The 125,298-nt window shown below is 41.7% G+C and overlaps 1 protein-coding gene across 8 annotated transcripts; it reads right to left on the minus strand.

Annotated features, from left to right (window-relative positions):
- Window positions 1-20,971: 20,971 nt before the first annotated feature.
- gria2b (glutamate receptor, ionotropic, AMPA 2b) lies at window positions 20,972-121,514 on the minus strand. Of its 8 annotated transcripts, none has more exons than XM_079557259.1 (16): window positions 121,178-121,513; window positions 120,889-121,029; window positions 62,269-62,508; window positions 48,148-48,344; window positions 45,005-45,058; window positions 43,253-43,411; window positions 41,351-41,518; window positions 38,370-38,474; window positions 38,050-38,157; window positions 36,240-36,446; window positions 32,695-33,062; window positions 31,002-31,200; window positions 29,656-29,903; window positions 27,495-27,609; window positions 24,994-25,128; window positions 20,972-22,892 (listed from the first exon to the last, which is right to left on the minus strand). In XM_079557259.1, exons 1-16 carry the CDS (start codon window positions 121,260-121,262, stop codon window positions 22,728-22,730), a joined length of 2,694 nt encoding a protein of 897 aa, XP_079413385.1. In that variant the 5' UTR covers window positions 121,263-121,513; the 3' UTR covers window positions 20,972-22,727. The 8 variants fall into 8 exon arrangements, 6 of the variants coding, with proteins under 6 accessions (XP_079413385.1, XP_079413384.1, XP_079413387.1 ...); XM_079557258.1 differs by lacking the exon at window positions 27,495-27,609 and adding an exon at window positions 28,065-28,179; XM_079557261.1 differs by having other exon boundaries at window positions 22,752-22,892; window positions 24,880-25,128; window positions 121,178-121,514.
- Between the last annotated feature and the right edge of the window lie 3,784 nt (window positions 121,515-125,298).

Consider the following 125,298-nt stretch of genomic DNA (forward strand, 5'->3'; position numbering starts at 1 on the left):
CACTGCCAAAGCATATGAGTCTGTTAAATTGACCAGGAAAAGTTTTTTTAGATATCCTTCAGTGTCTTCAATCCACAAATATCTTTGGGAAAATACAGTATTTTTACACATTCAAACTGTGTAGCATTTTATGGATTACATTATTTATTAATTGAAATATTGGTTGCGGCTTGTCTTCTCTGGGTAATAGGCTCTGTGTGCGGAATGTTTTGGCTAACTACCTGTAGCCCTGTGTAACGTACCCTTCTTGTCGATATTTTACATACAAAAATAAACTAAGATATAAAAACAAATAAAATCTTAAAAATAAAAGTCAAGCCGAGTGCGTTTCTGATACATTAGTTCAGTGCTATTTTAACATTTGTTAGTTTTAAATTAACGTTAGCCTTTAGCTTCAAGGATAAAACACATGCTTGTTTTCTGGCACGTACAGTTTAAAGCTGCCTTCCGCTCCTCCGCTTTGCCGAACCGGAATGGTTGCATTTCCACATTGCATTGCTAGATGCGCTACCTTCAAAACAGTGAGTGAACTTTGCCTCAAACGAGCGCATAATGCACCCCAACGTACCTTTCACCATGGCAACACAAACACGTGTAGAGATCGCAAATGTTTGAAGCAGCAACAGTTAGCGGCTAACACAGTCAGAGTGTAGCATCATGACAGAAGTTTACTAAAGATAAGGAACTGACAAACATCTGAGCAGCTCTGATGCAGCTCAAATCACCATGAAATAACCATGTGGGTGTTTAATAATCCAATATCTACAGGGAGCCGTCAGGCCTTTTTTATTTTATTTTTTTATCAAGCACGCACGGGGAAATGTATGAGGCATTCGAGGGTTGCGGGAATTAAAACATTTACACTGTAAACTTAGTTCTAAATGGAATATTTGTGAGTTGCACAAGATTATTGATGCTTCCCTTCTTTGAACGTATCACAAGGGCAGCATGTGGAGGGAGTGAGGGGTGTGGGTGAGGGGGAAAGCCAGGCGAGGGGAGGGGACAGAGCAGCGTTCACTGACACTGACAGGAGTATAGCCAGGGAGTAGCTTTAAATATATTTCAATGAGACACGGCTAAACCACAGACAGGAAACCGTCTTTGCCCAAGGAAGTTAGCATCATGTTGATATGGAACATTTGTGCACTCAGCCTAATGTGGCTCATGGTGCCATAGGAGTTGTGAACCAATCATCAAGTGAGTGGCTGCTTCTATCACAGCTAGTGCATTAGTAGCAAGTCTTGCCATGTGCTGGCAAAGAAACATAATACTGTTCCAAAATGACAACAATGACACTTAAGAAACTGTTTTTCAAGCTGCATTTGGTGTTTGTGTATGGTCCTCCTGAAGACAGACTGATGGGCTTCCCTGTGAGGATTTGCTTATGAGGAAAATCCTCTCTCTTCATAAACTCTTCAATCCCCACCCCCCTCTCACTCCGTGCTGCTTCCCTGCCTTCTGTGGACTCCTGTTGGCTCCTGCAGACTCGCAGCCCATATGTCCTCAGCCTGTGGGAGCTGCACACTTCCACCTGGGCTGCAGGAATATTAAAAACATCCTCTATGCATGGAGGATGTTATTAGATCTGCAGGAGATTGTATCAGAACACCAGTGACATCTTCCATCTGTTGATATTAAACACTTGCAAATATGTACAGAATGAACTTTTATATTCTATAATGTATTTAATATTGCGATAAAAGTGTGCTACATTCTACAAAATCATTTCATCAATACATTGCATTAAATCCAAAATATTAGCAATGTGTTTGTTCATCAAATTGCAGCAGATTTGTTGTCCCCAAATGACGGTCCTACAGAGGCTTTAAAACTTTTTTTTTAAAAGATCGTTTACATGATTAGTTACACAAAATGTAGATTTTCTAAGCGGATAAAAAGGGCGTCTTTGGAGCATTTCGACGTCCGCACAGTAAAATCAAATATAGTACCCCTTTTTGTGTGACGAGACTTGGATCGTGTAACTTTTCACAGAACTGTATTTAAATAGGGAAAACGAGGAAGAGCTTCATCGCTTCCATTTTCACCCCGTTTGGCCCCATAGAGGAGAGGAGGAGAAGAGGCTAAATGCTAACAACATGTTCGGTCTCTTTGCGTGACTGAGCACGCACGTAAAGACGAGACAGGTACGCATCAACTCGTCTATGCTCAGGTAAGAACATATCTCAGTAAACAAAAACGGTGGCCTGGACGTATGCACTAGCACGTATTAGGACTTGATGGGAGTCAAGTGCTAGGATTTTGTTTATTTGTTACAAACTAGCAGTTTTAGCCATAGAATCTGGCAACTTCAATGGATAATCATCTCACTCAAGAACTGTTTGCAGCATTCACAGCACAAAATGCGCAAGAAGTAATCACCTGTTTGGGGCATTTCTTTTTCCCCACATTTGGATTGGTGGAGAAAATGCCAAAGGTCATCACTGTGGAAATGCAATCTCGACCACCATAAACACCCCAGCTGCTAGTCAGCTGCAGACATATAGGCTTCACTCATGCATATCGCAGACACCTCCACATAGGACACATAAATCTAGCAATGAAACATTTCATCTGGGTGCTCGGCTGGGCACGTGGGGGATGCATCTTGTGAGATGATTCATTTCCCCAGACACCACTAACAACGGCTCCAGCTGCAAACCATGAGGATAATGGGAAGCCAAATATCCAATTCCAATATTGCAACAAAAGTATCAAAATCCTTGCTAACATGTTGTTGTGCTGTTGCATGTCATTAAACATTTTTGTTTCAGAGTACATCGCTCCATTTTCCTATCATTTGTAACACCCGGTTTTATTTCGAATCACCTTCTTGTTCCACTCTGATGGCTGCATAAACATTTGCTAAATACATTTAAAATACAAATACTTGTATTAATTAAAGACAGATACAGTTTATTGCATTTTTGTAAACCTCTTTGGACATCTTGGAAAGAAAGTAACAACAAGGAGATCTCTTGGGCTCGCTTCAACAGCGGCTCCTGCCAGTAACCTTGCAGTAGGTCAAACCTTAATCTATCCGATAGGGAGTGGGATATTTTTGATATATTTGTAGAAATACGAGGGGTTTTGTCAGGTTATGGGACCAAAATACAGGCAGATGCCCAACTCGATAATGAAGGAACTATACTAAACTCAACACTTTTGTTTTTGCTGCCATTTTTCATCTGCTCGGGTCTTGGAGGTGAACATGCTGGATGTGGAAGTTCTGGTCTGGTTACATGTGGTCTGCAGGTGTGAGGCCGGTTCGGTTGGCGCTGCCAAATTCTCTGGAGATGGCTCATGGTAGAGAAATGAACATTCAATGCAAAGGCAACAGCTCTGGTGGGCATCCCTTCGTTCCGCATGCCAAATCGCGCGCTCCCTCAAAATGTGTGACACTAGTCAGAGTGGCCTTTTATTGTGGCCAGCCTAAGGCACACCTTTGCAATATTTATGCAGTCTAATCGGAATAAGAATGGATTGTCTCAGCAAAAGGAAAATGCTCACGAACACAGATTCAGACAGATTTGTGAATATTCGTGAGAAATGGGTCTTTTGTGGGCATAGAAAATGTTTCACCTTTTTGAGTTCAGCGCATGAAAAATGGAAGCAAAAACAAAAGGGTTGCCCTTATGTTTTTGTTTTTTTGGCCAATTCCATTTTCAACCTTACCAAACTAAGATTTAAGTTTAATCTGTCACCCTTGCACTTGCCACGCACCCTGCTGTATACAAGCAATGACAGAATAATCAATGAGATCTTTAGGAGCTTCAGACTCAAAGATTAGTGGACAAAAGACCGTCCTTCATTAAACCCAATGAACCGAGCTGTCAAAGTGACCGAAAACAAGCTTGTTTGGGATGAAGAATGTACCGTCTTGTGCAGCCTCACAAGCCACCAACATTAACCACGGAAGTCCCCCTTCTCAGTCCTCCAAAAACCCCATGGCACTAGCCTCTGAAGTTCTCCAGGATTTACTCAACTTCTGTGAAAGAAAGCAACGGCATCACGCCAGCTTCCAGGATAACCAACGCTAATGTGTCAGAAGTGTCTGTCATCGGTCAATACGATGAAATGGTATTGTTCTGTTTTAGTAAGCCAGACTTTTTTTTTTATTGCTATAGCGCTTTTCCTGCATTTTCCTGTTCATAAAACAAAAAAGTCAGTATTGCATCACTCTTTTGAAGTACATGAGACTGTTCACTATCTCCACACATGAACTGAAACAGGCTCTGGTGTATGATTTTTCCACAGATGGCATCTCATCGAAGCACTTCCCAAACAGCTGCTGTGTAATGTGCCCTTGGTTCCATCAGCCTGAACGTGTCTTACACACTACATGCGACAGTCGTTATTTGATGCAAACGTCAACGCATGTACGTTTAGCAAGTGACAAATGTGATCGTGAATTCCACAGACTGAATCTAGACTCAATCTAATCACTCCTTCCTCCCATTGTAAAGAAACTGTGTTTTTCACAGGTTGATCACAGTGTTTAGGTGCAAGAATGGCATGACGAAACAAGAGGATAAAGGCCATTTTGTGTAAGCCAAAAGGCAATATGATGACCTATCACTGAACTGCTCCATCACAAATAGCTCGTTATGATTCAGACGAGTTGTGAAGCAAACAGGTCCCCGTACACCAGGGGTCGGCAGGTTTACTGGGTGGAGGGCCAGACCCTCCAATTCAGAGCTGGTTTTTCCTATAGACAAACTATACAAGTTGCGTAGGGCCCAGCAGCCGCAAGGGCCCCGCATCTCAGTCATACTACGGTGTTGTTAAACTGATTAATCAAGGTGTTGTTACGGGCTTATTTGTCTCAAAGATGAGTTGAATACACACGGTTACTTACAGTAACTCTGGTTCCCTGAATGTGCACAGTCCAAAACAAATTGGGCTAATTCTCAGTGGTTTTAAATCAGCGGTTCACAAACTGTGGGTCAGGGACCAGAGGTGAGAGAATGTGACATTTGCCATTTACCATTTTAAAAAGTTGGGAAATAGACTAGTAGTAGTCCTGAATCCCAGTCTCACAGTGGCTTAGTGGTTCTCACACAGAGGGATGGGGCCTGAATTGAGGTAATTATTTTCCACTTCTACCCTGCACTACTGCACAGTCAAACTGTTTTTGACTGTACATGGATTCGCTCTTCGTCAAATAGCCATGGGATGCTGTAGGGCCCCCCTGTGGATTTTTGCTTAGGGCCCAAGAAGGGCCAGCACCGGCTCTGCTCCAATTGTTGGCAGAAGTAAACTGTCACTTTCTACAAATGCCAGTGTTGTACATCATATATTGACCGGATTTTTCACATTTCTAGAGAAGTTTAACAGGCATTTGAGCTCTGATCTGTGTGGTGATTTTCCTTAAAATCATCTTGAGTTGCAGAGGTTCTGTGATTGACGTTGCCTACCCATGCTGTACACAAACAATACAAGCTGCAAAACACAGGACATCGCTGCATGTCATTTCCACGGGTTCAAGTTAACACCTCATGACACTCACCACCCTAATCTTGTAGTTTACAACTTGTCGAAACATTTTGTACTAAGTACTAAGCAATCTCATCCGTTAATGAGCTTCCACTCCCTACTGTGCCTCATGATCAAAGAAAGATCATCCTCAAAACCACAAAGTATTACACTATAGGTTAATGAAATCACAAACGTCACCACAAAGTTACAGAGGCGTAGAGTGAGAATAGATGTCCCCAAAACGTGGAAACCAGAAGGCAAATCCATTCAAAACCTCCATCCGCGCATGTACAGGGAGAGAGGACTTGCAGGCAACAGCTGGTCACCTGAAAACTCCCACAATCGTAAAAAGAAAAGAAGGCTGAGGTTCTGCGGTTGATGATGGGTTTTACAATTAAATAATGAGTGAAAAGTATGTCCACGTTCTATTTCCCTGAGTGATGCCAGGCTGGGGAGGCTTCGTCACAGATCGCAGTGAGTACCGGGACGCTCCATTAGTTTATCGCTTAGCCAACGCTAGCGAGCAAGTGAGCGTGAACATCGCAGAGGATTGAGCACTGTGAGCCATGCCTGCCTGGCTGCATGAGCGACAGCAAATTAGAAAATTACCATGAAGGAGGAAGGCATTAGGAGGGGATTAATTGCTGCCCATAATATGTCTCCAAACCAGACTCATACAGGAAAAGCTTTTTCCCCAAGAGCCCTGAACATCAACAAGGTCCTCTCCTAATCAATGTGTCAGTCAAACCATGTGTAAAACCACACACTTAAGTGATTGTTTTATTGATCTGGGTGAAAAGCAAGAATCTTGTGGTTAACAATTACTAATGTTGAATGTTATCATGAGTTTCTTTAAAGGGTCTGTAGGTTAATTCCAACTGAACATCTCATCAGCCAGAAACCACAATTTGTAGCAATTCAGAAATGACATTAGTGCAGTGAAAATTGAATCGACGTGTGCTGTAAATGTGAACCGTTGTCTCACTAATTATTTTTGACTGCACATTTTGTAACTAAATGCATAATCCTGCGCATTTCAAGAGCTGTTGTAACAAGTGAAATCAATAAACCTATATCTTATCTTAAACTTTGAGCTAGAAAACTCCAGAATTGTCGTTGGCTTTCAATGTACAGTAGAACTAGGACTGGTGTGGGGACAGGTTTCAGCCATAGGATCTGGCAACCCGAAGTGCAGAGCTAGATGAATTATTTTCAGCTAATATAAAACTAAAAGGCACTATTCTGTCGCCATCAATACAAAACATGCTCCTAATGAGCAGCTGGACAGAAAATGCGCTTTTTGCAGTGGGTAATCAAAGAATGGATCTGGATGAGGACCTAACCTGTTTAAATCTCAAATTCTGCTGACTTTTGTCGACATCTCCATGGAGACGAGCTGGAGACGTACCCACTCCCGGCAAAGCTACAGTCATGTCTTAGGAGAGGTGAGCCGCTCACAAAGGCTCATTTTTGTTTGTGCATTTATGAGGTAGCGCTGGGCGATAAATCGGCCGCTTGTTGTGTTTTAAGAGTTTTCCACTTTCCTCTGGTCTGTTCCTGTGCCTTTCTCTCACTCTGCTCTGAGCGGACCATTTAACTCCGCCCCTTTCCCCTTAGATGGTTGTCAATCCCAGCAGCGTCTTCATGCCTAAAGACGATAAAACTAAAACACTTTTGAAAACCATTATTAAGAGGCTTTACTTTTGAGGGCAGACAAGGAATATCTAAAACAAAAATAACTATTTTTAAATAAAAGGTTATCTTATCTTAATGGGCCTAATTGTAGCTATATTATTAAATATTAATGAGCAGGACTCTGAGCAGTTTCCTTCATATGAAAGATCAGGAGACTTTAAAAATCGTAATCGTCCAAACTATTTTTTGGCCATATCGCCCAGCCCTAGCATGAGGTATATTTCAATGATGAAAACATCTGTCTTAAATACCTGTATTTCAATTTTGTTTATTGGGTGACATTTTACACGGTGTGGCTTTAAGTCAAAGTAAAATAAAAAAGACCAAACTCACCCTTTGCGATGCTTATTGCACATTTTATGTTTAGAAATATGCGAGCTGAAGATATATGCAGAAAGTATATTGAACAACGCTGCTGCTTTCCCATGCCTCTCAGGGACTTTCAGTCACAAATATAATTTTAATATAATTGTTGTGCCTTACACTTGTATTGCGCTTCACAAGCCTGTGTTGCCAAGTTTCTCAAAGCACTATCGTCATTATTCATTCATTCCAAACTCAGTGGTGGTATATAATAGTAGCCACAGCCGCCCTCATTGACTGACTACTGGGATAGTCTTCCCCATTGGCAAAATTGTATTTTTCCCCCTCACTTGTAAATAGCATAATATTTAAATACTAAACAAGATCCATAATCCCCTCTGAACAAAATTAAACCATAAATTTAAACCTGGCTCGATCCATTAGTTACATTTTGTTGCTGATGTTATTCATGAAATCCCTTGCCATACTTGTTTTCCTCATAGTTAATCTACAGCAAGTTTCAAATTGATAGTTTATTAATCCCCCCCCCATACATCACCTTCAGTGTCTTAACTACAGACTAGTGCATAATGTAGGACCTTTGAAGTTTGTAAATGAGAGAGATTCATCTGCCTTGTTTTGAATGCAAGGCTGTTAAACCTCGGCAATGCTCTGCGTGACATTTGCAGGAGAAATGCCACCCTGGCCTCTGCTCTCACACACCTTTTCCCCGACGCGCTGCCAGCCGAGCACGTCAACACCCGGCGCGTTTCCATGGAAATGCATCTCCAGAAGCCAAGCGATGTTCATATTTTTTTCAACGCGCTGCCAGTCTCTAGAGCCGCCGCGCTCCCCTCCGTTGACTTGGAAATGGTGGCGAGCGCGACCGAGGGGCGACACATGCCATAAGAGAAAGCCGAAGCGAACACTGTTGCCATAACGACCACGCCGGAGGATGAGTGTTCTACAGCACGCTACACCACCCACCACCTCCGCCGCTGCTACCGCCGCTGCCTGCTCCTGTCGGGCAAAGATGTTGCTGGTGGAAAGCTCTTTTTAATCTCCCTGTTTAGAGTCGTTCACTTGGCAATTAGGCTACTTTTAAGAGAGCAAGCTTTTTTTTTAACCTCGCTAGACAAATGGCCTGGGTGAGCGTAGCTTGCTAAATGAATCGTCCAAGAAGGGGTTTTAAGCGGAAATGACTGTTGAGAACATTGAAATGATAGAAATGCCTTATTCTGAGCCTTTTCCCATAGATACAGACGGCATCTCTGGAATCGTCCATATATGGTCATTTTTGAAAACAGTTAAGGGGGAAAACAATTTTGAAAAAAAATATATTTTCTCTAATTATTCAAAAACTACTGTAACAAATGCTGAAATATGAACATAGTTTCTACTAAATAATGATACAAAGACATGGGGAGGAGCAAAGTGGTTCAAGAATGCTAACTTGATGCTACATGTTAGCATCGGGCTAATGCTAACGGTTAGCTAGCGCTTGCTACAACTGCCATTTTTTTCACTTCTACTGAACAATCTGCTGTGAGAAAATATCCATATGGGCCCGATTTACACTTGACTTTATTTATGTGATGAATAAGTTGATATTCCACCAGAAAATGGCAAAAAAGAGAGAAAAATTGTGTTTCTCTAAAGATTCTATTTTCCCCCTCGGCGAAGCCACGCCCCCTTCTATGACGAGATGCCGTCTGTATCTATACAAATGTGTACGTTTTTCCAGCTCCCAGACCTGTTTGAATTGAGCTTTCTATCCCCATACAAATGAATGCTGAAGCCAGGCCCTAAACTTAAAGGCACACCGCGTAGAATTTTACTTTCAAATAAAATTAAGATAGCATTTATTTTATGATAGATCATTTCATCATTGGAAAAATACCTCATGAATGTACAAACAAACGTGTTTTTGCTGTGAGCGACTCAGCTCTCCTAAGACATGACTGTAACGTTACCAGGAGTGGGTACGTCTCCAGCTCGTCTCCATGGAGATGTGACTAAAGTCAGTAGAATTTTAGATTAAAATAAGTAAGGTCCTTTTCCAAATCCATTCTTTGATTATTCCCTGCAGTAATAGTATTTTTCTGTGTCAAGCTGGTCTATAGGAGCATGTTTTGCACTACGGGCAACAGTATAGTCCAAAATGTTACGCAGTGTCCTTTTAAGAATGGCAAGGTGTGACATGTAATGGCATTTATATAATTTCTGTGGTTTATCCATCATTAACAGCTTATAAGATGATGTTTAGTGGCCACAGGATATGTCTCCGACCCCACAAAAAGCAGAAACTTAGCTGAATACAATGTTTAATGGCTTAATGCAAACAGCTATGGGAACAATTTTTCCCAGACTAAGAGGTGCCATAAACTGGATCACTGAACCTGTTCTGAGCCGTTCTGCACTCAAACTGCATTTATCACAGTACCATTGATTTTGGTAGCATGCCATTACCTAAACATAGCGGCTTGCACCTTGTTTATAGCCACTAGCACAATTTTCCATTGTGCTAGAGGAGGTCACACCAAGCAACTTTTCCATGCAGTTACATGGATTCAAATATAAAATGTGAACTTTCAAATGCAAAAGCAATGTTATAAGCCATAATTATGCAGGAAATGTCCATTTTAAGTCCAAGGATACACATTCTTTTATTTGCTTGTTTTTTGTTAGAAGGAAATTTTGCTGGCTTTGCTCATTTGCAAAGGAATTATTTTCAATAACAAAACCTTGCCAGATCTTTGTTTGTCTTGAAAAAAATTGTCTTGGACACACAGGCTGCCAAATAAATAGATAAATAAACTAGACTTTCAATAACACACTTTTCTTTTCAACACCAAATTCTCTTAGTACGCAGAAAGTATCGTCTTTGTTGTGCCCGGCTACAGACACCGAGTTTACATGGACGTCCCACATGAGGCTAGAGTCAATGTGGACACAGAGATATTTGCAAGAATGAACATGTCACGTACACGTCCTGGGTGTAAAGCTAGATGGAGCTGACAGCGCTGGTGTCACCTATAGGATCAGACATATCCAGGGCACTGTGGACCCTTTGTCATCATCAGCCTCACACAGGGCTCTATGACGGCATCAACTGACCAGGGCCCAGAGGTATGCTGTGGTCATGACTATTGGAGATAGGATAGTTTCATTTCACTTCAGAAGTGCCTACTGTCATGCAGCTTCCATTTTTTAATGGGGCTGCATCTTGCTCACAATATGCTATTATATATACTTCTATACAAAGTTCTTGGGTCGGGTATAACAAACATATAGCAGCTATAGCTCTGCGTATTGTGTCAAGAGCCCATACTGCAGTTACTGTTCCGTGAAACACATTTACTCACTTATATGGTTGTACATTGACATTTACCCATTACTGATGAGTCAAACATACCTGAATCACAGTATACTTTTTCTCTTTAGATAATCCGGTCCGGTAGCTTTCTATTACAAACTGTACAGCCTTTACTGTAAAAGATAATAACATACATAAAATGTATCAATATTTCCTGGCCAACGGTTCTTCTTTTCCTGTTCAAAAGAAGAACCGTCTGGACAGCTCCTCGCAGCCTATCATTTCACGATTTTACCCACATCGGTCCAATCACGCACCGAGAGGCGGGACTTCATTCCCCCAAGAGGCGGAAGCCGTCGCCACACTCTACCAAAACAATAGAGATGGCGTGCGTGGCGAGTGATACGATGTTTTCTTCTGCTCTTTCGTCTTCTAAATCATTTGAAAAAAAAAAATGTAATCCCTAAAACCGCTTGTTACTGCGACGTATCTAGCGTTGCTCTGATTGGTTGATGCCGTCTGTCAATCACGCCCACCAGGAAATTGTTGAGATCATGCTTGCTCCCAGACGATATGTCTTTGAAATATCTATGAAAAAGCATAGTTTGGCAGGCCAGGCAAGTATCAATATGAATCTACTGGAATATATAACTATCATTTGCATAATTATTATTAAAATGTATGTAGTCCCCAAATTGCAGCCCATTTACATTCATCCCTTTAGATGGAGTCCAACAAATGAACTGAAACTAATTACAAACTCACTGCCACAATGCTATCAAAACGTATGGCCTATATATGAATGACATTTAGATTACCGAAATGCTAACTGGTCGCTAAAGCCACGCTGGATAATGGTGAATCAGCTCCTTAGGCGAGAAATGAATTGGAACGTCAGGCCGCGCTTCATAAAGAAGCTAAATGCTAGCCGCCGAGCGCAGCTGAGGGAGACGCCTAACCTTTCATATACTGCTGCTCTTAAGGAAAGGCTGAATGTCCGTATGCAAATGTCACAAAATAAAAAGTAAATATTTTTGACATGACTATAGCTGTCATTTGAGAATACAAAGATGATTACAAGTTAAAGCAGTACTAAATAACGTGTTTACCTTAATAAATCCGTTTCGTAGTCCCTGTGGGGGTAATACAAGTGTTAATGGGTTGATTGGAGGGTCTTTCATCTCTCCCTGGTGTCTCTGACCAGAAAACCATGTTTGTAACTTGACTGCCACCGGTGCGGAGAAAGCAATACACACTAATGGAATCACGAAGAAGAAGCTAACATGCTAATGGGCAAAGCTAACTGTGGGCTAGCGTCATTTTAAACAGTATTTACAGCCAAGTTTGTATGAAAAAAAATATTTCCATTGTATAATTGGATGCACAGTAACCCTCTCCCCCTTCGCCTTTCCTGTCAGTGTAGTAAAAAATCGTAACTTGCTACTACACCTGCAGTTGCGCTTATGGCCTCTAGAGGGAAGAGTTACTTAGTACTGCTTTAATGGTTTAAAGTGAATGTACATTTTTATCAAACCATTTGTAAGGTTTGAAAAAAAGTGCATATTGTGAATGATCGGCATGCTAGCATGTATCAAGATAGTTATTTTTAGCGAAAAAAACGTTTTCAATTTTCGGTACTTTAACTTTTCAAACATCAATACATGATCCGCAATGAGTCTAAAACCCTGAACTCATGAGCAGATAATGAGCCGCTTCAGCACAAATGCATGTTTTCTTTAAGTGAAGCAAAGCTGTATTATCATTATTACAGATGGCAGAGCCGCGGCCTGAGCCAGGACTGAACCAGGACTTACAGGAAACTGGTTAAAAAACAGGACTAAACCAGGACTGAATAAGAAACTAGAGCTCATAGACAAAGAAGAAAAGCAGTGACAACACGAAACACATCGGCCCCATGCGCAGTCTGAAGTTACTGCTGTTGTTACCAGTGTTTGGAATAACGCCGTTTAAAAGAACGGCGTTAGGTAACGGCGTTATTTTTTCAGTAACGGAGTAATCTAATTCATTACTCTCCTCGTCGTTACAACGCCGTTATCGTTACTGGGTAAACAAAGTGGCACGTTACAATTGGGCTGAATGAAGCGCCGCGGTGTCAGCATGGGGAGAGCAGTGGAGAGGGTGGGCGGAGTCTGACGGAGCAGAACACGCACATCTGACTGTCCGTGCAGAGTACTGCATCGCGCTCTCTGCTCCATAAACTACTTGTGTCCCCGACCCGCGGCTTGTCATCCCCACAGCGCGGTGCAGCCGCAGGGGAGAATCAAGTTGGTGATCATTGATCAGTAGTGTTGGAACTTATTTTTAACCCAAAGACGCAGTGGACGCGGTGGAGACACGTCTTTCTCCCTCTCTCTCTCAGCGCCTTTCTTCTTCCTCTCTCCCCGCTCTCCGCTCCATAGAACAGTGCAAGGCCACTAACCTTCTGGGGCATGTAAACTTATATTTGCTGTCGATTGTTTCACGGAGAGACATCATGCTTGTGCGTAAAGTCTGCCCTGATCGTTGGCACATGTTACTCTTGTTCCTCCCCATTCTCTTTGAATACGGCCATATTCCTACATTAATAAAACAGCGGCGCAAATACAATACCACTCAGTCACAGGGGCCTCCCCCACTCACCCCCCATTCAGTTCATTCAGTTACTATGAACATCTTTGAACATCTTTGAACACCTGTCTGTTCTAACCATTTCAATTGACTTGTGAAAACAGCAACAACAAAAAAACAAAATTCTTTGACATATAGCAACACAAATAGTTACTTTCCCTGGTAACGAGTTACTTTTATTATAGAGTAATTCAGTTACTAACTCAGTTACTTTTTGGAACAAGTAGTGAGTAACTATAACTAATTACTTTTTAAAAGTAACGTTCCCAACACTGGTTGTTACTAAACTCCACCTGCACCAAATGGCTGCACCGGAGCCATTCGGGATCAAAGATTGTTTGTTGATAAAGTGAGCGCTCACTCTGCATTAGCCTTTTTTGGAACAGTTGTGGTAGATTTTTAGTGACAGAGTGAGCGCTTCCACTATGCAACACATCTTTGACATGTGGAGCGCTTCCACTTTATCGAACAGCGCAGTGTGTTTAGAAAGGTTTAGCTGAAAGAAAACGGTGTCCTGATATGGATCTGGTCTGTCTCTGCAGGTCAGGAGGTAATGCCATGTGAAGGTTATCTCATCTCAAGTCTCAAAAAAAGTTCCCATTACTTCAGTGAATCATGTGAGTCTGGAAAAGTGGTATTTATCATAATTTTGAAGATTCAGTGGAGTGAAATCCATTTGAGCTCATTTTGTATTGCAACGGGTGTTTAAAAAGGTAAAAAAAAAAAAAGAGAGACTGGTGCTTTGTGACTGCAGAATGTTAAATCCATCATTCTGTGATTGAGTGGTAAACAGTCTGTATCTCTAAAGCAAGTCAACAACAGGAGAAACAGAAAAGATGGCACTGACGACCATCGATCAGAGACATTCACCCTGCAGAAAGTTCACAATGTGACAATGTTTCCACGCGCCGCATCTGATAAACAGGAGCAGATGGTGATCAACAATATTCATTACCACAAAGCCTGTTTCCACCCTTCGTATGTAATGAAGAGTGCAACTTAGATCTTGCGCAGCTTTCCCCTACATTTAGAAATGCAACCAAATCTCATGGTAAATGAAAGTCTGACTGTTCATTATTTCTAAATTTGCAATGCACTTTTTAAGCTTGGCCCGTGTTCTCGTGGAGTTGAGCTGATTCGTCAATCTGAGCTGACAGCGCCACTGCGCCTGGAACATTTTGTGCCTGAAAATGAACTGCACTCACAGAGCTACTGCATTTAAACTTTGTTTTACAAACTTGGCAAAAACAAAACAGGAGCATTTTTAATATTGTTTTTTTTTTTTTTTATTAAAACAATTGCTCTAGTCTCATACTCTCAGTTTTATATAGTTTTTTCGAGACTGTCCTCCAACAGAAAACAACACAAGTGGTTGTTTGTGTTATCCCTTAATTACGACCATGTAAGACGTTTGCTAAAACAGCGCCCCCAAGCTCCCATTGAGGGTATGTCCATTACATTTAACCCGATTCAGAAACAACTTTATTTTACGTTGTGTTTTTGACCACTTGCGGTGACGATTCCAAAACTCAAAAGCAAAGAAATAAATCACAAACTTGCAAAATTAGCCCCACATGCAATAAGGAAAGCAGTCCCAGATCTTCAGCCCTGCCACAACTGTGGAGGAATTGAACGTCCAGCTGTGCCAAAGGCTCTCCAAGCGCGCTCTGCGCTACTACGCATCACACCTCCCCAACCGCAGCATATATATACATATATATATATATATATATATATTATATGGGTAGGCTATAGGTTATCGCCATTTTACTCACAACAACAGCGACACCAAAGCACAACTTACCATTGATGTCTTTGTGAGTCCTTCTTCTCCTCCATATGCGTCACTGCCAACTCCGTAGCTCTCCTGTCCACTTCCATCTCTGTCCTCAAACAGCTGAATCATTAGGTGAATCCTCCAGCAGGTGATTCTGACCATCAGCCTGGCTCCACATCTGGAGATGGTCCCCAGATGCTCCACACTCCTGCCCACTGCTCCTGACGGCTCGCCTCAGTCGAAGGAGGGACCAAATGCAGAGACACATTTTGTAATGACACCTAAATGATCTCAACCTTCAATCTCCACTCATGTGTTTAGCCCATTAAGTCATGCATAGAAACACATATGGGTAGAATGATTATTATGACCGAGACATTTAGTTTGAATAGAAAAATAATAACATGTGTAATATTGTCCATATAAATCACAGGCATCAGAGGAAATGCTCTACAGCAGTTTATTTCAGATTGTTTATAATATAATGATGATAATTATTAACAAATACTACTGGATATGACGTAGCTGACCCTTCAGCCAATCAGAGCGCAGGCTCACCTGCCCAAACGCCCTCGAGCTGATTCACGTGTCTGTCAAATCTAGTTCAAAAACCCACGAGCTAAACACAGCTGTAATGTTTTATATGTTTTATCCTTAAATGACGAAACTGCGGAGAAATGAACGACATCAGTTTCATCTCGGACATTTGACACCACGTTCTCCAGAGGAACTCTGAAAGAGACGCAGGACTTTGTGGAGAACAGCAGTGGAGCCGAGGCCCGACTTTGCCGAGGTGACGAGAGGTGTTTCCCCGCATCATACGCACTGGAACCCGGTGCAGATCCGAGGCTCGCAGCGATCACCGGACAACCGGACGTACGGGTGACACGGAGTCTGACAACAGTAGGACGTTTGAGGACAGAGATGGAAGTGACAGGAGAGATTGGAGTTGGCAGTGACGCATATGGAGGAGAAGAAGGACTCACAAAGACATCAATGGTAAGTTGTGCTTTGGTGTCGCTGTTGTTGTGAGTAAAATGGCGATAACCTATGGTCTACCCATGTAATATAATAAATTATGAGAGTGGTGAATAGTCGCCGCTGCGGCGGTTGGGGAGGTGTGATGCGTAATAGCGCAGAGCGCGCTTGGAGAGCCTTTGGCACAGCTGGACGTTCAGTTCCTCCACAGGTGTGGCAGGGCTGAAGATCTGGGACTGCTTTCCTTATTGCACGTGGGGCTAATTTTGCAAGTTTGTGATTTATTTCTTTGCGTTTCTGAATTGGGTTACATGTAATGGACATACCCTCAATGGGAGCTTGGGGGCGCTGTTTTAGCAAATGTCTTACATGGTCGTAACCAAGGGATAAGACAACTGACCACTAGTGTCGTATGGATTTGGAGGACTTGTTGGTTTTTTCTCATACCTCATATATGTAATCATATAACAAACAGCCTTATTCGAAAAGCAAATGCTCCTGCTGTAATTAAAACAAAGCAGTCATTTCTGCTGTTTGGCAGAGGTAGAAGAATGATGTGGTGAAGCATGTCTTACAAATTATAAGCAGCATATTTTGATAAATGCTAATTGTGAATTTGGTATATTTCACCAAGTTAAAGGGGCCAGATGCAAGTTAGCCATTTTACACCCACTACTGCCACCTCAGGTCATACGTGTAACTGCACCTTCTATAAGCTATTAAGCTATTAAGCTCGTGCATGACGGCACGACACCTTTTTGAATGACAGTGCAGGATTTTAGAGGCAGTTGTGGTGAACAGGTCCGAGCTCATTCTACACATTAGGACATTGTTGAAGCATGTAGGGGGAGGAAAATACTTAATTTTAACATTTTCAAACTCTGTATAGTCCCTTTAAGTTAAAGTGATTGTCTGTAGGTGTAATTTTTTTTAACAAATGTATTAGATAGTTTATAATTGAGCGCCTGGCACTGACACTAATCAATATCCCCCGTGCCATCACTTTCACCTATGGGACGAGCTTTCCTGTGAACCGGGAAGAAGAAGAAGAAGAAGATCCACAATAACATGACAATGAAAGAGAATGGGCCAAACAAAAGCGAAGGAGGCAAGGCAGTGGCAATATTTATGTCAACAAACGACTTTCAAAGTGTGGAGCAGATCAAAGGTAGCACGCACATTTGTTCTCTGCATTTCATCAGTGGGAAAGGTCCTACGTCCAAGAATGATGGGCCGATATTAGCAACGCTCTCAGATGTGGAGTTATCGAGGCAGCAACAACGAAAGGCCCTGGCTGAACGTCGTGATTAAACACCAGGCCCACCCGAACGTGATACATGTCACCTGTTGTCTTGCCTTGTGACGTCAACTGTAGGGTTGGCTATTTCGCGCACTCCTCACTTTGCAATCTTACATACTATCACTTAAACCTTTGATGAGCAGTCTTAAACACAGCCAGATAGTGTTGGGCATGATGTGCAGTAACACTTTGCAGTTCTACTGTACACGCAGCACACTCGCCTCTCACAAAACCGCAGTGGACCGTTTTTCATTCACTCCCCACACTCAGTGGAAGTAGCCACAGCTGCCCTGGGACAACAGAAACATGGCAGTGTCACCACACAGTTTGATTCTATACATTTATTGCAATGTTTGTGAAGGCTCAAAAGCCACACTTCACGGGACATTTCACTCAATGCACATTAAGAAACAGTAAGACTAGAAAGGTCTAAAGTATTGTCACCGAATTACTTGCAGCTTTGACGTATTGCTTGTTGAAATTGCAAACTTTAATGTGACGGCAATGTGTCATCTTTTTATTTTTTTGTCATTTAATTTTATGACTTTGCCATTGCCCAGAGCGCACACTTCATTTACCCTTATTGCTCTTTCTAAAGGGGGTATTTTCCACGTATAACGGATGCATACAGCCCGGGGTCCCACATAATGTACAGTTAATGTGCGCATGTAATTATGCTGAGGTGTGAGGGAAAACAGTAAATTACAGCGGAGCGGCATGCGGGCTGTGTGAGAGACCGGGGATTATCTTTACGGGGCAGAGGGCGGCGGAGTCTTGACGGAGACGTGTGACATTCATTAACACTCGGCAGAAGGAGCAGGGCTCATCTACATCCAAATTTAATTCAGCCTCTGCGAACAGAGTGCTGGAAGTACGGAGTCATCTTATGATTTGAACAGTCCAAAAAGACAAGATTTAGTTCGGAATCGAAACTGTTTCAATCATTTGAAGGGGGAGCATGCTTTTGATCAGGTTTTGGTATCATTCCAAGTATGTTTCTAGCCCCTGCGCAGCCTATGATGGACAACTCTCGTGCTGGCATTCCTTATTAATAGAGGCTATTTGCCCCTGACAAACATTAATCTGTTCCCATTGGCATAACATAGCCTTACAGAAGCCTTCTGCTACACACTAATCAATGGGCCTTGGCAAAGCCTTACTGGCATTCTTGGCTCTCTTTTGGTGCCGCCTCTATTTAAACCCTCTTCTGTGGAAGCATTGTTGGACTTGAATGACTAATACAACCACAAAGTGCAGAGTTCATGTCTCCAAGTCCCGTACTGATGGTGAATAAACTTCTCCTGTGTCAGACATCCATTGTCTCCTGGCTCTCTTTGGAACTCTATGTGTCCTAAAATCAAAGAGCTGCCCGCATGCTTCAGAAACGTGACCCATAGTCTAATTTGGCGACACGATAGCGCGCTGGTTAGCGCTCGTGCTTCACAGCAAGAAGGTCCTGGGTTCGATTCCCACCTGGACAGGGCTTTTTTATGTGGAGTTTGTATGTTCTCCACCGTGTTTGCGTAGGTTTTCTCTGGGTACTCCCGTTTCCCCTACCATGTGTGTGAGTGAATGTTGTTGGTCAGAGGGACCGTTGGCGCAGTCGCGACAGCGGTTCTGTCAGTCTCCCCTAGAGGAAACGGAAGCTACATACGTAGTTACCACAACTGAGGATGGAGTGAATGTTCAACTTGTTTCATGCGAATGCACTTTGTGACTATTTTTTTTTTATTTATTTTTTTATTTATTTGGCACTTTAGCACAACTAGTCAAAAAGAACACAAAAAGCATCCATTCGGATGTATGAATATACAACAAAATAATGAATAATAATAATAGCATGTGCATGGGAGAGGTAGAAGCCATTAGGCTTATAACAACACCACTCCCAAGTAAACAATTAAATAAGAATCAGAGTCATGTAAAACTACATAGTACAAAAATACAGAGTCAAATACAAATACAACGTGTCAAATATACAATACTCATACAATCATTTCCTTTATGAGTCTCTGCTCTGTACTCAAGACAAATACTCAGCCATTAATTTTTGTTTTAGTTTGTTTTTATACATGTATAATGAGGTGGAGGAATCCAGAAGATGGATATGTCTGTTCCAGACTTTAACTCCATCATATCTAATTGACCGTTGATCACGAGATGTTTTATATAACGGCAGATGAAGGTGCCGTTTTATAGCCTGCCTTGTAGAATAACAATGAACCTGATGGTTATGCATAAAATAATGTTTTATATACGAAGGCCAGTCCTCATCATACAGTGATCTAAATACAAAGGTACAAGTCATTAAAGTATTAATATCAAAAATGTTCAAGAGTTTCATTTCAAAAAACAAAGGTGCACTTGGAGCATCAGGTTTGGAAAGAGTAGCTATACGGACAAACTTCTTTTGTAGAATGAAAATTTTGTTTAGGTAAGTGGTGAAAGTATTTCCCCAAACAATATTACCATAATTTAAATAGGGATAAACAAGACTGTAGTAAAGTGTTAACAGACATTTACGATTTACTAGGTTTCTAATTTTACTTATGATTCCAATAGACTTAGTTATCTTTTTGCAAACTTTTTCGACCTGTTCCTTCCAGCACAGTTTATCGTCAATCTGAACTCCTAAAAAACATGTCGATGACACACTGTTTATTTCTTCATTATTAATTTAGATTTTAATTTGATCTTTATCATATGTTTTATTACCAGCAAACAACATAAAATTAGATTTATTAACATTTAATGACAATTTATTCGCTCTGAACCATTCTGAATAATTTTGAAGATCATGATTTACATTTTTAATCAGAGCCTTTAAATCCCTGTCAGAAATAAATAGATTGGTATCATCAGCAAAAAGAACTGGAAAGGTGGTCATAGAAACAGAAGCAAAATCATTAATATAGATAATAAATAACAATGGTCCCAAAATTGAACCTTGTGGCCTTGGCAGAGGCTTCTCTGTCTCAAAACTCATTTCTTTTTCAGGTTTTTGGTGAGTCTCAATGTTTTGGTTGATGTTTTTGAGCTGTTATTTGGTTATTTTGTCATTTTGTTATTTTCACATAAATAACTACAGAAATTTTGATTACATAAAAAATAAAGAATAAAACGTGATGGAGTGTGACAGAAACCCCAAAGGGCTTATACTTTGCATCACACCCCTGAACAAATTACAGATCTCACGTTGAGAGAGAGAGAACATGAACATTTCTTTCTGGTCAAATACATAACAGATGAAAAATCAACATAAATATGAATGAATCATTTCATTGAAAACAACATGATTCATCAGTAAATCATCACAAATATTTTAATCACATGCTTATAGTAAAAATGCTGTGAACTTTATTTTTGTTTTTTATTATTATTTTTTCAATTGTGATTGAGTATCAAGGCTTGTATTTAGTGAGCATTCGTTTTTTTAGGTTATTTTTGCTGTTAGTTGAGCTCGACCACCATTGTGAACAAACGACGCCGCAGCCAAAGCTAACAAGAAATCAGTCACTTTTATTTAGAAAGATTCCCAAAAAATAAACAAGATAGCACACATTCCATATACAAAATGTCTGTGAGAATAGCCTGGTAATGTCATGAAACCATACGCAGTAGAAGCTTGAGTTGAATACAAAAATGATAGTAACCAGCAATAACCTGCCGTACACTGGAGTCTGTCTGAGTGGTGAAGAAAACATGGCAGAGTCAGAAGTGCCCATTTGCACGTCCCTAAACAATACTAGAATTTCATTTATAAATAAGTCCTCTTTCAAATGCTTATAACCCTTCATGGACAGAGGGTCACTTTTTTTTTTCTCCTTTTCATCTTTTTGTGCAGAATATATGTATACCTGTATTACATAGTCTAATAGTGTAACTCCAATTTTATAACAGCGAACCTCACGACATTTAAACGGAAAAATTGTCATTAATGAGTAAACGTAAATGCATTATTTTCGTAACATGCAACTGGTGCTACTTTATTGTCAATGCAAAAACAAACAAAAAAATATGAAAGTACATGGAGAACATGAGAAACAAAGCAGAAAGGCTATTGTCTCGACACTGCCATTGCCACCGACTGTACTGTACACCTAGATACAAAAAGGTTTACAGTGATTTTACATTCACTGAGATGACAGTGACTGGTTAATTATAAGACTATATTCATACCATTCATGAATATAGTTCATACCATATAGAATTTGGCACTGTGACTAGGTTTGGCATTGAAGACCATCACGTTAAAAAACCACGAGGATGTCTCTTTTTCCGATGTCGGGATCGAAGCCTTCCTTCGCGACACTGACTCTCCGATATATCGATGGCGTGTAAACAGGTTGCGCTTGAGCGACAAACTCTGGCCCTTTTGAGAAATAATACGAACAGCAAGAGCACTGAAGCCAACAAAGAGACAGAACAAAGGCAACAGTAAAAAAAGAAAGAAAGAAAGAAAAGAATTGCTGCACCAAACGTCCGCGAAAAACAGAGAAGTCCAAGTGTCGAGCATTGACAGAGAGTTCATATCAACACCAATGTTAAACAAGAAAATATACAGGAAAGATTAGGATAGGAATTAATTACATGATTCAACAACTCGCAATGTTTTTGGCTTTAAAAATATGAATAGAAGCTGTTAAGTATTTTTTTTCTTTCATAATACTCACACATTATGTATATTCAACCAGTATGTAAGCAGGTATTTAAAAGCTATTTTGTGAAAATACATAAAAATATTTTTTTTTTACCCCAATAAACATTTTTTCCCCAAGATTTTCTTAGAAATGACAATTCACATCTTTATGCAGATGATATCAAGTGTGCTTGAAAATCCAGTTTGGCGGTGGTGGCTACAGAAAACAGTGTTCTGGACAGACCTGAATTGGCGAACACACAAATGGAGACAAATCCCCCACAGCTGTCTGTCAAGCCCTCATCTCCATCTCCTAAAGTCCGCACAGAGAGGAAAAGCATGGTGTCACCAGTTTGGAAAAAAAAAAAAAAGGAGCACCTTCCTTTATGCTCCAAAACGTAATTCCACTCCCAAGAAAAAGCGATAGAGCGCGACAACACCAGTCTTTGTGATCGGCCAGACGAAGCCCCGTCTCGCAGCGCTTGTTCACCACACGGACAGAAGGAAAAGCGCCGGAACGAAGACGAAGGTAAGGGTCAGAGTTGAAGAGAACAAAAAAAAAAAAGAATCCCACACTATTGAAACCATTGTAAGGCACTCAGTAGTTTGTCAATGATCAGGAGAGATCGGTTAGGCTGACGTTTAGTCCCATGTCGGGCCGGACGTAGGGGACTGAGTGCACGGCTTTGGGAAACTCTGGAGTCATGACGCGGCCGTTCTCCCCCGTGCTCCCCGTCACCGAGAGCCGGGCCTTGTTGCGCATGGCGTCCCCGAAGGTCATCTATGAGAAAACATCATGTAAAGGGCACAGCCGCGACCAACAGGCACATCCAAGACAGTACAAAACAATCAGTATGTTTACATGCAAGTTGTTTAGAAAACGAAATCTATTTTCCCTAGTTGACTTTGGCCGTTGATGTCAAAGGCTTCAGTAATATTCCCTGTTTATTTCTTTAAAGTGGACATATCATGTATAATTGTGGCTTGTAAACCTTGATGAACCGTACAGATTGCTCTCTTATCTAGTTTGTTGCTTGGAGTTCCGTCTGCTGGCAGTAAGAGGCATTAAAGGGGAGTATTATGCTTTTTGCAGATATTCGGTAATGTCAAACATATCGTTAATCGTTATAACTATCTTACACTTTGTCAGTTAGAGAAAGCCATACTGATCTAAAACGCTGCACTGCTGTTTCAATAAAGAGGGAAAAAAGTCGGAGCGGCTCTTGTGACTCTAGTGAAGCTAGAGCAAGTGTTTTTGCATCGCGATTAAAAGATTAAGCGTAGGACCTCAGGGGGAGCTGCTTGAGAGCTGCTGCTGCGGTGCTACGAATAGTCATTAGAGAAGATTCAACAATAACGCAAAGCTGCGTGAGTGGGTTGAAAACACAGCTCCAGGATTTTGATGAGAGAATACTGTTGCATGGTAATACGCTCTAAAAAGTCCAATTGCCATAATAACTCCCCTTTAACCATTAAACACAACATAGAAGCCACCATTTGCTAATGGTATGCTAACAAATCGGCATCATGCCGTAGTGAATGCAGTTTGAGTGAAGGATGGGTACAGTGATGGTTTATGGACTTTAAACTCCGTAGGACATGTCAAGATTCTGTGTATTGTGCACAAACTCTAGGAAAAACATCAGAATGCTTTATGTAGTAGAGGAAACAACCGCGTAAACAAGATTTACCCACATTTTCACAAATAAAGCAAAAACACTTCTGTAGATACATTTATAATTTGGTTCAGATTTATCATGATATGTCCATTTTAAGTTAAGTTTGGTTTGAGAGCCTTTTTGATTGTTGCTCGTATCGCTGGTTACACTGAGGCATGTTAGCATTTTTTTTCCCAAAGGTAAGTTTTTTGGTGACAGCACACAAACTTGAAGGGGAAATTGGAACAAATGAAATTCTGTTCAAAATACAGTAAAGACCCTCCAATTGCAATCGTAAGTGCAGCATATTGGCGGTCAAAGAAGTGTGCTTAGCATGCTCCATAGTATTATGTATAATTTTATGAAAAAATATATAAAGAGCCATTAGCCTTGAGTAACTCGTGCATTTTTGATCCATGAAGATATTTATTTTGGGTCACACTTCCTTTCTGTAAGTTGCTGATTATTTTTGTCATGCTGTAATAGAAAAAGCATGTCATGCTGCATACATGTGTTTTAAGAAAAAATTGCACTTAATAAATCTCTGTCTTAAGTTTTATTTTGTTTTGAAAATGTGCTACTACTAACCACATGGATGCAGCATAGGATCTACAGTTGTCTCTTCAAAAAGCAAGAAAACCAGTTCCAGGACTTAATCGAACTATGACCATAGTCCGACTAAGCTCTGCATGTAAACATACTGAATGTAAGTACACAGCAATAAGTTGAGAAAACGTGGGAATGCCGATGAGAACTTAAAAACGTGACTCCAATGGGTTATCACAATGCCATGTGCATATGATCATGTAAGATAAGGTTATGCATGGTCATTGCAAGCATTAGAGCGGAGACGTGAAGATGGAAGACAGAGCAGGCGTGGCCTTTAACATCCATACATGAAAATGACTAAAACTGCAAGGAAACTTAAATGGACGAACACAGTCTTAAGCATTAAAAAGGGGATAGCGCTTTCTCTCAGTAAATTATAAGTCACCAATACATACGGTACTTTGGCCAACCTCTTCATTCACTAACACTGAAGGATGGAACGGATGGAGCCAAAAAAGCGTGCATTTTGGGGGGAATTTATATGAAAGCCTCGTTCCCTACCCCCTAAATTTTTACACTTTCGATCCCATATACGTTGTAACCTTCCTTATAAGTTGCAAAATTCTGTGAATTCTGCGAGGAAGTTGGGTTAATATTCTGTGCATTCTTTGCCACCTTCATTCGTTTGGCCTCGGCTCGGGACTTGTAACAGAACTCAATCAAAGCCACCAGCATGGCCAAACCCAGTCCGCCGACCAGGATGTAGAAGACCCCAGCCACGTTGCTCAGGCTGAGGGCACTTGTCTTCTCCTGTGGGGTGCACACGAAACAGCGGTTAGGGCCTGGCATTGGCGTCACGTCTAAATATTTAAATGTGAACATAAAAAACAAAACAAAAAACAACAACAACAAAAAACACAAAACACAAAATCACTAATAGGAAAAAGAACTGAGAACGCACGAAAAGGTACCACAACGGCAAAGAAAGTTTACAGCCAATATTTGAACACCACAAAAAGAACGGGACAACAACAAAGTGTGTACCTTAGCACTAAAGTAAAAGCAAAGTGTGTTAGTATCAAATGGAATGCATCAGTACATGTGCAGGACAGGGCAGAGTAAGTCTATGTGTTGGAGGTTACTGTTAAGAATTTGCGGAGTAAGGACCATTTACAGGGGTTGCCCGTCACAGAGGGCTCAGCTGTTACAAACACCTTTACTTACACACACAGACGAGGGGGAGCACAGCCTTTCTACGGACTACTGTGTCTGCTGCACCCAGGTGGAAGGAGACATGGCAGGATGGTGGCTATTCACACCCATACGTTTTTGATTGGATATTTATAACAGGTTTTCCACTTGACATCTCATGATAATTTGCGTCCACTGGGAACAAAAAAAGATATCACCTCACTCTCACCCTTTCCTCCCCACTAGCCACCCCACAATGAAAGCTACAACACAAGAATCATAAGAATCAAAGATGGCTGTCATTGAAACACTTCCAGAGGTCTCTGGACACAAAAGCAGCAGTACACAAATGCAGGTCACAACTGTGTCATGCATAAAAGAAGACTTTAGCGATTTGTTTCAAACATGGCTTCTCATTTGCATGACACAGCTGTGACCTGCATTTGAACAATGTTCAGAGCAATTGACTTCTGGAAGTATTTCTGAGGTCTCACTTCCATGTACACAATCACCTACTCACATTTGAGATTTGTTCTTTTGCCTTAGTTTAACATTTAAGTGATTTCTTCCCAACATCATTTTAAAAGTTGAAGGGTAAAACCTTGTCTTAACCAATCAGGGAAAGGGCGGGGCTGTCAGTATATTCTCTTTCTCTCGGACACGGATACAATTTAACGCACAAAGTTTGTCTTTAGTCCTGTGAGTATAAAGGATGTAGCCTAAATGCTGAATGAAGTACAAGAGGTTGCACGCAATGCTAATGTAAAGTGCTGGTTCCCTACCTAATGTCCCATGTGCCGGTGCGCCATTTGTTTGCATGCAAGATGACATTCTTGTCTGCACCAACGGTGTTATTGTGCCAGGCGGAAGATTGGACCCACAAAGTTTTACCACTATGCGGAGACAATAAATACTCCTCCTATGGTGCGCGTGGTTGGGGCATGTTCCATTTATCAGACCTGACTGGAGTCTTGACATGCACCACTTTTCCAGAGGCCTCCATTGCAAGACAAGTTAACTAATGTTTAGTGGTTTTAGATCACAAAAGTGCTAATTCCACTAGCTTACATTTGGACAGGGACAATACTCTAAATTGTCATACAGTTTATCAGCAGAAAAAAGTCAGGTTAGTGTTAAATGATGCAAGTGGGTGTGAATAGCCACGACGACAACTTAATCAGCTGTTCTCTACAAACACCTGGGTGCCTAAATCCTGACACATTAAAGATTGGTCGTCGCTTCACCCATGTATGCCCTGACGGGGGTCAAACGCATACATGGGTCTCTACCGTTTTTTGAGTGGTGCGCATTTTAGTTTTTGCTTGTGAAGGAGTGAGAAGAGCCATAGTCACCACAGGAATGGACAGTACAGAGGTGAGTGTCAAGGAAAAGAAACAAGTGTCAACAGAGGAAAGAGAATCACTCAGGATCAATTTAAGGTGGAACTCATTGGGAGTAAATTGGTTTAAGGTGGTGAGGTGGATTCCTATTTATTTGCACAGTGGGAAGAAAAAATAAAAAATCAGCTGCCACACTAGGATTGACACAAACAAAGGACACGACGACGAGTAAAGAGACAGTGAGACAGATACAACATTACAGACATTGGACACCCTTTATAGATGGTCCAGAATTTAGCCAATCACTGTCCGGATTTTTTGTTTAGTTTGCAGCAAGTAAAGCCCAATTCAGTTAAGATACTTTTAGGTCAGCTTTTTTTGTAGGAAAAAAAGCTTTGCGATAATGAACTGTAAAAAAAAGGATATCATTTTGATAAAAGAGTGCACATATCAAAAATGACAACGCATGCATTACTGAATTATCATTAGTAGGTCTGCAGGCATTAGTATATTACATCTTACCAAGGCATCTCATGCTTTATTTGTGCATTGGCTTGAAATGATTTATCATTACTTTAAATGGGGTCATTCCCACTAATAATCATGAGTGTGCTTGTATCACATGTAGAACCTGCAGCGACTAACCTTACTTCCAGAGTCCTTGGATCCACATTCACCCTTATCGTACCACCATTTGTTTTTCAGCTTGTCTAAGGTGCCTTGCTCACTGAGTTTCAATACTGCAAGGTTTACTGGCGTTCTTCACGTGGGAAATAACATAAATAACATTATCAATGTTATTTTATGTTATTATTACATTAACTTTTTACTTAATTCCTCTCTTTGATTCTCTTTTCTTACATTTCTTTCTCTTCGTTCATTACGGGGCGGCGATCGACGTTGATGCGCCATTTGGCCTAAGCAAACGCGAGTTTTGCAGAGCCAAATGTGCATTAACGTATCGCCTGAAGTAAGCAGCAAGGGCGACAGATTACATGCCAATGGGGAGAGTCAGGGGTTATAAGACTCATGTGGGGGGACTAGTCTAGGCTTTTGCAGACTGACTGCTAGTGCGTGATTAATCTAGCGGGTCGCCGGCTGATTCAGCAGGTGAGCGGCCGGCTGTCAGTGCCAATCGGGCTCCTGTGCTGGTTTGCTGCTTACTTTCTTTTTGCGAGTTGGCAATGAGTTACCACTTTGCTCACTGGCGCTGACCTTGGAATCACCTCCCCCGCTGCCGCACTCTCCTTTGTCGTACCACCATTTGTTTTTCAATTTGTCCAACAGGCCTTGCTCATTCAGTTTTAGTACTGCGAGGTTAACCGCATTTCTTGAAACGATAAAACATACTTGTAAGACAGGGTTGAGCCACTTCTTAGCATTCGTCTGTCTAGCACTCAATTTGAGAGATTATCCACATCAAACTGGTCGACTATGTCCCCCCCGTTTTGGAGAATAGGTAAAATTGGCTACCATTACAAAATTTAAAGGTGGTAGAATTTGGACTACAGGTCATGGAGGACATAGTGCTAAAAGACTAAAAGGGGGGCTTGTGGCTATAGCAACGTACTCACATCCATAAAACAGTACAAATAACAGTGTCTGGCATTGACTCCACTAAAAGAGAGACAGCAAAACAGCAGTAATGGGGAGAAATGGTTAGACTTCATGATATGTCAAAAGCATGCAACATTTCTAGAAGCTAACCCCGCTACCTATAGGTCAAACATATTCATCTTTAAGACACAGTGATTGCAAAAAATCATTGAAACCCAAGCAGTGCCACAATTAGATTTGATATAGGGAATTTTGTTTGGCCAATATTTTCCGTAAAGGGAAAATCCAGTTAGCATGTTACATAAGTGAGTGTACTGCATGGGTTTAGCACATATAGAAATTTCATTTCTAAGTGTAATAAAGATATACACCCTTTTGCAGGAGGTTGATTTGTAAAAATCACCTATGAGTATTAGTAAGTATTTGAATAAAAGGAGGACTAATAATAAAAAAACGACAGACGTGTGTAGTTTAAGAGAAATTAGAGAAATTTGTAATGAAAGCCTTGCGACTACAAAAAAATAGGAAATCAAAATTAGTTTGAAAAATGTTACTGTTATTTTGAACTTCGCGGACTTCTCTTGATAAAGTCTAAACAACCGAAACTGTCCTTTGCTGGAGTAATAGGCTAACTTTTTCTTTTAAAAATTACACTAGGCTATAACAAAAGCCATGTTTTCACGAGCACCTGCAAAGGGGTCTATATCAGCATTTTAACTGGACATTGCTAAATAGGAAAAGGCATGAGAACATGGCAAGCGTCTTAAAACATATAAAATCACAGTACTGTAAGACATAGTATGACAAAAGAGCAATCTAAATTTGTTTTTAGCCAATTAATAACATTCAAATTCAATTATATTTTGTTTTAGAAAGTTTTTTGATTGAATGTGATTATGTCACACTCTTATATCGGGAGCAGATGCTAATGCTGCTTCTTTGATGTATCAGTCAATTGATGCAAATACCAAAAAGGAGAATTGGAATAAATTTGACCCAGCCTATTAATCTAAATGAGCCTCTCTCAAGTCAAAAAGCAATTCCAAAAATTCAATTCACTAAAATATTTTTAAAATTAGTTGCAATTTATCGACTTACAATAAATTGCAAGGCTCAAGGATGGGGGGAGTTGGGAGTTTTGGCGTTACCTTATCTCCGTGTACAAACCAGAGACAAATAAGCAAAGCTACATCAGGGTAGGTGGGATACTATAACAACATTGGACACATTGTTATACTATTCCACCCACCTTAATGAGGATCCTTTGGGCGTGGCGATGCCGTAGCCTTTGGAGTCCAGGTTGCCCCCGACTTTCATGGTGTCGCAGGGCTTCCTCTGCTCGATGTACTCGTTCATGGTGGACTCCAGCAGGTATGCGTACTTGCCCTTGGACTTTCGCACCCGCTGCACGCCCTCCGCCGTGGTTTTCACAAACACGGAGGGCTCGGCGCTTTTCATGTACGTCCACATTTTGTCGAACAGGGCGATTTTGGAGCGCTGCGGAAAAAGGGTGAGAAAAAGTTAGTTTTTAGCTTATTGTAGATTTGGGGTCCATGTGAAAAGACTTTGAAATCCACTAATGATAATTGTTTGAACATTTTGCAGTGATCTAATCTTTAATGTTTTCATTTGTTGATGAAAATAACAGAAAAAAAATACTCAGAACAATTAACCCTCATTTAAATTTGTTATATTTGACAGTCCAGCTGGGATTCCCCAAGGGTCTGTTTTGGGCCCTATAGTGTTACTGTGAGGACAAACAACAACTTTAGTTAAGTCCTGTTTTTTTAACTGACACAATTTTGGATGTTATGACTCAAGCAGAGAGGAAAAATAGATTATACAAGGAACGCACATTGGTCTCTATTATAAAGGTGCACTGAAAAACAACCCATTGAATTAGGAACAATCTCACACCTGCTTGAACCTCGAAAACATATTGATTGAATCATCACAATAAACATTTTCTTCTGGTATTCCACCTTGATATTTCCATATAACAGTGGAAGTCTGCAAGGAGCTGAAATATGGTAATACAATCAATAAAGAGTGGAGCTGAGAAAAAGCATTGTGTGAGAGCTCCTTTGTGTGAGATGGGATTGAATTAGAGATGCCTTCATTACCCGAGCCAATGGCATATCATCAGCTCAATTTACACAGTAGACCTGTATTAAATTTCCTACCGACCTGCCGTTTGTTTACAGTATTCTTTATTGCTCAAATACCATAAATGTGATTTTTTTCTTACCGATACCAATACATGCCCTGATGAAGACCTGTGTTTTTTTGTTATAGACTCGAGTGCCTTGGACATTTTTTGCCTTTTGACTGCTTTCTCCACTCGCCACAAACAAGTTCTTAGTTTACTTTTTCTTGAGTGTTCAGCCCTGTCCTTGAAGAGCACCAGTCTCCTTTGACCGTTGATGCACTCACCCGCATTTGTTTTTCATGGACCAGTACTTGACCAAATTCACCCAATACAAACAGATAACATGAGACTTCCATATATGTAGGCCTCAGTGCCGCCGCATCTATCTATCTATCAAAATAATTGTCTTCGCCTTCGGTCAGAAAACTCGACCTTAGAAGACCTACCCTGAAAAACTCTTTTGTAGATCCAGAGTCCAGGGTGCCATAGGAGATCTCAGTTTGCTTAGCCAGGTCCTCCGCACTCTCTATGGGGGACACCATCCTCTCCACCGTGAGGAAGGCAGCCAGGTTGGCCGTGTAAGACGAGATGATGATCAGGGTGAAGAACCACCACACTCCTCCGACAATACGACCGGACAGAGACCTGCAAACAGCAACAACACTTTGACTTGTCTATTCTGTAATGTTCTTGCGTCCACATTCAAACCATTTATAATGATTCACCATGATGAACTTTTATTCACAAAATGAAGCCAGCGAAGTAAGGCGTCTCTTAAGGTGAACGCAAGCACAATGCAAGACGTCATGACATAGGTGGTCAGCGAGCGTTTATTTAAAGCACGGTTGAGACCAGCAGAACATGTACTGTAGCAGACAGCCATGGCATGTTTACGGGTCTCTTGAGCTGTGATGAGTGATGCGATGCGAAATGACAGGGCCGTATATCACAGGGAGCCATCATAACAACAGCTCTGATCCCAGGGACACCACAGTCACATATGAGCTCAGCGCCCAGTGACCTTACCTGCTCACAACAAGTAACCTATGGACCTTATGAATCTACAGTAGGTAAAAATGCTCAATGTATAACAACCATCATGTGTCCGTAAGATGTGGTTATTTGTTAATTACTCGATTTAGAAGTCCACTTATTTACCTTGACAATTGTAGCTTGTGTGGATATTAATGAAAAAGTTTTACGCTTATATACTGGCTGTCAAGAGACTCAAAGCACTATCTGTTGACCGCTCTACCACCTGAGCCGCCAACACTCCAGTAAAGAACTTTAGATAAATTTATCTATGAATAATATTTAACTGAACACAGTTGGACACGAGTCACAAACTAAACAAACTACAGTTGTTTAGTGTTCATTTCTAATATTTGATTAAACAGGGACATCTAATACTTGCAATACCGAAATGCTTTTGGAGGGGTCATAGTATTAACCCCTAAAATTGAGCTTTCCTCCGGGTACTCCAGTTTCCTCTACCACTAAAACATGTACATTAGACCAGTGTGGATGGAAATTAGTCCGTGGCAACAGTCAATGTACGTGCATGAGTCCTATGTATGTATGAATGAAAATAAATAAATAATAATAATGGGTGTGTAAGCTGTCAGTAATTGCAGAGTTTGGGATTTTTGCACAAGTTCTCAAAACGTTGTATCTGAATCAGTTACTTTAATGATACAAGACACCCAAAGTGCTCTCACACAAGCAAAGGGGATTCTTCATTCACTCCATAGCCGGTTGTGATAAGCTGCATGTGTAGCCAGAGAAGTGCGGCTAAACACATTGCACCTGGCCAAGCTTCCAAGATCTGCAGAGATCAGGCATTCACAAGGCGGCATGGCTTTTAGAGGTAAGTCATAGAAGAGTCTTCAGCTCTATGCGTTTCCCGTCTATTTAAACCAGTCAACACTTTGAAAGAGAAACGAGAGTAGGACGAGACTCCCAGTCACAAATGCAAGAGGATTTATCAGTATTTCAGAATAAGCAGCAGTGGCCTCCTAATATCTCCATTTATACACCTATTAACCACAGCTTGGATGAAAGTGAGAGACAATTTTCGCCAAAGAAAAAGAAATGGTTTGAGAGTGGTGTGGGGGACAGTTTTATCCATATTCCACATACCTGGGTGAGATGTCACAGCCCTGCCTCATGAAGGCCCCCAGAGAAAACCACAGGCTGTTGAATATCCCAAACTCGTTGGTGGACTCGTTTGTTTGGATCTGGCCGTCCTCGTACTCCTCCGTGTGCCACTCGTACGGACTGAAGCGGCTGACCAGGAAGAGCACCACGCTCACCCCGATGTAGGCGAACACGATGCACATCCAGATCTCGTAGGCCAGCGGGTCCAGGAAGGAGAACACGCCCGGTTTGGACTTCTGCGGCTTCTTGATCATAATGGAGATGCCCAGGGACATGAAGGGTTTGGAGAAGTCGATGACCTCCTCTCGCACCAGGGTGATGGTCAGGGGGGCCACAGCGATGTCGGCTTTCTGACATGACAGAGACAAAGGACGTAAGAAAGAAGTATTGCAACCCATAACTTGTCCGAATCACGATGTGCAGGAATGTTCGCCTCTGGGACTTTAGACTGAACCGAACGTAAAGTCCAAAAGTCCAGACCAAACATTGCCAGTCTGACGCCTTGATTCGATTTGGAAATTGTCATTTAAATTCCCCTGTATGACATGCTTAGTTTGTATTTTGTGCAACACTTTGGTAGACTGTGTTGTGTTTTTTAAGCGCTCTATAAATAAAGCTGGAAGGAGTAAGTAGTCAAAGTGATGTTCTTTGAATACAGAGTAGTTCCATCTTAAGAGCAGTGATAGATTCAGTTGGGCTTTTTCGAAATTCATTTAGTCTTTCCTCGGAGCCGGGTCATTTTGATTGCGCGAAATTCAGTCGAGTTCAAAGAGAAAATTACATTGGGTCAAACAAATTTAATCTTCTATGTCATATTACTTTGATCAAAGGAATGCATCGGAGCAAGAGTAACTAACATGCCTGCTGGGTTATCAGAATAAAGCGTTTTGTAAAAGGACGTGCATGAGCGATAACTAGCGCTGTCTACTCCCGCCATTTGCACCGGATATTTGGGGGACTGGTGGGCAAACAGCTGATGCACCCAGGCACCACAGATGTGTAACACAGCAAGCGAAGCATTGCTCTTCTCCTGAACACTGTTTTATTTATTCAACACATGAATTCTGCCTAACAGAGGCCCAGGTGTGACGACATCGCGATCGCTCGTATTTAAACCTGGTGTTTGGCTGGAGTCAGCTTTTAACTAGGCCACATAAGAACCCATGCATAACACATAACAGTACACCGTCCTGTAAATTCCAGCCTTTATCTCATGTCGTTCGCTGATATCGATCTTAATTTGGAAGCCTCGCCAGCCATTCCAATTCCCTTTCTGTCAAGCGGAGTCAGATTTCCGGATTAACTAGAAACTGGTCCAGTTCAGATAAACGGTTTGACCAGTATTGATTTGGAGCTTGCACCGACGAAGGACTACAAGGGCTGAAACACATGGGTGATATTTTAATAAACTGGCCATTCTAAACAAAAGGCCTTGTAACCATTTATTGTCTATCAGGGCTTCAGGTTCAAATCTTTAAAAGGTTTTACGCTAAATCCGACACTGAAGAATACCAAAGAGACACTTTTCGAAAGAATGAATATACGAGTACCTCTCCTGCATGCTTAACTCGGCATCGATTTTTTATTTTGGCAAGCACAAACAACAACATACCCATTTGTCTTTTTGCTTTATTCTGGCATTTTTATCACTTTGAGATCCCAGTGCGTTTACTCTTCAGATAAAGAACACGGGCAGCCGTAGAGAGTGAAAACATCGCTATTGTCAACATGATGCATGCAGAAGTGTATGCCAAAGAAAACGCCTGATTGTAAGGGGATTATCTCAGCAAATGGAATCACACAAACAAAAGGCAGGGATGAAATCATAAACTTGTCATTCTTTGTGGTTCAGACCATGGACTAAAGTGAAATTTAACATAATTTCTCGCTTTTTGAAGTGCAGGTCTAGAAAAAAAATCCAAATAATGAATAGACCCAGTTGATTTATTAGCTTCAAAGATTTTTGTTTTTGTTTAGTTTTTGAATACGTTGTTCATAAATGAAAAAAAAAGAAGAAATCTGATATATCTGATTTTGTGCAATAGGAAAATTAAACATGGTACATATGTCCTAGAGCTAGTTATTTTCGATGTTTGTTGCCATAAACCTCTTAACCCAGGGGTGTCGAACTCGTTTGGGTCGAGGGCCGAAGTTCAGCCCCCACGGCGAGTTGCGGGCCATATATTGTAAAGGACAGTGGCCTCATAAAACTAACAATATCTTACATAGGGTTGAAACGACTAATTGATTAATCGACAACTAATCGATTATTGAAATAGTCGACAACCATTTTAGTAATCGATTAATCGTTTTCTGGTTCACACAGACTAAAATGGAGCAAAAATGACATAAAAATGTAGTATTTTTGATGAAAACCTACTTTGATTTTATATTTAGGGTCTGTAGTGTCTTGTACATTGTAAATTTCATTAATAGAGCCTTCAAAAAACATTTCCCTTCATCAACACATCTTCAAACAGCGCCACCTAAGCTATAATGTGATAAAAAAAATTGAAAAAATAAAATTTTCCTACAACATTCACAGCCAAGCGATTAATCGATTAATCGTAAAAATAATCGATAGATTTATCGATTACAAAATAATCGTTAGTTGCAGCCCTAATCTTACACTTATTTTGCTTCATCAGCCTGTGTCACATGTTTCTCAAAGTGCTACATAAAGTCATTATTCATTCACTCCACAGTCAATGGCAGTAAGTTACTATTGTTGCCACAGCCACCCTGGGGCAGACAGGCCGTTTGGTCATTTGGTTTGACCACATGGCTATAATATGCTGTTTATATCCTGATCTCTTATTATGTCAGTGCCCTCTGCTGGACACGAGTGGAATTCTTTCCATTTCTTAACTTAAGCTGCCCCCTAGTGGCTGTAGTGAGCAAACTGGTTATTTAGCTAAATCCTGTGCGTAGTACAGGAATGGGCTAGAGACCTTTTTTTACATGCTCAGGAATTCATGCTCCTCAAAGGGCCACATTAAATCCTCTCACGGGCCGCATGTGGCCCGCGGGCCTCCTCCTTGACACATGTGTCTTAACCGGAACCAAGCACATTTTCTCCAGTTTGGCTGTACCCAAATCTAAAAGGTGCTTGAAAAAAGTGTCAAAATGGCAACAAACAAGCGATGAAAAAATGTCGAAAATGTAAGGACAAAGTGGCAACAATGTAAGGAAAAAGATCCGTTTTGTAGGTCTTAACTTTCAATTGAGGCCTTACACTGGACTATAGGCTGTAACCTTTTAGATTTGGGTAAAGCTGAACTGGAGAAAATGCACTTGGTTTAGAGGTAAGCTTTCAATTGACAAAAAAATGGCAAAAACACCTTTGGACAGTGAGAACAGTGGGATTTGAGGTCAAAAGCAAATCACACTTATTGAACTGAATAATCCCAATTACATTTTTTTCCCCTCCAAAGAATCATTCAGCCCAAGTTGGGAATGTTCCCCAGTATGATCACTTCCAGTCCACCCATACTGCCCTCCTGAGTTAGCCCGCGGTCCCGACTCACCCCGTACACCAGCTCTCCGACCATCCCGTTCCATATCTTGGTCTCGGCGTCCCTGGCCCCGTACTTGCCGTCGCTCACTATCTTGAGCTGGTATTTGAAGCCGCAGTGCTTGGCTATCTCCGCCGCCAGATCGACGCAGTAGCCCTCGTAGCGCTCGTTGTCCATGAAAAGGTCAGCGTTCTTCTTGAGCATCACGTATGGCGCTTCCTAAAGGACACGGAGCAAAAGGGGAACACGCTCGTCGGTTGACATGACAGGAATTTCGATGGCAAATGTGGCGGCAAAATACAACACAGACTGACGGATTACGGCCAAGAGGTAGCCAGGTGACATTTTGATTCAGAGAAAGAATGAATGAGGAGAAGGAGTGTTTTTTTGTTTGTTTATATCAGCAGTTGGAAGTATTTTCATTCATAAAAGGTGTCGACAATTAGTTGAAAAAGATCATTTCGATGAGTTTTAAATGGCAGGAGTCTACTGTAAATAGAGGCTAGGTACAAAAGATGCTAAAAGATTGTTCGATGTCTTGAGAAAGGCGGATCAATTCCACAGTATTGTAATAGGCCTACCGATACCAAATCAGTACTGTTTGAGTTAATTAGCAGATGTCAAATAAAAGGCACTTCAGCAATTATAGACACAAAAGGGCAATTTATTTCGACTCGTCCTTAAATTTTTTTGCCTTTTTTTTGTTTTTGTTTGATTAAATAATTAACTTCACTTTGACATAAAGAACCAGTCACCGTATGTTTTTTTTTATACATTTTAAAGTGATGTAAGTTTAAATGTCTTACAAATGTTATAGAATGCATGTAATTGATAATGTAAGTAATAATACATAATTATATTTTTTTCTAAAGTCCCTCCCTTTGCTGATTCCCGTAACCTAATCCCCGGTGCCATCACTTTGACTAATGTGATGAATTTTGCTGTAAACCAGCCTGTCAATCACATGCACAGGGAATGAGGCGTGGCTTCCAGGTCCAATCAGGAGGGAGGGGAGTTGGAGCTTACAATCAAGGATGAGAGAAATATAATTTCAAACCATTCACATGGTTTGAGAAATAAAAAATCTTGAATCTTGAATAATTGTTAACTTTCAGAATCTTCTGTCTTTCTTTCCTTATTTTGCAATCTTACAGACTATCACTTTAATAATACAGTTTTAGAAATGTATATTGATTGAAATGCGGTCACCCATGTCGGTAGCAACTAAGATTTCCTCAAAGGTATAGGCACTGTATAATATACAGTATATTCAAAAAAGTGTGGAACTGAAGAAAAAAAAAAAAGGTAAACGACTCTATAGGAGTGATCCTCCCTCTTGTTGTTGTTTTCTTCTTTTTTTTTTTTACCTCATTTTATTTTTTAACCCCTACTCAATGGGACATTTTTGGAATAATGAGACGTTGGACTAATGGGGCCAATCCCGGACGTGACGACACAGCGGTCCCCCTCATAAGAACCTGTGAATCTTTTCTAGGATTTAAATATATTTTAAAAATAATACGTTTCAATATTACCTTTCATGTGTACTTTGGTTGCAATACGCTAAATGAAAAGGCTGCAATTAATATTACAATGTTGCTAATTAATATTACAATGTTGCTAATTAATTTTATAATGTTGCCAGCAGAGCGCATTATATCCACTCATCATCTGCTATTTGTGGAATTCCCCTTGTAGGAGACTTCCACAAATATCTTCTGAAATGCATGTGATTCTTGAACGAGTTTCGCAGTTTTCAGAGTTTTCCCCAGCAAAAGTAGAGCTAATCATATGAATAGGAACCACAACGTGAGATAATTACCAGGATTGTAGTCACTATAACGGTCTTGTTTTCCATCCCTAATGAGTCGTTTGCAAAGACATCCGACTTGGTGACGGCCATCTTGTCCATCTCATTCCAGTACCCGATCTGTGGGAGACAGACGGGAAACAACAAACTCCATCAGCGCATGTGGAGCTTTGAAACTGACGGGCAATTACAGCACTTTCCATATTCCTATACGTTTTTAGACACATTCTCATGGCTCCAATTAAAAGCCTCCTTGCGGTGCCTGTAGTACACGTCGTTTTGCGGCGTGGGCTTTCCATAATGGGTAAAGAGGAGAAAGGAGGAGGTGTTACCTTCACTGGTCCGTTGGTCTTCAACTCCATGATGTTCACCGAGTAGTTGACCCTCTTGCCGTGCTGGTCAAACTGGATGTTCCCTGTCAGGCCTTCCACGCGCACCTATGAAACAAAGGCGGGGGAGTCACAAAGGTATTTAATGAAATTCACCTGCTCAAGAACCACCAGGCCTAGGTCAAGATCAAATCAGGAAGAAAACGGCACTAAACTATGACAAAACAGGATATAAACTACGTCTAAACCAGAAAAACTCAAACTATACCTCTTTACCTCTGCCTATGTTCCTATTTACATGTATGCAAACATGAAGTAGCAATGCCAGTGTCTATCTGAGTATTAGGAGCATAGATCAATAATTTTTCCACAGTAAACAATTGGAACTAATGTACTAATAATTGTAGATTCTACTAAAGAACTAATGTAAACTAATAGGCTTGACATATGGTTGTCATTTTCTTTTCATTGACTTATATCATTTGACTTTCATGTGTCCCCAATCTGACATCCATGTTTGAAGATACGAGTGGAAAAATAATGTTGCATTTTTACTGATTGGTGTAAAATAAATGTATAAATTATTGATGGCTATATCCATACAGTGTGCCGACACAAATACACTGTAACTCTGTGTAAATCAGAGCCCAGTGTAATGTTTTAGTGGTTAATACTTCAGGGATTGTATTCCCTGACAAGGACAGATGGACTTCCCTGTGTTACTGAAACTCCAAAATCACCGCAAGATCTGATTCTTTTATTTTTACTTTCATTGGTGGTAAATGGTCACATTTATATAGTGCCTTTCTACCTGCTTTAGGCACTCAAAGCGCTTTACCTCAAGAAACCACTCAGCCATTCTCCCATGGCCACCACATTTGCCATGGCAACAGGTATTTTTCCATCTAGATTTTTACTGTAGTTCTGTGACCATAGAAATAAAAAGGAGAAGCAGCGTTCGATCCTAACATCTGCAGACAGCTAGCAAGTAGGCTAGTCCAGGAGACTTGTCAGAGTTAGTTCACCGCAAATTATGAACAATCCAGATGTTTTCAGATGTTGTCAACCCATCGACAACATTTAGGTCATAGCCAAGTTAGAAATCATTAATGAATGTATTAATGAATGTTTAGGGACCTTTTTACTTTAAAATTAGCGTCTAAAAGTGTCCTCGAAGCTAAACACTAACTCAAATTCAGTTAAGTTGTTGCTTTTTGTGGGGTCAGATACACAACCAAAAGCCACTTAACAACATCTTATAATATGTTAATGATAAAGAAGCCACAGATGTTATATAAATGCCATGAAAAGGTATTGCACCTGTTTTCCCTATTCATTTGTATGGGGATGGTCGTATTTATACCTCTTTGGATCGGTATGGCCTTGTTTGAAAGAAATACAAGCATGAGTTTGATTTCAAGACAATGGTTTTCTTTGTGCCCAGCCAGTTTGTGGTTGGTATTCATTGATATACTCTATTTGCATATGAATACTTCTCTCTTGGCGGAAATGTGGGCCGATTTCACACACAACGTTCTTACGCCACTTCATATTCTTCGCACAGCTTGTTTACGCAGAAAAGTCACAGCCTTTTAACCACAACTTTGCATTGCCATGCCATAGCAGCGGCTGCTCATGGACGCAAACTTGTCCGTCTTTTCCTGACAGCGCCGAAACGCTCCAGACGACCTCAGTGCTTGTATGCTGGGTCGGTTCTCAGCAGGGGTGAAGCTAATCGTGATTCACACCCTCCCAAAAAAAACCTCCTGAACGCTCTTTCTGCCATTTCTGTGCGCTGGCAAAGGGAGTGGGTGTTTCTGCTTTTCCTCCGAGGAAGAGATCTGCAGTTTCCACGGCAACAAGTCTTTGACAAAACAAAAAAGTGCGCTTGAATAAGAACGGCAGTCAATTAAAAGGCAGGGTCACCTGATAATGGCTGCTGGCAAGCATATAAAAACACCACTTTAAAAACAGACAAAGAGAATAGGTATTTCTGTGGAGACTGCACTTAGCCAGAGTTTGAGGCACTTACCAATGACAGCAGTCATTACTAGAGCCTGTTGAATTTTAATTGTTAGTAATTCTAAAAGTTTAGGTGATAGTTATCTGTCCAGCTAACTTTGCTGGAGTGATAATTTCCATACATTTCTTTCTGGATGTCAGCAAAGGCCCACAAATTATCCTTCCATTACCGGCAAAAGTTTAAAGTATATCTTATATATTATATATACTAAATCATCAACTGGACAGGGTTTTGGTCAAGTTGGGTAAGAGTGTCCTTTATGACCTGAAGAGCTAAGAAGAAGCTTCTGTAACTAAAAGCGAAACATCCTCAACTTTACCAAAACCTAGTCCAGTTGATGATTTAACCTTTTCTACTTTATATTTTATACTTTTGAAGGCACACAGCGTAACATTTTCTACTGTTGCCAGCAATACAAAACATACTCCTAATGACCAGCTAGACACAGAAAAGGCCTTTTCAGTGGGTAAACAAAGAGTGGATTTGGACGCGGACCGAAGATATTTTAATCTCATATTTTGGCGGCATTTAGTGAATATCTCCTTTGAGACGACGTGTGTTTTTTGTTTGTGCTTTTTTTCAGTAATAAACTTATCTGGAATGAAATATATACTTTTTTGACATTGTTTTTAAACGCTAATGCATGTGTGGCTTTAAGTATAATTTCCTAACCAAAGGGGAACTTGGATTGGAAAATGTGTTCAAAATAGTCTGCAACACTTGCGATAAGGGACATTCAAACAATAAATGATAAGGGCCCAAGGTGTATGCCGCACAACAAAGGTTGGAACTACTGGTAAAAAACATAACATTATGACAATAGTGCATCACTGTTTGACAAATGGGTCAAAAGTTCCTTGATGCACTGACCCAGTGGAGGTGTAAAAATAAAATGCTCTGAACTAATAACCCATTCGATACTTTTACATGAGTGCACCTTATGCAAGGTGCGTGGTGTTACCTGTTTGAGGGCTCTCTCGATCTCCACGCCCTGAGCCCACGGCACAGCCGGGTTGGCCAGGCAGTCCCCGGTGTTGGCCCGCCTGGTGAAGTCGATCCTCTGCTTGTGGAGGTACCGGAAGGCCTCTGTCATCACTTGCACCGCATCGTAGGTCAAAGCTGAGGTGTACTGAAGAGAGGACCGAGGTCAATAATTAACATCTGTCACGACAACAGTTAGGTCCATATGGATTTGAACAGTGACCCATATTGATTGGGGTCACAAAAGCCCACGGACATTCCCAAGCCCTGTATTGTGTTTTCTCTGTGCTGAAAGTTCAAAAGATCAAATTCTACCCTAAAGCTGTTGTGGTATTAGCCTACTGTTCTATTTTAGCTCACGCTTCAACAAGTGGCAAAAACCACAAACAAATTCCTCATGTCACGAAGCACGCGCTTGCTGGACCAGAACCAGAGATGACTGTTCAGGGTGTGTGGAGTTACCGAGTTATCGCTTGATTTTGAGTCCATTTAAGAAGCTGCAATTCCTGAATCTTTCTTCCTCAAATTAAAGATGAGAGTCTGCACTTTGAGCGCATATAGATTGTGAAAGTGTAGCTTGAATGTGAACAGATAAAGGAACTAAATTTGGGTCACAGTACAAACACTCACACAATTGCAACCAAAATGTACTGTTCTCGAAAGAAAGAAAGAAAGAAAGAAAGAAAGAAAGAAAGAAAGAAAGAAAGAAAGAAAGAAAGAAAGAAAGAAAGAAAGAAAGAAAGAAAGAAAGAAAGAAAGAAAGAAAGAAAGAAAGAAAGAAAGAAAGAAAGAAAGAAAGAAAGAAAGAAATCAACATGAAAATTGTAGTCTGACTCAAGAGACACACAAAGTTTATTTTAAAAATGCATGTTCTCGAGGATATCCTAAACTTACTCCACGAACAGCAAATATTAACTTGGGGAATAAAGTCCACAGTCTAGCTGGTAAGTAACACTCTAAATACTTGATTGTGTCGGAGAATTCCAGCATTAGTGCAGCTCCGACACTTTTTGGTGCCGTGTAAACAGTGTACATTATTGAAGAGTCCTCTCAGGAAGCATTGTCACGCCCCGTTTCACTCTGCACACGGCGCACTTTTGTTCTGCCACAGACATGCTTTTGTGCGGAAAAACTAAAAAATAAATATTACATATGGCTAAAACATGTCAATAAAACTTTCAAAAGTGCCAGGGTGACTAATAGTAACCTAGCGAAGGCCAGGTTAGCCTTTACTGCTCAATGCTGTCCCATCCACAGCAGAGTCTTTAAACTAAAACCAAAGTCTTTAAACTAATGTCTGATGTGCTAGCATGTATTACCTCGACATTTTCGGACCAGCAGGGAGGGAGCCGCAAAGTCCCGGACTTTGAGAATGGCTGCTCTTAACCATTAGTGGGAGTCCGTATTTAAAGGTAGGGATATCAAGATTAACCAGTTTTACACTTACCGCAGTTAGAAAATCTCACGATAGGTAAATGGTAAGGATTTTCTCTTTCATGAGCCAAATAACATTGCCAAAGGAAGAGTCCCAAAAGAATCATGTGCTGCCTGCTGCGTTTGTTATGTCACAGTAAAAATGAGGGTTAATGAAAACGACACATGGAAATCCGCTGATAGGTTTAATCATTTGTTTAGGTCACTCTTTTGTAATTTTGTGAATTCATGATGAGCCAACAGATCAGAGAGGAAATATGTTATTACAAACTATCTTTTGAAAACATTCACACCAATTTGCTTCCTGTAGATATTTACTATGTTCCGATGAAATTAAGAATCTAACCTGTCATTTTCAATATTGCAGTATCACACTGAACGAGCATGCTTCCTGTTAAACTGTAGAATGTCTTGCTAAAACTCGATTCAATAAAATGCCCTGTCTTACCCGTATCCTGCTGTCTGCTCCCGGATACTCCTTCTCCTCCAAAGCCTCCCATCTCTGGTCGAATTTCGACACCAGCGGATCATCAAAGTCCACTATCTGAAACCCGGACACGTTCGCGCCACCATACTGGATCTTCGACAGGTCTCCGTCCACAAAGCCCTTCAAAGCAAAACAGGCGCCAGTTATTTAAATCGTATCCTTTCTGAACAGCTGTTTCTCAATAAAGGTTTTTTGAAACAGACTAATAAGCCATTTTGCAAGCATCTTTTCCTTTCAGTGTCATCCATTGTTATTGTATTGGGGGATCATTTTGTGTAATGAAAGCCCATTAGCCTTTGTTGGTGAGCACTTCTTCTTCTTGCCAGGTCTAAACAAAAGGTATAATTACTAACTGGACAAAGGACTTCACAAATATGGCCAGATGGATCACAGTGAATACCTGAAGTAATCTCCGTGTTATTTCCGTGCGTGTCATCATGTGAGTAGAAAATTGTAATTAGATCTTTGAATGGAAGATTGATCAGCACCAAGTTGTGCTGGCACTGCAAATCGCACAAAATCAATCGTAATCCATCAGCATGTTCCAGAGCCTTCAACAGGGCAAAGAAATAGTATGTATGTAAGTGAAGGGCAAAACTGAAAGGCTCTTGGGTTGAAGAGATAGCCTGGCATCCAGAGTAATCCCCAATGTTTATTAATTAATAAACAGGAGACTAGTCTGGCGACCCTGTCGTAGAAAAGCTACTGCTTGAGGCGGGACTAATGTGGGACAACCGAAGCGCATAGCAGCCAATGAGAACATAGCGGATGTGACGACAGAAACAGCGACAAGAAAGTTGTATCATTCGGACATTAACAATGGCGCTCCTGCCACACGGAGTTCAGTAAATGACTTCTGTCGTTTATGTCAGAAAAACGTAAGAATACAAGCATACCGGAGCATTACGTGAAGTGGTTGCTGGTGATGAAAAACTACTAAACAAAGGCGCAACAACGTGACGCCCGTTCAGGGAGCTGCTCTGATTGGTCGGTAGGCTCCATATCGCTGCGTCACTTCCTTTGAAAGCGCGCAATGGAGTGTTGCCAGACCCTCTTCTGTAAAGAAGCGGAGTCTGGTTGGCGAGACTATTGAAGAGAGGGGTCCAGAATGATCTAAAGACAATAGTCAAAGGTTTTACGGACTGATCAGATGACAGTAACTCTGGATAGACAATAGTTTGGCCAGGTATTATAAAATCCGAGTTAGTTGGACCATTTTCAGTTGAGGATGGATTGAAACTCAACTCCCAACTCCCAACTCAGATAATTCCTGGCCCAGTCTAAACGTTTCTGCTTGTGCCTTGTTCTTTAGTTGCTGAGCTTCCACTTTTCTTACTGTAGATTGTCAACATCTCTGAGCATTGAACACCTTGTACTTCTGGACACTTCAGGTCTGTTACAGCTGCAGAAAATGACAGCACTGGTAGGTAATCGATTCATGGTGGCTCCACGCTTGATTTTTCTTGAGACATTTCTTGTATCTTGCGACCTTGTTGGCTATTGGTAACAAAATGTTTGATGGTTCTGTTGTACCGTCCCGACATTTCTTTGAAAATTCAAGAAGGCCTCATCTCGTTGACCAGCTTTTAACAATTTATGACTTTTTCAGACATCCAGTCGGAGAATTGAACATGAGACCTTCTTGCAGTGCCACCAATATTCCTGTGGTAGAATCTGCTTTATTATGACTTCAATCAGGCTTTGTGAACTTACCAGGTTAGCGATGATGTAGTGGTATCCTTTCACATGTCTGCCAATGGTGATAACCTGCAATCAGAGAAAGGCTTACCCTCATTTCCATCGTTTATGTAACAGACAACAGTTACGGTCATGTTTCCAAGGCCTTTCCCCATTCTTCTGCGTGTCTATTCAGTGCACCATGTCGGCTTCAATAGCTCGCTCCCATTGTATTATCAGTGACACCAGCATCTAATTCACACATGATAATTTGTCCCTCCCTCTCCTAACATGTCTGACAGTCTATTATCGCAGCGCATTCACTGTCACAGCCCAGAAAATACAATTGCAGTTATCGGCCTTCTGACATTCTGAAATAACCAGAATATCATAAGTGACACAATTGAAACCAATACATTAGTTTGACTGGCACATTGTATTTGAACGTTTATCAGTTATGTAAAACTGAAGAGAATGGATGGCAGAAAAAATAATAATAATAACAATAACCTAGCATTACTGTATATTACTTGCAAATCAAAGGAAAGTCCCTAACAAAATCCTTAATATTTTCTTCAATAAAATGCCTCTATCACTTTTAAATTGACAGTATAAGTTTAAAGCCATATTAACGTGGAATAAATGCACATTTCAGCACATTTCAAACATACACATATTTGAGCCAAATCCGTTGGTTCCTCATATACTCTTTGGCATATAAAAATAAATTGGAGAAGCGGAGTTAGATCCTATATGGTCATGTTTGTAGCAGTCAGAGGGGCAAAACGAAGAGAAAAATCTAAACAATCTATGATTTACTACAAAACTACTTTAGCAAATGCTGACGTATGAATATAGTTTTCTACCATGAATAATGATTCAAAGACATGGAGAGAAGCAAAGTGGTTCAACAGCCCATAGATACTAGCCTGGCTATCGCCAGACAAAATATCACAAGTTATAATTAGTCTGGGGACACCAATTCATTTTCTCGTAGGAGACGTGTGGTTTATGATCGTCCATAGCCGTTTATTGGGCGCCAATGTTTATCATATGCGTCTGTACGTAGCCATAGTCAATCGTATCATCATATCCACTGACGTATGATGTACCCGCTGTAAACGTTCGAGCTAAACTATTTAGAACACTGTCTAAAGCTATCGCTGCTGTCATTTTGAATCTGTAAATACACTTTTTTTTTTTACATTTACTTTATCCGTAAACAAACTACAAGCTTCCGCATGTCTAATAGTGCATCATCGTTGTTCTGTGATGGTCCCCAAATCCATGTGAAAATTTCGGCCATGGTCCCCCGGCTGCTGTGAAGTTCGAAATTATTCGAGTGCAGACAGCAGCATGGGTATTCCCAGGCTACATAAATACATAAATAATAGAGAATGCTAACATGATGTTTTATGTTGGCATCAATCCTGCCAAATGCTAATGCTAGCTATGACTGACTTTTTTCTCTTTATTTTTTCCCCTTTACTGGCATATCTGCTGTATGAAAAACATCCATATGGGCCTGAATTAGACTTGACTTTATTTGTATGTGATAAATAAGTTTATATTCTGCCATAAAATGGCTATAAAGTAACAACATACTCCCTCTGTGAGGCGAGTCCCCCTTGTATGACGCGATGCCGTCTGTATCTAAAGGCAACTAGCCGGCTAATCCAAAGCATTAGTCGTCGAAAAAATCAAGAATATTTTCCATGCTGTTGTCAATCCAATGGCCATCCCTAATGAATGTACAGACATTTTGAGATTTTATTTCAGATAAGAATTTGTGTATAAAAGTGGCTTCTTAGCAAAACGCTAAATCATATTAAGTTAAGTTTCTGTTTTTTGTGCGTTGGATGCAATGGCCACGAACCATCATCCCAAAATATGCTAATGAAAAAGAAGCCAACAAATGTTATGAATGCCATGAAACTTCAACAGTCATTTGTATGGCGATATTATGCTCACTTCAAACAGGTCCATTAAGCCATTGGCTAACAGATATACGCGTTGGAAGGAACAGGCTCAGATAGCTGACGGCGTTTCTGTGATTCTATGCTCATTGGCACAGTGATCCACAAACCCCATCCCACTCCCACCAATCATCATCTAATCCAAGAAGCACTGGCCAAACATGCCCAATCCCCCCTCCAGAGCAGAATGAGCCCTAAGGCACTGGCTCTCAAACTTTTTCCAAGTACTGTTTTGTAAAATGGTACTTAGAGTGGTATTTCAGCTTTCCATGTACCACCTCATAGAATACAGTATTTGACCATCAAAGTCACATAAGGAAGCCCCTGAATCCCAACTGTGCCGCCTGCTCAATTGTTTTCTTTACTGGCAGGCAAAAGTGTTTTCCAAGCTAGTTTTAATTTTGAGCGTGACAAGTTGTAGAATGTGCAACACAGTTCTAGAGATCACCGAGATTTCTTAACCACAACATAGACTTTTTTCTGAGATTGTTTCAACACCCTGCTTTGATGAATTGCATTTCTGTTGGATACCTAGACTTAGGAGCAGACATTGATTCATTTGTACCTCTTTTAAACTCCTGTCTGGTTTGTCTAACAGTCGATAAGTCCCTCTGCCGGAGGAACCGGTGGAATAAAATACTCTGTTTATGTCTCTGGCCTTAATTACACTTTGTTTAGCGTCTGAACGAACCATTAGTCTAATTGTTATGGGCCTTTGTACAGCTGCTGGACCTCTCTGCGGTGCTTTTTCCCCCACTAAACGATTCTCCACACAATTCGTCCCACAATATTGTTTTGCCCTACAAAAGCAATGGAAGACAGTGCTGCCTTTAGCGCCTGGTCCACCAAAATTAATGACTCGAAAGCTAAATGTGTTGCTCTACTTACTTCTTTTTGCGAGCCTGTGTTTGAGTGCTTAGAAAAACTTCATTATAGGATTAAAATAATGCCAGAGTATAGCATTCGTTATCAGCATTGCCTGAACATAGAGCAAACAGTCCTTTTAAATAAACCTCAGCTCAAACAACTAATGAATGCTTTCCACTTCAGAATCTCACACAATAATTTTACACTGTGGGCCTCCATATTGTAACATAATTGTAATGCTGTAATCTGTTATTCATATTTTTTTAATCTATCCTGACCGTTCAATAGCCCCATGATGACTTTTGACATTGACCAGAGATTTTGATGTCACATTACCTGGTCCATGATGTCCTTGACCTTGTCCTGCTCACAGTCCAGGATGACGCGCCTCTCCTTCTTGTTCTCCAGGTCTTGGAACAGTGAGCGGTACGCCTCGTCTTTGCGCTCGTCTTTCAGGTTGCCCACGTTTATGGCCGTCACCTGCCACTTCCTCTCAGCCGCCGTGTCCAGAACCACCTGCAGCGTGGTCAGGCCTGGGAAAACCAAAGAAGGCTTAGTTCAGAGGAGTAGCCGAACACTGAAACCTGGAGGATATAGTCACTTCGGTAGTGTATTTTTCCCCTTCAAACGTTGTAATTGATATGTGCTTAACTTTAGACATTGGCACATGGATCTAAAAAAAACAAAAAACAGTATCAGCTCTCAAGCCACATTCAGCTTCAGGTTTCCACACATTGGCTCATGTGTTCTGAAACAGTATTGGGTTTGGACTAATTGAGAGGATGAAGGAAAATGTAGAAAGAATAAAGTTTGTGAACATTATTTATTAAGAAAGCAAGAGACACATAAACAAACGTACTACCAGGGCTCTACATTACGAAACTGGATTAGCGGGTAAGTGAAGTGAGTTTGATCCCTTTCTTTTGAGACAGATCTCTATGGTAACATGCCCTTAGTTCCTGTGAAAGATAAGAACGCCCTTTGGGCGATCAAAGAAACGAATACAGCTGCTCTTTGCCAGACTTGAGTGCGGGCTCTGTCCAGAGGAGTATAGAGCGAAAACGAAGAGCAATGCCTCACTAAGGTTCAATGAAGCTGTATGTATCCCCAAAGGTAGAATTGGTTTGCAGTTGAGAGTTGGCTTACAATTAGCTGCAATTCTTTCTTTGTCCAGATGGAAGAAGTTGAATGTCTTTGTTCAAAGTTTTATCTTCAACGCACCCAGGGATTTTATAAAGTGACATCGTATTGCAACTTTTTCAACACATAAATGACAAAGCCTAATAATAGTATTTACTGATCTTATATTTCATGTAGCACAAGTGTTGAATGTGTGATGAATGTGATGGTTTGGATATGAACTCCATCATGTCTCTGGTCAGGATTAGGAAACGCTGAATCCACCTGTTCCACATGAGGGAGCGCACAGCACCACAGAGAAAGGGCTGACTCAGCCAATTGGTAATGCGCTTCGTAGATATCCAGAGATGCTCAATAGGATTGGGTATCGATTCAGATCGATGGAAATGAACATGCGGTCAAGCACGACTTTAGAATCGATTTAAGGGTTTTTTGATTCACACTGATTAATTAAACCCAGCCCTAATGCTCAAGTCTGGGTTTGTTTTCCCAGAGAGAAGAAACTTATTCTGGATATGATTAACCTGCTATGTGGTATGGGCCATTGTGCATAACATTGCCCTCAATAAATACAATAAAATATCTGCTCAATATTACTTTGGAATGACAGTTAGTAGAAATTATGTTTTCCATTAAAAGGATTGAATTTGACATTTCAGCTCTATTTTGAACAGAACACATAACTAAATACTGATGTTAGTTGTTAGAATTATTACTTATTAAATAAAAAGGACCATCTCTCATGATGTGTACCAATTCAGCACTTTGGACACCCCTGCGCTATAGGAACAGGGAAATGGCTAAAGTTAGGGCAAGCAAGTGACATTACTTCGCCTACTGCCATACATACCCTCTTCCAAATGTGTTCATTTGCTACATTAATACAGTCTGTAAAGTTCCGCTACGCGGCTTTTAAAACTGACTTCCACAGGTGGCACGAGTTCTTTTCATTTCCATGTGAGCGTTTACAGTGCGTCTGATGGAGCCTCTCTGAGTGACTGAGGGCTTATGTAAAAAGCTCTTCCGGATGACTCACGGCTCAGAACCTGATCGCCGTGTGGGAGGACCAGGAGACACAGTAACACACTGCGGAACCCATGGATTCTGAAGCGCTCTGCTCATGCTTTACACTCTGCACAGACGCTTAAGTGTGGCTTTCATTCCCTGCAGTCGTCGGAACAGACGTGAATCATCGTTTTAACTGCACTGCGCTTTCTTTCCTTTACCCCCCCCAGATTCGGTTAAGTTAGCCTACTTTCCTGGTAGGCACAATAATCTGTTAATATCCCGAAACAAGACCAGCATTTGCTAATTCTAAACAAACAGGCCAAACTGAACATATGCCAGGGTAAAAGTTGTGCGTACAGGATCTGGCATTGTTTAAGTCGGTGCAATCGGAGTCAACACATTCACAACCTAATCGTTTTACAGTTACAGATCTCAATATGTTTCAGTTTTTGTGTGAAATTGTAACTAATCCAGCGTTATCACAGGGGCAATATCTAGCTGTAAAAAAAAAAAAAATAGAAACCAAGCTTTACAGTTGCTTAAAACGTGCAATGCTATCTAATGGAAAACTAGCTTGTTTTGCCGCCCATATATGGAGGTACTGCAGCAATAGCAATGAAAGCCCCTCAAATGGACACCACAGCCTCACACAGGTAAGAGAAGCGATCTGAAAGCACATGCAGCATTAATTTGCCAAATAAGGGAGCAGAGAATTGAGACTCTGATAGTGGATAAAGGTAGAGCTGGGCAAAAAAATTTAGTTGGCAAGTCAAATCGATTCATATTTTCAGGAAACCTTTTTTAGCACTCATAATTTGAAAATCTTTATAACAAATTGCAACTATACAGTGACTTTTTCAGTTTTTTACAGTGATTGCCATTGCTAATTTTCAATTTTGCACTTAAACTAAAAACAATCAATACTACTATATACTATATTTATATCGAAATATTTCAGATCTAAAAAGAGGCTGAAACTGAACAGTATTTTTTGACAATGTTCATTTTAATATCATTTGCAGTTAAAGGTTTCAGTTTCTTGTGTTTTTTTTCTTCTTTATTTCAAATAAAGGATTCAAGGGGTAAAGCGACATAAAAAGGGTTGGGAACCACTGCTATAGCGCAAGTAAAGTCAGACCAAGACTGGTCCCCAATACACTCTGAATTATATATCTCCTATGCACAGATAGTAAAGCTGATTTAACTTGAGTTCGTGGTTCCCAATCTCTTTTGTCTGCGTACTCATCTTGCCAATATTATTACAAAGTGACCAACTAAACAAGATTCATCAGTATTTAATGTGTCGTGTGTAATAAGGACACATAGAAAGCCATTTAATTTTCAGCCACCGAAAGAGAAAAGCCCACTGACAAACAAGTTGAGATTCCCTCGCAGCCCTTTTTCTCCACTACTCGAGCTGTAATTAAAATGCATGTAAGTCATTAGCTGATGCGTCACAGCCGAGTCTCTCCTCTTATCGATCCCTGCCTGTTCTGCCCACAGTCGTTTGATAAAAGGGTCAAGAGCTTCGGTATGCCCAGCCGTATAGTGTTGAGAATTACACAAGAAATCGATCTTTATGCCGCTCTCTACGAGCGTGCAGAGGAATACGGAGACTTGCACTTTTATCAGAACGAGCGGTTCATCATAATTACTGCAAGGTCATTATAGGCTTCTTGATATGAGGGTTCCATCGATGCCTATTACATGGGATAATTAGATTCTGCAGGTGAGATAAAGCAAGGACAATGGCAAAGTGCTTACAGTTAAAGCGCGGTCAGTAGTAGTGTTAACGCCGCAATATTTTCTCCCATTCAAGGCCACGCAGGCAATCAAGCCTTAACTTTTTTGCCCTTGATTAAATACAACAATATGTGCAAGGAGAGACAGGAAGTGACAAATATCCTACATAAATAAATATTGATCTAAAGCTGCTTATTTAAAGTCTCCATTAACAGTTTTCCGGGCGCACAGTCTCTCCTCCCCTTGCTCGCCACCACAACAAACCGCCGCAGTGCACTGTCAGGACATTACCAGAGTAGTCTCAGATGGAGTGTGATGGAAGGAGGAACGTTGTCCAAGAGGTTGAAGCAAGAGCTCGGGCAGAGTTCTCGCGAGATTACTCAAACATGCGAGAGCGGCTCGAAACACAACTCCAAGTATGTTTTCGATGAGGGAACTGAGGGCCAAAATAAGCGTAGAAAAAAAAGTCAATTTTGCATAATTTTCCCCGCCCATGACTCTAACTTCCTAGGGTAACGGATATTTCCTGTTTGGGTGTTGGAGAGTTAGCTGTGTCTTGTTAAAGCAGTACTAAGTAACTCGTGCCCCTAGAGGCCATAAGCGCCACTGCAGGTGTCGTAACATGTTGCGTTTTTTACTTATTAATTGTCAGTGAGAGTAAATACTACGCTGACAGAAAAGACAAAGGGAGAGAGGGATATTATACATCCAATTACACAATGAAGATAATTTTTTTCACTCAAACTTGGCTGTAAATCTGTTTAAGTGGCGATAGCCCACAGTTAACTTTGCCCGTTAGCCTGTTAGCTTCTTCTCCGTGATTCCAATAGTGTGTATTGGTGACTCCGACCCGGAGGCAGGGAAAGTTGCAATTGTGGTTTTCTGGCCAGAGACACCAGGGGGAGATGTTAATCATCGCGTTAACACTTGTGTTACCCCCAGAGGGACTACGGAAAAGATGTATACGGTAAACAAGTTACGTACTGTACTGCTTTAAGATAATATACTTAAACAGTTTGTGGCAAAAACAAAAGCAGCTGTTTAACTGGAAACTTTAACTGGAAGAGACTACTGTGTTTATAAATGCAGCTGTTTAAGCCTTGAAGCTAATGGCAAACATCAATTTCACGCAAACAAAATAGCACCACCATCTGAACTAATCTTTATGAAACACACTCGGCTTGACGCTTATTCAAGTTTTCCTTTGTTGTTTTTAATCTTCCTTTTTTGTTATTAATGTTAAAATGTGGACAGGAAGTAGTCTTTCCCCTACACTAGTCAACAGGAAGTTAGCTAAAACCATTCCGTGCACAGAGTCTATTGGACAATTCTAATTAAGACTGTGTGCTTTATCTTCATAAGTTCATAATATTTATTCATAAAAAAAAAATTAAATTAAAAATTGTATTTAAATATATAGTCGAGGTGTGGTTTACCCATAGCCATTTATTGGGTGCTACGAATGTCTATCATGCGTCTGCACGTAGCCATAGCCAATTTTATTATTGTATCCGATGACGTATGACGTACCCGCTGTAAACTTTCAAGCTAAACTATTTAGAACACGGTCTAAAGCTTGATCAAATTATGGCGTTGCTGCTGTCATGTTGGATCTGTAAATAAACTTAAAAAAAAAAAATGTTTTATCCATAAACAAACTACAAGCTTCCGTATGTTGAATAGCTCATCATCGTCTTGCTGTCCCTCCTCGTTCTGTGATTGGTCTCCAAATCCATGCGAAAATTTCGGCCATGGTCCCCAGGCTGCTGTGCAGTTCAAAATGATTCAAGCGCACACAGCAGCATGGGTTTTCCCAGGCTAACGTGCAACCAGACGATGAGGCCAATCATAAGAAACCCCACGTTTCTATGTACAGTAATGCAGGCTAAGATATCTGATAACTGAAGTTAATCCCTCCAACTCCTCTGAGAATCATTCAGGTGCCATCAGGCAGAGTCGTCCACCAGTCTAAAAAAATATGGTTTATCAAATGAAAGCCTCATCGATCTTTTACAGATGTACGATTGACAGTGTTCTCAAAGGATGTCTACTGGTGGGGTTTGGTAACGTTACATCACATGGGCCTACTCTCCTGATGTGGACGGTTAAAACTTCCGTATCCCCTCAGCCAACTACGCGACCTGTACAGAAAGCACTGTGAGAAAAAGACTCTCAGCATTATGCAGAACTCAAGTCATCCTGCACATTCCCTCTTGTCCTGCCTCCCTCAAAACTCTGACCTCTCGTTTCAGAGACAGTTTCTATCCTCAGGCGGTGAGGCTCATGTACATTAGCCTATATGCAAGGTTGAGGTTTTGCCTCTATTGTTGGAATGCTGTGTTTAAATTTAGGCTTTCGTACGTTAATGTATTCAGCGGAGAGAGTGCTTGGGAATAACTTTTTTGAATTGCTTCTAATGGCTTAAAGGTGCATTATGTAACTTTTATATGGAAAGAAAAGTTGATATCAGTGCCAATTTGACCTCAGTGATCCGGCGGCTCTTTGGGTGGTTAGCATGGCACCTTTACTTTCCATCACAGGGGCTTCCAGCACACTCGGGGTCAATCGCTTTAGGATTTCTGGTAGGTTTTCTGAATGGAATATATGTGTAACCATTGAGATGGTTCGATCAGCAGTGAAAACCTACAAGTAACCTTTAAAACAGTTGTTCCTAGTAGAGACGCCATGCCAACCACCCATACAGGATAGTGTAAAAGATCCTCTGAGCTATTCGTTTCTGTCTCTTTCCCATAATCCTTCAGCATGCACTGCCCTGACCAAAACAGCTTAACTTGACGCTCATTGATAAGAGAAATTCCATTCGACTTGATGCGTACAAATGTGCGTCTTTATGCATAATGTAGAGTAAAACTACAGCGATGGGGCTCATAAATAAACATGACCCGAGCCACTATAACGGCAGCTGGTCTGTTCTTTAATGTCTTTGCTTCGGGCGCTTGTTTTTCCTCCGCGGTCTAGCGCTAAAGGCCTGCTATATTCTCCGGAATTCTATCTGTCCATTCACAGCGTAACAAATGATCAAGCGCACAGGAAACCATAATAGGCAGGTTTAGCGTAATGATAAGCGAGGAGTCTTCCCGAGACATGCCGACATTTGAACATTGTCTACAATACATACTTTACTTGATTCAGATAATAATGATTGTTTTACATTCACAATATAAGATAAGTAAATGAACAGTTCAAGTTTGATTGTCACAAATTGACCGTTAAAGCTTGACAGCCTGAATTATCCTGTTTTCAAACGATGAAAGTTGAAGGAGTTATGGGCTAATCTAAGCATTTAAGCATAAGCATTAAAACCTGCCGTGCACTTTAAGGGGCAAAATACGGCAAAATCCAACCTCCATAGGCTTGTATTACTTTTGTCTTTTGACCTTCCTCTTCCCCTTGCGCAGCTCCCTCCGCACCACAACAGTCTTTCACCATCTTCTGGGAGGCGCTTTGCAGTGAATCTGTTTTATTCTCCTGTGAACGTCCATTAGCCAGGACAATAAATGCGTGGCTTAGCTTTGAGTCTCACCCGGATACCTCCTCGTTTGTTTCCTGTGGCGCCTCCGCTGTGCTGCAGGTGTGGGCGTCTCTTGGTGCCTCTTTAGTGTTTCAGAAGAAGACATTTGTAGGTCTTAAATGTCTTTAACTAGTAAGCTAGCTGTTTGTTTTCTTTCAAAAAGCTGCTTTCTTCAGTGCACTTATGGACTCTCTGCAGTAAAAAAAATCCACGGAACCCCACAAAACAAGGCAAAGACGTACAAAAGCATCCAGTAAAATAAGGTGGAGCACAGAAAGAAATTAAAAATTAAAAAAAATCGACTTCATTCACAGCCCTCAACTAATTTGAGTCATATTGATGGCTTTTTCTCAGAAGCTTTTGTTAATGTACTTTATAGGCCTTTTACCAGCTTTAGTTAAAGGATCTATATCATGCTATTTTAGCCATTCCAAAGTTAAGTATAGGCATTTATATGAATGATTGTACCTCTACCGCTATTGAGCACTCATTTTTGTGATAAATATAAGTGTTTTCTGGAGGTATTTTTCAAACCCGGAAGACACAACGCTTCGATTCAATTAACACCGCCCCCTCTCTCCGCACATACTTTACCGTAATATAAATAAACAGCAATAAGTGAAGTTACTTCACAATGCAGTTATAAGGAGTTGACATCTGCAACACAGCTTCATAAATGGCTAACACACATGCTAATATGCTAACACACAAGCTAACCCGCGTTTGGACTGACTCACCGCTCTGGTCCATCACTGTTTACATTATGGGACTTGCGTTGGTTACAAAAGTTAATCCACTTTGATTCAGGCGAAGGTTCCCCAAACATCCATCAGTGACAGTCACAGAAAAACAATATTTCGGTGATAGTCGCCGAATCCCGGGGAAAAAACAACTTCAAGTGGCCTCTTCTTGAAAAAGGTTGAATAAACTCCCGTCCTCGTAGCCAAATGCGCTTCTTTTTCTCCGTCCGTGACATTATCGTTAGGTAAGAATAAAGAACAGGTGTGTCCAGAGTAGGTAACGAGCTCCATCTTCACAGCTGCAGCGCAAACATGACTGATCTGTTCAGACGCTCAGGGGATGTGTTTGTTTTGGCCACAGCTGACCTGGAAGCACCTCGGGCACATCCTTTTTTTTTCTTTTTTTTCTCTTTGCATCTCTCTTACGACAGAAATAATGAAAAAGCTGTTTTACAAATTAAAATCAGGCTGTAAGCATAGAATTAAGACATTACATTACAGACGTCGGGCACTTCCGTCCCGCTGTTACGACACAACTGAACACTCAGTCGTTCACCAGGAGAGGGAGGCGCAGCTGCTCAGAGAGCAGGATTCAGGAGGATTACTGAGAGCTGCGTGAATGAAGCCACAAACCACTCTGGGGGTGTTTTTGATTAGGAAATAGCATAACGACATGGCTAAAAGCTCTAAAAAGTCGATTTTGCATGATCTAGGACCTTTAAAGGCCTTTTCTTTTTTTTTACTAGTCAAATCCTCTTCCCCCCATAGAGACATTTGTAAAAGCAGTCCCTCGTTTGTCTCGGTTGCCATGTTGGAACGCTATCTGCATACCCTCCTCTCCTACGATTGCGAACCAATCTCAGAAAATGTGTCAACGTCTCGTCAGTGGTAAAGATATAAAACATAACATTCTTGTTGGATTTTTTGAAACTGAAGCACAATCAAAACGGTAAAAATGTATGTAAATTATCAGATCATTATCAGTTCACAGAGAAATTGAAATGGAGAACATACGGTAGACGGATTAAGATATAATAATAACAATAATCTTAAAATGCAAAACTTCTGAAGCATCTTTATCTTTCTCAGTGATTAGTAATTACCGTGGCAACAACTATCCTGACTGTGGTCCACATCTTTGGCTGCATAAATTGTCGAACCAACAACATGCGGCATCTCTCCTTCCCATCCATCCCATTTTTATCGGGTAAGATCCAAGTATCAAGTCTTTCCTTCCCGTTCCACTCGCCGTCCTACCTCCTCCGCATCTCCCCCTCTCTCCGTGAGTCAACATCATGCACAGCACAAACTTTTGATTGGCTTTTTTTCCCGCCCACTCGCACACATCCATCACCTCATAAAGCCCCCACGTTCCCGCTATAGCCATTAATCTGAACCTGCTAATAGAATTCATCAACACCGGTGGCTGAGAAACTCCCCCACACATGGCCTTGCATCATCTCCCCTGTTCTCGTGCCGCCCTCCTCATCTCTTGGTTGCGCTCCCGTTGCCATGGGAATAGGCCCATCACATTGACCTAATTAGACAGCCATGCAAGCGCTGAAATATGCAAGAGGCGTCCGCAGACGTACAGTGGGACAGGGGGTCAGGCAGGAAACGCGCACGAGGACGAAACCGCAGCTGCCGGGGAGTTTAGTGGGACAATTGGTCAGGGCCGAGGAGAGGGAAGGACGCTCGGTATGACTGACTGAGTGCAAGTAGCAGGATTTGGTTTTAGAAGATGATATCGAGACAAAAACATATTTCAGAATAATAGTGAAAGCAATAAATGCTTATCGTGACTGTGGCACCAGTGCCCGAGCCAGGTCCAGCCGACTGAAGGAAAGCTTCATCCACAAGGCTGTCAGGGAGCTGAACTCTCTCCCTTTCATCCCTCTGCTTCCACTTGCTTCCTACCTCCCTTCCTATCCTTGTAAAGTGTGAGTCAGCTTTCACAGTGAAGAACTTGAAGTCTCTTAATCATTGACTAAATTCCATGTGTCTTTTTGGCTGGAGGTGAAAACATCTAAACTGGATGACTGGGGAGCGTTGGGCCACACAGAAGACATTGATGTTCCAAGGCTTTGATCTTGGACCATCTGGTATGCATGTTTTGGTGAAGTTTCCAACTCTGTGGAGTGACTGAAGAAGAAATTATGCTGATTGTGGGTCTTCTGTTTTGCTTGCAAACCCAGAAAAGGAAGACCATATTAGAACTTATTCCAGAGACTCATATTGTTCACCTTTATATGTAGGAGGTCCTGACAGGTCTGCTCCATATCCTATGTTTCCTGTAGATCTTAGTGGTTGTCAACTAGGGCCCAACCAATATCGATTTTTGGGGTCCGATGAAGAGGTTGGCATGGCCGATATGAAGGCCGATATAAGTTATTTAATGTTACGTCATAAAAACTAAAAAAAAAACTAAAATAGCCAATACTTAAACATTTATAATCTAATAGAGGTCGACCGCCGCTGATATTTTTGGCAATTGGCAATTTTTTTTAAATGTCTGTATAGAACAGAGACGGGAACAGAGACGGGAAGTTGTTATCACTTTCGGTTCCAGAGATATCGGCCTTTCTAATCGGACGATATCAGCTGATAGCCGATTAAAAAGCCGAAATAAATATATAATTTGCCGGCAGATATATTGATGAGGCCCAAAAAGTTCACTAATTCAAGTTCGGTAAGGAGCTGTTTCAATATTGTAACTTTTACCAAATCAACAACAAAAATTCTCCAAGATATCATCCTGTCATAGATAAATGTTAGAGTATCAACCCTTCACAATAGTTGACACAGATTTATTCTGTTTCCATTAATATTAAAGGTCGTATACCTGAACAAATTGATGATTCAGAGGTATACATGTGGTCCTGGAGAGTGTGCACACTTTGTATTGTGCCAAAATGTTAAAAGCCTCTGCAGTACAGCTAAGAAATGTCTTATGTGACCCAACCCTCCCCGCTCTCCCCTGACCAAAAATCAGGATTCTGTTGATCTCACGTTTAGGGTGCGACACTGCGGTGTCCATTGGGGAGGGTCTCTGTCCCTCGGCTGTCCTGGGCCTGATTACATCATCACGAGGTGCTGTTTGTTTACTTGTCGGGCCCGAGCAGCACTAGCACGTTTAATGTGTCGAGGTATAAAAAAGTAAGGCCTTCAGCGTGAAACGATGCGAGTTTGCTTTAAGCTCCGGACGAGAGATGCGCACCTTTGTTGACTTTTGGACTGAGTGGCGAGGACAAAGGATGAAATGCTTCGGCATGGCTTGGATAGACAAGAGTGAGTCCATCCCTTGCTCATAATACAATGCCAAACCATAATGGCCACATATATGCACAATACTGATCACTTTTGCTGGGAAGTAGTCTGAAATATTCATGAACTTTGAGAACATGAGAGTGTTCGAGTGGCACTATGTAATCCTCCGTAATCTTATCTCCTCCGATGACAATAACTTTGGCTTTATTATGACAGGTTCTATGAAAGTATCTGTCATCTTTTTCTCACTCTTTCCATCTTTTGGGTGATTTTATACTTGGCCAAATCCTGTTGATAATGTACTGAAAATGAAGAGTGTGGGAGCTCCAGATCCTCTTAATCTACTGAGTGTTTAATTAGATGAAATCCCTCTCATCGAGCATCCTCTTTACTGGCTTAAGTGCCTTTCCAAACCATTACAGCCGCGACTAAACACTGTATATGCTCTATTTTGTTCTTGTGAAGTGGGACCAAAACCTTAGACGACTCTGTTGAGGCTCAAATGCAATTGTCACGACGCTGCCACGGAGCAGAATTGAAGCCATAAGGCAGATGTTCTGTGCAACAAATACAATGCAGTTGGGATGTGCCAGTGTTGTTTTGGCTATGATCGTTAATGTTAATGATTTGGCAAATGTTTCTGAGCAATTTTAGGTTGTTTTTGTCGTTGTTTTTGCTCCCATTTTTTATGCGCTGAACTCATTACTGCACCCAATGGACCTGTTTCACTCAAATGTTGTTCAGTAAAGAGAAAACCAGTCAGTGTCATAGAGTTGGTCAGGTCGTTGATTGTGGCCTATGGAATGTTGGTCCACTCCATTGCAATGTGTGATTGTGTGCAGCCCAAACATGCTCAATGGGTGACATGTCCAGTGAGTACGCCGGCCATGCAAGAACTGGGATGTTGCCAGGAATTGTCCGCAGATCCTTGCCATGCACGATCAGGCTGCAACATGAGGTGATGTTTGCGGATAAATGGCACAACAATGGGCCGCAGGATCTCTTCATGGTATCTCTGTGCTCCTCTACACTACGCGAAGGAGATGTACTGCACTGCGTAAGGCAAATGGTGGTCAACTCAGATACATACAGACTGGTTTTCTGAACCTCCTCTGAAATGGGTCTATCGTGTTCTTAGAAAAAGTGGAATGTCTTTGAGTTCAGCGCATGAAAAATGGGAGCAGAAACAAAAGCGCATTTATATTTTGTAAGTATTGTTTCGTTGGTCCCCTCCTGGAACTGCCACCTTAATGTGATGGAGGGGTTTGAGCGCCCGAATGATCTTTGGAGCTCTGTTGTCGGAGGCTTCGTGCCCCTGGTAGGGTCTCCCATGGCAAACAGGTCCTAGGTGACAGGTCAGACAAAGAGCGGTTAAGAAGCTCCTTATAAGAGACCAACAGGCCCGTTTAATCGTGAGGCCGTCCTCCTGTGGACCCACCACCTGCAGGAGGAGCTATAAGGGGCTGGTGCAATGTGATTTGGGCTGCCTCCACGACCCGGAAACGGACAAGTGGAAGAAAATGGATGGATGGATGGATATATGTATTGTTGGTGTAAAACTGAATAGATCTCAAAAAGGGTATGGCAACGATCACTGCACTGGACTGTCAGTAAGAGTTTAAGTGTCTTGGCTCTCCAGCACTACTGTATATTCTGAACCTTGGGATTTAGCTATACTTACATCTACCCATCCTGTACTGTCCTAGAGAGCAGGATTTGTTTTGTGTTCTACTGTGCCAGCCAGGCCTGATTTGTTTTAAATGGGGGGGGTTCCCTGGTAGGGAATTTAAGCAAAGAAAGCAACACTGCAGAAAGTTAAGTCAAGATAAGGCAAACATTTTTTAAATAAGCATATCTGTCCGTGGGGCAAGGTTTTTATTTACACTTGAATTAAGAGAAAACATCAACACCAATCATATTTCAAGTAAATTAAGATTTATTCTAAGTATGACGAGATCCCTTTCCCCTAATTTAGCTGTGAAACAAAACTTGCCTCATGGACAGATTTCTTGAAATTTGATATTGACATTTGACAATTTCCAGATTATGTTTTGCAGTGTTTTTGTGCGTGGTGCTACGTTACTCTCCGATTTGCTTTAAAAACACACACACATACATTTTTATGCAACTAAGGCTCTACCATTGACAGGTATTGACGTTGCCAAGTACTTGTGTCTTCTGCTTGTCAATTTCAAGAGAGATTGACAGAAACCAAATTCACAAGAGCATCCTCCTTCGGGCATTCGCTTGGTAATGTCAGGATTTTTTGGAAAATCTCCTGACATTATCCCAACGTTGTCCTCAGGAGGTTGCATGTGTGAATTTGACTAGAGGAAGAGACATAGAGAGAGACAGAGAGCGAGAGAGAGAGAAGGTGTGAAATGAACAGCTGCTGCAGGGAGCATGTCCTCTGCTCTCTCTCTGCCCACTCCTCTTCATGTAACTGCAAACACATTCCACACAGCAGGTGCGACTGGTGATTACATGTGAAAGGCCGCTTTTCATCAACAAACATGGATTCTAGCTGACGACACCTCGGACCACATGCATCATAGTTATTAACGTCATAAAAAGGCCAGAAAGGGTGCAGAATTCACATATGTACTGCATAAAGACAAAATGGACCCCCAAAGATAACAATGGGCTCTGGTCCAACGAAAGTCACTCCCAAGCTACTTTAGTTTTTTTTTTTTTTTTTTCATTTTGCATTGATATTCTGAGTCTTGGAAAAAGTGCTAAAACTGGGTGCCAAAATAATCCCAAATTGACTAATGGACAAAATGATCAATCATCTCCTTTGGGACAAACAAAGACCTTTGCTTAGTTACCATATTAGATATTTATGTTGATAATGGTGTCAGTTTAAATTAACTTTATAGGCTCTAAACTGATTCCCCAAATAATGCAACAAACCATATTTAATGCAAAATATACATTAAAAGCTTTAGAAACATCAAAACCACACGGTGTACCGCAAGGCTGTCTCTTAGGCCCTGTGCATTTTGAATGATTAGCACCGTCTCTTACCTCGGTCGCTGTCGTACAGGTAGGCGAACTTGTCCCACTTGTAGTACTCGATGAGGCTGAGCAGCGGGCCCTTGATGTCCGGCCTCATCTGGATGATAAACTGTTGGGTCCCGTCCAGAGGGAAACTGGGCGTTATGAAGGACACGTGCAGCGTCCCGCAGAACGACGTGATGGTGTTCACTGACTTCTTATCGTAGAATCCAAAAATGGCGTACACTCCTCGAGAGAATTGTGAACAAACTGAAAAAGACAAAAAAACAAAGACATAGAATTGTTACTTCAGAACTTGTCTTGTTTGATGTATACGGTTAAGCTGACGTGTACAGTTAAAGAGACGCTCTTTTTTTATGCATAACCATATTGTTTGCTGAAGAATTAATACAAAGGTTTTCACTTTTTTTTTTAGATATCTAGCTTGTGCTGTAGATTACTGGTAGCCAAATCTATTGCAAATTTTCTGTCAGTTTTCTGTTTTCATACAAAATAAGACATTTTATGCATAAAAATGGCAAAAATTGCCTCCATTTTCTGCGGCAAAATCTAAATATTGAATAGATCCAGATTCAGGGAAGCTTTTTCTTTTTGAAGAAGCTATTTGTAGGTGAAAATAATCTGTAAAATTTCACCTTGTTTTATGTTATTCAGCAGTCAATACATCAGGGTAGGAATTTGATAATCCTCTGAATAAACCTTCACAATATTGCTAAGTACAAGAATGGAAAGTTTGGAGTCTGGGGAGCTACTGAAGTGGAGATATTTGCAAGTGCGTGTAAAGAATCCTCAATTCCTCCTGGGACCTAAAGGGTGTTTTCTGCATGCGCCTGTCTATTTCTCCTAGCCTGGTAAAACACACCCGCTGCTTCTTTTCTGTACAAAAGGAGGTGGGACATACACGGCAAACAATTGACTGATTGGCGGCCGAGGCCGAACCAGTCACAGAGAATTGACAAGGTTACGTCACTCGCTGCTCCGATATGTTGTAGTTCAATCAGCAGTGACACGTGCAGAAGCTATTAGCCAAAACTAATCATGGATGAAGTAGTGATGATTTTGCCTCTGCGTTCTCGTTTATATTCAGTCCATATTTTGTGATGGACTGAATCATAAAATATGGACTACAGCTGTCGTCACGTCTGCTAATTGCTGATTGGTGTATTTCACTGTTTCACTGACAATCTGTGCGCGTTAGGCCCGCCCCTTAAAAAACTGCTCCAATACGAGCAATCGCGATGTCGTCACATCCGTTGGCTGTGGTAGGCATTTTACATTTTCATATTTGCTAAACATTTTATTAAAATCCTATAATCAGCAAAAACAATGTCCATAAACAGTGCATTGCCTCTCTTGCGCTGTAACAGATCTATCCTTTTATAAAACCGAGCTAGAGGCCTGTATGCATCAGCTGTTGCCTACCATTCACCAAAACATCCGGCGAAAATTGCGGAAGTAAACAATAACAGCGATCGCTCGTATTGCTCTGTGACCAAACGAACTTCCCTGCATGGAATGGACAGGGAATAGTATGGCAGTATTTCTCCCGTCTTCAACCACTGCTATGGCCATGGCTGTCTCCCAGACATGAAATTACCATATTTGGATTACAGCGTCATCTCGGTCGCCTTTCGTGCTACACCTGAATACCAAACAGTTCATATTTGTGAATGAATAAACTTGCTAAATAGAAACTAAATCAACATTCTCATATCTCAACATTGACCCCTGCGTGAAAAAATCAAAGTTTTCCACCTACTCACTGTAAGCATTTCCTACTGTGTCGCTTATATTGATCAGATCTTGTTAATTTTACAACAAAACAGAGAACACCTTGCTGTCAAAAGAATGCACTTACGTAATTGTGTGTATATTTACATTAAAGTGTCAAATCCCAATCAATGTCTCAGGCTTCCACTGTTTTCCCCTCGGCAACTCATGCACTCCAAATATTTTTGCCTCCACAATATTTGTTCTCAAGTCAATTACAAAGCATTCCATGGTTAGCGCCTCACACAGTTCTTGGGGGATGTCTTGTTCAGTTTAGAGATTACTAACAGACAGGCTGCTCTCACTAAGCTCTGCCCAGGGAGCCCTTGTATCCACTCTTAGGATCTATCCCGCTGTACAGCCATGTTTGCATTAAACATTCAGCAGCCACCCTTGCACTGTCAAATAGGAAGACCCACGTGCCAATTCACCAAAACATCAATTCTTTATGTACACCATTTGCCGCGGCGTTAACAGAAAGTGCGATAGCTTTTGTTTGACACGTTCTAGCCCCATGTTAGCCCTCTCCTGCTGGCAAATACAATAACTCTTTATCATTCTGTTAGCAAGACGCGATTTTAGACACAATGCTGCATATGCAAGCAGAACAGCTTTTGGTTGCATCCATGGCACAATCATGTTGCACCACATATTGATGACCATTTGTTCCAGTTAGGCTCAATAATAAAAACCTCTATGCTTTGTATATTTCTACATAAAACCATCAAAAGTTTTCGAATAAATTTGTCCTAAAACTTTATTTTCAGGGTTTTCCTCCCATATTTGTTTAAATTACATATACTCTTGTCAAACTATAGCATTTTGTTGTTGTTTTGTTTCTGTTTAGATCACAAATTCTAATTTTATAGACATGATGTTATGCAGTTTGTTGCCAGAGAAAAGGGATCGTCATTAGTTCAAACTTGTGCTGTTCAGATACTCAAAATTTGAATTATACTTTTCAGAGTACCCCAAGGCGCTGGCTGCATCTAAAAGTGTAAAGAAGCTCAGGAACCTCCTTCTCCTTATCGTTGACCCGGACGTGCAGCATCGTCAGCCATGACAAGGAGCATCCAAACGTGTCAGTGGGAGGGAGTTAGGCCTAGGAACCTCGGGATGTTCCGTAGAACAATCTCACAAATCACTGCGCTGCCACACAAAGGTTTCGGAGCTCAGCCGATCTCCGCACGAGTGTGAAATGATTGACAGTTTTGCTGCATGACATTTCATGAAATAAGAACATGAGCTACGTATGTCCTTACTATATGAAAGTATAAAGTTGATCATGCAGCGTTAGAAGTTTTATTATAGGAAATCTCTGAACTTATGGCAACATTGTTGTTTACATTTTACAAGACCGAAACTTAAGCCACATTTGCATAAGATCCGCTGTGAAAGAACAGATGCTAATACAGCTGTTTGTGGTGAACTAAAAGACCGGATTTGGTGAATATCAGTAATAATTGAACACTGATGTTTATAAAGAGTTGTTTATTTAACATTTAATCATTTTGATGTTTGTGCAAATGTTGGTAACACTTTCTAACTGCAAAAGGTTCCTCTAGGTCGACCACATGGTTGAGCGAAAGGAAAAAGGAGCTATCATGCCACTTTTAGATGCAACCACTGTCTTCGGCCTCAATGTAGTTCTTCAAATTTGTGGCATATTTTAATTCTCTTGGTCATCACCTGATCGTGCATATGGAGACGTTTATGTTTCAATAAATGCCTTGCCATATGACAACTGAAAGTATTTTTATCTGCACTTTATGTTGATGTTTTATGGATTGATTTGATCTGCTTTCTTGTAATTTTATGCAACAGTGAAGCACTTTTGCCTTGTGTAGCATCAGTTGACGCAATCAGAACAAAAATAATGCAACCTTATATTGTCGACTCTGCACCACTGTTGTTCCATAATTCATGACATCTAGGCAGGTGGCTCTATACTTGGCTGGCTTTGAACATTTATTACATGCTGACCTGAAACGTGGAGTGGGGCCCTTCAGCAGGTTGTGCAGGTTGTTACGCTAACATAGCACCGCAGGGTCAGCAGATTGGCATGTTGCTTGTAAACTCTTATTGATCAAATGCGAGCTAATCAGCCTTATTGAGTGGGACATACGTGTTCTCTAATGTAATTAATCTAATGAGTCATTTCCGCGCATGCACACAATATGGCCGAGGTGAGTTGCTGACATCAGGAGTCCATGCACTAGGTAAATAGGTTTTCAGGAATCAGAAGAAATAAAAACTGTATGTCCAATAGGTTCCCCTCAGTGGCCAGACGTCCCCTGTACAAGAGATTCAAACATTTCAGTGGGGCTTTTCTGGTTTAAAGCAACCTGATTGCAGCCCAGTGTCTGGAAGTACAATCGGTTGTTGTTTGCATAAATGCTGGACAATTGAATCGAAATGAAACAATTTGTCTTGCAATGAACACTGGGAGAATAAGGTACGCCGGGACAGTTTACAGGCTGGGCATTTCTTTTCCCCTTTTCAAGCATTGGCGCAGGTCTGATTGGATTGCAAAATACACCAAAAATCTCCCAAAACAACAGGAATCTTGAAGGCCATATTAGATATTTTCTCTCACTGAATGCATAAAATTGTATCATAAAGAGAATAACCTTTTCAGATTTGGTCGACTTTGTAAAAGGCAGTGAATACATTAACAGTCAATGCATAACTATTTACGACTTTAACGGGACAGAATGGTGGCAGAGACATTAAAACCACGAAGCAGCGCCCCCCGGTTATTGCGGCGGCGTGCAGCGGTGTACGGCCACCGGCCTCGCGAGGGCCTCTAAATGTCGCTTGCGGCTTCAACCATCATTATTGTTATTAATATTTAACTACTTGAAAACAAGAAAGCTTCAAAATGAAATATTTGAAGACTACACCACCAACTTCTGATTGATTTCCCATGCCACCGCCTCTGAATCCTCGCCATTGCCCTTCATCAATTTCTCCTATTATCCATTGTTGAACTTACCGCCTTGGCAGATTGTTCTCCCCCAAATCAAAGCTTAAACAATCTCATTACGCTCCCCTCGACGCCCATTTCTTTCCACAGATTACAATCCTATCCGTTCCTATATCTGATCACTGGCTGCCTGTGTGCAAAGCTCCTCCATACGTGATATAATATGAATCCCATTTAGCTAATTGGCAGCGGTCCTATTAATCCACAACGATAAGAGCTGCGCAATTATTTCTTTATCGATTCCTATTTTCCACTCGGAGGGCCAGGGCCGTCCACGTGGAAAAGCGAAAGCAGTGTCCTTAGAGTGGCTTCTCCTGGCCCCCGATAGTGCTTAGCTCATCAGGATCACAGCAGGAGGAGAGGGGACATAAGGCGTTTTCTGCAGGGCCAGCGTAATCCAGGGCCACACTGTCAGCTGCTATTATGCCAATGGTAATTCAGCAATATGGAATAATGTTTGTATAGGTGCAGCCAGACACGCACATCGAGAATTAGGTTGTGTTCATGTAAACGTGTAACTGCGGCTTGTAATACTGATTTTGGGCATCGCAGCATTGATATTGCTTGATATCTTAAGGCGAGACACTGTGATACACATTTCAAACTTTTGCTGTAGATGCCGACATAGATGAGAAAATAATGTATGGGCAACTTTTCTATATTTTATATTTTCTAATACAATTAAGGAATTTCACGCATACAATCTAAATAATGGATTTCAGAGGGGAATTTGGAGTTTGTTTGATAAAAGGGGGAAAAAACACATACTTCTCCAATTAACTTTTTTAATAGTAGTTTGAGTAGTTTTATAATACAGTACTTATTACTTAATTACTTGAGGAAAACCATAGTCAAGTATCTGTACTCGTGAGTAAAAATAATTGCTACTATTTCCACTGTGAGTAAATAATTAAAGAGCATATGACACATTAGACACATTTTTTACTACAACATAATTAACGCATTTATATTTAAGATTTTTGCTAAAAAAGAAAATGTTACCCAGCTTTCTTTAGTTTGTCCATTTTTGCGATGTTTATAATTTCACTTCCTTATTGGACACTGACAGGAAGTGACATAGATAGAGGCAAACAATTTTCAACTGTTGCCGTGCCAAACATGTTATGTCAATGAGAAATGAGTGAGTCAAACTGTTGTGGGACTTTACCTCTATCTATGTCACTTCCTGTCAGCAGCTTAAATATAAAAACAACTTTTCTGCCCAACATTTCTTCATTAAATTGTTGCTTCACTCAAACAAAATGATAATTATCACTGACAACAGATGTTATCCATCTGAATAAGTCACATTTTTAAAAGCATTAAAACCTGTCATATGCACTTTAAGCAGCAAATGCTTCATTTTGATCTGTAAATGTAGATGTAGATCGTCTCGTGCACCTTGTTCTTTAGAATTATTTCGTTTTTCTGGATTTTCTGCTATTTTCTTGGAATTTTCTCTGGAAATATCACAATTTATGGCGTCATTGAAAATAAATTACTTTTTATCGCTCAAACAGTTACTCAGTTACTCCTTCCAAGTACTTCTTTACTTTTAGTTGAGTAATAGTTTGAGTCACTACTTGTACGTAGGTAAATATATTTCAAAGCAACGTTACTCTTACTTGAGTAAAATATATTGGCTATTCTACCCACCTCTTGAAAGGAGATATTAAATAATCCCTGTAAAGAAAGCATAAAGATGAATAAGTAGTATGTGGTCTGTAGGAGCTACTAAAGTGAACGTGTGTTTGCAACAGAAAGAGAAGGAAAGAAAACCTAATTTTGTGAAGACAGATCCTACAGTTTTGTGATATAACGTCTCCAAATTCGGCGGTACATTTCTCCTTTAGCCGCGGCTGTATTCCATATAAAGTAAATGATCATATTTGAATTACAGCGTCATCTCGGTCGCCTTTTGTGTTACACATGGGCACCAAACATGCAAATACGCGTGGGAAAGACACCGTGTTGTTGTAGTTATTTCCTGGAAATCCCCTTATCGCTATAGCAGACAAAACGTCATAATAAAAGCAGAGGGAGGCAAAACTGAATCGTACTCAGAGTATGAAAGAATGACTAAAGGGGTATGTCACTGCTCTAAAATCCCAGTTTATTCACAATCAATATGTCTTTTTCATTCAATCTTAATCCTGTATTTAGATTTTGGCAAAACAGGGTGTCCCTCAGTTTTGTGTGGCTCTTAGCGACACATTCCCCCCCCCCTCCCTGCTTTTTTGGGAAAAATAACTTGACAGTTTTCATCTAAATCCATGTTTTCTGAAACGGGCACACGGGTGGATTTGCTCTGTCTGTAATCCCAGCCACACGGCGCACACCCGAGATGCTCCCGGCTTGTTCTCTGCCAGCGGAACAGAGCCTCCCCTCATCTTGTCTTGCCTGTCTGTTTGCCTATCTATTGGCCCATTGTCACGTTCCGCTGGCTGTCTTTGGCTGACTCCGGCGGCTCGCGCACTCGCAGAGCCTGGTCGGGATTAAAAACTCTGAGCTCGAGCTTGGAGAATTGATATCTGCCCCCCAACTGCGACGGCTTATGGCGCAACCAACAGTTTGACGACATGTTGACCCTGTATGCCTCATATACGAGTAAATATATGTACTTATGCAGCTTATTAGAAAATCTAAGTATTATTGTTTTTCTCTTTGATAAGACTTTGGGGGTCATTTACCAAGTTTGCTCATGTGCATAACAGGTAAGCAGCAGTGCAATTTCCACATTTTTTACTCGTGCATCATTCTCTCATTTGATTTAGGATCTAATAATAAGCCATTTCAAAAGCTAAATTGGGAATAACATGCCCAAAAGCAGCTATATGTTATATGTTTTCACCCTTTATCATTAAAGGGATATTTCATTTTCTTTCATTCATTTCATTTCCTAGTTATTCAGTGTTGTTGATTTCTGGAGATTTTTTTTTTTTTTTCATGCAGTCCTTATATTTGAAGAGTTTAGTGGTGCTAGGCTAGTGCTATGCTAGCGCATGTCTACGGTAACTAGTAGCCTGCATTAAAAACAAAACCTGAGGCAAATCACTTATAACACCAGACTACCGATATAAATGTCTGTCTTGACTGAATCATTTATTTTAATATAACCATTTTGCATTTAAAATAACTTATTTTTGAGCAGCATTAGATTCCTGGTTGTAAGCTATGTTGTGGCGGAGTGATCTGTTAGGTTACCGGATCTACAGTAGTTTGTTTACCTGCGGCCGCATTACTACATGTGGAATTTACAAAGGAGATTTCTACAAATCAGATGTGGCAACATTTGGAGGACGACCCCATGGTTTTGAAGAGGTTTTTAATGTAGGCTACAGTTATCATAGACATGCGCTAGCCTAGCACTAGCCTAGAACTAGCCTAGCACTAGCCTAGCACCACTACACTCTTCAAATATAAGGAGTACATGAATGAAAAAAGAAAAAAAAAAATCTCCACAAATCAACAACACTTTGGATAACTAGGAAATGAGGCCCCATGTCAAAAATCCTGAAATATCCCTTTAAAACTATCTCTGTGTGAGTTAAAACTTGCACACACAGAGCTGAATTAAGACACTGCAGCAAAACACTAAAGGCAGTTAAATCTGAGTCCTATATGAAACTGCAAAGGCAAACGTTTTCAAGAAAAAAACTGACAAAGGAAGATTTCTCATTGATTATGATTAATATGAAAAATATGATTATGCAGTAACTGTTAAAATAAGAAGAGAGAATGTTGAAGAACATTTAGTTTCATATAAAGGAAGAGGCCGGAATTATGCGGTAGACTTTACTTTTAACATTCAATAGTCCTCAAACAGGAAATACAATCACATTAGTCCAGTGCTCAGGTCTCTGCTTTGTTTTCTCAAATATTTTCCAATGCATTCTGTAATTTCAAAGCTCCTTGAATTGTTCTTATTGCATAAAGCCCACACTTTTGTTGAGATATGTTGATTTAGAATCTACACAATTACACAATGGGATCATGGGGGAAAAAAAACTATATGTATAATCATGTTTTAATTACTGTCCCCACTCTTTCCGAATCGGATTTTGTCTTAATTCCCTCAAATGTATTCGCACTCTCGGAAAGACTGAGAGAACAAGAGGATTTTCCCATTTCTGCCTCAATCCGGGAAGGTTTAATTAAGAAAGAAAGGCCCGGCACGAGCGCTAACTCTTCCAAACGGCCCGGGCTGCGCAAAAGCCATTAAGCCTCTGTCACATCTCACTGCCTTTCAATGAAACTGGAGAGTAGTGGCCTCAAGAACAGGGAAATCACCGCTTGGAGCCAAATCGCCTGTTTGTGAGATCAGGCTCATTAGCCACTTTGAGATAATGCTGTTGCAAAGATATCCTTTTTATTTTTTTTAATATATAAGTATGCATTAGGAATTATTTAGGAAGGTAATTAGCCTTGATGGTAACTGAATTGCTTAACCACTCAACTGCCACTTTAGGGTAAGGGTTAGGATTAGGGTTTAACAATTATTTACATCCAAATCTCAAAGCGAATTGACTGGAGAGCTACAGCCTGTATGCCAGTGTGATACCTAATTTGAAAGCCAAGACCTTCTATTTTCCCTAACCCGAGCCCCCTGATCAGGAGGGACGGCAGGTAACAGGTTGACTACCACTTGCACTGTCCGTTAACATAGCAAAAATCTGGAGAGCATAATCAATAAGATGTACCATGTAGGCTTGTCTTGCTCCTTCAGTGGTCTAAGTGCCACAGGGAATAATGTACAGTAGGATGAGTGATGTGTGATAACCCTTGAGTGATGGACTGACGGCACTCAATTGGATTCTTAACGTAGAGTCTAAACCAGCGGTACAGTCAAGGCAAGTTTGTTTGGATTTGTGCCGTCAAGGAATGACTGTAATTATATTATTTTAAAGCACAGGCAGCAGGCCTAAACTTCCCTATTGTGGCCACCAGTGTTAATTTTGACAACACATTTTAATTTAGTTTTAGTCTTAGTCTTTTGACGAAAATGTAATTCGATTTTAGTCTAGTTTTAGTCAAAAAAATATCTTCAATTTTAGTCTAGTTTTAGTCGACTAAAATTGCAAGTAAATTTAGTCGACTAAATTTAAGACTAATTTAGTGGACTTTGCATTGATAATATTCATTCTAATCATATTTAATCTTGTTCCTCTGCTTCATGGAGCTGCTCCACATGAACAAAGCTCAGAGCTGATCCTTTGGCAGAGGATTTACATGATATGAGGCTCTTTCAGACGGTCAATAGAAGTTTCTCCTTTTCATTTTTATTTAGTCTTATTTTAGTCGACTAAAATATCTGGACATTTTAGTCAGAGTTTTAGTCTCATGAAAAACTTTTAATTTAGTTTTAGTCCAATTTTAGTCGTCAAAAATATCACTTTGACTAAAATTAAGACTAAATATTTTAGTCGACGAAATTAACACTGGTGGCCACAAATGCCGGAGTTGTACATCATCACTCAACAAGGAGTCGAGGGGCCTTTTTAAATTAATTACTAATACGAGTTAAACTGATTTTCACAATTAAAGCGGTTTGACATCTTATGTGCGTTATACACTGCCTACAAAAAGTGTCCATCTGAACATTCTGAACGACCAGGTTATTCCATCAATGATTTGTGAATTCCCTTATTATGGCACGGGCATACTCCAAGATGACAATGCCAGAATTCACCAGGTTCGCATCGCAAAAGAGTGGTTGGATTGGCCACTGCAGAGTCCATAATCGAAACCCTTTGAGGATGGAGAAGGCTTTGCGCCGTCGACACACATCATCAACACAAGATCTTGTTAAAAAATGAAAGCAACACTGGATCTTTTGACATTACAGAGGCTTACTAAAAAACGATGCAGGCTAAAGGCAGTCGAAGTAAATATTAGAGCGTGTGACCATTGTTGCCGCAGCTGGGTAAATCTCAAAATCATCTGAGGGCCTTAGGTTCTTTGCTGGAGAGCCAGATTTTACCTACAGACTAGAGGTTGCCCACTCCTAAACTAGCGGACCAGATGATTCGTGCTGGGGGACCAGATTTGGCTGGACATGGTTTACCACAAAACTATGAGAAATTAATGTTTGTTATTACATTACACATATTGCAACTATCCCTGCTTCAACTACTGATCCACGCACTTCTATTACTATGCAACTTCCATCTTCTGCTTGATACACACTGGATATATCAGTAAAAAGACTCTTGCTTCTGTGTGACAAATATAGACTTTTCGCCTTTGGCCACAGACATTGTAGCAGAACATTAATCTGTCTTTTTGTGTCATTTCCTCTGGGAGCAGTCGATCTCCTAATGTTCTGAAGTGAGTGAGCGTGTAGAACAGAGGTCTGCTTTAGAGCGCTGTTTGGGATTCCGGTCATGTCTCTCTCTCTCTCTTCCTCTCTGCGATAAGTTCCCTCCATTTAAATATCCCAATGAGGAAAGTGCTGATGCATGGTGTCCCTCAGCCGGCTCTCTTAAAAAGCCATTTCCCTGATCTTCATCTTTTACTTGTAAAATTGCTGCTGTAGTATTTACACCAAAGAGACACTGAAGACGGGCACTTTCATGATGAGAGCTGTACGCTGCCTCAAAGTCACAAGCGGAAAGGATTATTATGTTCATAACAAGAACACTATGTGACTAATATAGAAAAAGGAAAAGAAAATGGAGGCAATGGCTCGTTGTTTGCGCACGACACTGTAGAAACTCGAAGTATGGTGGCTGTACCGGCAAACATAGTCTTGGAGCATGCTCTTTAAATGCTATAAAAAGACCTTCCGCTACATCACCAGAAGTCGGTCTGTCTCAACCCTGTCTGAACTAAACAGACACTTTCACACTGTCAAGATAATCTACTAGCTTCGATATTAAAACGAACCTGGTGGAGCACAAGAGAGAACTGAATTCAAACTCAACTATTTTCTACCCACAGGACAGTTCAATCCAAACAAATTAATAACTGTGTCACTCCAACTAATATCAGTTTCCAAGACATTATGCATGCATGCATGCAACTTAATTACTTATGCTGTAACCCTCATTGACTAAGGGTTTGATATTTTCAAATGTAGAACCATGACTCTTAAGGGACACCAATGTGAGAACCAAGAACGAGTCAGTATCACAGATCAGCTGATAAGCACCACCCCTTCTGGGCCTTAAGCCTGGGTTCTCTCGTTCTTTGAGTACTCACTTCCACTTTGTTGGAAACGCACCCAAGGCACACTCTTCTGCCACAAGCATTTGTGCCTCGAGCAAAATCCTTTATTCTCTTTATGGGAAAAATACTTTTGCTTTTACGGACTTTTAGTCCTTCACCTGCTCCACACCGGAGTTTAATTTGAGCGAATGGACCTTTTTCAACCAATGCTGAAAGCCTCTACTAACAGGAGCTGATTTTTCTTTTGTATGGCCTGCCTGATTGCCCTTCCAAAACCAGAGCTAAGGGGGCCACATGGCTCCCAGCGTGCCTCAACTCAGATCTACTGCAGAGTTAGCCCTCAGGAGAACCTGCGCTAGACCGGGACTAAATTGGGTCTGAACAAGGACAGGTATTGTTTGCTTTTATTTGACAGGGACAGTGCACAACACCACATTGACCAAGACATAGTCAGGAAAGATGCTTATTTCCAGGCTATACAACAATCATGCTAGTTTGCACCTGTGGTCCCATCTCTACACCATCAAACAGGGACTAAACCTGGAGTTCTGGCTTAGGTCATGGAGCAGGAGCACAGACATGGATCAATCAAACACCGGACCGATTTTCTCTAAAGCGAAAGTGCTAATCGTTATGCCATCATGCAATCTTTTAACTCCAATTTCACCAAAGCTTCTCCTGTGGCCCTACACATGTAACCAGGAAGTGAACAACTCACCTCCCATACAGCTCCCGGTTAGTGGCACTACTCGCCCCTCCAGAACTTTGGTACAAAAAACCAATATGCTGCAGCCTCTTCTGATTTTAGCACCGATGTCTCACAGTACATTAGCAAAACCAGAGAAACAGCAAACGGAACCAGAACAGAAAGGCCAAGACCAAATTCCAGTGAAAGCCACATTACCCTTGCTTTCAGTAATCAGTTGCATAAAATCCAAAGTTGCTGTCTTGAAAATCCACGAACTTGACTTTCAATGTACTTTCTGCTCCATTATCTCCGGACGTCTGTGTGTCACTCTGGCACCCAGCATCACCTCCGAGCTCAAGGTGTCGTCTTAAATTTAGCCGCCCCAGTTAAGCGCCCTCATTTCCAGCACTGGGCCACTGTTTACGCCCGGGCTCCTGCCTCTGATCAAAGATTGAAGCCGCCTAAATGAAGCGCTGATAAAACATCCCCCCATCAATTCAGCCGAGATCAAATACGCCCTGTGTACTTTAATCAAGGAATAAATAAGCATTTTGGGTCCACGCTTTGAAAATTCCCTTCAGTTTCAGCAGCACCAGCAGACTGTTTACTCTGTTAAATCACTGGGAAGCTCAAATTCCCATAAGAGAACGGCAAAGATGCTGCCTGAATTTATGAAGCAAAAACCAAAGACTGTACAGATGGTCTACTGGTCGCATATTACCCCAATACAAGTTAAAGTTTTACTTAAGTATTCACTGCGGGAAGTAGAAAGTACAAATTCATTTAAATGAATGTAAAAAAAACAAGAACACTGTGCCAGAATTCCTCCTATGTACAGCAACAACACGGGAATGAACTTTCTTCCTCGTTGTGTGTTGCTTGCATATGACAGTAACATCTGCCCAGCGCCCCCTACTGCTCTGGAGTGTGCATTACCAGACCTTTAATTGTACCAAAGACATGGACAAATTTGCTTTTTAATTTTGGAGCCTTTTTAGAAATGTAGTGGAGTAGAAAGTGTTATAACTTATCTTTCAAATATAGAGGAGTAAAAGTAATAAGTTATCAACCAAAATACTTCTCAAGTAAAGTACAGGTCCTCAAAAACTCACCCTATGTACAATAAACTCCTCACTGACCACCTCTACTCCTGATCATGAATTTAAGGCAAAAGGTCAGGAAATTACTCAATAGGGTTAGGGTTAGATTGATCATGGAAGAACAGGTATTTTCTCCTTTAGTACATGGTTTAAAAAAAAAGTATTTTGTGCAAATGTATAAAGCATTTCCAAGTAGCTTCAATCAATTTTTCTGTAAAACTTGTAATCGGTATCACTAAAGGATCGGTATCGCAATAAAACGGCACCAAATCAAACTAAATGTCACTGGTATGGCTTAATTTTCTTTTTTTATACATAAATATATGTATTGAAACATCATCTTCAGCTATAATTTTCCCAATGGAGACTCAAGAATCCTCCAAGTGGCTCTGTCTATTAGCTAAAAGGATCTCTTGGTTTGATCAACAGCGATCAACAGTCCGGTCACAGCGCTCCCCAGTCACTGTCAGCCGTCCCCCCTCGTGCTAACTCTGCTGTTCACACTGCGCTGACTGATGGCTGGGAGACTCTGGGACTCTTTATGTAAAACTCATGTGTCACCGGCTGCCAGCAGACTTAATGCACACAGCTCCACTGTCAGAGCAGCCTGAGCGAGGTCAACCAAGAGCTCACCTGCGCACGATATGACAACATGTGAATGTGCCAATGGTGGAACCGGTGACCGAGAGGAGACAAGTGAACTAGATCTGAATCTGTCTCATTAAAGTCGTGCAGTATGAATTCAGTCACTCACAAAGTTGGCTGGTCTTCCTTGTTAAATAGGAGAGAGCAACACTGTATTGTATTTCTTTCCAAGGGGCTTGTTGGGAGACTTTCTGAGTATCTTACATGTGAACTAAGCTTCAGCTCAAGTAGCTACAACACAAGGTCACATTACTGTTCTGGAAAATGGTCTCGTGAAGAGCAAGACGGGAACTGATTCTCTTTCATTTCCCAAATATTCCTTATAACCGGTCAGAATGCTCATCCCACTTTTGGTTAAGCCGCAACTCTCTAGTCTTAACCGTTAAATGCTCTGACAGCACCATATGTTTTGCCTTTAGTTCTCTTTGTGTAAAAGTATCAGCAGAATGATCAATGCTCTGTACACTATATCTGGGGACACACTAAAGGACGTTTTTGGTGCAGGGAGGTTTAGCCCGATATGACTTTCTCACAAGCAATAATTTGTCACTGTGCTACTCATGTGTGTAGTGTCAGAGCGACTCTGCTACGGCTATTAAACCTTAGATTGTAAAAAGACACGTTAATATTTGAGTGATGCTACTGAGTCCGTTCACATCCCCCCAGGGCTGGACTGGCCATTGGGAGACAGTGACCCTGAGGCTATCGTACTTTTGGGCCGGTCAGATCAGATGTGAGATGTTCACGGTTCAAAGCACCCCCATCATAAAACTGTCCCAGACTTCATACCTTCTGTAGGTCTTTAACCGTGGTCCGCTCCCCACGGCCCTGTGGCTTCAGTCCAGAGTCGCAAAGCTGATGTGTCCAGCTGTCACGTTTTTCTGTGTCCTGAAGAACCAAGCCTCAGGTTCATCATGTGGCAGAAAAACTATGCATAAAATGCGTAGTGTGTGGTCTCGCGTCATGTTTTGCATTCATCAGAATTGTTTCGGCTGGGTATGTTGAAGGATACCAGTAAGGTATTGGGAAAAATGTCGAAAGCAGAAAATATATCTGTAATAATAATAATTATATGTGTGGCTTACACTTGCATTGAGTTTCTCAAAGCGCCACACTGTAGTCATTATTCATTCACGCCACACTCGGTGGTGGTAAGCTCCTATTGTTGCCACAGCTGCCCTGGGGAAGACTGACAGAAGCGAGGCAACCACTCTGTGCCATCAGCCCTTCCAACCACTCACTCACACACTACATTCATTCTGGTCTATTGTACATGTTAAAATATTTATGCAATACATGAACATTATTGTTCAGTTTTCGGGTCTAGATGACAAATATAAGTAATCGTTACTAGTATAGAAAATAGAAAAATGTAACGGTACCCATTCCTATTGTTAGTCTAACTCCATATGTGTGTGGTTGGGGTTCTTTAAAATCTCTAGTGTGTACCAGGTTTAGTATGTTGACCATTCAAATGTCCTGGATTGTAGGTATTAACCCCCATTACTTCTATCTCTCGCCTTTTCATCCACTTAAGACTTTTTTTCATTAAGAATAGTAGCGTAGTCATGTAATGTAAGTTTTCCAGGAAATAATGTGGTAACTTAAAAAGTGTCCTTTAAAAGTAGAGCCACCCAAGAACAGTGATTAAAAGTTGGTCGAGGCTAAGCTGAAAAGATTTCTTGGTAGAGCCGCATCATTTCCATCCTAGACAGCAAACCCAGCCATCCGCAACTATTCACAGACTCTAAGTTGTCTTTATTCCACTGAGATGAGACAAAGGCGGCTCAAAAAACACCATTCAAACCATGATCATTGATGTTCCTCCATAAAAAAAGCTCTTGTAATCATCTCCTCTTTGCGTTCTTATCTTAGCTTTTCAGATGAACGGCTTAAAACGAACACGTTGGCAGAAGACGCTGACATAACGACTTTCATGTGCCTAAAATCAGCCTCCAGCCACAATCCCACTATTACGATTATGAGAACCGTTTGCAAAGTTGTCGGAAGCTTCCCCGCAACCAAGACAAACTGCCTACGAGGGCCAAAATATTTACCCAAAAAAATTACCACGCGCACCAAGTTATATCACTGTTCTCTGAGCCTGTGTGATAGCATTGAAAAGGCACGCTTTCTGCTTCCATTTGCTCCACAGACTGTTGCCACGGTAACGCAGCTCAGCCATGTTCTTGCCGCCGCACGCTGGCTGCTAGGAATAATATTCGCCTCGCTGTGTCATTTTGTGTACGGCATTATAAAAGGCTTTAAATGTCAGCGCTCGAGAGACAACTTAAGAAATCAAAGGGAGGTGTGTGAAATGCAGACGGGATAAAGCAGGTGCGGCGGGAGCGATAAATGCCTCCAGACTGAAGCAGGTGAAAGGAAATATCCAAAGCAGTGTGAGGTTCTCGACATGAAAATGACAGTAACTAAGTTTTGACGTTTGCTGTTGTTTTGAGTTGAACATGGCTAGAGTAGAGGCCTGTCACATCTTCACGAAGACCTTTACAGATTCAAGCTGCATGAACTTGGAACACAGCTTCAACCCTCCCTGAGGTTCAGAGCCTGAGATCGCTCATATGGCTCTGACATGTCTTATATTCACTTTGGTGTCAGACTGTGAAGAGACTGAGCACTGGACTAATATGGTTGTGGTTCCTGGTTCTAGCCAGGACTTGGGTAGCATTTTGGATGTACTACGGCTGTATAACAGTGAGCAGCTGTCACAGTAGTCTGCTACTACTAGAAGCAAACACATGGTTTGGCATCTGAGTTTGGTCTAAAGATTGTACTTATTTCAGAGCAGTGGTTCCCAATGTGGGCACCTGGGATTAGAGGGGGGGGGGGGGGGGGGGGCATAGACTGTAAAATTAAGAATGGACTGAGGGAGCGAGGCTTCCGCATAGCTTTCTGCGTGGACTAGCTGAAGCTCGTTCATGCTAGCAATTTGACTGGGTTTTTGGAGCCAACCCCACTGCTTAGAATAAGGCTAAAATAAAAAATAGTGAAAGGATAAAATTAAGACAGCCTTGTGCATGTTAAGCGGAAGTCAAGCCTGTTTTCAATAACGACTTAAAGTGTTTCAATGGAAAGTCCACAAGAGCCACTAACTTCTGGAGCCAGACGCCATTTCCTTATGGTTACAAGAAGAATCCATCCATCCATTTTCCAGGGCCGGCTCGCGGGGGCAGCAGTCTCAGCAGAGATGCTCAGACTTCCCGATCCACGCACACCTCCTCCAACTGTTTTGGGGGGACCCCGAGCTCGAAGACATAGTCCCACCAGCGTGTCCTGGGCCTTACACGAGGCCTCCTCCCAAGAAGAAGTTGGCCACAATTAGTCCATGCTTACATCTACTGTCCGAGGGACCAGACAAGAGCAAAACATGAATCAGACTTGCTCAAACCATTTCTTCTGCTATTCTGTTGTGTTCAGCTCCTCACTTAAAACCAACAGTTGCAGCATAAAGCTGTTCACAACAAATAAAAGTACATTTAATATTAACACTGTAAAAAAAAATCCTCTAGCATAAGGCATCGACTTCTGACAGCCGTATGCTTTCCTAGTTCTGCGTTTCATGAAAGCTTTTTCGCCTTAACATTTCAATCAAATGCTAATCATTACCAACGCCTGCTTCAGAACTGTCAAATGTGAAGGATGCCCGTGGGCCGTTGCCGTGGCGACAGCTCTCTCTCAGTCCCAGTTTGGAGTCGCCGGTGGGAGCCTGGTGGGATGTGTCGGGGCCAGTATATTTGTGTGTGCTCATGCTCTCGGTGTCTGCTTTTCCGGCAGCTGGTCTCCAAAAGAACAGCATGGCTCAGTTCATATCAGCTCCAGAGAATCCCTTCTCCTTCCTGCTCAACCATGGATTTATGACTCTTCACTGGGAGCCGAATCTTTGGGATTTGTTCTTTACAAAGAGTCAATCGAAAAACTGTACTCATTTTATAAGAGCCAGCCATTGTCATCTGAGAACTAATCCCTCAGGTTCACACAATATCACTTGAGCTTGCAGCACTTTGAGTGACATGTGATGGAATCAGAAACAAACACATCCCAGAACTAACTAAACATAAGAAACTCTGTGAAATAATAGGCATGTGAAGATCACATTGGATTGGACACACACGTGAATGGACAATCGAAGACCAATGAAGCTCTCATGTAACTACAGACCAGTTAGACAATCAGAAACCTGAATACAAACCGAATCACCTGGGAAGAAGCCAGAAGAGTCATGGATTAAGAAAGACAAGAAATAAGACCACAAATCCTAAGCCATTTTCTTGTTTTGGTCTGTAATCTTTAACAGCACAGGTTGAAAGTGTTCACACATTTCACCTTCTACGTTGATTCTTGTTTATTGCACATGTTTTCTGATTGAGATCCTCAACATGGTCATGGTCAAGCTTATGGTACAACTTCCGTCACAAAGATCATTAAGTGCCTGTTGATTGTGCTGGAGGAAGTCCAAGACTAATCATCTTTGCAAGGAATAGGGAAAGAGTGTGGTTTGGCTGGCCTGGCTGGTTCAAACTGTTCACTGTTTAAGAGTTGTTAAATAGATGTTATTCAGAACAGCCTTTTCACAACACCTTGGCTGGATCTAGTCTCAGCGAGGCGTGGATTTATTCTTTGCAGCCTTAGAGGGCCCATGTGCAGGCAGACCCACTTGTCAGTCGAGCAATAGCTTTTGTCAGAGGCGTTGCCTGGTGAATAGTGTAAGCCCTGGTTGGAATGAATTGGTTCAGAAGGATTCGGAGATACAGACAAAAGTGCTTGGATGAGTTCTTTAGAATTGGATGTGGATGTAGATACAGGCTGCGATCGAAAGTGTGACATTTTAATTCATATTTTACTGAAACAGACTTAAACTAGACTAAAACCTGTTGTTTTTGGTCGATTAAAACTGGACCAAAAAGCATTTTCGTCTAAAAGACTAACAGGGCTGCCAATAACAACACTGCTGCCATGCTTGCTGGCAAGAAGCTGAACTCTCATTAACTTGCTGGTGCCCCTGTTGTGTATTTACTGCACATACTGCTCTGTAGTGTGAAGTATTAGTTTTTGGCACCAAAGGTTTCAAAGTAACTCTCTGTATGTCCTTTACAATGGGTACAATAAAGGCGAACTGATCAGAACAAAATGTGTTTATGGTGGGCATAAAAAGAAAAACTCTTGGCCTCAAAGATAAGTTGATAAATTTGAATGTCCTGGTTTGAAAATGAGTCTTCTCTGAGCGTGTAATCCTTGACAGAATTGAGGTATCTACCCTTCAGAAAGCAGTGAAAGCCATAAACAGAAAGCCTCTTTTCCCCTCTGCCTTGCTTCTCTCGAGAATTTACAGCTGTAATGCAATTTTCACACTTTGATTTCTCCCAAAATTGGCATAATTGAGCCATGAAACCTTGTGTCTGGATGATAAGAAAAGCAATTTTAGTCGACTCCATTCAATCCAGTATAGTGCACTTTGACGTGGCAGAGAGCACTTGATGACTGATTGGCTGATACGCTGCGGTGTCCTGGCCTGACCGGAACCCACTTACTGTTTCAGTGAAGTGGGTCTCCAACCTATTCGGCTCCTAATAATGCAGTCTTTGACCACAATCTTACGCGCCAGCAGTGCCAGTGCTTCCGATGAAATAAGGTGAGCTTTATTCAATACAGAGTGGAGTGTTGGTGATCACCAACACCGGCACTAGTGCGACTGTGATCATTATGGATTTTAGTGAATATAAAACCAAAGCACAATGCTCAATTCAAGCTGAATTTTCAGAATACAAAAGGTAGCTTATAGCATAAACACAGCAATTACTAATAATGGTCGGACAATACCAAAGCATTTCATGTTATATGCATTAAATCTTCAGAAAATACCGTGGGTAAAAGTAATTCCTGTCTTACATTTAATTCAATACATTTTTCAGCCAAAAATCAGCTTGCTCAATCTGACAGAATGGCAAAATATACCAATATGAATAGGCCTGATGTTGAATTCAATTTTGAAAACATTTTTTCTTTTCGACTAATTGATACATCATTAATCTACTACTACTACTACAATTACTAGCACTGATTGGTATCAAGTATTACATCAGTGTTGCCAGATGGAGCTCATCATTTACAGCCCAAAGTTTTTTGTTGTTGTTTTCAGGTTTTCGCTAACGTCGGAACGTGCGCATTTGGTCGTCTGTGGAGGTCAGTGAAAGTTTTGGCCAATTGCGTGTGTCATGCCGGCGAATCCCAGTCACCGCACTAGGAATTCTGTGATTGACCAAGTGTTACCAGGTCGGAGGCCGATCCGGGCATGAGAGCATCGGATCGGATTTGATGACTGGATCGGGTCCTATAAAAAAGACGGCCATGAAGCTGCGGTCCTGGATCTGCAGGTTTACCGCGCCCTAGTGCTTCTAGGTTTATCCAGCCAGGACCGCCGATTCACGGCCTTCATGCTATTGCTAAGCTAGGCTACTATCACTAACCTGCTTCTTAAAAACGTTCTAATTTAAAATTCAAAGCTAAAGCCAAAACCTCTTGCATGTTTATAAAAAAAAAGCCAACTGGTGAAACTACTGTATTGGGCTAATTGGCCATAGGCTAATCACATATATTATATAAAAATATAATAATACATAAAGACTGTGTCAGACCGGTGTCGGATCGGTATCGGCCAGCATGAAGAAAATATCGGAGCTCAAAAAAGCGGATCGGCACATCCTTTTCTACTGTGTCTCACTAAATTTGGCTCCATCATGCTAATTTTGCCAAACGTACTAAGCACTGTTTCATTAACTAGCTGGAAAATATATGAACTTCTTTGTGACATAAACAGAAATAAAAAGGAGACGGAACTCTCTGAGAAATCAATTAACTCGCCAGAGACTACCACAACACACCGTTTTGGCATTTTGTTAAAGGGAATATAGGGAGTTTAAAATGTTAAAATTAAGTTTTTTCCCTACATGTTCCAGCTATGTCCTAATGTGTGGAATGAACCCAGACCTGTTCACCACAACCGGCTCTAAAATCATGAACTGTCACTCAAAAAAGTTTCATTTCGGGTCCGAAGTGCCGTCATGCGCGGGCTTAATATAGAAGGTGCAGTTACACATATGGACTGAGGTGGCAGTAGTGAGCATAAAACTTGCATCCAGCCCCTTTAAGCCCCTGTTATAGAGTAAATACTCCAAAACTGCAAGTTGCCAGCAAGTTGCTAGTTCATACACAATAGATAAGGCACAATGGGTTAAGTGATCACAAACCCTGGAAAAAACAAACACATCGACATGCTGAGATTTCCTGGTATTGCTATAACGGGTTTGTGGGAGCTAGAAACGAGTATTGCTGCGGCTAACAGTGTCGATAAAACGTCTTCCCTCTGTTGCAGCTGGGGAACGGGCTACTTTAGGAACAGCAGCTTTAATAACGCTGATGTACACAACAAAATGATTCAGTGGCTTGATATTTTGTGGCTTATTCTCGGCCCGCTAACAGTGCACAACACAATCTATCTAAAACAATGCTAGCCACCGTATTGATTGCTCAGGCCGGGCCCATACTTCACTCGTGGCTACGCTTTGACCACATTTCATTTGCCCACTGTAATAAAAGCCATCGCGAGTCCTCTGACCTTTAACGAAAATACCAAGACGGCGCTCGGATTCGCCCCTCCGTGTTCTAATGATCTCAGAACCTGCCAGGACCAAAATTAGCTACATCCATAAAACAAAAGAAAAAAAGAAAAAAAACACTCACACAAGAAACAACGCAACCAGCATTTGAGGGAACAGCTGCCATGGCAACCAGACAGCAGTGTTTGCACGAAGATGAATAGGCATCAAGTGGGAGAGGCCGTTAATACACGAGGCGCCGATGTGTATAAAAACCACGGAGCGAACGGATCATAGATTGGTACTGGAGCAAGTTTATTGTTTATTCTCCCTCAAGACTCAAGGGGGCGAGAGTGAGCCGGTCTGTGAGACAGTCTTTAGATGTCAACCTCTAGTCTGGGCAACGTAAGTCCACCTCCCTTAAGGTTCTCCAGCAGTTTGACCCCTGGCTTCGGACATAATTCATCCATTATTGTTCTTAGCTAGCTCATCCATTGTGATAGACTAAAGGATAACACCAGTGTGACGAGGTGGACTCATTTTTCTCAAGGATAGAGGGTACTCAAGTGACAGGACAACATAGCCTCAACATGGCAACAGAAGCCAAATGCGTGTCAAATCGGTATTCTGCAGTTAAGCTTGTTGATTGGAGCTTACAGCCTAGGCCAGTGTAATGCCTCATTTGAACAAGCTAATCATAAGTGAAACAATCTGTAAAGCTGAATAAATCAGGCTAGGAAATTATATATTAAAGAATTCCTTGGCAAAAACCTTGTTAAGCCAAAGACCGGAAATTTTGGAGTCCGTAAGTGCTACTATCATGGCTATTTCGTTGCATGAGTGGAGCCAAAACAATTTTTTTTTTTAGAACAAATCGGTGGAACTTCTGCCCACACCCTTGGTTGTGTTAAATCTATAGATTCTGACCTATAGTCTCACCTATAAGCTCAACATATACTGTGAACTGCAATTGAAAGGCGACCAGCTTCATGAAGTAAAAAAAGAGCACGAAAGTAAATGTAGTGTCTTGACATACACACATGTGGTATGTTGTTGGTCTTTCTGTTATGTTTGTTGGGGAATAACACTATCTTGCCTTGCAACAGGTTGATATAAAAAGCCCAATCAGTCGTGACGGGCTGATTTGCAGAGATCTGATACTGATGTTGATTTTTTTTTAGGGGCTGTAACCATGGGAACTGAGATGCATCTACTGAGCACAGGCAATCACATGGAAGCAGAGGAGACTCGGGGTAGGCGACGTTATGTCACTTTTGAATGTATGCATATATCTGCATGCTGATGCTCCTGATACAACAACACATTTAATGGCCAGCCCAGTGATTGAAAAAGCCACTTAAAAAAAGTCAAACTAATGGATGTACGTCATTTTTATTCAACAGGACTGAAATACAGAACTGAACTTTCAGCGAGTGAAAGATATTTTTCATGACTCGACGCTGACAGTAAATGAGACACAATTGTTGAATCATCAGCCAATCACTGTCTCCTTCTACGAGTACTTTGCCTCTCAACGGAGCGCAAATCTCAAAATTATCCACAAATTGTCCTCACTGTTGTCCTCTGTGTCTGCCAGGGTCAAAGCACTATTCAAGTCTCTCTTTGTTGTACTGCTGATCTATAGGGGACACGGGTTGGAAAATGAGATGGAAACATTGCTGAATGTCAGAAAGCCTGTGATGAGATGCGCTCTGTTGTCATTTGCATGTATAATGTTGCTGACGGGAGACAGAGGCCCTTGAGAATCCCGTTATTTCCCAGAACCCGCTGTTTAAAGCAGCTTTGACATTGACACAGGTATACCGACCAACCTCGGCACTAATAGCCACCAGACAGCAGGGCCGTTTGGAACTTGGAGCAAAAAAACACATGGACAGGCCCATTAAAGATGAATGTTGGTTCATTGAAGGCATGTACATGACAAGACTCCTCAAGCTACAGGATTCCACTCCAACTTGAGTACTGAGTCATCGGTGCTCCAGTCCAAGTCCAGCCTCTCACTTCTTTCTAGCTCTGAAATATGGGAGCCCCAAACCTGTATGTTGCTAAGAGTGCCACAGATCTAAAAGCAGCTCTGCAAATCCATGACCTTTTCAATAATCCAGTCTGGGATGACCTTGACTCCAACGTTTTAATTTTATCGAAAGACCTGGAGTGTTTTGCCAACGATAGGGTTTGAGTTTGCAATATAATAAAGGAGGACAAAACAAAATCCGTTCCATTTCAAGAAATAAAACGATCTGGTAGTGCCTTTAACTACAAAGCAATGTCCGACACAGCAAAGCCTTAACTCCTTGACGTCCTTGAGATTTTGTATTCTCTTTATTCCTTTGCCATGAACAAGAATGGCCTCTTATAGTAAAGCATGGACTGTTTTGCTGATGAGAAAGTCGATAGGCGTTTGCAAAGTCAAGCAACAACCTTTTGGCAATCGCACCTCCCTTTTCTTCTGAAGCGGTTATATAATTCTGCAAACAAGAATAGGATTTTGTCATAAGGCAAGCACTATTTGGCAAATGGGGAAGCGTGTTGGCGTTGGCAAAGTCAAGCAGTCTAGATGATTTTACTACAAATCCAAACCTTTCAGTGGCCCAGGCTGCAAAAAACTTCGCCTCCATCAAGTTCCTATTTTTTATTGCTTTTTAACAACTTCCATAAACAAGAACTTGATCGTAAGACATGCACTGTTTTGCGAATGAGTTAGCCGAAGTGTGTCAAGTGCTCTCAAAGCCGAGCAGTTGGGACCATTTCGACCACAAAGCAATGACCTTTCAACAGTCCGGCCTGGAGCTCCAACTGTCTTGAGATTTCCAACTTTCCCTATGCCTTTTCCATGAACAAGAATGGTGTTATGTTGTAAAGCATGCATCCATTAAAGATGAATGTTGGTTCATTGAAGACATGTACATGACAAGACTCCTCAAGCTACAGGATTCCACTCCAACTTGAGTACTGAGTCATCGGTGCTCCAGTCCAAGTCCAGCCTCTCACTTCTTTCTAGCTCTGAAATATGGGAGCCCCAAACCTGTATGTTGCTAAGAGTGCCACAGATCTAAAAGCAGCTCTGCAAATCCATGACCTTTTCAATAATCCAGTCTGGCATGACCTTGACTCCAACGTTTTAATTTTATCGAAATACCTGCAGTGTTTTGCCAACGTTTGAGTTTACAATATAATAAAGGAGGACAAAACAAAATCCGTTCCATTTCAAGAAATAAAACGATCTGGTAGTGCCTTTAACTACAAAGCAATGTCCGACACAGCAAAGCCTTAACTCCTTAACGTCCTTGAGATTTTGTATTCTCTTTATTCCTTTGCCATGAACAAGAATGGCCTCTTATAGTAAAGCATGGACTGTTTTGCTGATGAGAAAGTCGATAGGCGTTTGCAAAGTCAAGCAACAACCTTTTGGCAATCGCACCTCCCTTTTCTTCTGAAGCGGTTACATAATTCTGCAAACAAGAATAGGATTTTGTCATGAGGCAAGCACTATTTGGCAAATGGGGAAGCGTGTTGGCGTTGGCAAAGTCAAGCAGTCTAGATGATTTTACTACAAATCCAAACCTTTCAGCGGCCCAGGCAGCAAAAAACTTCACCTCCATCAAGTTCCTATTTTATATTGCTTTTTAACAACTTCCATAAACAAGAACTTGATCGTAAGACATGCAGTGTTTTGCGAATGAGTTAGCCGAAGTGTGTCAAGTGCTCTCAAAGCCGAGCAGTTGGGACCATTTCGACCACAAAGCAATGACCTTTCAATAGTCCGGCCTGGAGCTCCAACTGTCTTGAGATTTCCAACTTTCCCTATGCCTTTTCCATGAACAAGAATGGTGTTATGTTGTAAAGCATGCAATGTTTTGCAGATGGGAAAGTTGGTGGATAATCTTAGCGCGAACTAACTTGAGAGTTTCTATTTTCTTTGTACTTATACATACAAGCATTGTATTTTATTGTACTTTATCGCCAATGGGAAAACCGCGGGTGATGCGTTAATAAAACCATATGGATGGGACTATTGGAACTACAAAAACAAAGATTTTTTGGCCAGCCTGAAACAAACTTGGCACCAATTTCCATGCAATTTCAGTAACTGTTTATACTTTTTTTTTTGGGGGGGGGGAGATGGTGCAGTATTGACATATCGCAACTTTGTACTCAGTAATGGTATCGATATTAGGTAGCAAGTCAGCAGTTACAGATACATAAGTGATAATGTCATCATTCTACTTCCGGGTCCAACTATAATGGGATTTAGCTGATTTTAACCTGTTGTAGAGCCGACTACAAGGCTCTTTCTAAACATCTGATCGTACAGAAATATTACTTTTACTCTTGAGTAATGCATTAACTATCAAATATTTTTTTCCATACACAATGAATGAAGGGTTATTTTAACTAGAAAAATATCTTCATTTTGCCTGGAGGAATGATGAGATAGATTATTCTAATCAGGTGTGAAACAGTTTTTGGTCTTTTATCTGCTGTTATTTCAGGAGGGGATTCAGATAAAGTTGCATTTTTTGCTGGGTTTATCAGTGGAGCTCTCAACAGTTTGGATCCGGAAGGAGCTTAATATTGTGTGTTTATTGAGGTTTTTATACTCGCTACTGCCACCTCAGGTCTTGTGCGTAACTGCAGTGTCTATATTGAGCTCTTGCATGACGGCACTTGACCCGAATTATCACATTTTTGAGTAGGGCTGCGATTATTTTATAATCGATTAATTTAGCGATTATTTTTATGATTAATCGATTAATTGCTTGGCTGTGAATGGTGTAGGAAAATTTAATTTTTTCAAAAAATGTTTTTAATCACAAATAGCTTAGGTGGCGCTGCTTGAGGATGTGTTGGGAAATGTTTGTTTGGAGGCTCTATTCGTGAAATTTACAATGTACAAAACACTACAGACCCTAACTATAAAAAGAAAGAAGGTTTTCATAAAAAAAAAAACATTTTTTATGTTGTTTTTGCTCTATTCAAGTCTGTGTGAACCAGAAAACGATTAATCGATTACTAAAATAGTTGTCGACAATTTCAATTAGCGATTTGTCGTCGATTAATTGATTAGTCATGAAGTTGTTTCAGCCCTATTTTTGAATGACAGTGCAGGATTTTAGAGGCAGTTGTGGTGAATAGGTCTGGGCTCATTCTACACATTAGAACATTTAAGCAAGTAGGAGTTGAATATACAGTATATAACTTTAACATTTGTAAACTCCATCTAGTCCCTTTAACAAACATGTTGGCATAAAATGGTTGGTGTGGCAACAGTGTAAAACAGTTTGCCTCTATCTCTGTCACTTCTTGTGTGTCTGTGACTTCTCTTAATTTTTATTGGCAAAATCTTAAACATAAATGTGCTAACTATGTTTTAGCAAAAAATGTGTCTAATATGTCATATGCACTTTAGGTACTTGTTTTGAGGATAAAATACTGGTATCAATAAAAATGACCAAATTACTCGGTATCGGTTCAAAAACGTGTGGTATCGTCCACTGTTAACCTCAACGAGAAAAACATCTTTCCGCAACACATGCGCTGGTTCCCCCCGTCGATTTACTTATTTACATACTTTTCCAAACAAGTGTAGCATTTTATTGTAAGGCGTGCAGTGTTTTGCCAATGGGAAAGCCGGGGCGTGTAATGCGTTCACAAAGCTGAACGGTGGGGACAATGAAAGGTCAGCGTGGGGAAGTATTTTGTACAATGTTGCGCGTTTGCTTCCTCCCAGCAGTGACGCCGAGCTCAGAAATGTCAGATAATGTATGCGGCTGGCCCCGTTTCACCCCCGTTTCTCCTGCTGTTTCATCTCGGTGGGAGGGCGAAGCAGATTTCCGACACGCTGAACTGGAAAGAGAAGTGTGCATGGCTTACTGTACTCGTAGGCCAAATTAGTGCATACTAATGAGGTTTATTGTTCTAGCTTGTGCAAGACATCTAACTGGATTGCCGAGTTAATCATTGTCTATTGAATGCACAGAGATTTACTAAAATCTTTACAGAAACAGTGCACGCAGCTTGCTTTTGTAAGACTGCTATTTTCCTACCGATGTTGTACACACATGACTAATAAAGCCAGTGGTGCTTTGGTATTTTGGATACAAACACACGAGGAGCATCTCTGTGCTACAGGGAGAGAGAGCAGGCAGCAACTTACGGCCATTTGAAGAAAACTGCAAAGTTCCTCACAGTCATGGCAGACATTGGACGCAACATTAACAAAAAACAAGCACACATTTTAAGCACATGAAGAAAAGTTACGCCAAAACATGTGGTGGGATAAAATTGGGGAATGAGTCGTCTGGTAGCCGCCTGGAAGGGCACGTTTGTAAAAAAGCCTCAAAGGAATAGGCCTTGCAATATAGTAGTATAGGTGTAGTAATATTACGCCTTGCAATATAGTTCCCCTTTTTATCTGCTTGTTTAATTTTGTGTGACTATACTTGTATTGTGTACAGGCTCATGTAACCATATTTAAATATGGAAAACGTGGAAGAGCTTGGTTGCCTCTAGCTTCACCTCCGTTTGGATCCGTAGATGAGGTAAGGAGAGGCTAAATGCTATGCTAATGTCTGTGCTCTGTTTATGTGACTGAGCGCACACGTAAAGACCAGACAGCTACACATCAGCTCGTCTAAACGAACGTAAGGACATATCTCAGTATTTAAAAACAGTGGCCTTGTTCTTTTGTCAAATTTGTGGTAGAATTGAAAAGTGATTCAATGGAAAAAAAAAAATGAAGGTATCTCAGCTTCCTGCAGTGCACTAAAAGGTTGTTTTATTTCACAGTTCGATTAGCAAAATGGAATTATTACTATTATTCATGTACATTAACGCGAACATAACATTAACATATAATATATCTGACTGTATGCTTTTCATTGGGTATACTATTACTGTCCCATAGAAAAACAAAACAATATGGTCTGTGTCGTACAGTATTTTAATTTGCAGATGTTGTTAAACAATTATGCATTATGCAACTTTTTCTGCAAAAAAAAAAAAAGATTGATATTTGTGTGTATTTAACCTTGTAGTGACCCAGCAGCTGTATGAGTGGTCAGCATGACACCTTCACTTTCTATAACAGTGGTCTCTACAACGCTCCGGGATCAATTGTTTTGTAGGTTTTCTGGTAAGAGGGTCCGTCAGTGGTGAAAACCTTCCAAACAATTGATTCTGGAGCCACTGTGACGGAAAGTAAAGGCGTCATGCTGACCACTCGTACCGCTGCTGGGTCACTACAAGGTCAAATACGCACAAAAATCAACTTTTTTTTCCCACATAAAAAGTTGCATAATGCACCTTTAAATGCTAGGTGTTGGGTTTATGCTCAAATGTCTTGGACTTTCGAGGCTTGAAAATGGGAAGAAATGAGCAGCGCAGCTTGAATGTCCACGTAATAGCTGTAAATTAACCAAGCAGAGAGTCATGTCTTTGTGCAAGAGATACTCCCAAATGAGATCAGCCTCATGGGAGCACTTTAAGGTCAGTGCACCCTCGGGCTCATTCTCTCTCCTCCACTGTCAAAGCAGAGTGCAATGATCCACTCCCGAGTCTGTGTTTACGTCCGCTGTGCCGGCGTAGTGTAGTATGTGTGAATGTGTGAGTCCATGTCCATGTGTTGTTCTATCTTTGTGTCTCTCAAACAGTTGTGATGGCCCAGCCACACAGAGGTAACCAGTCTACATGAGTTTTGACCTAATGTTGTTCTCTGTCCCTTTAAGAACTGAGCAGTGGCGAGGGGCGGGCCTGGAGAGAGCTGGAGGCGGGCTTATGTGGACCAGACCACTGCAGAGGGGGACTGGGGTTAAGGGGGCTTTGTTTGTCCCTTACTTTTGTTTGTTTCTCCCCTGTGTTTCTGCTCATTATGTTTTGGTATGGTCCAAGCTGTATATAAGTTGCCTTTTGTCTCATTTGAGGAGGTCAGTTTGTTTGTGTTATTTAGTTTCCTTTGCACATTCTATTTTTGTAAAGTTACATTAAGTTGACCTCTTTTATCGGCCTATGTTTGTTGTGGCCAATAAAGTGCCTTTTTTGAGATTTGAAGCCTTTGTCTCATTGTCTCACTGCTTGGTCCCTAACAATTGGTGGCAGTGGTGTGGATCATCCAGTGGGGACAAAGGTTTCGTATTTTTCTTTTGGTTTTCTTGCCATTTTTGGACCATACCTTCACTTATTTTTTTTTGGAAATGCCTGGGAGAGGAAGAGGAAGATCCCAGAGAGAACCACATGGAGTTGAAGAAGAAAAAAACTCTGAAGAAGAAACAGAGAATAATGGAGCTTCTGGAGAGGTAAAAGGCAGTGATGAAGAAGGGGAGGAGCCAACACTTTCAGACCTAATGGCCATTCTTCAGACACACATGGGGCAGCAGAATGTTCGAGAGGTTAAACAGCAGCAACGATTTGCAGCTCTGGAACACAAGTTTCAACTCTTGCAGTTAGAAATGAAGAGTAATAACACCGAGCCACTACCAAGTGCAAATCCAGGATTTGAGTCTTATCAAGCTGCCTTCTCTGATGAACAGGCCAAAGCAGAGCACATGGCTTCTTCACAAACTCTGTCTGGTCAGTCCCACAATCATCATGAGCCTAGAATGGAAAAACTAACAGATAATGATGATATAGAACATTTTTTGATCACATTTGAACGTATTGCCCTCGCATGCCGATGGTCTAAACCTGATTGGGTATTCCATTTAATTCCATTACTAACAGGCAAAGCAAGAGGGGCATATGTGCACATGGACTTTGAAAATTCACTTGACTACAAACAAGTAAAATCTGCAATTTTGTCAAAATACAATATTAATTCAGAGACCTATCGGCAGAGATTTCGCTCTCTTGAGATCCATGCAGGTGAGAGCCCAAAGGAACTGTATGCACGGCTGAAAGAATTGTACGGGAAGTGGATTGAACCAAAAGGTAAAACCATTCAAGATATTGGTGAAATGATTATTTTGGAGCAATACTTGAGAATGCTGTCCCCTGAGCTTCAGGTCTGGATTAAAGAACGTGACCCCAAAACTGCTCTGAAGGCAGCGGAACTGGCTGAGGTTTTTGTAGCTGCACGAGAGCAAGGACAAGCATGGAGCTATGAAGAGAGGAGGACCTGGGACTATGACCCGGTTCCACAGCGCCGCACAGGGGCAGAAGGTGTGAGTAGGCCCCAAAATGTTGAAAATCCATCAATGCGGCTACCGAAATATTCAGGAAAAAAACCTATCTGCTACCTTTGTGGGATTGAAGGTCATACAAAACCCATGTGTCCCAAGAATACAGCTAAAATGACCCAAATGTGTTTTGCTCCCCGGTCCCATCTTGAACTTTCACTAAATAATCTCCAAACGGTGAAAATGGCTAACATTGAAGTCAATGGGACTGCTCTAAAAGCTTTATTGGATTCAGGGAGTGACCAGACTTTGATTCATAAAGAACATGTCCCTTTGAACCTGATAAATGTGGCAGACACTATACCCATTTGTTGTATACATGGAGATAAGAAACATTATCCTACAGCTGACCTGTATCTAAAGATAGATGACCAAACCTACTTGTTAAATGTGGGCATTGTGGACAGTTTGCCATACCCGGTAGTTTTAGGCCGGGATTTGCCAGTGTTATTTGATTTACTGGAAAGGGATCAAAGTCAAACTTGTTGTGCAGCTCTTACTCGGGCTCAAGCTCAAAAACGGGAAGAGACTTTTGATCTGCTTAGTGCTTTGCCTTTTTATAATGAGGAGTTTGAGACAAAACCGGGAAAAGCTCGGAAATCACGCAGGAAGAGAAGACAAGAAAAGTTTCAACATACCATTGTGACGCCTATCAGAAATACGGAACCAGAGTTGTCAATGGATTTTGAAATGCCTACAGATATTGTTGAAATGCAAAAATCTGATCCATCTTTAGTGCCTCTCTTCCAGGAAGTTGGAGAGACAACCGGAGAGATGTTCGAGTATGTACTGGATAATGACATACTGTATCGCCAGCAGGGGTCAGTATTGCAGCTGGTGGTCCCCCAAGCGGTGAGGAGTACAATACTCACCTTGGGCCATTCAGTGCCCTGGGCTGGTCATCTTGGTAAGCACAAAACAGCAGCACGTATTCTTCACTATTTCTATTGGCCTGGACTCCACAAGGATGTTGCACAATTCTGCCGCAGTTGCCCTCAGTGCCAAATTACATCACCAAAAATGCCCTCCAGAGCTCCACTCCAAAACATGCCAATTATTGGAACTCCATTTGAATGTATAGGAATGGACATCGTCGGGCCTGTTGAAAGGAGTAAATCTGGGAATCGCTACATGCTAGTATTGAATGACTATGCTACTAGGTACCCAGAAGTCTTTCCATTGAAAAATATCAAGGCGAAAACTGTTGCTTTCTGTTTAGTACAGTTTTTTTCACGAGTTGGGTTTCCACGAGAAATATTGACAGATCAAGGCACTAACTTTATGTCCACTCTGCTAAAACAGGTGTATCAGCTTCTTGGAATCAGGCGTCTGAGAACTACACCATACCATCCGCAGACTGATGGGCTGACAGAGCGCTTTAATCAGACCTTGAAGCAGATGCTCCGGAAATTTGTTAACAACACGGGTACAGACTGGGACCAATGGCTGCCATACCTCCTGTTTGCCTACAGGGAAGTACCCCAGGCCTCCACAGGTTTCTCTCCATTTGAGCTCTTGTATGGGCATGAGGTGCGAGGACCACTCTCATTGCTCAGAGAGATCTGGGAGGAACAGAAGGGGAGGGGGGAACCTGTTAATGTTGTCTCATATGTTGTGCAGATGAGGGAGCGCCTGGAAAGGATGAGTGAGCTGGCTCAATCACACATGAAGAAGGCCCAGCAGCAGCAAAAGTCCTGGTATGACCAGCCAGCTCGGGAAAGATCATTCAACCCTGGACAACAAGTTCTTGTGCTTCTGCCGAGTGAGGACAATAAGCTGCTGGCTAAGTGGCAGGGGCCGGTTAAGGTGATCAAGAAGCTTGGTCCGACGACATACCGGGTTGAAGCTCCAGGAAGACGCCACTCCAATAAAGTGCTGCATATAAATTTACTTAAAGAGTGGGTGGAGAGACCTGGAAGGAGTGTGATGCTAATTAGAGGAGTGGAAGAAGAGGAGGAGGTTGAGGAGCAATATCTGCCCCCTGTGGTTTCTGGTCAGGGCTGTGATTTAACACACCTCTCACAAGAACAAAGAGTTGAGGTGAGCACACTTTGTAGAATGGAGGTTTTTCAGCAAAACCCAGGAAGAACCGATATTGTTGAGCATGATATTGTGTGCCAAGATGGTGCTACGGTTAAAAGACTCAGTTACAGGATTCCCGAGCGCCTACTGACCTCGTTAAGGAAGGAAGTTGACCTAATGCTGTCCCTGGGGATCATTGAAGTCTCAAAAAGCGAGTGGTGTAACCCTGTGGTCTTGGTGCCAAAGAAGGATGGAAGCATAAGGTTTTGTATAGACTTCAGGTACCTTAATTCTATATCACTCTTTGATTCCTATCCCACACCAAGAATTGATGACCTGCTTGAGCGGCTTGGGAAGGCCAAATATCTGACAACTTTAGATCTTTCTAAAGGATATTGGCAGGTTCCCCTAACAGAGCAGTCCAGGAAATTGACCGCTTTCCGGACGCCATGGGGCCTTTTTCAGTTCACGGTGATGCCTTTTGGACTACATGGTGCACCAGCGACCTTTCAGAGACTTATGGATCAGGTACTCAGGGATTTCTCAAGTTTTGCGGCAGCATATTTGGATGACATTGTCATTTACAGTTCAAGTTGGGAGGAGCACATGGACCACTTACAAGCTGTTCTGGAGCGCTTGCAAGCATCTGGCCTTACTGTAAATCCAGCCAAGTGTGTTTTTGCTGCTTCCCAGACTGAGTACCTGGGACATGTCATTGGAGGGGGAGTGCTGCGGCCGCAGGTAAATAAGATAAAGGCTTTGGAATTCTGTTCCCTGCCACAGTCAAAGAAGCAATTGCGCTCGTTCCTGGGGATGGCCGGCTTCTACCATCGCTTCATTCCCCAGTTTTCGGCCCGGGCGGCAACTCTAACTGACCTGACAGGATCTCGGAGTCCGAACCACATACAGTGGACAGAGGAAGCAATGGCGGCCTTTCAGGACATACGACAGTCACTGAGTAAGAATCCAGTTTTGTATTCTCCAAATTTTGATGAACACTTTATTGTGCAAACTGATGCCTCGGATAGAGGACTGGGAGCTGTCCTCCTGCAGGGACCCCAGCATGACCGCCATCCACTGGCCTACATTAGTAGGAAGTTGTTCCCTCGCGAGGTTCGATATTCAACGGTGGAAAAAGAAACTCTAGCCATCAAGTGGGCCCTTGATTCTTTCCGGTATTACCTTCTGGGCCGTGAGTTTACACTGGAGACGGACCACAAAGCTTTGCAATGGCTCGAAAGGATGAAAGATACAAATGGGAGAATCACACGGTGGTATCTGGCTCTGCAGCCTTTTCGCTTCTCCATTCAACATATCCCTGGAAAGGATAATGTTACAGCAGATTACCTCTCTCGCTGGGTTAGCGAGAGTCCTGAAGAGGGGGGGTGTGTGATGGCCCAGCCACACAGAGGTAACCAGTCTACATGAGTTTTGACCTAATGTTGTTCTCTGTCCCTTTAAGAACTGAGCAGTGGCGAGGGGCGGGCCTGGAGAGAGCTGGAGGCGGGCTTATGTGGACCAGACCACTGCAGAGGGGGACTGGGGTTAAGGGGGCTTTGTTTGTCCCTTACTTTTGTTTGTTTCTCCCCTGTGTTTCTGCTCATTATGTTTTGGTATGGTCCAAGCTGTATATAAGTTGCCTTTTGTCTCATTTGAGGAGGTCAGTTTGTTTGTGTTATTTAGTTTCCTTTGCACATTCTATTTTTGTAAAGTTACATTAAGTTGACCTCTTTTATCGGCCTATGTTTGTTGTGGCCAATAAAGTGCCTTTTTTGAGATTTGAAGCCTTTGTCTCATTGTCTCACTGCTTGGTCCCTAACACAGTCCAGAGCAGCCAGGGGACAGGTGAGGAGCCTGACCTTGCGGTATTGGACGGCAGCCTCTGTGGACATTGGCTTGTGTCCTATCACTGCCCACATGTCCGCTGGACTCCTGCCCGGATGTTCCTATGGATTGGATTTAGAACTGTTGAACTAGACCAAATGTTGATCAAGTTTCATACAGCAATAAAAGTAGATGCTACGGTGATACGGTCAAAAGCAATATTTGCAAGTAATAGAAGTAAATCATTATTGTATACATTGTACACTGTATTAGGGCCAACTGCCTCCATAGCTTCTTTTAAGGACTGCCGCTCTCCACGGTTCTCGCTGTGCATGACAATTTAGAGGCCAAGGTTATTCCAAAGCTCCAGCTTGTTCCTTTGTTGTGAAATCTCACTCTGCAACCTTGCCAATTTTGTCCAAAGACTTTTTCTCTCTAAAATGGCCAATATGTGTGTGTGTATTAATGGCTAAGCCACCCATAAGACCTATAGATCAGAGAGACTGGCCACGCACAGACATTTGAACACTGTAGGCTTGAAAATACAACACACACAAAGGCAGCGAGTGATATCACACTCTGGATAAAAGTAAAAAGAACAATACAATTGTATGGCCAATTACTAAAAGGTGAATGGAAAGTCAATGCAGCTGATGTGTTTTTATCCATTTTTGATCATTTAGATTCAGATCTTTCTTGTTTTGTTTTTTTACAATAGGACAAAGAGTGGAAAGAAATTAAAAACAATTGAAACAAATGACGTGGACATTGCTCAGGACCAGGCTCTTGTAAATGGTCCAAACTAAAGGAGAAATGAAAATGCAAAATTGACCAGAATGACAGTCCCTTGATTAGTCTGTTGTGTTCACACTCATCACCGCTAAGTCATTCTTGTGTATTGTATTAATTTCTTCCTCTGAAACACTGAAGAGGCACAAAGAGTTCCCCACACCTGCAGCACAGTGGAGGTGTTACTAGAAAAAAGGGTGGGAAAAAGGGGCGGTGTCCAGGCAAGACTCGCAGCTAAGCCACACAAGTCTTCTATCCCTACTATTGTTCTGGCTAATGTCCGTTCATCGGAGAATAAGCTGTATTATATTTGTCTGCTACGCTCTTCCCAGAAGATGGTGGAAGACGTTGTGTTTTTACATTCACAGAGTCCTGGCTCAACTGTTAGACGGAGTTTCACCGATGACTCTCAAGTGAAAAGCCAGGGGAGAGGGAGGAGGACAAAGATGAAGGAATGAAGGAGCGAAAAGTGGGGCACGGAGGGAGCTGCGCAGGAGGAAGAGGAAGGGGGAGGTGGTGGAGCTGATCAGTGCAGGACACCACGCTCTGAAACAGGGACAAACCCAGGAGTCGGTGCACCGTTTCAGAGGAGCAGGCTGTAGTACGGTTTCCCCTAACACCAAAAACATGCTGGTCAATGGCGGTGCACAACATCTGATTTCTTTAAATCCACATTGTTGAATTTTCCAGGATATACATTGCTATGTCAGGCAGCAATATCTAACAAGCTCCTAATACTCAGCAACATTGTTGTTTGAAAACCTGTAGTTAAGTTCAAGCAGCAACATCTCAGTTGAGATAAGCTGGAGCCCCCCCTCACAAGAAAGTCAGGTTTTTAGGGTTGTTTTGTTTTCATCAACAAAAAAATCTGTAATAAAATACGTAGGCAAAGTTTTAATCTAATAGCCATGCTGCAATAAAGGCCTTTTACCTTTTCTTCGAGTGCCTCAGTTTTGTATCTTTTTAAAGTCAAATGCTGATCCCTGCACTGAAGAGCACCAAAGTAAGATCTTTGGAAAGAACCAGTATATCCAAGCAGCACTCCTGCATGTTTTAGTTTGCTTGACTCAGTAAACTGCATGTGTCCGACACCATGAATTGAAAGGTACAAGGTCGCTGTTATTTATCACTTTCACCCAATTAATTAAACATAAATGCCTCAATTCGTTGACTCCACACATCTCTTTTCAAGTCACAATGTTTTGTTTCTGTCTTTTTGTTGTTTTTTGCAAATACTCTCTGACAGTTGGCTGACATTTCCAGACGGCAGCAAACTTCATCTCCCCCAAGCCTCGATCCTTAAAGCATTTGTCCCTATGTCAGGCATTATTTGTGCTTCTATTGACAGATCAAACAGCGCGAAATGCCACCGAGCTGCCCTACCTTTCTCTATTGAGGCCGTCTGCGCATATAAACTAGCTAAACTGTCGGGTTTCTATAAAGGGAACAGACGCGCTAACAACCACAGTGACGTGTTGGCCCTAGTCCAGACACAAGCATTGTTTCGGAGGGAGTACATCTGGGACTGACTTCTCTCTCTGCAATACAATGGAGCTTTAGTTTGCCCTGGTGACAATGTAAAGAAAAGTGTGTTTGTTTGGAAACGAACATCTAAATTAGACAATGTTTTAATTAACTGAGACATTGAGATTGTGCCTTAATGCACCGTTTGTGGTACGAAGCTGTACCCATATTATTATTGTGTTGGACACATGTTTGAAATCTATATTCATGCTAACTGCAAATGTGTCAGCATGATAAAACAATCCCAATCAGTTTTGCTGTGTTTTGTGACATTCAAGGTACATTGTGACTTTTTGAATCCTTTTGAATTGAAGTTAAGAGTACAGAAGGCGATCCCATAACTTGGAAGTTCAGGCAGGAGATCTAGGCTTGCGGACCAAGGACTGTGGATTTGGACTTGACTAGACACAGTCCATGAAAACCCACCACCACACTGATTTCTAAACAAACAAAAAAATGATTTTGTTTGATGATAATAAAGCTATGAAACAATGAGTAATACTTCAACGTAGTGGGCGTGTGAGGGGAGCATGGGGGGTGGTCAGTGGGATAAACAAAGAAAAGTGTCATGTCCTGATACTCGTGAGCTGCTCTAGCATGTGGTGAGTGATGCTTTTTAGATGCATTGCTTAATGCTTGCACTTCCTCCACCTTCTCCGGTAGGAATGAATGAGCCTCTAATCAGATCACCATGAAGTCAAGTTGACGTCGGCTGGCTGGCTGGTTATCACCAGTTTGGGAGAGCTTACCCACACAGCGTTCGACCACAAAAGTGCAAATTACACTTGTTACACTTCACTCACCACCACTTTAACAAATTCTGAAGTATCGATGTATTATCTACCTAGCAAAAGATACAGAGATATACAGTAGAGAGGATCAAAGTGGTTCAATGGCTCATAAACACATAAATAACGGAGACAGTGCTAACGCGATACGTTTGTTAAGTGTGACGTCACGACTTCAGCTTCCGGGTCCTAGCATATCGGCTAATATCCGAGAAAAAAACCCATTAAAAACTCTTTAATACAACAATCAATATTTCTGAAACTCAACGGGGAGTGACTTAACCTACTTATTTCTCAGACTCATTAGCCAAAAATGCCACACCTGCTGCAAAAAAGTATTATTTACTAAAGTAGGTACTTCCGGGGTTAGCGTAGCTGCTGCGCCGTTAGCATTTATCTAACGGTGCAGCATTTGTGGCTACTGGGCCTATGTATGTTCAGTAACTTTCTGTTGAGTTTTAGAAATATTGATTGTGATATTGAAGTGTTTTTTGTAGTTTCTCACACATCTACGACCCCGGAAGTAGAGCTGTGACGTCACCACTTAGCAAACGTATAGCTTCATGCCATAAGCTTTTTTTCCTCCTTTTGATGCTAGTCGACAATCTGCTCTGGAAAAAACATTCATAGTGAACCGATTGCTTACAATCCGGCAGAAAACGTCTATACAAAAATAATGATTTCCATAACTGACTTCCTTTCCCCTCGCTAGGCCACGACCCCTAGTATGACGCGTATTCTCCATCTATAGACGAACCATGATCAGAATCCCCCAGCTGGAGGATTGACCGTCGCACATGTTTTGGGTTGTTGGGGGGCACCGGAGCATCCACCCAAGTAACAAACCCTCGCAGAAATATCTTACACCGTCCTCGAATCGAGACCCGGACCTCGGCTACCAAGCCACCGTCGGGCTGAAATCCATTAAAAGGATATGGAAGTTGCTTTCAAGTTTATCAATCTACTATAAAAACACACAATGCATAACACACGGGCAATCACTTAAGTGCTTTTTGCTTAGTGGTTTACCGTACTATATGGCGGCCTATTGATTGGTCTTCCCATCGGTTTGCCCATGGTTTCCTCCCCCTTCAAATACCAATGCACTAAGCTATACCCTCCATCCTGGCCTTACATATACTTAACAATCCCACCGCCTATAACGAGCCCAACGGTAGAAGCCATCGGGACATCTATGGACCATCCATAATGCCATCCCTATCTTGAGCAGCTGAGTGTTTCTGCCCTTTAAGAAGGACACACTCAGCCTAAAGACGCTCCATATGGACATTTACATTTCCAACCGACATAACATTAACAAGCCGCCTGTCTTCTTACTAACTGCTCTTTCTTCTTATCGCTCCCCATAACCTCCTTGCGTTGACCTGGCATTTCACTTGATATATATATATATATTTTTTTCCGTCAGCGCCATCTTCCCTTAAACAAACAAGCAATCATAATAACAACTTTGCCCGAGAACAGACGGCAGGAAAGGCAGGCAACCGGATCAAATTTTAATCACTGCATTGATGGCTAAGACACTTTCCGCCTTATGCATGCTAATAAGCGCCTCGGTTTTAGTGGGAAAAGGTTACGCGGAGTTGAGGGAAGATTGCCTCATTCGCTGTTGTTTGAGATGCAAGTTGAAGAAGCAGATGCCTAAATGTCAAGCCCATTTGTTTAATGCTAAAGAACGGCGAAATGTGACTGGCTTCAGAAAAGTCAGAAAGGGGAAGTACATAACGCATGACGCAATAGCTGGAATTGATATAACTAGTATATGGAAATGCAAGAAACGGCCTAAAGCATGTGATTAACATTGAATTCCGCCTAGGATCTTTCTGGCATTCAGCTTTCATTCTATCACCAAGTTGTTGCGTTATACTTTTAAACTTAGTGAAATGTAAGAAGTCTTTTAAGTGGACGTATCATGTACAGTCGTGACTTATAGAGATACCAACAGCATCTAAGGGACACATGGAGAGGAGCAAAGTGGTTCAACAGCCCATAAACATGTAAATAAAAGAGAATGCTAACCATGAGGCCTACATTAGCTTCATGCTACAAGCTAGCATTTGATTCTTTTTTTTTTACATCTAGTGGCCAATCTGCTCTGTTAAAACCTTCATAATTACCCTATGTGACTTGACTTTATTTGTGTTTGGTGAATAGGCTTATTGTGCATTGAGCTGCCAGTGCCTTGTGTACGAAATGCGAGGTATAAATATAGTTGCCTTGCCTTGCATAGTCTGCCAAAAGAGTGCAAAAATAATGATTTCTTATGCTTGCTTATTCCGGAAGTTCGCATGGGTGCCCCGCCCCTTTCCTTGTATTAGTTTGCATAGGGCTCCAGACGTCACGAGAAAATCAGTTACTGCACGGACACAAAGCCGTTTTCAGGCCGCCCAGAGAAACAGTGCAGTGTTGACTTGTTGGTGCGAATGAACATTGGACATTTTACACAAACCAATCTATTGGGCATCATATTTTAGCATATTTTCCCCTCCTTTTCCACTTAATGATTGGACTTTGCGCTCTACTGCAAATAGAGCGCATGACAAAGGAAGTTCCGATCCGTGGCATAAAGAGCAGGCATAAAGTGAATTCCTTTCCCCTTCTAGGACAAGCCTCCTAGTATGGAGCATTTCGTCTGAATCTATAAACCCGATTTTTGGACAGCATTGTTGTATTTTAAGTCTTATAATTTGGTTTTATTCTTTACGGAAAGGCTTTATCACCAGGGGTTGTGTTGGTTTGCATTTGCACGTGCTAAACATTTTCAATTTATGGCATGCTAGCAAATCAATGGTGCCTCCCTCCCTGCAACAAGCTGTGCTGTACTTTCACTCAAGCTAAATAAAATCATGTTGACCACATCATTTACTAGTCAAACCAAGCTACTATCCACACTTGGTCTGTGTTACTCCTTGTCCAATGCAAAACTTTCCACAGTAATATGATAAAGCTAGCTACTTAATGTAAACAATTAATGCTATATTTTGGTGCACAGCAAGTTACATTACATACTGGAATAGTGCTTGCTAAGATAACATTTGCATAAAGTCTTGTGTATCGAGGCATATTACTGTGCAAAACGGTTATTTTATTGACATGGCTTTTTCAGACACTTCCCTCGTCAACAAATCTTCCTATCGAGCAGCCATGTGAGATATACAATGTTGTACCAACTGACCTTTCGCTAGCACAGCGGAGCATCATTGCAATTTATGTTTCATTTAAAAACGGGGGAGAGAGAAACAGAACCAGTGATATGAGAGGGTGGAATGCGTTGCAGAATGGATCAACTTTCATCAGAAACTTTTAAAGATGTCAACAATATGATGAAAAGCATGTTAAGTACATACTACAACATTAGGTCAATTTCCAAACTCTTTATCTTAGCTATCAAGTCCATGGTGTTGCAAACCCCCATTACAGAACCGAACATGTGTGGCCTTTTTTTTGTGGGAGTGTCGCCAAAAAAATAAGGTCACACTCTGCTACATGGCATTAATTGTTCACCAAGATCGTGTATTGATGATGGTAGAGTGGTGACCACTGCTCAAAGCCTTCTCCAGCACATCCCACAGATTCTCAGTGGGGTTAAGATCTGGACTATGTGATGGCCAATCCATGTGTGATAATGAAAATCTCTTTCACAATGTGAGCCTGATGAATCCCGGCACTGGCATCTTGGAATATGCCGGTACCATCAGGGAAGAAGAAATCCAATACCGTGGTTGTGCAGGAGATTCAGACTTGACATTTGGGCACATAAACTCGATCATAACCGGTTAGTTAAACTCTTAACCCTCACCTTAACCCTACACTTTTTCGGCATTACCCAAATCCGGAAGCTTCGTTTTTGGTGCTTTTTTTCCGGGAAGCGTCCGGATTTTCCGCAAAAAATGTGGAAAAAAGCAACACAACAAAAAAAGTTACAAAAACACAGCAATTAAGTCACGAAAGCATGACGACAAGCAGCAACAAAATCTTCGAGCAATTTTGTAGGTCTTAGCTTTTAAATATGGTGTTACACTGGCCTATTCTGTAAGCTCCAGTCGAGAAGCTTTTAGATTTGGGTAAAGCTACACTGGAGAAAATGTGCCCAGTATTTCATGAGTTTATGAGTCTATAACTACAGGCGCCATATAGGTGACAGTGGATTGTGTCACCTGATTAGATGAAATGTAACAAATGAGCGTGTTCTCATCCAGGTTATCGCTTTCAACCAAAGAGCAGGCCCTATACCAGCATTAGCATGGACTACTGCTTCATTTATTACCGACACGGGAAATGGTGTCAAGTAGGGGGGGGGAATGGAAATAGATTCATAAGCTTGACTCGAAAATGAAAGGGCAAAGATGACTCAAATCAAGGACATCTGAGCTGGCCTTAGTGTTGCATTTGATCATAATGCAATAGCCCCGCGGTTCTTAAAGGAATAGGCCACCGTTTTTACATACTAAGATATGTTCTTACCTCACTTTAGACGTGTTAATATATCCCCGTCTGGTCTTTGTCCGTGCGCTCTGCCAGGCAAACGGAGCACATACGCAGCCTCTCCCACATGTCACATAGCTCCAAAAAAGCTCACGATAGAAGCTACCAAGCTCTTCCACGTGTTCCCTATTTAAATAAAGTTACGTGAAGTGTTTTCATGCGAAGTATATTTACCCAGAAATGTAGCATGTCGATTTTATAAGCAAATAAAAAGGGGGACTATATTGTGAGGCGTAATGATACGAGGAGTAAAACGTCCGCGCAGTAACTCCTAAAGGTTATTGACGGAAGTGAGCGGGGGAAGTCTTTAGGAGTTACTGCGCGGACGTTTTGCTCCTCGTATCATTACGCCTCACAATATAGTCCCCCTTTTTATTTGCTTATAAAATCGACATGCTACATTTCTGGGTAAATATACTTCGCATGAAAACACTTCACGTAACTTTATTTAAATAGGGAACACGTGGAAGAGCTTGGTAGCTTCTATCGTGAGCTTTTTTGGAGCTATATGACATGTGGGAGAGGCTGCGTATGTGCTCCGTTTGCCTGGCAGAGCGCACGGACAAAGACCAGACGGGGATATATTAACACGTCTAAAGTGAGGTAAGTACATATCTTAGTATGTAAAAACGGTGGCCTATTCCTTTAAACTGTGAGCCCAAAGTCGGCGGCAAACATGTTCAAATCAAATACTGGTACAGACAACAATGGTAATGTTTGATTTGTTCATTAAAAAACACAAAACATTACCCTTAAATCAGTATCTATTAAATTGGCTGGCCACTGTATTTGATGAGGCGCACAATTTCTGTTGCGAAAGTTGCCACATTTTGCCTCCTGGGAGAGCACACATGGGGAAAAACACAAAACGCAGATGGTGGGAATGTCAGCGAAGAGACCTGGCCAGGCCCCAGCCCCCCTCACTGTGAAGGGGTAATGTCGGTGGTGCTTCTTTTAGTGTAGGGCCTTGGCAGCTCACCGAGACACTCCTGAGGGAACTATCCACATTAATAACAGCAAGATCTGTTGTACCCGTTCAGGGCCGTGAAAATAATTGTAGCCTATTCTACTGAATCATGTATTAAGCGGTTTTAGAGGGCAGCGCCAGCCCTCCGTATAAAACAACAGGTTTAGTTTAAGGAGGCAACAGGAGCGATGCATTATGCCAGGTCAGAGCAGAAGTCTTGCAGAATGTCCACCTATAGTCCCTGGGCACGTTGATATAAACAATTGTTGGTCTTTCCCATCTTTCCCAAGATGACGTAATCCAAATATGGTAATTTCATTTTCTGGGATACAGTGGCGACTTAAAGGTGCATTATGTAACTTTTCATGTGGAAAAATAAGTTGATATTTGTGCATATATATTTGACCTTGTGGCTGTATGAGTGGTCATCATGGTGCCTTTGCTTCCCATCACAGTGGTCTCTAAGACGCTCCAGGATCAATTGTTTGGAAAGTTTTCATTGCTGACGGACCCTCTCACCAGAAAACCTACAAAACAAGTGATTCTGGAGCGTTGTAGAGACCACTGTGATCAAAAGCAAAGGCGCCATGCTGACCACTCATACAGACGCTGGGTCACTACAAAGAGTTGCCTAATGCACCTTTAAGAGGGGGAGACACATACAGACCATTCGCAAAAACGTTAGGGCTGTTTCCTCAAAATTAGATTTTGTTTTCATCATCATCTCCACTTAGGCTAAGTACATACTCCAAACTTTACAGTCTTGTGCTCAATATTTTGAAGGTTTTTCCATTTTTCAACATCTAATTCCTGAACTGACTTGACTGAGTTTTTGAACTCTAAATGACAATCTTTGTACCTAATATATCAACAAAAATAAAGAATGTTAAACCTGGTTCTATCCATTCCTCTTTTTATTTTTACTTTTCACTTTGGAGGATGTATATAAATGTCGTGGAGCAGAAATATTATATTTATTTATTACACAAAGATTTGAGCTCCAGCTGAATAAGAACTTCCTTTCTACTGTATTATAAAACGTCTACACTCTCAGCCTCAGATACAACCACATGGATACTCACGCCTCGCTGGTGATGAAAAATGCACAATTAACATTTTACTTTGAGCAGCCTTTGTATATCTATTGGACTGTCTCCTTCCCCTTTCCACGAGCGGCGGGCTGTGGAGTCTGAGGCTGCCTGCTGAATAAATCATACCGTATCTTCCTGCGCTAAGTTGTTTCTTGTGTAGCTGAGTGAATGATAGATGTACAGCGACGCTAGCTTTGTACAGTGATGCTAGCACCGTACGGCTAAGCTAGCACAGCGCTCCAAACGAGTGTCCTTGGCAGGCATTAATAAAATGAAAAGCACTCCCAATAAAGTTGTGTAGTCTCGTAAAAGTGCCCCCAAAACACTTTTTATTATTACTTATGGCCTCTGTTATTTTATAGACGATAAATTATGTACTCGCAAGCAGTAGTAACATTTAAGTGAATCTGAAACACACATAAGGGAATGGATCCAACAGACAGCGCTACAAAGTCGGATGAACATCTACAAATACTGTTATACTCCCAAGGTTGTGGCACTTTTAAATTAGATTTAAATATGTATTTATAATTTTTTGGGGGGAGGGGGTTGAGTGCTGTGAATAATTGGCAGCCTCACTTCCATCAGTCCACTACCAGGGCAGCTGTGGAGACATATGAATGTTACACCCTCTCAATATATCGCAACAAATATCAATATTAGGCAATGCAATATCGCAAGAAGCCACAATATATCGCGACATCACTAAAGCCACCATTTGACTGAAATCGACACGGTGGCGCAGTGGTTAGCGCTCCTGCTTCACAGCTAGAAGATCCCGGGTTCGATCGGCACCTGGGACGGGGCCTTTCTGTGTGGAGTTTGCATGTTCTTCCCGTGTCTGCGTAGTTAAACATTTACTAATTTAGTTAAATTTTACTTGACTATGTCTCCGAGCTGGCCTGGTGTCGCCTCGGGGTCCCCCCAGAACAGCTGGAGGAGGTGTGTGTGGATCGGGAAGTCTGTGTGCATCTCTGCTGAGACTGCTGCCCCCGCGACCCGCCCCCGGATAAAGCGGAAGAAAATGGATGGATAGTTAAATTGTACTTAAATTTTGTGTTTCATTAGAATGGAACAAACTGTGTTGAAATGGTTTCATGAAATATCGCAATAATATTGTTATCGCGATATTGCACAGCCGTATGGCTTATCGCAAATTCCTTCAATATTGTTCAGCCATGCATAAAAATTGCAAAGCGACTTTAGCATCTGAAAAATGACTTTCAAACTTTTTTGTCAAAAGGTGAAAGAATGTTAAAGGGGCATAGGATGCAGCATTTTGCAAATTCTTCCTCTCCCCATACTATACGTTTATTTATACTTATTATACTTATACTATATTTGATAAATTAAATTAAATTAAATTATAAATCATTTTCGTTGTCCCTCTGGGGGTAATACAAGTGTTACTGGGATGATTGGGGGTCTTTCATCTCCCCCTGGTGTCTCTGGCCCTGACTCCGGGTTGCAGTCACCAATACACACTAATGGACTCACGAAGAAGAAGCTAATAGGCCAACGGGCGAAGCTAACTGTGGGCTAGCGCCACTTAAACAGTATTTACAGCCAAGTTTGAGTGAAAAAAAAAATCTCCATTGTGTAATTTGATGTACAATATCCCTCTGTCAGTGTAGTATTTACTCAGACGGACAATTAATGAGTAAAAAAACACAACATGCTATGACACCTGCAGTGGCGCTTATGGCCTCTAGGGGCATGAGTTACTTAGTACCGCTTAAAGTTTCCTTCAGTTGCAAGTACTACTTAAAATGAGCATGTGCCACTTCATAGCGTTTTGCACCTGATTTATCTCCAGAAACGGTTTATGTTTTCACTGCCAGAAGGAGGAACACAAATCTCAGCTGCGTTTTGCATCACTTTAGCTCACACACCATCTATTTTTCACATGTGCAACCACTCGAACTGTAACAAGACATATGTGTTGCTGTCTGTTGCCTTGTTTGGGCTCTGTGACCTCTGAGGACGGTTATGGAGGGGGGGGGGGGGGCATATTGAGGGGAAAGCGCAGCTCCGCCGAGACTCCTTTAGCCTCATTTCTAAGCGACCAGCTCCAGGCAGGCCTCTTTAATATTTCACAGCCTCAACTCAACCGCACACCAGAATTGCATTTCATTAGCCGTGAACAATAAATTGGCCACATCCGATGTCGCGGCGCACTTTGGTGGCGTTTGATCAGTGGGCCGGGGCTTGGGGTTGGGGCGGCGGCGGCGGAGAAGCCACGTGCATGCTAATCTGCCGCGTTTACAGTGTGACGAGATGCAGGCATGACAAACGGGGACTTTGAAGTGTTTAATGAAGGGCTGCCTGTGCCGATGACCTCAAAACCACTGCGTCGCTTTGAACGCGTTTCGCCGTCACCACTGGGCTATTGGAGTGGACAGGTCGGGGAATACGGGTCTGTCCTCTGCTGATAATGCGCGTGTAACTGTGCTTTGTTTTGTCCGTGAGCGGGCTGCGGATGGGCTGCCAATATTTGATGACTTTTACGCTTGTTGCACGGTCAGGGTTATTAACTGAGATATATTTTCACGTCCCAAGTAAATTCAAATCAATTGAGAGCAGAGAGGATGCTTGAGTAACTACAGGACACTTTGGACCGTTCAGAGCAGAAGTGTTGTTTCAACACACTAAAAAAGTGGAATTTTGAATCTGAATAATTTGCAAAATTCATTTGTAAATTGTGTTTAATGTGTTCATAACTCATTTGTGTGGTGCACAAGAAAATAATGCATCTAGAACTCATCTGTAACCCTCTAAAGCAGGGGTGTCAAACTCATTTTGGGTCGCGGGCCAAAATTCAGCTCCCACGGCGGGTCGCGGGCCGCATATAATAGAGAATTGTTTTCCAATAAATGAATAATAATAAGCTGTGATTTGGTCAAAGCCCCAACTTGACTGTAGCTTCATTAATAACGACGGCTTACACTTGTATTGCACTTTACAAGCCTGTGTCACAAGTTCCTCAAAGTACTACATAGTAGTCATTATTCATTCACTCCACACTCGGTGGTGGCAAGCTGTTATTGAGGCCACAGCTGCCCTTGGGCAGACTGTCCATTTACCACGTGGCTATATAATGTTCATCTCCTGAGCTCATATTATGTCAGTGCCCTCTGCTGGACACTTGTGGAACTCTTTCCTTTTTTTAAATGTAATGCCCCCTTGTGGCGACAATGTGCTTCTGGTTATTCTTTAAAAAATCATAACTCCGCACAGGATTTGGCAAGAGACTTATTCTTTTTTTACATACTCGAGGAATTTATAAATAATTTAAATCATCTCAGCAGGGGTGTCAAACATACGGCCGTTTGACACCCCTGTTCTAATGACTAAGTGAAGGCATCAAAGAGCTAACATGAATCCTTTCCCTGTGATAACTGAGGTTTTTGAAAAGCTTTATGCAGTTATTTGGAAATAATCTCAAACACCTAATTATCACTATCATACACTTTGTTTGCTAGAATATAAAATATTGATTGAAACAGCTAAAAGGAAATATCCAGTAGTTTCCTGTTACACGTCCTGATCGTCCACATGAGTGACCATAAGCCCCCCCCCCACCCTTTCCTCTAGCTCCCCTTCCCTGTGCAGCTGTTTCAATAAAGAGTAAAAAGAAAAGAAAGTCTGTGTGGCTGTAGTGAAGCTGGCGATGACAGGATTAGGCTTAGAAAGAGATCGAGAGATGAGGAAAGCTGCAAAGAATAACCACCGGTTAGATTGAAAGATTAATCAAAGATGCGCTTGCGGCTTGAAGCCCAACTCCAGGTATGTTTTTCACGAGAGAACAACAGCTGATTAATAAGTCAGTTTTGCATAATACCCCCCATTCAATAAGGCGCGGCGCTATTCTCTGAACAGCCGAGGGTAAGCATGATGATGTGAAGCTGGAGAAGGTTAGGAATATTTAATCTAACAAAGCCTAATCAATTAAACAGCGTGCTGCGTTTTTCTGAACAAGAACCGTGAGCTGCAGCTGCTTACCACATTATGGCAGGTGACAGAATTCACCGTGTTGTAGGAGAGTCGGTCACCAGCCTGAGCCCCGAGGAAGTCAATTGGATGAACACTCGACGTGTGATGCATCCAGCTGTCTCCATTTATCAGACTTTGTTATATTAAATGTCCCTAACCTTCTCCAGCTTCATATCATCAAGTTTACCCAAGGCGGTTCAGAGAATAGCGCTGTGCCTTATTGGCCCAAATAACTTTATGATTCCCCACGTTACCCATAATGCCGCTCAATAATTCAGTTGCAGCAGCCGTTGTAGTTTGTTTTAATCTGTCGGAGTGGATGGTTGGGCCGCTGTGGAGCTGCGACGCTAATGCGGGAAAGGAACGTGCTCCGTCTGATTGCTCCGAGCACAAATGGAATGCAGGTTTACTTCAGGTCGTGTACACTGTAATTATTTATGACTAATAACCACAATGCATTGCAGTACAAAACAGGGGAAAAAAGCACTTATGGCTTAATAGTGGGGTTTGGTGTTTGTTAATATGGCAGTGCTGAATGTACTTGCAATTGCAACATAAAAGCAACTGTTCCAAAATGTATGTGCTATTTGTTATTGGAAACCTCACAAAGCAAATGGCAGGTATCCCTGTGCAACCATACTGTAAGGACCACACAGTGGTGTAGCAAGGGTACCATGGGGCCCCAAGCAAGAGTGCCAGTAGCGGGCCCTCTGGAGGCCGTTTTTGCTCTGCAACATGTTTATTTCCAACACGTTGCGCGGGCGCTCTCTCTGTCTCTCTATGTCTCTCTGTCTCTCTATGTCTCTCTGTGTCTCTCTCACTGTCTCTCTCTCTCTCTCTCTCTCTCAAGAAGCAAATGAGGGAGGGGCTGGGCTCATGGGGCCCTTTCAGGGAATATGTGGCGGCCAATTGTTGCCGCTGCTGCAATAACTGTTTTCTCTTGGTCGTTTCTGTCAAATCTGTTGGCCCTCTGGGGGCCCCTGCTGGCTTGGGGGCTACGCCTCTGGGACCATGAGTGAGTCTTAGTTCTATCACTCTTCTCTCTTGGAAAATTGAATATTCCTTTTTCTTAGTCACCGATCTTCTAGAACAAACATGAAAACAAAACATTGAACAGGAAGTTTAGCATCCTGTTTCCTGCCCTTGCTTTATTCCTATGCACAGTTACTCATGTTTTGTCAAATGCGGCAAAGGATAGTCACAAATATTCCACCAGAGAAGACTTCTGTGTTTATTGAGGCTAAACATTGAAGGCCATACCGCCCTTGCTCTGCCTGATCTCGTCAGATCTCGGAAGCAGGGAAGGGCCTGGTCGGAACTACTTATTTGGTAACACCAGGAAACCTGGGTGAGTGAGTGATCGGTTGTGGTCTGAAGGGCCGATGGCACAGACTGATTGCCTCGCTTCTGTCAGTCTACCCGAGGTCAGCTGTGGCTACATTAGTTGCTTACCACCACCAAGTATGGAGTGAATGAATAATGACTACAGTGTAGCGCTTTGATATACTTGGTAATATAGGCTTGTAAAGCGCAATACAAGTGTAAGGCATTATTATTATTAACATGATGCTAATAAATACTAAACAATCATTAGCATCAAATTACTGTGTAAAAACAACCTCTGGCTCAGATGATATAATGATATAACAAAGCCTTTTCATCTGCTGATATACTAAATTTCTAAGGCTGAATTAAAAAAATATCTAAACAATTTGAATAATACTGAAATAAAATGACAAAATCATTGCTTCATTGATCAGCTTTGCTATGTAAATAGACAACCTGTGCTCATGTTTTAACATTATCAAGAGCAAGGATGTCCAGACCCTGTTTTACGAAGTTACGAAAGAAAGGTTTGTGGACCTTTAGTTAATTTAGTTGGGGACCCCTGATATAGTGGGTCGTCTTATAACCGGATGGTTGGAATCCTGGCTGGGTGAGTGGTTCCTTGATGTAAAGTGCCTAAAGTAAGTGGGAAAGCACTTTCATCCAAATGTAAACTTATTTTGTTGATTCCAATTCAGTCAGAATGATTAGACATTTCACACACGGCCCATTTCCATTTTACTGGTGCATGATTAGGCCTCCCCAAAGGCATTATCCCGTCACATCACATCTGGAAAAACATAATTAAATGTATAATGTGCCCATGGGGGCAGGTGTAGCAGACCGTGCCTGCATGTGTGTGTGTCTATAGTGATAAAGCTAACATGCATTTTCTCAATTAATTAAACAAATAATAACAATGAACTGTATGCACCAGTGATGCCATTTGTCATCACTTTCATGAGCTAATCTACTCGCTGAATCATCCCCCGATGTATTCAAAGACTACTTACCCAGTAGCTCTCTAGCCTTTTTCCAAGTATCTCCCCGAAAGCGTTCTACATTGCTACATAAGCTTGATGAATCAAATTTGATTACTGTCACATAACTCATATCTATCAAGTCACATTATACAAGCCATTTCTCTTTGTGCACTTAAAGAATCAATTATGAACACATACATTTAGGCAGACTGAATACAGAAACGTATTAGGAGGATTCTATTCTTATTTTCTTTCTTTGGGTTGACATGCAGTACTGTATCACAATCACCGATGTTTTTATTTTGTTGCAAAAGCACAAGAGGAAGAAGTGTTGACATTTTCCTATAGCAAGACTTACATGTGCATATCTAGAGGTATTGTCTCAACACGCTATACGACATAAATAGCAAGGCTAAGGTGTCCTAACATAGTTGTAAAAGCCTGAATAAAACATGGGACCTTTAAATGCACCAGGCACAGTTCAAGCATATACTACAGGTGAAGGTAGAGACCATCATTTATAGTAGATAGAGGTTGATTGGGGTGGTGGGGTGCAGGACATTCACTCAGAACAACTGGCCTAACCTTCAGACCACGAGCGGCCATTACAAGTCCCTGTGAGCTGGATCGATACGGCCGTCCCCCCGGGGCCTGATTAATGCGCGCCTTTAAAGGGAAGACAAACATTGCATCACAAGATATATTTGAGAAGGGGGTCCAGTAGAGCTCATCGGGTCTCTCTTCGGTAGTTAAACAAATAGATGGCATGTTTTTGTTCGGTAAACGAGAAAGACATCCCTCTTCGGGTGTGAAGAAAGTCTCTTTGCAAAGTTACTCTTACAGAAACACATTGTTGAGTTATTTTTCCCCGCCAAAAACAACCATAGTGAAATAAACGCTTGTATTTTATTCTATTTGCTGGGCGACATGCAATGAATACATATGCTTTCGTATCTTGCACCGCTTCCCAAAGGTGACCTAAAAAGCATCCATTCATCTTAAACACGGACAGCGCGCGTTAAATAAATGCTCTGTCCTCCACACACACACACACACACACACACACACACGCACACACACGGATGGTTCCCCCTCGCTGTAGCAGCAGATGCGAGCATGTCCAACTGTTATTGATGGAGGTCTAACCCCACCCCACCCCACCCCCGACATGCTATGGACTGATGGAACAAACTGCTCCACCAACCAGTGACGGATGCTCTACCGAGTGAGCCGGGCGCCTTCCCCTGGTCCGACTCCATTAAGGGGAATTCATGTCTCTGCTGCAGAACGCTGATCGAACAAGACGGGGCGATGCGAATCCGCTGAAGGTTTATGTTGAGACGGTATGGAGGGGACAGATCCGCTCGGGCGTACTGATGGGGGGTCGGGGATTCCTCATAGGTCTCTTTAGAGTCAGTGGATCACAACATAATTTACGTGGTTTTGCTTCAGGACGCCTCCTACTGGGTTTAAAGCAGAGCATGCATTCTTCAGATAAGGATGTTTGTATGCTATAAAAGCCAATTGCACAACCATACTGTACATAAGGGACAGTAGAGTCGGGGGAGTGCCTATTCAGTCTTTGGGATGTGGAATTTCCCTTTTTTGTCATCATTTATGTTAAAGATCATGAAAGAATTTGATTATTTCACCCAACTTTTCTGCCTACATTAAAGCTGCCACTTCCCTGGTGTAAAACTATGATTACGTAACAGTTGGCAAAACATCTGTGCTTTAATCTTCTTTATTTTTTCACATTATATTTGTTTTTTTAAATATTAATAGCACATGTATATGTGGCTTAAATGGGGCGTGGAAATTACAATTTTGCCATATTTTAATTGTGTTAAGGGGGAATTTGCATTATAATACAGTATGTATTGAAGGGCTGAAACAGCTAATCCATTATTGCAATAGTTGACAACTATTTTAGTAAAGAAACATTATGCAACTTTTTATGCATAAAAAAAAAAGTGAAACCTTATAGTGGCCCAGCGGTTGTATGAGTGGTCAGCATTAGGGCTGAAAGATATATCGTTATCGTATCGATATCGACATATGAATGTTTAAAACATTAAAATCAAAAAAGCAAGACATAAACAATATAGATTTTCATCAATAAAACTGCACTCTTTTGTATTACCATTTTACTTTTCTGAAAAATGCTTGGTTTTCACCTAACCCATAGACACAGACGGCATCTCGTCATAGAAGAGGGCGTGGCCTTGCCGAGGGTGAAAATAGAATCTTGTGGGTAACACAATTTTTCACTCTTTTAAGCCATTTTCTGGCGAAATATAAACTTATTTTTCACATACAAATAAAGTCAAGTCTAAATCAGGTCCATATGGATGTTTATTCACAGCAGATTGTTCAGTAGATGCAAAAAAACGGGAGTCATAGCTGACGCTAGCTATCATGGGCTGTTGAACCACTTTGCTCCTCCCCATGTCTTTGTATCTTTATTTAGCAGAAAACAATATTCATAACTCAGCGTTTGTTAAAGCAGTTTTTGAATAATTAGAGAGAGTTTAAATTTTTCTCCAACTTGTTTTCCCCCTTTACTGTTTTCAACCATGACCAAATATGGGCGATTCCAGAGATGCCGTCTGTATCTATAGTTATATCGTATCGATATCGAGATATGGCATGAATATCGAGATATGACATTTTGTCCACATCGTTCAGCCCTAGTCAGCATGGCGCATCTAGGTTCCAACACGATGGTCTTTACTTCGCTCAAGGTTCAACTGTTCTGTAGATTTTCTGGTGAGAGGGTCCGCCAGCAGTGGAAACCTTTCACACAATTGATCCTGGAGCGTCCAAGAGACCACTGTGATGGAAAGTAAAGGCGCCATGCTGACCACTCATACAGCCACTGGGTCACTACGAGGTCAAATACGCACAAATGTCCATTTTCTTTCCGCATAAAAGTTGTATCTTGCATCTTTAAGTTTAACCCAGTTTGCAAATAAACCTTCTCAACTCCAGCTCCTGCGATTCATCGATTAATCGTACACATAATCTGTAGATGAAGCGATTATTATAAGAGTTGGTAGTTTCAGGCCTAAAGTATTGACTGTAGGGTCTATGTCAGGGATGCCCAGACAGCAGGCCAAACACAACCATCGCATGAAAATGGGTCAAATGTAATGCAGCTCAGAGACAGCTCCCTTTGCGTAATGTGTTTTTCATTATATCAAATGAGACATGCTACTTTTGAAACAACATGAACTACTTACAAACTTGTCCGCAACCAAATGCTGTGACCCATCATCAGATCTTTGAATACTTAAACATAGGTGCAATATTTTCCAGTATGTCTTTCATCCCATTTTCTTTCGATCATCGCTCAACTGCACTGTAAATTTCCTTTTCACAAGTGCTTCATCAGTACATCAGAATCTCCAGTCATGAGTGTGGTTTCTCATTTCCCCTGACTATCCCCCAGATGTTCTTAACACGTAAATATTACCATTTCACCACAACAGCGCATCAATCACACATCTGCAGTGACCGATTTGCTCCCCTCGGGCATTCATCCGTCTCACATCCATATATTTACAATACGGCCTCTCCTGTAATTTATCTACACGCATCACATTCGCAAAAACGTTAAGTCTGTTCTTGTACGAGCCTGGTAAATAACTGAATCCGAAACAAAAAGCAACCGTGGCTAAGTGCGTAAAACTTGCTGATGCTCTGATGGTGCATGCCTGATAGGAATTGTGCCTGTGGCCACAATTATTAGCTGCTTTAAGCCGAGAAGAGAACGGCCGTAGACTAATTCTAACAACACACAATTCCTCGGGCGTTTTCAATAGACAAAACACTAGACAAAAGCAAAATGTAAAGCTATCAAGTTAAAAAAAAATGTCTGAATTGAATTGACAGACCAGCAGGAGTGGAAAGCTTCCTTGGTCTTTTGTGTGAGCCTGGACAAGATGAAGACAATGACAATGTCCATCAAAGATCTACCTTTGGCCTGAGAGCAGTTAAACGATACCAGGGAGGTTTAGGCACTACTGTCAAAAACTGGTTATCCAAAACAGGTACCAAAAAAAAACAAAAAAACATTGATGGCCAGTTTTGATGCTTGTTGGGTCGTGAGGCAGCACTAAAGACAGATATTTGGTTGTTCAAGCTCAAATAAATGAAAACAAAACTGCCTTCTATGGAATAAATTATTCCATTGTTCTGTTATGAAGCTTAGGCGCAAATTCAACCTGGAAGACCTACCAGCTGCATTCATTCATCACCTCATCACCGGCAGCGCACTCCAATCATCCAATCACGGACTCCGATCAAGCCGCACCTTCACAACAGCCAATCACCGCAGCTGCTCATCCCCTCAGCAGCCCGTCATCGCTCAGGGTCCCCTTTTTAAGCTTCCTGGTCATTCACTCAGCCGCTTGCCAGCCGTGCTAAGACCCTCCTCCACCCCTTTCTCCGCCTGGCTCCTCCCCGGCTCCGCTCATCAAGTGGCCAACCCAGGTCTCTTCCACCACCACCAGGGTCCAGGCTCCGGGGAAGATCATGGCTATCATTCGTCAAAGCCATGCATTCCATATCGTTCGTTCAGTCTTCCGCCGGGGTCTGAGCCCCAATAATAATTCATGTTCGTTAATAAAACACTCATACTGTCATTCCGTTTCTGTGAGTCTTCTCAGGTTGAATTATAGTTGTAGATATTGAATAATCAAGCACAGGTATCAGAAAAAGTCTGGCTCAGGTACTAGCTGAGGTGTGTATAGGACTCAGTTACATTTACTCAAGTGCATGTACTTGAGTAGCTTTTTGATGAGATTGTACTACTTAGAATAGTTTTATCACACAGTACTTTTTACTTCTACTTATAGTGAAGTATCTGTACTCGTACTTGAGTAAAAATAATTGTTACTTTTTCCTCTGTGAGTAAAAAATATTTTAGCGGCAAATGTTTCATTTCGGTATCCTATGTGTGGTGCTTGTGTCGAATATTGCTGTATGTCTGTGAGATCATAATAATGAATTGTTTTACCATTTTATAGGCTAATACTGATTGTTGTTATAATTGTGTATTGTTTGCTGCTGGCAATCTACATCTTGCCCAGGGACTACGGTTGAAAACTAGCTTTAGCTAAAACATTTACAGAGATGTTGATTAAAGTGCATCGTCCCTGTTTAAATAAACCAATAATAAAACTCCTTGTTCTTTCGAATTATTTTGATTTCTGTATTTTCGGGCCATTTTCTTTGCGTTTCACAGATGATTTCATGTTTTGTTTCACACCATTTAGAACGTCATTGATAATGAATCAGACTTTTTCTGTCACTTAGTTACTCACAGTCCTCAAGTAACATAGTCAAGTACTGTTTTACTTTTACTTGAGTAATGGTTTGGGTCCCTAGTTTTTATTTATACTTGAGTCAAATTATTCCAAAGCAACGTTACTCTTACTTGAGTCAATCTTCGGGCGACTGTTCCCTCCTCTGAGCACCAGTATCGCTAAAGTGCTGGTCTCGCAAAGAAACGGAAAGGTAAAACCCCAGCCCTACCTTTGACAGTGTCTGCCTCATCTGGTCAAAACTCCTCGGTGCATTCAAACGTTTGTGCCCTTTCGTACAAGAGCCGCTCGAAAGCCAGTCAACATGCACGCTCGTTTACCCAAGTTTATTTGCTTTATCTACACTCAATTGAGCCGCGCAAACGCTGGAGGGCACTGACAACTATTCTGACCATGTGCGTCTATAAATAAAACAGCCCCAGTTGGCACAGGCTGGAGCGCTCGTTTTCACCTCATCGACAAAACAAATCAGACCAATCTCACTTCCACCTGCATAACCACGCGGCCGTTGTTTTGCGTAAAGATGTTATTTATGAAAAGGGGGAAAAAAATGTGTTTGGGACCCCTCGCTGAGAACATACGGGCTCAAGAAGCTTTTATATGGTAATGCAATCGATTGGAGTGAGGCGCGCACCAATCAGAAGCGTTTGATTTATGTTTAAGTGACTGCGCGCGGGGTAGTCGCTTGGCAACCGCCTAATGAAATGTAAGAGGCGCCTCGGCTATTAACGAAAAGGACCTTCGCACCTCTCTCTACCGCCGCCGCCGCCCGCGTTTTGAGGCGCTCCCCTCGCCGCTGTCAACCACACTGAAACGGGGGTGATCGAAACCCAACTGGCCGCAAAGAAAAAAAGGGATGGGCATAAAAAGACAGGCGGTTTGGCTCCGGTGGCGATGGGTTATGACCGTGACAAATCAAATCAAATTATTGACAGCTGGCACAATATACGTGGGAAGAAGAAGAAGAAGAAGAAGAAGAAGAAGAAGAAGAAGAAGAAGAAGAAGAAGAAGAAGAAGAAGAAGAAGAAGAAGAAGAAGAAGGAGAAGAAGAAGAAGAAGAAGAAGAAAAAGAAAAAGAAGACAAAAAAGAAGAAAAAGAAAAAAAGAAAAAGAAGAAGACGAAAAAGGAGAAAAAGAAAAAAGAAAAAGAAGACAAAAAAGAAAAAAAAGAAAAAAGAAAAAGAAAAAGAAAAAGAAGAAGAAAAAGAAAAAGAAAAAGAAAAAGAAGAAGAAGAAGAAGAAGAAGGAGAAGGAGAAGAAGAGGAAGAAGGAGAAGGAGAAGAAGAGGAAGAAGAAAAAGAAAAAGAAAAAGAAGAAGAAGAAGAAGAAGAAGGAGAAGGAGAAGAAGAAGAAGAAGAAGAGGAGGAAGAAGAAGAAGAAGAAGAAGGAGGAGAAGAAGAAGAAGAAGGAGGAGAAGAAGAAGAAGTAGAAGAAGAAGAAGTAGAAGAGGAAGAAGGAGAAGAAGAAGAAGAAGAAGAAGAGGAAGAAGAAGAAGAAGAAGAAGAAGAAGAAGAAGAAAAAGAAGAAGAAGAGCAGATGCATCTTAAAGCCACACTGTGTAACATTTTATCGAATAAAGAGAATAAAAGACAAGCAATTGTTCAAATGTGGGTGCGAGGGGGGGGTTTGTCATCCCCTCCGATTTCGCTCTTAACTTTCCAGGGAGCGGGACATCACCGGCTCGTTACCATGGATACGACGCTTTTATATGACAATCCTCTGCAAAAAAAAAGGCGTCACCAGTATGTCAGTTCTATATGTATAGAACTTTAACATACCAGCGCCCCAAAGTTTAGGCGTTATGCAGTGAGTTTAGCCGTTCCAACGTCGCAACATGTCACCCCGAATGTTACCAGTGTGGCTTTAAAATATCGCCCGTAAAATCTCGATCCCTCAATGCAAGTGTCAAACCGAAGCGCGTCAACATTCAGCGCTCGTTTGGCTTCTGCTGTGACATCATCTGCACACCCTCTAACTTCCCCTTTCCCGAGTGGTTTGGTCAACAACAGAAGACGCAGGTGACGGCGGATCCCTCGAGGATTCCGTGGAATAACTAGAGAGACGCGTAAAAAGTTGCCCCGAAAAAATAAAATCAGCCACGGCGCGCAATGACGCACGGTTGGAGACGGCGACGGAGAGGGGGGGGATCTTTTGGGAACGGATGTGACTGACAACTGTTGTTACTGTGGAAACCGAGGTCCGAGCGCGACTACACGTTCGCTGACAAGAATACGGAACGGATGCGCTTCGATTATCCACCGTGACAAAGACAAAAGCGGAGGGAGGGGGGGTCAAAGGAGCCACGTTTTACATCCATGTCGGTACTTACAGCAGTTGGTGACGGCGAAACTGTTGGCCACTTCCAGATTGTCAATGTGAGGCGTCAGGCGAAATTCCTGGGTGCCAAATTGAACCATCCCTATCCGAAACGCGCTGTACTCCTGATCGGCGCCCCTTGGGAAAAGACCACCTGGAGAGGGGGGGGGGGGGGGGGGGGGGGGGGGGGGGGGGGGTCGGGGGGGGGGGGATAAATAAAAACAAAAAACATGTGAGAATTGTAAGAAAAATAAGAGAGGGGGAAAGTGACGTTGCGCTGTCTTTGGCTTCGGTTCACCCACCGATTTGAACGCTGGGCGAGCCTCCGAGCGCGCATCCCCATAGAACCAAGAGCACGGAGATGGATAGACTGACGATCTTCTGCATGTTGGTTTTACGAATGTCCACATCCACCGGGAGGAAGGAGGAAGAAAAAACAAAAAGGAAGAAAAAGAGGGTCCACGCGTATGGTGGGAGGGGGGTTAGATCCCGGGCATAACGGAGGCTCGTGGAGGCGAGGAGAGAAGAGAGGTGTCTGAGTGAGTGGTTCGCGGCAGTGCAGGAATGGGTGCCAGCTCCGCGCAGCTCTGAGCGCGGCGACTGTGCGTGCGTTGCTCCCCTCCTGCCCGCGCGGCGATGTCTCCTCCTCCTCCTCCTCCTCGTCCTCTCTCCTCCAGGCTCCACCACCGCTCCCCGTCATGAGGTGGTGCTCCCGCGCTTCAGCGGACTTCATTATCCAAATACATCTATTCCTGGGCCGCAAACAATAGTCCATTGTGGTGCTTTGACACCTGTTTGCATCCGTATAATGTCAGAGGGCATAATTGTGGCAAAAAAGGGGATCCATCAGAATTAATCATTATTATTATGAAACGATGTCTATGCAATCAAAGACTGAAATGTGGATTTCTTCTTCCCTGATGGAGGCCCTATAGATAACAATCTACATGGGGGGCCCTACAGTACGCATCCCATGGTTATTCAACGAAGATCGAATTACGGTCAAAAAATGTTCCTGTGCATTAGTGCAGGGCAGAAATGGAACATAATGACCTGAATTCAGGCCCCGTCCCTCTGTGTGAGAACCACTAACCACTAAGCCACTGTGAGACTGGGATTTAGGACGACACTAGTCTATTTCCCCACTTTTTAAAATGGTAAATGGCAAATTGTCCCATTCTCTTACCTCTGGTCCCTGACCCACAGTTTGGGAAACGCTGATGTAAAACTAACTGAAACCTGCACCTGATGGTTATTTCTGTCTGACCACTGAGAGTAAACCTTTGAGTAGCCCAACTCGTATTAGACTGTGCACATTCAGAGAACCAGAGTTACTGTAAGTAACCGCATGCACGAGAACCGTGTGGATTCAACTCATCTTTGAAACAAATAGGCCCGTAACAATGCGTTAATTAATCAGGGAAACAACTCAACTACACTGTAGCTTGACTGAGATGCGGGGCCCTTGTGGCTGCAGGGGCCCTATGCAACTTGCATAGTTTGCCTATAGGAAAAACCGGCTCTGCTGATGGCACATGCATTATGCCAGGATTCATTTCATTCTTTCATCAGTTGTGAAAGAGTGGTTCAGGGAGAATGATTATGATCATTTTCACAAGTGGATTAACCGCCACAGAGTCCAGGGTCTTAACCCCAGTAAGAATTTATGGGATGAGGGCTTTGCACAGCGGTCAAAGTCTCCCATCATCAGCACAAGATCTTGATGAAATATGTATGCAACACTGGATCTTTTGACATCGCAGAAGTTTATTTAAACAATGCAACAGGGCCCAACCAAATAGTAGAGCGTGTGACCTGCTGAGAAAGGGCTGAATTCAAAATTAACTGTAAGGTTTCATTTGTCCCCTCCTGGAATCGCCACCTTAACGTGGTGGAGGGGTTTGAGCACCTGAATGATCCTGGAGCTCTGTTGTTGGGCCCCTGGTAGGGTCTCCCATGGCAAACAGGTCCTAAGTGACGGGTCAGACAAAGAGCAATTCAGAAGCCCCTCATGAGAGACCAACAGGCCCGGTTAGAACCATGAGGCCGTCCTTCCGTGGACCCACCACCTGCAGGAGGAGCCATAAGGGGCTGGTGCAATGTGATTTGGGCAGCTCCAACAGCTGCCCCCACGACCCGGCAAGGACAACTGGAAGAAAATGGATGGATGGTTTCATTTGTCACTGACCCCTCAAAAATATACCAGAAGTGGAGTTTTGTTTCATTTACGCGTGTGTCAGTAACCCTGCATATGGAGTCTGTCTTCCTCATTCACTCTCAAAACGGATAAGGGGCGAGTTCAACCTGAAAAGACTCACAGAGACAGAATGACGTCAAGAGAGTTTTACTGGACATGAATCATGATTGGACAGCGGGCCACTTGAATTATTACGAAATGCACGGCGACGAATGATTGCCAGAATCTTCCCACAGAGTCCGGACACTGGCGGGGGTAGAAGACGAGACACCGGGACGGCCAGCCGACGACGAGCAGAGCCAGGTGGAGGAGGGCTTTAGCACAGCTGGGAAACGGCAGTGTGATCGAGCTTCAGAAGGGATCCTGAGCGATGAGTGGCTGGAGCAGGAGTGAGACCCAGCAGTGATTGGCTGTCGTGAAGGTGCGGCTTGAGCTGGGACTGTGATTGGATGGTTGGAGAAGAGCTGCCGGGGATGAGGCGACGAATGAATGCGGCTGGTCGGTCTTCCAGGTTGAATTTGCGCATAATTGTAACTAATACATCAATAATAAAGTGAAACCATACATTTCAACATGGTTTGATGCCGACAGATACATCTCTACCTAAGCTGCTAAATGTAACCAGTATTATGAATGGATCCCAAAGATTCGGCTCCGGATAAAGAGCACTATTTCCCGTCACAAGGTCGTCCTCTCCTGTCACACCTCCTCCTCGTCTTCCCCTCCACTTTGTCCACACTCTCACAGCACGTCTTAGCGTCACATTTGGGAGCAGGGGAATGAGGGCACGGGGAGGCAAAGTTAAAGGACGAATCTGACACAATCGCAGATGTTAACTCCAGAGGAAGTCCCTAATCATTTTTTTTTTTTTTCATTTTTCATCTCGGATCCGGATCCAAAGAAGGACGAGTATTCATTCGAGACTTTGACAGATCAGACCAAAAGTGTTTTTTGCACATTTTCGAATTGAACTGCCAATTCTTTTAACAGTTCATGACATATTTACCCACAGCCAGTAAAAAGTTGAGAAATGTTTTGTTTGTGTAGACAATGCCCTTGATCTTCCCGGTTCTCTGCGGTATATAAACACTTTGGATCCAGTTTCTGTTCCATTGCCTCCCATTACAGCAGACATTAAACTGAATAATAAAGCATCCTTTTGTCTTTATCACCTTCAATTCTCTGACAGAAACAGCTTTGGAAAGAGCGAGAAAGAGAGGATTTTACCGCTCGGTTGCATTCATGTTTTATACATGCATTTCCAGTGACGTCATACATTAGGTTGCCAGGTGTGTGGCTTCATAATGCCACCCAGTTATTCAAACGAGGAGCGTTTTGGATATGCACTTTAGACACTTGGAGTCCGAAAGGTCTCAATGAGGACTTTGATTTGAGGGTGACTGAGGTGAGCACTTCTACTCCAGCGCTCGTGCCGCCCTCACTTACATCATGTGTTGTGGTTTTATCTGGTTCTACTTCTTGTTGCCGTGTTTTGTACATGTCCTGATTGTATATATCTTGTACATAGATTCTGTAAATATTGTAAATATTATGCTGTGGGATTTTCTGTATACATTTACTATAATGTGATGATCGCATGGGGGTGTACACCTGAGATTGTTATGTATTCTTGTCTATAAATTTATTATGTATATTGTACTGTGTAAAAAAAAAAAAAAAGAATTTGTCACGTGATGACCTAATGATTCATGGTACATACAGGTGTGTAGCCACTTGTTTCATGCCTGATGAAGGGCTAACATGCCCAAAACCTTACTTTGTGGTGCCAGCAATAATAATGAAAAAAAAAAAAAAAAGGGTGCTCTCAAGCTGTACAGAGTTACTTACTTTTTTTTCCATTTATAAAGCATTTCCACAGGCTAAAAAAATGAGATAGGCTATTTCTTGATAAAAAACAAAAAAACAAAACACTATTTCAAACAACAAACATTGGAGGAGGACAGTGCCTCTAGAACACATGAAAAATGTGTTTTAGGAGCTTTTTCCAATATTTTTGGGCAGGTTTAGCAGCCGATATCTGGCAACAGGTGGCACGGTAGCACAGCGGTTAGCCTGGCTCTACATGTGGAGATGGGTCCGCGGGCGCGGCACAGCCGTCTGCCCCAGCGGCATCGAAGGATGGGTCAAATGAGGACAAATTTCCCTACAGGGACAATAAAGTATACTTTAAAGGGATATTTCAGGATTTTAGTTATCCAGAGTGTT

This window comes from Gobius niger (assembly GCF_951799975.1).
Source record: "Gobius niger genome assembly, chromosome: 5".
Classification (NCBI taxonomy): domain Eukaryota; kingdom Metazoa; phylum Chordata; class Actinopteri; order Gobiiformes; family Gobiidae; genus Gobius; species Gobius niger.

Coding starts and splice junctions, on each gene's coding strand:
- gria2b (XM_079557259.1), bottom strand. CDS start 121,262: ATGCAGAAGATCGTCAGTCTATCCATCTCCGTGCTCTTGGTTCTATGG. Junction 43,412..45,004: donor ACTACATCATCGCTAACCTG/GTAAGTTCACAA, acceptor TTTGCTTTGAAG/GGCTTTGTGGACGGAGACCT. Junction 29,904..31,001: donor CTACAAAAGAGTTTTTCAGG/GTAGGTCTTCTA, acceptor CTTTTTCCGCAG/CGCTCCAAAATCGCCCTGTT.